The sequence below is a fragment of the Apostichopus japonicus genome, chromosome 21, assembly GCF_037975245.1.
Source record: "Apostichopus japonicus isolate 1M-3 chromosome 21, ASM3797524v1, whole genome shotgun sequence".
Lineage (NCBI taxonomy): Eukaryota > Metazoa > Echinodermata > Holothuroidea > Aspidochirotida > Stichopodidae > Apostichopus > Apostichopus japonicus.
The window spans coordinates 1,447,123-1,563,565 of record NC_092581.1 but is presented as its reverse complement, the minus strand read 5'-3'; the positions used below and the strand labels follow the sequence as shown (position 1 = coordinate 1,563,565).

The 116,443-nt window shown below is 37.6% G+C and overlaps 2 protein-coding genes across 10 annotated transcripts; one reads left to right on the top strand and one right to left on the bottom strand.

Annotated features, from left to right (window-relative positions):
- Positions 1–1,277: 1,277 nt before the first annotated feature.
- On the bottom strand, positions 1,278–68,172 carry LOC139962493 (ralBP1-associated Eps domain-containing protein 1-like). 8 transcript variants are annotated; one of them, XM_071962499.1, is made up of 21 exons: positions 67,854–68,172; positions 67,060–67,189; positions 52,019–52,066; positions 47,439–47,511; positions 46,009–46,114; positions 36,272–36,518; positions 33,554–33,805; positions 31,091–31,154; positions 30,484–30,617; positions 28,999–29,129; positions 22,140–22,238; positions 19,024–19,123; positions 18,105–18,254; positions 15,543–15,585; positions 12,588–12,605; positions 9,632–9,861; positions 5,842–5,909; positions 4,523–4,654; positions 3,699–3,776; positions 2,635–2,738; positions 1,278–2,064 (listed from the first exon to the last, which is right to left on the bottom strand). In XM_071962499.1, the coding sequence occupies exons 1-21, from the start codon at positions 68,001–68,003 to the stop codon at positions 1,881–1,883; spliced, it is 2,541 nt and encodes an 846-aa protein (XP_071818600.1). In that variant the 5' UTR covers positions 68,004–68,172; the 3' UTR covers positions 1,278–1,880. The 8 variants fall into 8 exon arrangements, with proteins under 8 accessions (XP_071818600.1, XP_071818599.1, XP_071818603.1 ...); XM_071962498.1 differs by having other exon boundaries at positions 2,635–2,741; positions 67,854–68,171; XM_071962502.1 differs by having other exon boundaries at positions 2,635–2,741; positions 28,999–29,048; positions 67,854–68,171.
- A 10,875-nt stretch (positions 68,173–79,047) lies between these two features.
- On the top strand, positions 79,048–94,296 carry LOC139963281 (terminal nucleotidyltransferase 5C-like). 2 transcript variants are annotated; one of them, XM_071963939.1, is made up of 2 exons: positions 79,048–79,203; positions 84,501–94,296. In XM_071963939.1, exon 2 carries the CDS (start codon positions 84,524–84,526, stop codon positions 85,781–85,783), a length of 1,260 nt encoding a protein of 419 aa, XP_071820040.1. In that variant the 5' UTR covers positions 79,048–79,203; positions 84,501–84,523; the 3' UTR covers positions 85,784–94,296. The 2 variants fall into 2 exon arrangements, with proteins under 2 accessions (XP_071820040.1, XP_071820039.1); XM_071963938.1 differs by lacking the exon at positions 79,048–79,203 and adding an exon at positions 84,060–84,403.
- Positions 94,297–116,443: the final 22,147 nt, after the last annotated feature.

Genomic DNA, 116,443 nt, shown 5'->3' with positions numbered 1-116,443 from the left:
ATCATAGTAAGTACATACTTCTATCATAGTAAGTATATACTTCTATCATAGTAAGTATGTACTTCTATCATAGTAAGTATATACTTCTATCATAGTAGGTATATACTTCTATCATAGTTAGTATATACTTCTATCATAGTTAGTATATACTTCTATCATAGTAAGTGTATACTTCTATCATAGTAAGTGTATACTTCTATCATAGTAAGTATATACTTCTATCATAGTTAGTATATACTTCTATCATAGTAAGTATATACTTCTATCATAGTAAGTATATACTTCTATCATAGTAAGTATGTACTTCTATCATAGTAAGTATATACTTCTATCATAGTAAGTATATACTTCTATCATAGTTAGTATATACTTCTATCATAGTAAGTACATACTTCTATCATAGTAAGTGTATACTTCTATCATAGTAAGTATATACTTCTATCATAGTAAGTATATACTTCTACCATAGTAAGTATATACTTCTATCATAGTAAGTATATACTTCTATCATAGTAAGTATATACTTCTATCATAGTAAGTATGTACTTCTATCATAGTAAGTATATACTTCCATCATAGTAAGTATGTACTTCTATCATAGTAAGTATATACTTCTATCATAGTAAGTATATACTTCTATCATAGTAAGTATATACTTCTATCATAGTAAGTATATACTTCTATCATAGTAAGTATATACTTCTACCATAGTAAGTATATACTTCTATCATAGTAAGTATATACTTCTATCATAGTAAGTATATACTTCTATCATAGTAAGTATATACTTCTATCATAGTAAGTATATACTTCTATCATAGTAAGTATATTCTTCTACAATAGTAAGTATATACTTCTATCATAGTAGGTGTATAGTTCTTTCATAGTAAGTATATGCAACCTGTAATATGACTGAGGCCTGCTGACTCTCACGTTAAGCAGCCAAAACATAACCTCTTTTCACTCACTGTGGGCATTCTCATAGCATTCACAAATGCTAAAAATTAAGTTCTATTCTTTGGCTCCAGCCCAATCTTTTGAATTTACCAGCCTATTCGTAAACCAATCTTCTAGCTAGATGGACCAATAAACAGACCAGGAATGCTAACAGTGCTTGCTATAATAAACGTCCCTCAGCACAAACATCTCTTTCACCCGCGAGAATAGCTCTGAAAGACTGCTTTTTGAAAAACACCTTAATTAAATAATTAACTTATTACTTAATGATTAGTAAAGTTAAGTTTCATTTCTTCTCAGGGATATAAATATCATGAATTGGAGGGAGGGGAGGGGGTGGCGGGTGTGTAAGCTTGATTTACAAGGAAAACAAATTATAATAAGACAGGCTGAATATAAACAAAAATTGGCTGTATTGGTTCAAAACAGTGTAACTATAATATTTTAGATTTCACTTCTACATCTGGGCAATCTCAATTTTAGAAACTACAAAAAACAAATGATACTGTTTTGACTTTTCAAGCCATTTTGAAACACATATTCTAATAATAACCAGTTTGCGTTGGTTTTTGGCTTACACTTTGAGATGCCTATAAATCTACAAAAAGCTTCTTTGCACTGTAAAAACTGGAGTTCCCCGATTCCTTTCTCTGCGTGTTTTCCTTTGTCCACGTTTACGATATTTACAAACTCTACCGAGACTTTTTTCCAAATCCGTGAGCCGTGGACGTCAAACAGATGCCATCTTGAGACTGCTCTATCCGGCTCGTTGCCACGGGCTGTAAGAATGACCTCGCCCGAACGGACAAGAAGTCAACCCGACTGAATATCGCTTGCGGGACCTGTCTCCATCCAACGCTCAGCGTTGTTTGTATCAAAAGAGGCCAGAAAAGAGAAAAAGAGGGCGGTGTTTACGCTTTTCATCAGCTACTGTTTATTTTATGAAAAGGCCTGAGTTTCTGAAGCTGAGCCTCTAGAGCCACACGGTCTCCCGTTAGTTGGCTCAACTCCTGATGAAGTTCGTTATTATGCCTCGACAATATCACATTTTCCTCCTTTGCGGCCCGGATGGCGGCCTGAATAGCCTTTCGATCTTTCGGTTTAGACCTGAGGAAAGCAACGAGCGATAAAAAAAATTCTATTACTCTCTGTTCGTTTTGTTGAAAGTTACAGTTGAGTGAGAAGAGTTTAGGCAGAGACGTCAAAAATTTGGTGAAATTGATAAAAAAAAAATTGTCAGAGTAAAAAACTCGCTGGAATGGAAATCTCGGCGGTGACTAAAAACGGCTGACTTTTAACCTTGGACCCCTTAGAAACCAAGCTCAAAAGGGAAAGGTTTGAACATGGGCCCTAGGAATGGTGATATTGATCAAAGGGCAGAGGGGCAGACTTTGACAAAGGAAAAAAGAAGATATTTCTTGGGAGTCATCAGCATCTGAATTTTTTCCTTCCTAACCTTTTGTTTACTTCCTAACCCTAGCTATCTAAGCATCCCTTAAAGTGGTTACAGCAGTTCTATAAGGTTTGATTGGTCAACGGCTAGACATACCTCTAGACGTTCACCATATGGATCCAATCATTATACTGTTTGTACCACCACCCTCCCCTCCCTAATCCCCTCCCTAATCCCCCCTCCCTCCCTAATCCCCTCACCCTGCCCTTCGCTTATGAACTCACTTTTTACTAGATGATGTTGGGGCTGATAAATGCCTCCTTCTGTCTTGTTTTTCTGCCTTCTTTACATCTTTATCTAAATCAACAGAGTGATGCCTCTCGGGGCTCTTCTAGAGAAAGACAGAAAAGTGGTTAATTATTAGAGAAATCAATTGCCTCTGACATCTAACTCCTTCCACGGACAAACGCACACTCAACGTAGTTACAAAATAACAGACACACAGTCTATAGAAACTTGTGATAAACCAGGCGTAGGTAGCTTCTTCTATTATATTTGTCTGATATTTTTCGGAATCTTTCATTTTGGGATTAAAATAGGTGGCTACCTCACAAAAGAGTCTGTGAAGTAAATTTAATATTTATGTCCTGAAAAGAGAATGTTTTAACATAAACCTTAATCAAACATGTATAAAACTGAGTATAAACTATATGAAGTTATAGTTATGGTTCAAGCCAAACCAATCCATAGCAGATTAACCCATGTCCTGGGTAATATACAAACAAACATATATATATCCATGGACACACATATATATGCATCTCACCCATGTCCTTGGTGATATACAAACAAACATATATATCCATAGACACACATATAGATGCATCTCACCCACGTCCTGCGTGATATACAAACAAACATATATATCAATAGACAAACATTTATATATGCATCTCACCCATGTCCTGGGTGATATACAAACAAACATATATTTCCATAGACACATAGACATGCATCTCACTGCATGAGAATGGAATGTACCAGCATCTCATGAACAGCAATTGCAAAGTCAAAAACAATCGCAGCATTAAACATGGTCAAAACAATCTATTAAAGCATGCGTCATATCCAACTTAAACGCAGCATTTAAAAGAACCATAGCATCAAAGGTAATCGGTATTAAAACCAATGGTAGCAAGAAACTCAATCTTGAGAGAAGAAGGCTTTGGTTAAGGTGCGAGGTGTTCTAGGCCTTGCAAACTGCTACTGAAACATAGCAAGCCTATGCTACGTAAACAAATGTTGAAAACAATGGTGAAGGGAAAATAAGAATATTTTTCAATCTTACCTGTAATTCGATGTCTTGCTGCAACTCCTCTGGCAAGGGTGGCCGTGGGGGCAATTGAGGGGGACCTTCCTTCTCATTCTGGGGGCGGAAAAAGAGAAAAAGAATTGTGAAGAAACATATCTCACATCCAGAACTTATTCTTAAAATGCCAGCTGTTGTCTAGAAATTTGAAAGAAGGCCTGAAAATGCGGCCGTCTTAGTGGGTCCCTTCTACTTTGTATTCATTTTTTTCCTTCTTTTCCAAAAGTACTTAATAGAAAAAGTTTAGCTGAAAACCTTCCTTACAGGATCATAAGAAAACCTGGAAATCTATGAAAATGTTAGTGATGAAGAAGCCTGTACCATGGGCAGGTATGCATACAGGTGTACAGCTAATGTGGAACTTGGTAGCAGTCATGTGACTGATAATATTCACACTTTGACTATTCCTTGGCACTTCATGTACTGCCATCTTGACTTTTCGCAACATTGCACAAATTTGAAATCTCTGAATTTAAACTGTTAGTACCCAACGTATCAATGCCGCCACTGAGTTAGCCTATCATAAATCTCAATGCAAATGACATTTAATAATTTATATATATAATATATATTTCATAATATTGATTCAATTAATTTTTGATTCCACTGCACTCATACTTCTTTGACAATTTTATTCCCAATGTCATCATCATCTGTTTCAATAATTTCAATTCTAATTCTGGAATTGGAAATCGTTCAATATAAACATTGTTTTTTTTCTTCAAATTTGTTTAATAACATCTTTTCCTTCTGGCAGTTTGGCTATTTGTAGGATAAAGACTTCTAAGACTTAATAAGCTTACACTTTCTGTAGTCTTGACTTCAAACGATGATTGACTATCTTGGAATTTATCTGTTCTCTGTTGTGAATGCCTCTCATCCATAGATATGGCTCTCTTAGGCGTGTGGGTATATTGCACATCTACTTGCTGATTCTATTAAAAAAACATGAAGAAAAATGAGAATAATAAAGATATAAAAATAACTTCTTCTTTATAAAGGCAACCTGTATTTCATCACTAACAGAGGGGCTAGCGGGATTTTTCCAAAGTATTCTATATGCCATGGTTTTCAAAAGCAACAAATTATGCCCACACATTTAGTAGCTGTGGAACCTCACAATTTGTTATGAGAAATATTGTGGAGTGTTGTGGAAAAGTTGTGGAAAAAATTTGTGGAAAAATCGTGGAGTGTTAGCTCAGTGGTTAACGCCGGTGCCTTCCAATCATAAGGTCCCGAGTTTGAGTCACTCCAAGATAAATGCATGTCGTCCAGTTACAGAGTTGTTGACAATTGACAATTCATTATCATGGACGTTAAATATGAATCTAAGAGACTGACTTTGGTCAGCTTGCGGCTTTGATAAGCCAATGATGGCTTCTTCGCGAGTTCCTGCTTGCAGGAGGAGCTAAAATACATACATACATACATACATACAAATAGTTACATTTCTTTTCCAGATTTGATAGTACTCTATGAGATAGAAACAGACTGATGACAAGACAGTCTTTACTTGTAACATGGATAACTTTTGACCACAAAATCAAGAAGTTTCACAAGTACAAACTAAGAACAGTTTCATTGTACTCTAAGACTTCAAAGCTAGAGCATGCAAGCTACGAAATCTCAAATAACCACCGATGTGTTTGTACTTTGAGAGGGTCTGTGGATCGGTTAGGACAGGTATTGCAAGGTATTATACACACCAAAGATAAACTTTCTCTCAACTCATGAATTTTTGTACACATTTCGTACCTTCATTACATTAAAGCCATCTGGTATTGCTTATAAAACCCAGGCGTACAGGAATAAAGAATTGACAATTACAGCTTCCGATTCAAGTTGGCTACAAATATATATTTTTCTGTTGAACTATTTCTTCTCCAAAATTCAGTTTGACCTAAAGGTAGATTGTAAAGGGATGAAAGGCAATGGGGGGGGGGGGGGGGGGGGGGGGGGGAGAAGGGGCATAATGTGGCGCCCTTTTCATACACAGAGAACAGAAGTTCCTGAAAATTGGTCTGAAACTGCTCGGGTCTAACAGTTGCCCTTTACTATAAACTAGAGACAACCGAGGCTAGGAGACGTCTAACGATGAACGCCGCCTAACGAGGTCACTCACCTGAGCACCAGGTCGTGGAGGAATCAGCGGTCGACTCGGTCTGCCAGGCTCAACTGCCGTTACTCTATCTGTGATGGAATATAATCAAACTTCAAAATACACATGGAATAGGGGCGGGGGGGAGGATTTGATGGCGAAAAATGAACAAATACGTTTGGGAATTCTAATAACAGTCTGTACGACTAGAACCAATTAAATTTAACACGTGATGAAGAATCCATTCTCTATTTTGCTTTCACAGTGTATTGCTACAAAGTAATGTACAAACAATACAAAAGATTCCACTAGGACAAGAGATTCCCGCTATCGTATCGTGGAAATATAACCTGTACAGATACGAAGAGTATATACAAATCCAGATCGGTAGACCAAAAATCAACAAACCGTATATCAGCAGAGACTCTTCTTCCCTATGATTTCGAATGATTCAACCAAGTTTGAAATGGGATTTGACAAGTTTTCAAATTTAAAAATAGCAGCATTATCAGTTTTTGTCCTCTGTTTTTTGTTGTTGTTGCAAGCTCATGCTAATGTTTAAGAGGACTAGTGAGTCAGACAAAATATAACAAGAACATCATTTTTCATGGTTGATTAAGTGTTTCAATCACACAGGCCAAGAAGAGAAAAAAGCAACAGTCTAAACTTCTAATATTGTTGCCTCTACTTCCCCATATAGTAAAACATATAATAAAAAAAATAGAATTTTGATATTTTTTTTGTGGATAACATTTTCATTTTCAACTAATACTGTAGATAATTACATAATCGAAACATGCCAGAAAAGTTTCACAATAAAGGGGAAATTTCCTCAAATTTCCTTTACTAATAAGGCTATTATTAGAACCATCTACAGGGAGAACCTGTAAATAACATCACATTCAGCATACAAGTTTAACAAGTCCCAGAGCATTGTATGTTAAAACACAAAACCATCTTTCAACAACCATTTGATAACACTTTTAAAAAAAAAAAAAAAAAAGTCTACTATTGTAGTATGAAAAAAAAAAAATTCTGTGGCATTCGAGATTGAACGTGTGTTGGAGCTGTTTCGACAGGACTCCATGAGCTTATGTTAGCCTACCTGCAATCCCCCCGCCCTCCCCCAACCCCTACCATTTTTCTTGTCAGTTAATATATTTTGCTCACCATACTTCAATGCATAGCATTCTACAGTACATGTCTTAATGGAAGACCAGCTCACATTGTGCTGAAGGTATAGCTTCCACTTTCAACATACAAAATCAATGAAATTGGGATGCATACTTTTTCATACTAGTATATAAAGGCCGGCCCCTCTCCAACCGAGGGGTCAGGCAGGCAGGTCAGAGCTTGAACCTGTTCTTGGTTATGTGTTTCAACCATGAGTTGGGTTTCCTTCATACATCAAACAAACCCTGGCTAAAGACAATACTTTTGATCAAAGCCATTTTAAACAAAGGCAAGTTTTCAGATCACTTCAATTTTCAAAAAAAAACCAATTTTTTTCCATACTAGTATATAAAGGCCAGCCCCTCTCCAACCGAGGGGTCAGGCAGGCCCCCTCCAATCAAGGGTCGTGCTAATGGTGAGATGGATATACAAGGTCGTTAAAGCTTTTCACCTCATCGATCATCAATTAAGGAATAGTTAATCCCTTTTCAATTTTTTTAAACTTTTTGATCAACAGGGTTTCAAGTAAGAGCTTGAACCTGTTCTTGGTTATGTGTTTCAACCATGAGTTGGGTTTCCTTTTCATAAATTGAACAAACCCTGGCTAAAGACAATGCTTTTGATCAAAGCCATTTTAACAATGGCAAGTTTTCACAGGTTTATCCCACATGAGAGTTGTACAATGAACAGAGTGGTAATCAAGTCACCTCATTGTTTTGTGGGCTGGGTCAGGTCATTACCAGCAAACTTTCCTGACCAGAGACGACCAGTCACTGAAGTGAGTCACAGTATTAGTATCTCTATGAGGCCAAATGTTTCACCAAATTTTTCAGATCACTTCAATTTTCAAAAAACAAGCGACTTCTGAGTTGTGACTTGTTTTTACTACAGAACTGACTAAGAATGCTGTACAACTTCAACGTAGACAAGACAACGGACATTTCTAAAAAATTAAATGCAAAACTTTGAAAATTTCCTCATAATGCTGACGAACTTCTGAGAAAAAGACATTCCAAAACTATGGAATTGGCATCTGCAATCAATCCAGAATGACCACCATCACGTCACCCGCTGCACGAGGTAAAACTAAAAATTCTCAATCACAAATCAATATATCAATTAACTGTATAAATCTGTTGGGTCTTCCAACTTTCTACAAGCCTAGCAGGGGCATCGCCCGGTAAGAGTGTAATAGTTGTTTCAAACAGAATGCTATTGGAAGTCTTACCGGAGAAACACAAAAAAAAACGGTATAACAGTTTGGTGCTTTACCTCGGTTAATACTTCAAAGAGCTCACAAGAGATTCCTCTCACTTATAACACATCGCTGCTTTGACAACACCTATCGTTACACTTTGTAACATTACAAACAATTAAACATATAAGAATATGAATGTAAACTAACATGAAGGAAAAAAAGATAATCATTACAATGAAGACAAGAAGACATATACAAATTTGGCAAAGCAAATAAAATCCAACTTACCTTATCTTCTTGTAACTATGTCAAAAGATAAACCTTTTATTTTGGTGGTCAAAACCTTGGGCACTGTTTTTGTTACTTACCCTTTTGCTTATTTTCTCGCCCTTGATATAAAAAGCAAATATTTTGAAATACTTCACATAATGCTTCCTTAATCACAGTTAATCACAGACGAGCTATTCCTTTTCTTCTGTTTGTTTTCTTAATGGCCAAACATGAGTTTCCTGTTCAGCTAAATCTCTCATCCCCTTCCCTTGTAAGTAAAATTTTCATAACGAAAGTAGTGAAAAATGAACTCTTCTCAATGTTTGAAGTTTTTGCGATACCTTTTACTTTCACTTTAATTTCAAAAATAACTTCTGACATCAGAAACAGTTGAAGCTGCACCAGACCTTGTAAACCATTGAATTAGAAACATACATACACAACCACCCACACGCACGCACACAGACACATTACTTCCCTGTATGTGGACAGTGTATATAACTATATACAGCCGACACACCTTCGCAATTACAACAAAAAGTTGGGATTCATCCAGATACTTCAGCCCAAAGGGACATTAAGGAAAAAAAGGAAAAAAGATGATGGATTTCCATCCAGTTTCCTCTTCTACATCTGTAATATTACTTGTGTGCAATCGTTACACTCAGTTTCGTAATGTGAGATACGGTATTGTCAAGTATTACGATCAACGTTTATTCAAGCAACGTTTTAATATTCAGGAGTTTCTGTGCTGCACATACATAGACAGTCTGTAACTACAAGTTAAATCACGAATCAAACCTTCCAAAAGTAAAAATCTGTTTGAGTGAAGGAACTGGTTAAGTACTGATGTATAAAAATGGTCGAATATCAGATCTGGATAATCCTGGATCTGGATCACTGAGATCCAGATAATCCAGGCTTTATCTGTCAAGTATCGTACGGTTTGTCGAATACCGGGATCGATGTGGATAATCTGAGATCTGGATAACAAACTAGCAATAAAGCCCTGCCCTGTTATGGCCACTCTCACCAGGGAGGGGTACATAATGACACTCTCTACTCCATCAAAACTGTTATTAACAGAGAAAAATCCACTTACCGCTGCATGTAAAAAAAAAAAAACACATACCAGCTGTAGTACCCCGATAAGCTGTGGATGATGATCCTTACCTAACTCCTCCATTTTATTCAGGTCTAGCGAAGCTGCCCTGTTGTGACCGCTCTTACGAGGGGGAGGAGCAGGGGCAAGAGGCGAGACTGGTTCGACGGTTCCTACCGGTAGAGACCGGTTACCCTCTGACTCCTCCGTCAGAGCTTGTTGTCTGTATAGTCTCAGGGGTGTGAGAGACTGGGATTTGAACTGCTGGAGTTGACTCCGTAAAGTTGGACCAGTGTAAGACCTAGAGTGAAGGTGGTTGGATGCATGAGTTTTTCTTCTTTGTTTTCCTCTCCTCTCTTTTTTCTCCCCCCTTTCTTCTACCTCCCATTTTTTGTTAAATTCTCATCAAAGAAGCGCTTCAAACGACAACGGTTCTTTGTTCTGTGCAACGAATCCACCAAAGGCGAAACATACCAACAATGTGATGTGGTGGTATTCCTAGTCTTGACCTACCCCATACCATGTACACCCCATGGGACCATGATGAATGACCACTACCAGGCTTGTACCTCAATGAAAACCACCAATGAAAACCACTTCCAATTTGCCTGTCCTTAAAATACCAAACGTGTTACTTTTTAATTATGAAAATCACATCAAAATATTCAGTCATTCTTATTAATCTCTCCCTCCTGCCCATTGGAATCCTCTAATAGCTCCACAACACAGACTCTACATCTATGGTTTAATTCTCTCAGCCCACCCTCCAATGCAACGGTATCTTCCTAGTCTCACACCCCCTCCGACGCCACCCCTTCCCCCCCCAACTCCAGGCTGGTAAATACTTGAGGCATGAATATATTTCTAATAAACCTGACAGTCCTATAACAGTCTAGTGGGTAACATGTGTTCAGCTTTTCTGACCCTCCCACATACCCACTCTACACCTCTTCCCCACCTCATGCCTCCTCCCCCTCCCCCAACCATCTTTTACACTATCGAGTATACATTTCATGAAAGTATTTCTGCTTTAGAATCATTAATCAAATTTTAATAATATCCCAAAAGACTTAATTAAATCGCAGTCTGGTGGGTTTTAGTGAATTTGCCAGGTACGATTCAGCCATTCAAATGATAATGGGGGTTAAAAAATTTCTAAAATAATATTTTAAAAAATGTAACACAGTGCACACTGCAATTTAATAGTAAAAATAAAACCTGAAGCAATGTTACTACAATTTGCACTAAAAAAAAAATCGCTGCTGGATAAAACAACAATTCAAATGGAAACTAAATATTAAGGTGTCTAACATACGAGGTATGAATAAGCAATTAGCTTATGAAGCACATGATTAATAACACAGCATTAGCAACGGTGCACAATTTGATTAGTAAATTAACTAATGCAAAGGAAGGGTTGCTTTTAAGTTTAAAGGGGTGGGGTGGGGTGGGGTCTAGAGTTTAATTTGAGATGAGAAATGTAAAAGTTATTTCCTGTGTCTTAACATTAAAAACATCTGCAAATATCTTTTGCCATCATAATAATTAATTGCCAAACTATGTAAATTTTCCTCAAATTCTTTGACAAAACAGTTATCATAATCATATCAAATGAGTCTTTTTTCCTCCCTCCTAAACCTACAAAGTGATCCTTCTGGCCAGGCAACCTAAAAGTCATTTGGTGTTTTTACTGGGATAACAAAAATTTAACCATTTTCAAAGATGGTCCCCAAATTTTTCTTCAATATAAAGGTCATGTGCTTTCTTATACTTGCGTTACTATTTGAAAATCATGTCTAGAGTACAGCAGGCAAACAGTAACCAACAAGTCTTAAAAACATAGGCATTATCCAAGTAGACTACGAGATACAGGGCAACAAGGGACCATAAGGTAACAATATCCAACTATTAAGTCTATGGGAGCAGGGTAGCAGCATAAGGTAACTATCAACTATTCAGTACTTAAGTATTATCAACTTAAGTATAAGGGAACAGGACAGCAGGTATAAGGTAACTATCAACTATTCAATACTTCAGTATTATCCAACTTAAGTATAAGGAACAGGACAGCAGGCATAAGGTAACTATCAACTATTCAATACTTCAGTATTATCCAACTTAAGTATAAGGGAACAGGACAGCAGGCATAAGGTAACCATCAACTATTAAATACTTAAGTAATTATCCAACTTTTAAGTCTATGCGAGCAGGGCAGCAGGTATAAGGTAACCATCAACTATTAAATACGTAAGTATTATCCAACTTACATCTATGGGAGCAGGGCAGCAGGCATAATGTAACCATCAACTATTAAATACTTAAGTATAATCCAACTTAAGTCTATGGGAACAGGGCCGCAGGCATAAGGTAACTGTCAAATATTAAATACTTAAGTATTATCAACTTAAGTCTATGGGAACAGGGCAGCAGTCATTGGGTAACCATCAAGTCTAACAAGGAAATTGTGGTGACTCAAGTTGATTCCTGAGCAAATTTGTTAATATACTGTAGAGCATGTGTAGCGATTGTTTCTGAGTGTGGTGGTGGGGGGGGTGGGAGAAGGTTAGAAGGGGTAAATACGGGTCAAACAGGAAGTGGGCTGTATAGAGGAAAATTTGGTTATATAAGAAATAGTGACTATACCTATAAAGCATGTCCTTGGTAGATATAAATAATATGTTAAGTGGAGTGATCATCATAAATCTATTCCTGATTACTAAAAAGACTTAAAAAAAAGTCATGTTCTTCTACAATGAGAGTAAATAATGAAGAAAAGGGTTACAATTTTGAAAATCAGTAAACTAGGGGTAAAAAATAAAATTACCTCTACTGCAAATGGATATAAAAACTACAGTGGTATCTAGTAAGAGAGATGGCACAGGATGTATACAATTTTTTTCTAAAAGTTGGGCGGGGGGAGGGAGGGGTACTAATGAGAGGAAAAGGAGTTTACTACAGAGTAAACATCACAAGGAGATTAATATATTGATAGATTAATTGTTAATAAACAGCAGTAGTGAGTTTTACCTATTGTGAGTCTCTTCGCTTCATGGCAAGAAAAAGGGGAAAAAACCAGCAAAAAGAAAGGAATAGAAACAAATATAATTAGAAAACAAAAGCAAAACTAACAAGACAACTACATAGTTTAAAGTTAGCATCGTAAACATCCATAAGCTACATAGCTGGGACTAATATCTTATACCAGAATCAGTAACCAATAAATGTTGAGTCGTTTAAAGGTACGACAAGGCAATCAAAGCAAACACAATCGCATCCCAAATCAGTTATAAATTCATTTTTTAAGATTTCACTTTCATTTCAGGTTAAATGAGAATTAGATTCTGTATAGACCATGAAAGGAAACATCACCGCTAAAATCACCTTTGAGGAACTGCTAATTTTCAACCACTACACATTACTTTAGTATAAAATATGTTCTTACAGCAGCTATTTATATTTTGTAGATTTTTTTCTTCTTTTAACAATATCAAGCGGTTAAATCAGTGAATAGTGAATGAAAATTCACCAAGAACATCAACATTTTGTTGTCCAGATACCATGTTGCATAATAGTCTCAAACCTCATGTCAAATGCAAATTTTTTTTTTTTTTTTCATTTCAAGATTTTAATGAGAGTTGACTTTGCCAAACTTACGTAAAGAACTAGAATATAAAACGATGTTGGCATCGAATAACTTTGAACAGGATCGTGTTCCTCAAAGAGTTGCTCTCGTAAAACTGTTAAATCAACTACATGAACACTTATTAAAGTGCTCTTTCACTTACTGTTATACTTAAGCTTCACTACTGAAAATAAACAAAAAAATCAAGCTCACTGTTCGTGATATCGTTGATTCAAAGTAACTAAGGTAACTAAATTGGTCTTTTTATTCATTCAATATTAAAAGCTATCAAAGGACATAAGTACCGCTTTTGGATGATAAAAATAATAATAAATAATCATAATAAATAAAATAACAAATAACAAGTATACATTTCAAGACTTAAAAAGACGAGAAAAGTAGGCGCAGGGGCTACATTTTGAGCAGTTTACAGATATTTTAAAAATCCGATAGGGCTATGGTGGTGCTATTGTTTTTCAAGTGTTAAGGACTATTTCCTACGCAGAGTACGGTAGTTAACATTTAAATCGCTCCAGGGAAGATGAAATCGAGAATGTTAACAGTTAAATACTAGATATCCTTGCAAGAGAATTTGTAGTATACAAAGGGTGAATTTAAGTAGCTATTTGGTGTTCATATAGATACAGAGTTCAAGCAATTTGTCAGTGCAGGCTAACTTTCTATATCTAATTTTCTTTTCCAGATACACATCTTTGAAATAGGTTAAACTATTAAGAATGCTCACTTTCATAAAACTTTGACAATGTCATGTTCTTAGTCTATGCCTAATTTTAAACTACAATTAATCCATTGTCTAATTGCTAAAGAATGAAATCCAACAATTTTTGTAAATTGTCATATTGCAGTTAAAACCATGTTATTTTACGACCAATAAAATCTTCTCTTTCCTTGATCAATTATTGCATTCGTGACAAGAGCTGACTTTAATGAAATTGACTTAACTACGACAGTCCAGGTATTTTCCCGCTGCTATGAAAATTACAGTGAATTTTTCTAAAAGTTTCAAAGTACAAACTTTACCACCAATTTGAACAAAAAATTAGAAGGAAAAAAACATGAGATGTTAGTTAATAAATTAACTCCCAACAAAATGCTATGTTTTACTTTTTGAATATATGGTAACCCCAAAATAAAATTTATAAAATCATACATTTATACACACCAAAATGATAATTTCATACATTGGCTATGATGGCAAGCAATGAACCGATGTAAAAATCCAACTCATCACGAAACTTATAAACATAAATTTGTTTTCAATGTTTTTGGAAGGAAGTTTTTGGTGAAGGAAGTCTGACAACAACTTTGTTAAAAGTCCTTTTTATAGACCAACCACTAATATTTCATGAATATTCAAAGATTCTTTCTCTTGTTTCTGCAAATCCAAACTTCCCCACTCAAACAGATTAAATCAGACATGAAGATAACAACCTTTTTTCCCTCCTGTTGCTATTTTAGAAAACACTCTAACTTAAAATATGGAAACAAAAATGATGTGTAACTAAATAATTGATGTTCATTCTATCATGAATAACCAGGCAGATTAGTAAAAGCACAACCTCAGCATGTACGCCAGTAGAAACAGAGACTCAACCATTAATGTTTATTCAGGCTTCAAAATCTTCAGAAGAACCTTTCAAGAATTAAAACACTGATACATTCATTTTGAAATTTTTTGGAACACCCTGCCGATCTGGTTTCCCATTCCCTTACTAACAAATCAAATATCTTTGTCAATTTCTTTGGAAACTTCTTCCTTGCCTGATGTGCTAATGCAGTGTGTGACCTCATTCTAGGGTCTGTTTACTATGTTCTGTTTCCCACCGTCACGAAACACTTTCACTTGTAACATCGTCACGGCATGCCAAGTCTTCTTTCGACTTGACCCCTTTGCCAAAACAGAAACTTGAGTGAAAGTTTTGAAAATTATTGAGTAGAAAAAAGGATTTCGTGACTTGGCCATTATCATGAAACGTGAGTAAAGAATGCAATGTTCTGTCAAAGAAAATTTGTTAAAAAAAAAAACTTTTTAGGGAATAACTTTTTATCAACATTGACAAAACTGGTCAAGATACCAAAAAAAAAATCTTCTAAATCTTTTACTAAATCAATATCTGAGACAGTTGTGGATGTATGTATTAAAATTAAATAAGTTGTGCTATCTGTCATAGCACATTTTGGACTTCACAGCCATTTTTTTTTGTTTTTTTTTTAAGGAAGTGAGTTTTCCCAGAAATGGTGTGTCTCTGTAAATCTACTATTATACATGGTTTTGGTTGCCGGCATTTTTAATAACAGGAAAAAAAAAGGTTAAAACAGGAGAGAACTTTGGTTTTTACCTGGAGCGACTCCTTGGAGGAGGAGGAATTACTTCATGCAGGTCTGCAGATGAGTAGTAAGGAGTAAAAGCTAAAATTCGTTAGTTTTTTTCTTATTTCTGAGTAAAATTAATCCATTCATTCTGTCATGTGCTTTTTTTTCTTGGTCGAGGAACTTAAAAGCTGCATTTTGCATTGAATTTGTTCACAACAGTCTGGTGATACCAAATTCGACCGCCCACCCCACCTCCCCATAAAGGTTTTCATTAATATTACATGGCTTGGCAACAGTGTTGCCAATTTACATCACAAAATGCAAAAGGTTCTCATTAATATTACATGGCTTGGCAACAGTGTTGCCAATTTACATCACAAAATGCAGCTTTCAGCACCTCAGACTCATGACAGTTCACCACAATCACCAAATTTTACAAATTAGCAAGTATTCTATCAAGGAATATTAATTCAAGGGCAGAGCTCAGAAAGTAATTATAATATCCAGATGAAAATGTGTGCACAAATTGCAGGGATCCGAGACAGGGTAAGTCGGCCCGGTCATTAGAAAACCAACGGTTGTGGATTGGTCGTTGCGCTGGAAGTTTATGCACCTCTGAGGCAAAAATATTAATGGGAGACAATCGGGGAAAACAAATGGGTCCTACATCAGGCTCTCCTTAATTCAATGCTTTTGCTTTTACTTTGGTCGAGGGAAGCTTCCGGCTTTAAGCTCATGAGAGGTACTTTGTTCTTGCAGGGTCACGGATGGAATATGTCCCTTAATAAGCTATTTATAGGTAACCAAAGAGACTTTCCCTTTAAGATAGTTGTGAAACTGCCAATGTTAAGATGATATCTAACGCTTCTCCAGGTCATTAAGTCATGGCTACACTTGGCTATGATACACAATATATGTCAAGTTGGTTTGATTGTATGAAGTTACCAAACACACACATTTCTTATTTACCATATTTTACAAGAAAAACCATAAATTTAGACTGCATCGGCAAAGCATAACCAACCAGACGTGACTACAATTTGGCCAGCTATACATATAGCCGTCTGACAAGACATCTGACTATCCGATAAATAAACGGAATACCGAAATAACCAGGGTTTCCTTGATTCTTCTCCCTAATCCCCATCTCTCCCAACCCCACTTCCCCTGCCCCATCCCTCCCTGACAACTTAAAGCAGGACTTGAAAAAAAAGGTGGTTGAAACATCAACTAAAGAAAGAAGCAACAGGAAGGTTTGTGAGTAAACTCCGCAAGGAAGCTTCTGATACTATTAATAACTCTAAACATCTTTACGACCCTAGTAATCACCACCACCTAATAATCACCTTCTAAATTAGTGATGATTACAGCAGCAAAAAAAAAAAGCAAAAAAAATAAAACTGCTCAACACAAAGAAAAAGTTCAATCGAAACTGTCTCTGCGTTTATCCCTCTGCCCCTCCCCATCCCCCATGTTCTCTTTAGTGGTGTGAATTCCTAACTTGGAAAAGTTTGATTTCAAATGAGTTGCAAATAAACCAGAAGAAGATCACTAGCTGTATGCACAGAATAGGTCTTCGGGACGTGGCGCCCGATATCATCAACACGTTTTATCCCTGTCACGTAACTGATGGGGCTGCATTAACACAGTTGGTGGTCGCTCGTCCCAATCCCGTTCTCAGGACCGTATGAAACCCACGGGTAAGGCTATTATCTTAGATCTGTCAATCGTTTAAAGTGCTTTCAATGTTCAGGCTTGTAAATGGGATAGAGAGTGTTTCTAGTTGCTGATCAAAATTCTGCCTTTGTTTTTTGTATTTCCGGTGTGCAACATAGGGTATCAAAGAATTTTTCTTTACAAATCATCCGTTATAGAGGATAACATTGCAAAAAGGGTGAGCAATATCTGACACAGGAGACCTTAAAGCTCATACATTCCTCGTTTCTATAGCGATAACTTCAATTAGATATAGAACCTCCGAATGACACCCTTAGGCCCTCCACAGGCTTCATCCAGATCAGCCCAAAATTTCCCCGCTTTCGGCAGTAATCTTTTCGTGACTCATAGGTCATTTTTACCATTTTTCATATACTTACCTCCACCATTAATCTCAGACATTGCAGGAGAGAGCATTCAACTACACACATTGAAATGTTTTCACACTAAATATGTGTTAAATTCTGAGCAAGTATGACCATTTAATGGACTTTCTAGCATATTTGGGGATAATTCTGACCCTCTTCAGAACATACTCTGTCACCAATTACAAGAAAGGTGCAGGTATAGTTAAACTTACCTTTTTCAAAAAAAACTTTAAAACTTTAATATTAAACTAAAAAAAATTCACACAAAATTGTCTCAAAAACATTTACTAATACTTACTTACCTTTTCCTTACATTTATGTAGCTTTTGCCCAAAAAAAAAAGTAATTATGCTAATTGTGGTGTTCAACTGCTACTACAAGAGAACTTTACAATTTTTTTTATTGCTGCGACAGCTTTCACAGCTGTTTACCCTCTTTATTTGTTCAACCGATACCACTCAACCCCCGTTCCTTCTGTCTGACCTAGTTTACGGTCACACTTACCCTGCCCTTCCTGATGGAGCGTGTTGTTTACACGCATCTTTTGGATGCTTGGGGGCGGTGCGATTTTGTTTGGTGTGGACTCGGTCGTATCGGCATGGGTCATGGATCTCTGCTTGGTAGTTTCTGACTGTCTCTCTAGGTGAAGGGGGTCTTATTGATGAACAAAAATAAGGAACAGAACATAAGAATTTGATCTACAGATACTCCTACTTAAATATTCTTTAGATTCACTAGAGATTATAAGTGCTTTTCCTTAAAGGTTCAAAATTCTCAAGATTTCAAAATTTCATAAAATTTGGCAATATTTTAAACATGATCTTGCTGTCAATTATATTTACAATTTTTTGTAAAGCAAATGAAATTATTATTAGCCTAGCCTTAGCCTAATGTACTTGAGAGACCTGTAAACTTATATTAGCTTTCTAATGCTCAATGTCACATGTAAGGAGCTTTTGACGTCAAAGGAGTTAACTCATAGGGTTTTTGTTGTTGAACATGACAGAATTTTTTGTGGTGAATGTGATGGGATATGAATATGGCAATACAATTTAAAAACAAATTATATAAATGCTTTTTTTTGAAAGGGACATTCCAATGGCAGAAGTGGATTGTTTGCATAATTGTCAATTTTCTAGGGGAAAGAAATCGCACTCTGATCACCAGGATGTGGATTATCTTCTACTCTCCCACCCCCTCCTCCTTTCACCCCTCCCTATTCAAATTTACATTTGGCATAACAAATATTTGAAAGTTTAGCAACTCAATCTACCAAGAATCATGTGATAATGTTGTAGAGAAGCTGTGTGGTTGTACCTTGACGTTCTACACGTAACCTTGCTCGACTACAATATAACGCTCAACGGACAAAACCCCAATCTTGGCATAATCTCCAATCATTCAAACGTCTGTATTAACTCACCAGAAAATGTCCTCGGCCTTTCTGTTGGCTGCTCACCAACTGCTAACGGTCTCCCATCTGGCGCCATGTGGACTGCGATAGGTTGAAAGATTTTGGCATCCTAACCGACCGAGAATTGAAATATAAAGACGGATTGCATAATAGCTCACAGACAAAAATACGGATCTTCAGATTTTACAGACTTACGGGAACAAGAGATTGAGAACAGTACCTTGAACGCTGTGTAACCATGGATACCACCTTAGTTTCGATACCGCTCTAGGCAAAGCAAACTCTTGGCTCTTTCAAAAGTTTTATTTCACAAGTTCAGTACACTATTATTATCATAGTCATGCTGATGTTTAATACATCCCTGATAAAATATCCCTAATAAATGTTGATATTAATGATTCCTTGATTCATGACTCATTCATGTTTAATAGATTCATTTGTTTGTTTCGATAGATAGAAATTCAAATTGAAAGAGGAAATGTGATGCTTTGTTTTACTTGAAAAAAAAAGGGTTTCGATAGTGTTCATCACATCACACACTGTAATGTCCTGAATTCCAAATAAAAGAGAAAAGTTATTTGTTAATTTATAAACTTCTGATAAAAATACCACTGGCTTTATGCAGGGTTTTTTATTTACTCCTATTAAGATAAGAATGTTTCATTTGTTTGAAAAAAATATGTATTTTTGTGGCCCATTTTAGTTTTCACAGAGCAAATGCATCAACATAAAGGGCCTCTAGGATTGTATGACTTTTGATATCGATTCCATAAATATTACACTTTTTCCAGGTTTTATTTTGATTAAATCTTCACTGATTCCTCAGCAATAGTATACTGTTCACGTTTTAACATTTGCTTGTTTTCCTAAATGCAAAAGTTTTGTTTCTAATCTTCATCAAAACATCCTACAAAGTCCACTTGGATTCTTGATAAACATATATATAAAATTTAACTTTTTTCTTTCTTTTTAAAGAAAAAAAAACAGTTCATGCACAATGAAAAGGAAAGAATTTTCAGAAAAATACCAAGATGATATCCAATAAAACATAGTTCACATAAAAGCATATTTCAAACTTTCTTGTGATGGTTCTCACTTGTATAAAAGCCCAGCAGAAGAGATCATACAACTCATGCCACATAATCAGTCTTAATCACCAAAAAAACACCAAAAACTTAGTACCTTTATAATTCCCAAATAAGCTTTGAAATACCAGATTTCTTTAACTTTCAGAGTGAATCTTGTACAGGTAGTGCTTGTCAGGTGCCCAAGAAGTAGTGACCATTCAAAATTTTTAAGAAAATTTTTCTACAGAAAACCCAGTTTCATATGAAGGAACTTTGTCAAATTGTAAACTAAATGCTCGTAGATTTTATAACCTAATACGAGCTTAACATAGCTTTTTGCTCTGTTTTCATATCACTGTACTGTTTTTGAGATCAAATATAAACCACAAAAATACCATTGGAAATTTTAAAGCCACAACCCAAAATTTACTTTGCCAAAGTTTGCATGTTAATTTAATATTTTATTTTGACTTATTGTCAGTTAAAATGATACTTCTTCAACTACTGTTTGAAAAAAGACTGACAAAACTCTTAATATTAATCTGCGTTAATAGATGAATACCATCCACTACCAAAGAGACATAAAAAAATTGGAAAATAAACGTTATTAAAGTCAATGTTTTTTGTTGTTGTTATGATCACTTTGTTGCAAGGTCAAATGTAATAGTTTGTATTGGAAAATAAAGAATGGTTTTAATGAAATGGCAGAAACAGTAACCAACCCAGAAATGCATGCTACCTACAATCTACTTGTTAGTAAAATATTAATTGATATCAAACCTAATTTCATAACTACTTATGGTGAACACAAAAATGATATGGAAGGGAGGAAGAAATTTCCAAAAAATTGTTTGAAACGAAACAAAACAATAACCCAGGGCAAATTTTTAATGGTATTCCCATCATCCGAGACTACAAGATTTCTGTTCGGCCAACCGGTGGTGTTTATCTAATTCAGCCTATATACTAACTATATACACCCAAGAAGGTAAAATGAATACTTTAGAGGTACTGAAATACAACAAAAAAAATAGTGGTAAGACCTATGATGCACCTTAAGAGGATTTTGACTGGTTCAGAGCTGGTGTTCTATTCACCGAAATCTACACATCTCACCAACGGTGTACATATTGGTGTTCTATTCACCGAAACCTACACATCTCACCTACAAGGTACATATTGGCCATTTTACTACATTTCTTCGGAAAACATAATTTGTTTTTTGGACAACCAAAATCTAAGACATGGTTTTTCCCGGGACAACCAGAAGAGATCCTTAAAAATTTGCCCTGTAGGCCTATCCTTTTCATAAAGCAGCATGGCATCATATTACAAGGTAATTATACATGTATGCAGCCCACTGCAAACAAACCATATATATTTATATATCTTTAAATATATATATATAGATATATATATATATAGATATATATATATAGATATATATATATATATATATAGATATATGTATAGATATATATAGATATAAAATATAAATTAATAAAGGCAGCCTCCCTACATGCAATAAAGTGTCAAATATACAAGCATTTTCAACAGTACTTAAACATAAACAATTGTCACTATGTGTCGTTTTCTTTAACGTGTATATCAACAACAAATTTAGATTTGAAGGGTCGTGCCTTCATAATGTCTACAAAGTTTATAACTAATTTTGGAATGATAAGTATATCCTACCACCTTCATTGAGAGTTTAATATGAGGAGAGATTTTCTTAACATGTATAACCAAGAAAAGGAAGAAAAAAGATGCCTTCATCATTACTACAAACTTTATCTCTTAATCGCAACATCCCCTATTGACAAAAAACATCCTGGTATTTCTGAAGAAAAGTGCCAATTATCATTTTTCTATATTTTTATTTATTTATTTATTATTTTTGTATCTCCAACTCTTCAGAGGCAAATTTTGGAAAACTATATAAATCTACTATTATACGGAAGGACAAACGAAATGTTTGGTATAATTTGTTGGTATTAATAGCAACTATAAACCTTCTATCCGATTCCCTGAATGGGGGTATTGAAGGGGGACACTTACGGGGTCAGGAGATATAGATGCAAAATTAAAGTTGACTGGCGTTTGAGAGGAAGGCGAAGCAGGCCCTGGGAAAGGCGAGTCTTGAAACGTCGCCCAATTCTGAAATGTGAAGAACAATAAGACAATAACGCTTTGTTACGAATGCAAAGGATAGGAAATGACAATGACGTCATAATTGTGGCTCGGTGAGAGGTTACAGATTTAAGCCAGGATTTAAAAAATGAAATGAAAATCTCATAACAAATAGATAAACAGTGGGGTGGGTATCCTGAAGGCTTCCATAAATATGTCAATAAAAAAAAAAACCAAAAATACTTCACAATAATGACTCAAATTTGTCTCTTTCAAGCAACAATATGATTTTTGAGTTGGATTTCCACATGTGTAGGAATGACAAGAAAACATCTTCTATAAACAGTGACCTATCAAAATCACTTTCTTCAATTCAATTTTGAGACCAACAGCGGGATTATCAAACCAATAGTAGCATGTTGTATACATGTAACAGCCGAGATTGATAATTGTAGTGATCTTATTTTCCATAACAGGGCAAACTAGAGAAACCACTGTGATAGTTTGTACAAAGGCTACAAATATATATCAACCAAATATTTAATTCTTTACTGGGAAGTTGTTCACGAATATTTATCATCCATTAATCATATCAGCTAAAGATGGTGGTTGGGTTTACTTCTCCTCAAAAGGACATATAAAATCGTCTGTTCCAGATTCTTAAATGCAAAGCAGGCTAGCAAGTTTTCCATCAGATATACCCATAACGTGTGTGCCGAACGGCTAAACAGTGAACAATGAGCTGGGAAAGGATATCAGCGACTGAATATTCATTTAACATTCATGACCTCAGATAGGTATTCTCAACTTTCAAAGTCGTACAGGACAGGGCTTATACATGTTTGCTCTTATAAGCCATGCAGAAGTAGTATCGCTTAATTAAAGGTCCACTTTAGGCATTATTTTTGTCACGATATGTCGTCTACCAAGGTAAAGGCAAACTTTGTGCGTGCCAATAATGTTTTTGTAGCTATTATTCACTTCTAAAAATATGCTGAATCCCCAGAAATCTCCTTTAAGGCTACACTGATGATGATTACTACTCATCAGTGCAGGTCTTATAATCATTTAAAGGTCATCTTTTGTCTTTTAAATTCTACAAAATTCAAACCAAAACATGTTCTTTTTTAGCTTCGCATAAATCAACAGAGCATCATTCGATTGGCATTCAGCACCATCTGTCCTTGACAAATGTTTGTAACACATTATATAAACAAGTCATTTGCAACCGATAAATTTAAAGTCTTATATTCTCCCATTGAGTTTTGTGTTGAATCTGAGGAACTGATCTAATGATCTACTGTGCATTAGTCTACAAGGTCCAGCCACTTTCACTGATTAACCTTAACTTTTTTAAAAGGGTCATTTCTCAAACATCAAATGTAATTTGACAATACAACCTAGACTTATAAGAAATAGTTACACAATAAAACTTTCTGATAGAAAGTGCGTTTAACATGAACAAAAGAGCACGATACCTTCTCATATATCCTTCACAAATAAGACCATGGATATTTCCTAGTGAGGGGATGTGGACAATTAATTGGGTGGAAAAGAATCTCGGTTACTGCACAAAGACAGTTTGGACAATTTTTCAATGAGCTAATACCACTGCATACTGTTCTCTCATGTCATGCTTCAAAGCACTCCTACTGACAGTATGAACAGTTCCTAAACTTTTACGAGAAGACTAGGATTTTCATACTGCTCGTACTGTCAGTACTGTCAATTTGTCCCAACTGGGTGAGTTGCAAAATATACTCTCCTTGAATCTTTGTCATGCTAAAATCTGTATTTTAGCCTCTGAACGATTAGCTGGAGCTACGACACTTCTGGTTGGGTGGACAGAAAAATGGCTGGCAGTTTCTCAACAATTTATCATTTTTTTATTCAATTTTTTTTCAATATTTTTTATTTCAATTTATCAACATTTTTTGGGGGAACTTAGATGATTAATGTTTCGTACCAGAAACGATCAACTACTAATTTGAAATCAATATCAGTTTGCTGATATCCCAAAGCCAACGACATATTTCTCCGATAACGAATATATAGAAAACAGTAGAACGATAACTCATAACATTGTTGATATATATATATATATATATATATTGTAAAGAGGTATAACTCAACTGAAAACAAATGAAACAGAAGGAATACAAAATTAAATTTAAAAATAAGAAAGCCATTCAAGAATAAAACATGCCTCAAGAAGACAAAATTTAAATTATGTACTAATTAATAATACTAATGATTGAAAAGTCAATACTATTAACGAGAGAAATTGTCTCATTGACTTTTCCTATTGACCACATCTAAATATCAGCCTGCGACAGAAATATAAAAAATCAATAAACAAAGCACTCAGACCAAAATAAGAAATTTGCCTACACATACATGCTGAAAGGGATACAATAGCTTATCCACCTTGTCACATTATATTTGTTGGAAGGGGGAGTGGGAAGTGGGGACGGAAAGTGGATAGAGAGGGTAAAAGAATGGGGGGGGGGAGAGAAGGAGATGTTCTTTTGTATTTTTAAACTGAAATACGGTTTATCATCAATTATATCAGATTTTTGCCTAAGCATACATGCTAAAAGAGATCCAATAGCTAAGATACCTTGACACATATTTGTTGGGTGGTGGGAGGAGGGTGTAGGGGTTGGGGAGGGGGATAGAGAGGATATTAAAATGGTGTTGGGAGATGCTCTTTGCATTTTAAAATTGGTTCATTGGTTAGCCTGTGGGACGACTCAGTTCTGGATCTTGCCACTGGTTCATATAACTGCATGTTCTTGTCATTTCTAACTTATACCTGCTGGTAAGTAATAATTATTACGTTCTTGCAATATTTGTGGGATACATAATTTGTTTTTTTTAATGAGTACAGATGAATTGATTAGCATACCAGAATGTCATCTGACATTTTGTGCCTGGACTATTCTGCATATTTTTGGGATTACATTAGTATATACGCTAAGAAACTTGGTAACAAGGTGATGCTCGCCCAAATTTTTTTCAAAATTGAATGGCTTTGCCTTTTAAACAGGTGAAGAGAATTACTAGCAGATGACAAAGATAATCATAAGTTTGTTCTCAAGATATGTGTGTGTGTTGCCTTTAAAAGGGACGAGAAACGTTAACCGCCGGCACTAACTTACTAAAACGACAAGGAATACAGCGGTTAGGAGCGGCAGACTACATTCACTAAGGCAACAGCAGACGATCAACATGTTAAGCAGTGCAGAGCTGTAGCCAAACATAGAACAGCAGCAGCAGCTTAAAGAGGCGAGCGAGCTGGTTAAGAAACCTACAGCAAAAACATGTTCCACTTTTCAACAGATTCGTGTACACATTACGTATGGTTATAATAGCACAATAGGATACACCATGGCTCACGACCAAATGAATTACAAATGATGTACTGTTTGAACCCTGCTAATGTGGTGGAATGTCAGTAATTCCCCCCCACCCCCTCCCCCTCCCACAAATATCAGTAACAGGTTGGTATCTGCCGACACTTAAGATTCATGACGTACTGGAAATGGGTCAAGCTAATGATGGTGATATTGTCACATCAGCTAAAGTGACTGGACTATGTAGTCTAAAACACAGCCCATGATTAGGTGAGTTCTCAGAATGCAAGGCAAAAATTCAAAGTGCAGTTAATAAATATGTTTACACGTTTGTCAAAAAACCAATGAGGTTGAATATCATCCCAGGTGGGTTTTTTTTATATCAAGTCGAAAAAAGTTCACGTTTTGTTTTTAAGCAATTAGAATTTCTAAATAAAAAAAAAATGGGTTAACATAAACATTAAAGGCCTGCACTGAAGAGCGGAAGTCATCATCATCAAATTAGCCTTAAAGGAGCATTCCATAGTATAAGACTAAAATTCTGCCTAAAGTAATCCTTTTAGAAATTGCCAGGCTAAAACACAAATGACTATATCATAAGATTATTAGAGTGACTACCACCGACTGTATGCAGGACATGATAACCCCTAGTCACTGTCACCAAGTCAGTTCAGGAGGTTTCTGATACCTTAAGGAAGACTGAACCACCCCCCCCCCTCCCCCCTCTAAGCACACCTGTTTTGTCACATTTAAACAAAACATTCAGGGAATGAATTCAGTGGTTACAGCAAATGAGAAACTGGTACTGGCAAAATAAACCTGTTTTTTTTGGCCCTCCCTCCCCCCCCCCTTGCCCCTTATCCCCATGACTTATATTTCAATCTCCTCACACAATCAATCATCAAAAGACAAATTCCATTGCGATCATTGCTCAAAAACAAAAAAATATCTTGGTTCCTTTTTCGGAATAACTGGTAAAGATTATTTATTCACCTTAATACATGGTGATACTGCTACGGAAGCTAGTTCATGTTTTTAATGACCTTTGACCCTACGGTAACCATTACAATGTCTTCTGAGTAACCTCAACTTGAAAAGGTTGCCACTTGCTGACACAAACAGGAGAAAAATTATTGAAATCAATGTTTTCTACTTTGAAAATGTGACTGTTAAAAGGAAAGCCATCCAACTACCAAAATCCTTCCAGACAAGTGTAAGCATGCTGTTATCGGCCAATCACACCCAAGTCGGTGCAGCTGCAATAGGTGGATGCAAAAAAAAATGTTGCTCGTGCTAGCAAAAATCAAACCTGAACCCTGCAAAAACTTAAGGCTGTGACCACGTAAATGTGTACAGATGTACATTCTCGTATGGGTAAATTGAAAATCAAATCGAAACCAATAAAGACATCCTGATCCTTGTTTCTTTGTAAGTTCAGAAATTAAGTCTAATTAAAATCAATCAAGGACAAAATAATGCCAACTGATTTTGAAATAAAAGTCTGGGGGTGGGTGGGGGGGGGAGAGAAACTGTTGTCCTTCTGTTCACTTTAGAGAGGGATGTGTGTTCTGTCTTTTTTAAAGAACCATTTTAAAGAAAATCGAGGCTTAAATCAAAGGAACATCACAATTCTTATATATATTATAGTCAACTATGAACATCTCAAGGAGAGTTAAAGTTTAAATGTGTTAATTAGGAAACTTGCAATTTTTGCTGCATTCAAATATTTCACCTTCAAAAGATCGATTAATGTGCAGTTTCATCATCGACAATGTCCGTTCAGTGTAAATGAAGCGTAGGCGAATAAAAAAGTGATGTCTAATTGACCATTTATAACAATCCTGCCAATATTCAGAATATTGACCAATAAAGGGGGAAGGATTTACTCCCCGGAAATAATGAAGAAATTTTATATTAATACAATGAATCACCCAGTCCCTCCATCAGCACTCTTCCAAAATATCCCATTTGTATTTAAAGGAACTTTCCAAACCAAAATTTAATTTTGTTTTATCAAATCACAATAATTTGAACCTTAGACATACACACAGATATTCCTAAGGTTCAAGCCTAACCTCCACACCCTTTTCCCACCCCCCCACACCTCCCTCCCCCACCTCCAACCCCTACAAATCAAATCCAAATTCTTATGAGTGAGGTAGGTGTTCATTTTTCTTCCCTTTTTCCTTAATGTTTTAGTTTAGACCTATTGATCTTCTGAGTAGAATAGTACAAATGAGTTCTGATTACGCAGTAAAATACATCTTAATTCTGAATGGAAGATATATGCGTGCATGCACGCAGCTAGGGAGTTCAAAAGTATGAGGAACTTTGGCAGATTTAGTGTTTTCTTAACCTCCAGAAATATTATTACAATCTCCTCCATCCCTTTGGTTTAAAGATCAAGACAAATGAGTGATTTCAGATATTTGATGCTCGTTCATGATTCTTTGTAAGTAATGCTTGGAGTAACTCAATAATCTCTGTCACTACTGCCCCAAAAGAAAAAATACCAACTTCCTTTTTCTTAAGACTGCAAGGTTCAGTAATAGCAGGCTCAATTATCAATATTTCATCAATAAAATATTTTTAACTGAACCAGTGAATGATGCTGAAATGGTTAATAAACAAGGATCTTGAATAAAGCCTTATCTAGTGTCTATTACTGAGGAGCGGGGCCCTCATGGTCCATAACTACTGTTAAATATGAGCTGGATAGGTTATTATCCTAACACTATAATCATATAACAGCATGGCTTGATGCATAATACAGTACATTCAGGTCTACGGGAAAGAGTACTTGCATAACATGAAGTCTTAACGTCTGGTCACCAACACATATGTTTCGTTTGATCTGACATGAGACCTTTGTCCTGTCACAAAAAATATGTAAACACAAAGACTTTGCCTTCATAATAACTGGGGTATTCTGCATTGGTTAGGCTAAGGATATCCTACCACACTATCTCAATGCTTTTATGATATGACCATCAACTCCACCCCTGTCATGGCCTTAAAAAAAAAGAGTTTACACAGCCTACCACATTTGTCATCTAGATTATATAATATTTTCACAACATATCAGTCTAAATATATCTGCAAAATCACCAACTTATTTTCATAATTGTTGAGAAAAATAGAAGGCATCCATCTACCCCTGGGTGTCTTAAATGAGAACATCTACTTTTGATGATAAATGTTTGATGATATCGTGTATGAAGTGATGAGTATTAAAGCTACATTCCATCCTTGTTAGTGCCAACAACAAAAATATTTGGAAAAGAGAAAGAGAATTGTTACAAATGACTCCACATAACACAAACAAAAACTAAAAGAAGAAAATAAAAATAGAAGAAAAACAGAAGGGACATGCAGTAAAGAGAGCAAGACCAAAAAGAAAGAAAGATGGAAAAAGAGGAACGTTTGCTTACCTCGTCGGACTTGACCTCTGACTCCGAAGAGGGCGGTGTGATGCTTCTTCCTGAATGTTTACGAGAGTTTAGAGGAGTAATGACAATAGCAGAAGAGGGTGGGACAGCCTCTGGTGTAGCTTCATTATTGCCTACAATTAAAAATCAACCAGACCCCTAAAATCACAGTTTTTTCTTTAAAAGTTTCATTTTTCTTTTTTTTTAAACATTCTTTGATGAGGATGGTGTGGTTGACTGTGATACTTTATGAGCCATGAAAAAGCAGGTTTCATAGAGGAGCTGGATGAAAGGGAATATATTCATCATTAAAGAGAAATAACTGAGGAAAAATCACAACTTATTCTTCTTAAACCACTCTTTTTTTCTTCTTTTTTTTGGGGGGGGGAGGGAGGGGAATATCCCTTGAGTTCATTAATCTACTTTGACAATTGTCAATTTTTTCATTTCTATTGTGGAGACTTTATATTCATGACATTCCAAGTTTTACAGATTTCTGACTACCAGTTTCGTTGTCAATCATCGCATGCCTAATAAAGACTTAAACACCAAACTAAGATAACTAGGTAGGTAGCTCAGATTGGTATATATATACATATAAATTAACCAAATGAGAGTTCAATAAGTCTAATCACATCCTGGCCAAGAGTGTCAAAACTTTTTTTTTTCTCTTGGCAATTCATAGTTATATTTTAAGTTTTTCTTTCAGCTGGTCTTTATTTACATTTTGACTTTTGTGATGCATGCATCAGGAAAGAACTGTTATCATAATTTTTTTTTTGGTGTGAAGAGAAGAACCTTTCTCTCAAATTACTATAAAGCAGTTGAAAAAATCGACCAAAACGAGAATAACATCTTTTCTTTGCAATAACTCCGAATATTATATTCCAATATTCAACAAAATTGGTAATTTGTCATTCTTCTTCTTGAAATGCTTGAAAACAAGGCTTGAAAGACATACGACGTGATTTATGAACCTTAATTTCAAGTTCTGTAGACAAAATGAAGCAATCATCAGAACTAAAAAAACTGTGACTTAAAATGACAGCAGGGATATGAGCTTTCATGTCAAGCCGTAAGAAAGCATCGAAACAACAATAAACCGAGAAAATTCATATTTTTAGACCCAAAATTAGTAACTTTGTTGTCTTCCCCATTGATAACATTTTTGAATTTGCTCAAGAATTAAGTACAGGGTCAGGAGAGGAGAGGGTAAATAAAATATTGCTGAACAAAACGTTTGTACAGTAAAGCACAGTAGTACACTAATTTAAGGAGATCATCAACAAATGACAGATGCTACCACCAAGAACCATTCTTTAGAATATATATTAATATTTAAGAACAAGATTTGAAAATTGTTACCATGGTGCCAATGCTTAATATTTCTTCTATTGGGGGTGGGTTGGGTTTATGGAGAGGGTGTGCACTGGATGGGATGGGATGGTGGATGAAATTTGGTCGTCATTCAAGGTTCTATTTTCTCACCTAATTTAGGAATGAGACTGGCCGGTAACTTTTCGGGCAAACTAATATCGTGCTTTCGGAGGACTACGAGATGCATGGCTGTGCAGAATTCTTCAAGATAGAGGGTGCCGTCTTTGTTTACATCCGATAATTGCCTGTAGAAATGAAACAATAATCATCGTTAGAAATAAAATGACAGTAAAAATCTGACTTTATTCACTAAAGAATGACCAATCATGTTTGCTGATTAAAAAGAAAGGGGGGGACAAGAAAAATATGAAATTGTTTTATGTATTACAATGAGGTTAAAGTGGAAGGAATGGCTGCTTAAAGTGTATAGAACCAGCAACAAATAAATCCTGATAATGGTGGAGACAAATTGGTGGACAAGGGTATTTTTTTGTGGGGGGGAGGGGGAGGGGTGAGGTGAGGAGGATAGTGGAGACAACATTCAACACCTGTTCACCCATTTCCCAAAGTTTCCATTCACCCATAGATAAAAATTGCATCACTTAATCTTCTTGGTTTTAGACGGCAACCACATTTGCAGATAATGGTCGATAATTAACTGACATATGGCCATATGATTAAAAAATTTGACTATAAATGTTCTCAACACAAGACTTACCATATTTGGGATAACTCATATGTTGGAAGCTTTGACTTCTCAAAGAAAGCTTTAGCATCTGGACCTGATGATAAATGAAAAGCCAGGCGATGAAACAAAGAAACAGAGTAGCCAAGACAATTTTTACCTCCTAAGAGCAAGAAATTAATAAAGAGATTGGCTATAACCAAATTGGCTGGCAGCCCTACGAAGGAAATGAATAAAGAATTGCCGCCAACTTTAAAGTACTTTGGACACCGAACCAATTTGCCCCATATTCTGTTAATTTGTTGTGTGTGATAATCTCTTTCAAAATCTGAAAATCTGAAAATTTTCGAAATGTTCTTTAGTTTCCAAGACTTACACATTTGAAATTTTGATAAATCTGGGAAACTCATCAAAAATGTGCAAACTGTGACTCATCAAAATTTCATATTTTAGGCCTAAATAAGTTAATCCCTAATTAAAAGCCCACATATATATCGTTTGAATGTGATGTTCCTCTTTTCAAAGAAGACCATAAAATAATTTCAAAAATCGCCTTAGGCCACAAACCAGTGTTCCTATTAAGTCCATTATATCAAATATTCACTACATATCAGAGCAAAATGTTCTTTTGTATTTTCAACAAAGCTTCACAATTATTTCCAAACTGCTCTTTCCATCTCTTATTTGATTAGTGTTTTATTGTTTCTTTGGTTTCTTATCTTATATCTTCCTCCTTATTATTATAATCCCCTCTAATCCCCTTACATCTATCTCTTGGTGTTCACCATGCTCATTAACCAGTCTGTATTTTCTGTGCCTGTTTTTGTCCCTTCTGTTACACAGGCTCTCTAGTACATAAGCAGTTTGCTAACAGTTTTATTTTATTATGATTCTTATTCTTATGTAAGACACATATCTATGTAAGACACATATCTATTGTGCGTCCTTTGTTTGTTTGTTTGTGTTTGTTTGTATTCTTATGTAAGACATATTCTTACGTAAGACACATATCTATTGTGCTTCCTTTGTTTGTTTGTGTTTCTTGTGTTTGTTTGTATCCTTATGTAAGACACATATTCTTATGTTAGACACATATCTATTGTGCGTCCTTTGTTTGTTTGTTTGTTTGTGTTTGTTTGTATTCTTATGTAAGACACATATTCTTATGTTAGACACATATCTATTGTGCGTCCTTTGTTTGTTTGTTTGTTTGTGTTTGTATTCTTATGTAAGACACATATATCTATGTAAGACACATATCTATTGTGCTTCCTTTGTTTGTTTGTGTTTGTTTGTTTGTATCCTTATGTAAGACACATATTCTTACGTAAGACACATATCTATTGTGCTTCCTTTGTTTGTTTGTTTGTTTGTGTTTTTATTCTTATGTAAGACACATATTCTTACGTAAGACACATATCTATTGTGCTTCCTTTGTTTGTTTGTGTTTGTTTGTATCCTTAGGTAAGACACATATTCTTACATAAGACACATATCTATTGTGCTTCCTTTGTTTGTTTGTTTGTGTTTGTTTGTATTCTTATGTAAGACACATATTCTTACGTAAGACACATATCTATTGTGCTTCCTTTGTTTGTGTTTGTTTGTTTGTATCCTTATGTAAGACACATATTCTTACGTAAGACACATATCTATTGTGCTTCCTTTGTTTGTTTGTTTGTGTTTGTTTTTATTCTTATGTAAGACACATATTCTTATGTAAGACCCATATCTATTGTGCGTCCTTTGTTTGTTTGTGTTTGTTTGTATCCTTATGTAAGACACATATATCTATGTAAGACACATATCTATTGTGCTTCCTTTGTTTGTTTGTTTGTGTTTGTTCGTATTCTTATGTAAGACACATATTCTTATGTAAGACACATATCTATTGTGCTTCCTTTGTTTGTTTGTTTGTGTTTGTTCGTATTCTTATGTAAGACACATATTCTTATGTAAGACACATATCTATTGTGCGTCCTTTGTTTGTTTGTTTGTTTGTGTTTGTTTGTATTCTTATGTAAGACACATATATCTATGTAAGACACATATCTATTGTGCTTCCTTTGTTTGTTTGTGTTTGTTTGTTTGTATTCTTATGTAAGACACATATTCTTACGTAAGACACATATCTATTGTGCTTCCTTTGTTTGTTTGTGTTTGTTTGTATCCTTATGTAAGACACATATTCTTATGTAAGACCCATATCTATTGTGCTTCCTTTGTTTGTTTGTTTGTGTTTGTTCGTATTCTTATGTAAGACACATATTCTTATGTAAGACACATATCTATTGTGCTTCCTTTGTTTGTTTGTTTGTGTTTGTTCGTATTCTTATGTAAGACACATATTCTTATGTAAGACACATATCTATTGTGCTTCATTCGTGTGTTTGTTTCTTGTTTTTTTTTTTTGTATCTCTACTGTACTTCACTGGATGTAACTCTGAGGTAACCTCTCTGCAGCCGTTTAGAACTGAGACTGTTATTCATCCCTACCTTTAATTGATAAAGCTAAATCCTGTTGCAGATTCTGAAACTGTTGCGTGTAGTATTTTCGTTGTTCCTTGGTGATGACCCAGGGGTCGTCTTCGTCTTCTTCCTTCCCTTTCGGCCCATCTACCTCGTCCTTCTTTTTCTCGGCGGGGTCGTCCTCGGTCTCTTCGGTCGCCACAGGAAACTGAGCCCATGAGTTGTCCATGTCGATAGGCAGATTGGGAGCTGAGAATAAAAGAGATCCACAGTGTTCGTCTATTACGAAGAAAAGATAAAAATAGATTGACAGACACAGAGACTTGGACTTTTTAAAGCCCAGGTCCCACGATACCGGACCATACAGTTTATAACAATCTGATATCCTGTAAACGTTGTCTCTCTTACCGATTTCACATATTTCACGTATTCTTTTGACTACGATACTAATCTAACCCTCGGACACAGCGAGAACATATTTTGGGCCGACTGTTTCTTGTAAAGCTTTCTTCCTCATCGAAGACTCCCAGTAAATTATGATTAGCGGAGAGTTTAATGGAGGCATCTAAGCTTCTCTCTCTCCCATCAGATATTCTGATCACCGTAGAGAAGATGCAAACAACGCATAACGTTCAAATAATCCAAGTACATACCCCCCCCCCCCTCAGGGAAGATATGAACAACTGTGTCATTTACCTCGAGGGGCCAACGACAGGATTGGATTACTGGGACCACACTGGGATAAGAAATCCCTAACCTTGATTTTTCAGCATTTCAATTCCTAGGAAGATTTCTTGTTGAATTTACCAAATCCATCCATTATTCCTCAACAGTAAGAATGTTACTGATCACAATGAGATGCTATTTAGACTAGACTGTGTTGCCAAGAGAAGGTACAACAAGATTGTACAACAAGATTGACGATGTGTATCAATACTCACTATTTTGTCACCCAGCGATATTTGCTTCTACTTTTTTTATTCATATAAGTATCAATTATCCAAAAAACAAATTATAAAAAATTAAAAAATATAAAAAACTGTTGAGGTTCGAGAAAATCCCAATCAAAAGAATGTAGCTAAATTTAGCTCAATTTTGAAGCTTATAACATTAGTCTATACCAGCAATTATGAACCCAAAATTTATAGAAAGATATTCTCATCTCTTGTAAGAGTTAAAATGAGAGAGTGATTCATCCTTTAAGTTCCATACACAACATTTTGTCACCCAGAACTTTTTTTTATGGTTTTTCTTGTGTGTTCATTTTAGTATTAATCTCACCGAAGAGAAAGATCCTGGTAATGTCAAGAGTTTGACTTTTTATTCCATTATGATATTTAAATGAGACTTTATTTCTCGTTCGTTACCATAATCAAGCTAACGAACTAGAGTGTAATATGTCAGTTCGGTACTGAAGAGCATAAGCACATTTTCATAACCATCAACCCCCCCCCCCATAAGGTTGCTTTAGAGCAGATTGGTTACCATAGTTACCAAGCTACTTGAAGAATGGCACATGCAACAACACTGTGAAAGGATTTCTTCTTATCAAGTACCAAACTAGCTGTACAGGGAATCTTCTAAAAGGACAAACATTGAAGGGGGAAAAAAAACAGTCTATTTCCTTCCTTCTGTTTCTCTACCTGGCAACATACCTTCATGCAATCAAGTTTAATTCGATAATTATGCAATGACTCATCATTTATAAATGGTGGCAACTACCATGTCAAATAAAGTTACAACATCACTGAATTTATTTATTTGTTTTCACTGTATTTATTTCATTTTTATCGTTTTTGATTTTGTGAAGCGCTTTGATACTTTTTGTGATTAAGCGCTATATAAATGACGTATTTATTATTATTTATTATTTACTGAAGTAGCAGCACAAATTTGGTATGATTTGGAGCAGACTGTCACCCCCCACCCCTCAACCCCCCCCCCCAAAGGGAATACTTTAGCAAGCAGGCAATGTGATACTTCCAGAGGAGAGGAAGATAATAAGAATTACTAGGTGAAAACCCAGCTCTCAATATCTTGTTCCTAAAGCTCTCTATATGCAGTAGTTTGAAGGTGACTTATTTTGGCTAGAGAAGAAAACACTTCATCGTCACACCGGGAAATGGATCACTGCAGTATGTGGTTTGTGATGTTATTAAGCGGGAACTTGCTTTTTCTCAAATATAAACTTTCCTTCCATAATGGACTTTGTTTTTTGGCGGTGGGGGGGGGGGGTGTTCTCAGGGTATGATACGAATGGCAAGTTCTCCTTGCTGTCGTTATACTAAAAATTCAAGGCTTCATAAATTTGTTTTCAAGAACATTATTAGCTTCTAAAAGAAGCTGTTTAGAGACATAAAGTGGGGAAGATACTCTTAAAGGCATTGAAGACTTGCGCACAAAGGTGTAACAGAAGTGTTAGACACCACCATCGATCACAGAAAATTCACACACAGCTTGCATCGATCACAGAAAATTCACACACAGCTTGCTACCGTCGGTAATAAGACACTAGTGTACAGTCAATACATGCAGCAATACCAACAACACAGTGTACATAGAGCAGTGATGGACATCTCAGGTCTAGATAAAAGATAACAAGGTATCACGTTTCAGCGACAAGAAAGAAAACGTCACTTCAAAGCAACGGAAAGTTAACTTTTTCAGATGGCGGCATGCGGCTTGGGGTGAGTCTTCAATGCCTTTAAAGACCCTAACTCAATACTCAAGTTTACACATTGTTACCTTGAGATCTGCTCTTGTCAAATTCAGCCCAGCCTTCGTCTCCGATATGAGACGGGCCGCTCGGTCCTCCCCTCCTTGCACTATTCTCCCCCTTGTTGGTTAATGGGGTGCTGGCTACAGGCGCGGCTGTCGTCCTCGCCACTCCGACCGGTGATACCGGTTCCTGGGCAAGAGCCTGGTGCGGAGAAGAAGCATTGGCTAGTAACGGCTCTGGCGAGGCGGAGGGCGAAGAGGACGGAGAAAAATCCTGGAGCAAAACAAGAAATAAATGAAGGAGAAGAAGATTATTGACCACATCAGAAATTCAAGTATCCAGGGGGGAGGTGAATGTTTTCGTTTTCTAGCGAATGGTGCGGGGGGGAGGGGATTATCAGGCAGCCAGGCTGCGTAGGATTATGTACTTCACGCTGTTGTAACTCTGCAAATATAATATCTAATGGTTGCTATTGATTCCACCCACTTAAATGTGGAAAATCTGGCAGCTGCTGCAAGCTTTTTGTCTTTGACATGAATGCTTATACTTGAGTAACACCCATGGAATTACACCCAGGGTAGAGCACACTAGAGTGTTTGAAATGTGAGGATTCTCCTTCCTACTGTACTTGTACTTTTAATGTATATAATATTAAACCAAACAAAATGGCTGCCAGAATGACCTTATCTGCTGCACACAAACACTCCAAAACTTACTGGTTTGGATATTTACGAGTGACGAGCTTACCTGTCTCCCCCCAACCTATGCACCTCATTCTACCGCGCCTAGAATGTCCTGGTAACCTTTTAACACTGTGCACCCTCTGCGACCCGGCTTCACGGGTCACCAACCTTCCTTCTCATGAGACCAAAGCCCCTCCAAAGTGGTCTCTGCCTTGGAGTCGAGTAGTAGTCCTTCCCGACAAATGGGAGGGCTACCCCCTCGACTCCTAGTCTAACATCGAATTTCTGACGCTTCCAACGGGAGGGGTAGTACTCCCCTTCCTGTGGGGAGGGGGGGCTACCCTCTACGACCCCGTCAGCCTGTACCCCTTAGGTCTAAAAAAAGGTAGCAGAAGGTACTCTACAAGTTAGGCCCAAGGCCCTGAACACCGTAGTGTTTAATGGAGAAAGACGAAGGAAAAAGAGTATCAACATTATAAAGGAAATATATATATAACGCTTCTCCATATATATATATAAAACACTTTAAGACACTCTTCCTTAAGTCACTCATAGTGGCCCTAAGTTACTACGAGATACTACAAGTAACTACCGATTACTACAAGTTACTACCGGTTACTACCGGTCAAGATAAAACTTTGCAACAAACTCGCTGGTAACAATAGGTGATGGTACGGGGGCTCGTACGGTAGTGGAACCTCCTTTCCTCAGGTCTCTTGGCCTGTGCTAGAAGGTGTTTTGTTAAGTCAATGAGACCGCTCCTCCGTGCGGCTGTGTTCCACCCCCCTCGGGGGAGGGAGGCGGGAATGGAGACAGGTAAGCTCGTCACTCGTAAATATCCAAACCAGTAAGTTTTGGAGTATTTACTTCGTTCCTCGCTTACCTGTCTCCCCCCAACCTATGCACCGAGTGGCACTGCCCGATGGTGGGAGGCCCGAGGGGTGGGACCTAGTACCCGCCGGATCTCGCATCACCACGCTACGAAATGCCGCCTCAGCCTGTAATGAGTCTGAAAGGTAACAGGCGACGAACGTCGTTGGTGTCCGTCAAGCTGCTGCCTTAAGGATGACCTCTATTGGGGCTCCTGCAAAAAGAGCTGTCGAGGCCGCTTTTCCTCTAATGTCATGGGCTCTCGTTAAAGTTGTGCCAACTGCGAAGGGGCGAATAATCTCCGTCAGCCACCGAGAGAGGGTGTCCTTAGACACCGTTGAAAAAGGTGCTCTGGGTAGTATGAACAAGGGCATGGTTGTTCGTCTCAGGGGTTGAGTCTTGTTTAAGTACCATTTGAGAGCCCTGACTGGGCCCCACAGTATATCCTCTGCGACTGAGGAAAGCGTCTTTATTACAGGGATAAAGATGTCCCCTGGCAGGAAGGAAAGGACCTGGTTCTTGGGTATGAAGGACGGATCGGGGACCATTCTCCCGTGGTTCTCAAACCTAATATGGTTCTGCTTTGTAGGCAGAGCGTGGAAACAGCTCCTTCTTCTTGCTGACGCGAGGGTGATCAGGAAAAGGGTTTTCTTTCTAAGGGCTGCCAGCGAGGCTGAAGCCAGTGGTTCGTATGGTGATTTAGTGAGTGCCTGCAGTGCTGCTGATGGACTCCACGAGGGGGCGAGCCGTCTGGTCCGAGGACGCCTGTTTGCCATCCCCCTGATGGGCTGGGTGATGTCCCCGTTGTTGCCCGGGGTGGACCCATCTGGAAAGCCGCGGTGGATCGCGGTAATTGCCAACCTGTAGTTCTTGATGGTTGACACTTGCTTTCCCTCCTCGAAGAGGGAGTGAGGAAGTCTACCACTTGTGCCAGAGAGGTCTCGGCTGGCAGTGCCTGTCTGTTCTGGCACTATTCCCCGCCTAACAAAATAACCCTGATCAGCGATAACCTGTCAAACATAGAGACAGATCCCTCCTCATTGCGGTAGCCAAAAAGCCCCCGACTGACAGTTTATCTAAAGGTCCCCCTTTATACACCTGAATGGAAAGACGCAATGGAGATAAAATGCCTTGCCCAAAGACACAACGGGATGATCTGGCCAGGACTCAAAACTGCAAGTCTTAGATCACCAGTCCACTGCCTTCACCATTTGACCACAGTGCTCTCGAAAATTGAGTACTGAATGGATAGTTTGCTTCATCAGAATCTTGGTCAATGCTACAACTGTTATACTGTATGTGACTACTAAAACTATATATGTATTTATGTATTTTAGTATAATGTATTATATGTATTTTGGATCATCCTGCAAGCAGGAACTTGTGAAGAAACCTCGTTGACCTATCAAGGCCGCAAGTTGACCGAATTCAGTCTCTTACATTCGTATTTAATGTCCATGATAATGAATTGTCAACAACTCTGTGGCTGGACGACATACATTAATCTTGGAGTGACCCCAACTCGGGACCTTATAATTGCAAGGCACCGGCCTTAACCACTGCGCTACAGTAACTGGGCTATAGGTCTACTCATCAGAAACAAACTCCCAACAGGGACCGTGAAGTTGGTGAGAGGGTGGGTTTGTAGAAATTCCACCTCATACATCCCTGGCTGCTTTAACCGAGCCCGGGGAGTTACTCATCACGCACAAACGCGTTATTAAACGCTTCGTCTTTTGTTATGATAACGTTATTTGCGGTGTAAAAAAATATGTCACCGAAACGTTTTCAGGCTAGTAAATCCCCACAAATTTCGTAAGGACATGAATATGACATTAATATAACATTAAAATCTCATAGAACGTTATGTCGACGTTTCAACAACACCACATTTGATGTTATAAAACGTATTAAATGTTATGCTAACGTACCTGTTACTTCTCAAGTCTCTTCATGTCGAGATGAGAATTGTATCACTATCGTAGTACAGTGAAAGTTTCCAACTTCCTATTGAAACCAGCTAGCGCATGGTCACGGCCAGCCTATCAGGTGCTACGAAGTGCAACTCTGCTTAAAGTTTTGGAACATCGAACAAGTTATTCATGGAGCGTATCCCGTATGTTCGGAGCGTGATAGCCCTTGTAGCTTTCATGGGGTTCTATCCTACCCCTTATTCAACTTACTAACGCGTATGTCTTGGTAATTCACCAGAGAAATAGAGAGGCTTATTCCATAGGATCGCTCACATAGTCGACAGCTCGTTGCAGCAAACGTCGAGCTCACACGTGGCAAGCCAGGTGACTGCCTGGCCCCGCCTCCTCTCTTAACGAATGTACCGCGTTATACACATTGCTGGCAGTTTGCCAAGGCTTAAGAAGTTTTCGTTTTCTGGCACGTTGCCAATGTTTGAGATAGTCCTCTTTTTGGCAGTTTGCCAAGATATTAAAGCAGGGAGAGTAAGTCACGAGAACCGTTTGAAACCATTCAGTCTTGCGCATTTTAGCATATTCGGCTTGCGCATTTTAACATGTTCTGAGAGTGGGTTCCACAAGTGTTTTAGAACACAAGTGAGGTTTTAAACCTAGATATATGGCGATGAATTATTATTAGAGAGGAGTATAATTAGCGAGGACGATCTGACCCATGAATGCCCAGGAAAACTATGTCATGTCCTGGTTTCTGCTGGTACTGTACTTGTTAAACACATTTGGGATGTGTAGCGATTAAAGGTGTAGCGGTTGCGGTGTTTTTCCGCAATTGATTCGAACCTGTCGTCGCAGCCCAAGCTGCTAGTTTCGGGGGGCAACGATCCCCCCGATGTAGAAGGCTTTCCTCCTCTGGGAAGCGGGAGTAACCGTCCTCTGTAACCCCGAAATCTAGGGGTCGACCTCGTCGTCTAGGCCGGACAGGTTGACCGACGTTCTGCAAACCAGAAGTTCCTCACCGGGGGACCAATCAGGTTGCATTCTTTGGTCTGGGATTGATCGTGGTGTCGCGGCCGGGTGTTCAGTGCCCGTATTTGTCCTTCCCTCTCTGAGGCTGGGGATAAGTATATGTCCCTTCGCCGTGGGAACCTCGTTCGGGGCCGGCTCTCTTTTCGGATTGGGCGCTCTGGGGGCCCAGCAGTTGTTACTCTCGTCGGGCCTCGGGATCGGCCGCGGCTCCAGCTAGGAGGTCTGCGGACCGGGTTTCTGCCCCTGCTTCCCCGTTCTGGGGGCCCAGCAGTCGTCGATCTCATCGGTTCCCGGCTCCGGGACCGGCTCTGGGTCCGTAGTGGGACTTTGGTTTCGGGCTCCCTATGGAGTCTCGTCGGACCCGGGCCCTCCGAAGCCCATCTCTCGGGACCCAGCAGTCGATTGTAGCTCCGGTTCCCGGCTTCGAGGCCGGTCTCGGATCCGGAGTGGAACCTCGGTTCTTCACTCCCTCTGGGGTCTCGCCGGACCCGGGCTCCCGGAGCCCATCTCTGTGTGTACCACGCCGAGTACCACTCTCCTCGACCCGGACATTTTGTCCGTTCCGGTCGGAATCTCTAATGGGCTTTACATTGGCCTTTAGCCTTGCCCTTGCCTCCCCCTTGGTCATACAATCCGGACGTCGCCGGGACCTTGGGTTCTGGTCGGAATTTCTAATGGGCTTTACATTGGCCTAGGCCTTGCCCTTGCCTGCCCCCTTGGTCATACAATCCGGACGTCGCCGGGACCTTGGGGGGGGGGCAAAAACTCTTTCTTCTCTCTCTATCTCTCTCCTCCGGAAGGGGAGTCTCGTACATCAGCTAGTACAGTGCGCCAAGCCATTGGGCCACTCTATGTGTTCTTGGCCACTCCCCATTCTATCTCTTAACGACTCTTTGGCTTCTTCCTCACCTCCAGTCTCTCCTACAATTCCCTCCCCTCTCGGAGAGCCGTTGGGGGTACGGGATGGTGTCCAGTTTGTCCCGGAGCTTCGAATGCTTGCTAGCCAGCCAAGTGTATAATTCTTGCCAAGGAGCTGGCGTAAACAAGATTTAGACCAACAAGGGTCTCTGGGCTACAGGTCCTGCCTCTGGGGCAAGGATCCTGGCCAATCCCCGCCCGATCCGGGCGGAACATCAAAACAATTGACATAATTCAAGTGGCTCCGAGTACATGATTGAAAAACTCACGTTAGGAAGGCTAGGAAAGGTATACTATCGTAAGAACGTAAACTAACCAAGGGAGTGGAAGGAGCGGGGTGGGGAGACTAGAATTGCCTTTGCGGTTTTTGATCGCGATAACTTTCGTGGAAAATTTGTGGAACTTCGTTGACAACCGTGCCCGCAGTGGTCTAAATTTTGTCAACGAACTTATTCGTTTTCAACTTTTTTTTTTTTTTTTTTTTTTTTGATTTTCAACGTTTGTTATCGATCGTTGGTTTTTTTTTTTTTTTTTTCAACGGGAGTTAAGCGAAACAGTACTGTACGCTACAAGAGTAAAAACCAACACTTAGAAAAGCGACCAAGTAACGAAGTACATGAAACGAGCAAACATCTTATAAGAAAAATAACAGATAAAAACATGTACAGATAAGAACATGTAAACAAGGCGAGAACCGCCCATTCGCGCTAATGCGAAAAGGGGCTCGTGGTTACAAGGTACGCTACAAAAGTGAAAACCCAACACTTAAAGCGAACAAGTAACGAAAGCATGGAAGGCAAAAAAATTTTCTCTTGGCTGGAGCCTGGCCCTTCTCTTTCTCTGTCCACACTCTCTTCCTCGGCCCCCTCTCACCACCTCTCCTTCCTCTTCCTCTCCTATCTGTACTAGGTCTCCCACTACTAGGGAGCCGCTGGGGTTGGGGAGCAAGTCTAGTATGTTCTGTAGCTACAATCTAAGTCCTGCTAGCCAGGTAATGATAATTAGCCAAGGAATGGGGGTGAACTGGGAACACACCAGACACGGAACCCTCCTGGAAAAGTACGGCACTAGGGACAAGGGCAAGTTCATCCCGGCCCTCACTGGCCGGAACATGGAGCAATCAATGCATTTCAGCTGATTCCTAGACGTGACTGAATGACCCCTAGTTAAGGGAACAACTTCTTAACAATATGATAGGAGAAGCCCCCCTTCTTTGGGGAGGAAAACAGCTAACAAGGAAGAGATAGGTATAATGTAAACATTTACAAATAAATGTAATTATAAATATGATATACCCATGTAGTATAAATTGATATACACATGTGGTATAAGGATAATAAAATATACACACATGGTAAGGGCAATGCGATACTACCTTAACACCGTGCCTCGGCTAGAGGCCCGCGGCTTACAAGGTAACAGAATAGGCATAAGGCCAGCCCACAAAAGGTGGGGAAAAGGCCAGGAACGAGCCTGGGAGCAAGGAAGGGACAAGTAATATAGATATATAACGTATAAAGCAACGATAATACAAGAGAAGTAGAGTAGTTAACAACTAAACAACGGGTGAGGGAAAGAACTAACGCAATAGCGTGTGTAGCCAAAAAAGGCGGGAACTAGCGTAACTACGGTAAACAATTCGCGGAACTGCTACCAGTACTAGAGTTCTGCACAGAAAAAAGCGGAGCGAACGCCGCTCCCGAAAAACAGCCCTAAAACCTCTCTAAAAAAAGAAAAGGATACTTATCGGGCTGCAAAGACTTCAAATACTTCCAAAAACAGTGGATGGGAAAATATTTCCGATCCTAGGAACCAAAAGTGGACGAAATTCGGTGGAAAATATCCGCTCGAAAAAATACGAAGTAGACGCTTTGGTTGGTAGAATGAGAAGGAATGTTGGTGACCCGTGAAGCCGGGTCGCAGAGGGTGCACAGTGTTAAAAGGTTACCAGGACATTCTAGGCGCGGTAGAATGAGGTGCATAGGTTGGGGGGAGACAGGTAAGCGAGGAACGAAGTAAATACAAAAGTGCATACACGGATCCAACTAAATTTCATGAAATAAACAGTGCATGAAACCTAAATACTATGATACGAGGTATGAACACAAGTTTAATAATTAAGTCCTAAGCTAAAAGGTGGATTCCCCCGCTAATAATATAATAATAATAATAATAATAATAATATGATACAGTCAACTAAATCTGTGGTAAACTACAACCTGGATCCTGCCTGATCCCCTTCAGGGTCGCCAAAATACTTTGGAGATTTGCGAGAGCCCAAAAAAATTGGCCAAAAATTGTATGTGATAAAAATGTTGTGCAAAAATCTTTAACATACTGGAATAACATTATTTCAAAAGTTGCAACATATAAAACCATGTGACAACTTTTAAAGCACCTTTGATCATATAAAAAATATCTCAAATGGGAGGGGGAAAACTCCCCTCCCCCTCCCTCCCTTCCTCCCCCAGACCACCATATCTGTCATTGGAGGGTTGCCAAGAAGATCAAGATGAAAACTGAGGTCATCGAGCTAAACAGGAATCAATACCGGGAAATTACCATTCTGATCAATAACAACAGTGATTTATTGCTGTTGTGCCGGATCAGACCGGATGCCAAAGACCATATATCACAACCATGAAATGATACACTTTCCACTTTTTATGATGCTATTTCATTTAAACACTGAAAATGTCTGCTTTCTGGTTTTGCCACAAATCAATTTTTAATTAAGGATGTAATGCATCATATATATATATCTTCCCCTGGAAATGCTGGGTTAACTCTCATTTTGCAAACTCATTACCCCTCCATGTTTGTGAAATTAATGGAAAATTTGTGGCAATTTGTGGGCTAGAATGTACATTAATGTCGAGATGTTCGACTAAATGACGTGTGTTTTACAAAATTTATGTAATGTGCCACCAGTTGCATGGATTAATACTTGAAGCTTATATGACCAGTCTGAAAGGTATCTTACAATGTCACATCCTGTTGACAACAATCACAATTCATATGCAAAAAAAACCCCAAAGTTTACAAACTTGTATAAATTATTGGAATGCTTAAGCTATGAAACTGCCGTAAGTTATCTTCAGAGTCTTCTCTTAGTCTCAGCGAACTAAATTTTCTTCTCACGAGGAACAAACCTATGAGCTTGTTTGATCACAGGACAATCAGTTATTTATTTAGACGAAATGTACAACCCACCCATGAACCATCTTGTTGATATACAACGAGCTCTACTGTTTGGAACGACCCTTGTTGCCTTTCCTGATGTCAAGCACAGCTGTTTTACCTGATCTATGAAATCAGAGATCCAGCTCACAAATTCAGCAAAATAAATGGAACTTTCACACCAAAGGGAAGTACTACTATCAAATACCTTTCTTCTTGGGAGGGGAGGTGGGAGAGAGGAGATTCTCCTAAAATATATTCCAGAAAAGAAATGGTAAATGCCATCAGAAGGTTTTGATCTTAAAGCAGTAGTTGATTCTTTTCTATTCTTCATGAAAAACTAGAATTTCCTTATGATACCTCCAAACAGGAAATGTAGTTACAAATCAGTATTAACCTGTTTAACTTCCATGGTATTTATTTGGGTATATATATTGATTTCAATGTAACCACAAATGTTTAAAATCTTGATTAGCTTCGTTATTTTAAATAGAAACTTAACGAATCAAGCTTATGACTTATCGCCATGGCAATTTAGTTTCCAATACAATAATCTCGCGGTGACCAGATGTTCCCAGTTTTTTTGGAGGATAATGCCTGAATTTGATTTGCCATCTATTACAGTCCTTGGATTAAAAGTGTCCCCAGGAAATGTCCTAGAATTTTACGTACTGCCCCGACAATATCCCCGAATATGTGCAAAAGGCTGTGAATAATTTCAATACCTTTTGTGACCTTCCGTTTGTAGAAACAATTTGCCAAGGATCGAAAAGGCAACATTCAATATTTTTATAACATTCAACATGGTTAACATTTTTTTTATAAACTTAGCTGCATAGTGATATATGTAGACTTGCAAGTCACCTGCAAGGTTTTAGTGACCAGATTTTTATTTTGGACCAATAGTCGGTTTTGAACAAAATGAACCAAGTGAAGGGCAGGGGGGGTGGGGATTGGGTAGGGGAGGGACAACATCCAAGATATCATACCTCTGGATTTCCTGAAAAGGAAGATGGTCACCTTTCAATAAGCCTTCAAATTTCGTTATCAAAATCAAGTCTGAAAGCTGCTTTAAACCGTAAACGAGTAAGAGAGCGAGAGGTTAAATCAGAACGCGAGAGGATGAGAGTGTCGACGAGGTGACGAAGACACACTTACTTGAGGTGAAGAACCATCCGTTTCATTGATGCTCTGAAGGATAACGTTACCACTCACGCTACCCCTTGAGATCTGAGGGGGCGGGGGAAGACCACTGCCGTTCATCCTGCGGAGTGATTCAAAGTAAAAATCATAGAGTCTACGATATCTGGAAAACAGTGCCGCTCAAGCGTGAAATATCAGGTTAAAAATTATGAGATGTATTTTTCTGTTATACATTGGAGTCTATTAAAAAAGACTGGTTGACTGCAAGAGATGGGATACATCTCCACAAATGAAAAGCAAAAAAACAGTATTTTAAAAATAACATTTAAATAATGAAGGGCTAGGGAAATCATTAGAGAACACACCATTCTAGCAAATACTTTTTCCTTTTCCTCTTTAGCCAAACTAAACAAACTTCCCTGCATAGTTTTCTGTTTATGATTTGATGTATGTTATGCAGAAGATGATACGTTTCCTTTGACTTGAACCACGACGGGACAAGATAACCACGGCTAGAAGTAACGGATCTACGTTGCAGCCGTGCAAAGCACCTGGTTGCCTCGACGATGACGATTCTCTTGTCATCGGATATGCTTCCAACAGACACTATTCTGTCATGTTCTTACATTAGGGTATACACGACATCGGATATGCTTCCAACTGACACTATTCTGTCATGTTCTTACATTAGGGTATACACGACCAAAATGTCACAACAGTATTAGGAAAAAACTGAACAAAGTTGGTTTGTTGTTCAAAGAAAGATTCCATTAGTGCTGTAGCCTTTCCCAATGTTATTTCATTGTTGGGGCAGATCTGTACCTTTGCCTATACCATACATACTGTATGTATAAGAACTGCTAATTCTGCTGATAATTCCACTTAATTAACATTGGAATTAATTTAAAATTGGATTTAATTCTTGTGTGATAAACGTTGAGCAACCGTGGTAAACGTTATTCCTCTGTTAAAAGTAGTACAGGTTGATAGCTGTGCGGTGGTCTGTACTTTCGTCATTTCATAAAACCGGTGAAGTTTGCAAAACTCACAAATTTGACTGCCAGATCTCCAAAAACTCACTGAAAAATTAGCAGTTCCACTCTAGGTTGTTTTGAAAGGGTATATCTTTGATCAATTCATCCAAAACTTCAACCAACCTTTCTTTTGGAGGAAAATTTGAAAACAGACTATCCCCAAAGAGGACGACTCATTAACTTTCTTTAAAAATTTGTTCTGTATGCTGAATTGACAAAGTTTTACAGTAAAGTCTGTGTGGTGACGAGTAATTCTTGTCTAAAATTAAATTAATAAGTATTTTCACCAAATTTTCAACAACATTACAATGGTCTGTAGTCAAAGTTGAAAATTACGCAAGAAACATTTATATGCATCATTTAATGTCTCATATTTTAAAATACTTTTCTCTACTTAACTAGCCTACTTACCCGTTAAAATCAGTCTCTGGTGCATTTCCAATGAATACTGGATTCTCAAATTCCTGCATCCCGGAATTTATTCCTGTAAATCAAAAAGACATTTTCTTGATTGAAATAAAAACTAAAAAAACGATCTGTAACATTCTGTTATATATTACACTTCCAGAAAAAACTGGATTCCAGAATAGACTGAATTTTAGAAATTCAGAAACTTCATGGAAACTGTACCAACGAGGTCCCAGAGGATGAAAAAACCCTGCATGAAATCGCATTGTTAAGTCTTGATAATGGTAGAGTCCAATGGTAGAGTAGAGTCCTATGGTAAAGTAGAGTAATGGTAGAGTCCGATGGTAATGGTAGAGTAGAGTAATGGTAATGGTAGAGTCCGATGGTAATGGTAGAGTCCGACACAGTGAGTGATGACCCAGCAGTGAGCGGTTCAAAAGTGGGCTTAGAATAAACAAACAAACAAATAAACAACTACCAAATTTAAAGAACAAGATCTACAGTAGCCTGGCTTAACAAATCCAACTGGTCTTATAGCCGAAATGAACACTTTACTACTGGGCAGCAGTGTTGCACACTGACCATTGCACCAGGAACAACTCCCTGATTGCACTAGATTCATGATGACAGAATCGTCGGTTGGATGTAAGACAAAAGTCCATGTAAATTTAGGAATGCATGACCATCGATTTTAAGCATCACCGCTCTCCAAATCTTCTTACAAATGAGAAAGAGATGAGAGAAGCAGAGAGCAACAGCATAGAGGAGATCGAGCCATCTGTCATCCCTGAGAAGAGGGATAAATCCCAACGACCATAACGACATGCATGAAAACGGCCAGCTTGAGAAGGTAAGGAGAGAGAGAGATTAACCAGATTAACCGAAGATTAACCGAAGACATACAAAGAAAGAAAAATAGAAAATAGAAGTCATTACCATGGAAACAACTATGTGTAGAAAACTCAGAATGATGGTAGGACAGAATTGAAGTTGTTTAAAGAAATTCTTGTCATCCAGAGATTAATATCCTAACATTAATGTGTTGCGACGTACAAACAAACAGACAAACAAACCACCCTGCAGAATGTTTCATGAAATTGTTTCCGCCATCATTCAACTTGTTGTATCCTAGTTCTCTACTATAAAACTCAAACCAATGTCAGTTAAGGAAAGTGAAAGTATGATCAGGTTATCAAATATTTATTTGTGTGGTGTTGCTACTGTAAGTTTCCAAACATCAGCATACATAAATACTGTTAACCCTTTATGACAGTGTTAAATGGTACTCGTCTTTAAACAATTGGACTCTTAAGTTGTTTCAAGTACACAAAAGTATGATTACGTACATTTCTTGTTTACTATGCATACAGGAAGCGGAAAGGAGGAAACAAATGCCTAACAATTTGTATAAAAGGAAATGTATCAAAATTGCCTCTTTAAATACTTAGCATCTGGTAATTACTAACTTTACTGAGAGGGAGGAAGCTAGAAAGTGACAGTCCACACTTTTTTGTTCTTACCTGTCTCCCCCCTCTTCTATATAAATCCCAGAGTGGATACAAGTAAAGGTGCTTACGGCATGAACAAAGGCACTGGAAAATATTAGACAAGTGGCTTTTACTCAACCTCTCGTGACCAATGAACCCCCCCCCCCCCACGTTACTGGCATGGGTATTTATTTATGAATGCAGAAACTTACATGTCTCCTTCATACTGTATATTCATTCTGATCTACCAACGTAGCTGACAACAATTGATAACATCTTTGCATTGCAGGGGATGCCTATTTTCATTTGGGGGGGGAGGCCGGGAGGATTTTAAAGGGTATATGTGTATATCATGCAGTGGTCATCAGTGATAGATAGTAAAACTAACCTCAGGAAAGTTCACTTGGAAGTGACTAATTGACCAGTCAAAAGTAATGACCTCACTCCAAAATTTAATGACTTTGAATATAATCAACAATGACACTTAACTACCTCAACTCAAACTATGCACTTTCACATGTATATACCTAGGATGTAAAAATTTGGTAACTTTTATCACTGAGGCCACCCCCCCCCCCCCCAACGATCCACTTCTGCCTGTGGGTCGCCCTATAACATTACAGTATGGAGTAAGCCATCAAATGTTTCGACCACATTTCCATTGTCATGAACTGACCTTCCAGGTTTCATCCATATTTTCTTATATGTTGGCCTAGTTTTCGACCATCCTGACTCACGGATCAAGGAGGATGGATTGATCGATCGATGAGACTAAACTATTCTGTCGACCACTTTCTCTTTTTCTCTCAAAGGCTCACATCAAAATGGGATAAATGAAACATACTGTATGTATATTGAATGTTACACTCACCTGAGGACTTGCCCAGGCTAACGTTACTCCTCAGTAATACAAAAAAGTCAAGTTTTTTAAAGAAAGGCATGTTGTACTCCTCCAACACAAATTATTTAATAAACGTTTTGCGTAACCAACAAAGTTGCAACTAAAGTCCCCCACCCAAAAAAGAAAATTGCCGATGGTTTTAACTTCAATCTTTTAAAGTATGAGGCAGATATGAGCCGTAGTCCTTTCTCTAAACTACTGTTTGAAGTTCTTTACAGCAAATGCACTGACTACTCAACAATTCACACCTTTACATTTCATTCAAATGTGCAATTCCACAATAATTTTTTCCTTCCACAGAAAGAAAAAAAAAAACATCCCCCCCGTATAGTAGCTGTTTCCGTGTTGCACGATTAACACGTGGATTAAGTCCAATACAATGCTGTCAAGAGCAGACACTCCTTGCAAAAAGTATAAATCCCAACATATTTTCCTCTTTTGGTTCCACTCTCTTCAGAATCTGATAGAAATCCGCTCCAAATCGATTCGTCACTGTCCTCATGCCCCTTACACACTACGGTCGGTCCGTCGGTCGTCACAAAGAGTTTGATAATTTAGTCACAAAGAGTTTGATTATTAAGTCACAAAGAGTTTTGATTATTAAGTCATGTTAAACTGGGCTTCCCTCTTCCCGACTATTAACAAACAACCCAGCAGACTGCCTGACTCATTGATTGCTCCGATGTATCATCGCCCTCGTTGTCTTCATCTTCGTCTAGTTTAGTAACGAATCATGAGTCTTGAACCCCTTGCATGGATATTTGGACTTTGATAAGTGTACGTACGTACATACTGTAAGTACTCTATATAGGTGAGACTCCTACTCTTCTCCTTGAATTTCTCTCGTTTTGAGACACGTGCGTTACCGACGGTCTGATGCTGCAATGTCTTAAGAGATCACGGTTCAAATGCTGTTCTCAATGGCGTGAATGCACACGGACGGACAGACGGAGGCATATAGGCATGCATGCAAGCAAGCAACATCACAAGTTTTATCTTTAGATAGGTCTTTCAGGGAATAAGTTTTATCCGGTATGGCATCGCAATATGGTCACATGGCCATATGAGTGCAAAGCTTCAGACAGTAGGTTTTTACACAGGAGCCATAGTATATATATTGTATAGGAGAAGGAAAAAGAATCGTTCTAAAACTGCAACAACAACAACAAACTCTGAGTACTACTCAATTATTCCATCTCTTTGAATCACAAAAGGGGACTTGTAATGAATTTGAAACTGTATGTATGTGATGTGTTTTAGTTCCTAGCCCTAAATTTAAAAACAGTTAGGCATATATATGTCTATACAGGTACTTAGGAATAAAATACTTATGAAAAGGCATATCGGGTAAATGCTTACAGATGCGACGGATACTCAAGGCTCGGCGTATTCACGGTACTTATGAATACTAAATTAGAATCTGAGTTGAGTCCACAAAATTCTGCAGTGTATTTCCTGACTCCTTAACCAGAATCCATTTCCAAATAATTCTCAGATTTTCCTTGAAGTAAACAAAATTCCGCGCACACTGAAGATGGGTAGAATCCAAAAATGTGACATTAACCCCAAGACACTTCAAGGAACTCACAAATGTACAGCACTCTCCTTAGTGGTTCTTCAGAATGGTAGAGAAGGACGGAAGTGAAGGCGGGCCGTGATCAACAAGTGGGTCATTGGTGTTAAACCAAAACAATTCATATAGACTAAACTCATGAATGCACAGCACTGTCCTTAAAAGTTCTTCAGAATGGTAGAGTAAAACATTATTGTGAAGGTTGGCCGTGACCAACAAGTGGGTCATCGTTGACCCAGAAGTGGGTCATCGGTGACCTAGAAGTGGGTCATCAGTGACCCAGAAGTGGGTCATCAGTAACCCAGAAGTGGGTCATCAGAGACCCAGAAGTGGGTGGATTCCAAAACGTGTTAAACCAGACAATTCATGGAGACTAAACTCACATGCACAGAAGGTGTGGTTCTTCGGAAGGGTACATTAGGAAGGTAGTGAAAGTGGGCTGTGACCCAGAAGTGGGTCATCAGTGACCCAGAAGTGGGTCATCAGTGACCCAGAAGTGGGTCATCAGTGACCCAGAAGATGCCACCAGCCCCACCCCAGCCTCATCTCCCCTATATCCCCACCTCATTCCCACCTCATTCCCACCTCATTCCCACAATGTCCAGTCCATATATATACTCACCTTGGTCATCGGCTTTCTCTCCAAACTTGGGCAAAGGAACTTCTAACCCTACAGTAATTGGAAAAGAAAAGAAAGAAAAAAAAAGGAAAACTAGTTAGATTATTCAGACAGAGCAAAGCTTAGCTCTTTAATCAGTCTTGCATACATGTTGCAAAAGATTTTATGTAGTTGCTTGGAAATGATGTGTTTGACAATTCAAACTACTTAATCTCTCTTGTAAACGTATTGTGCAAATAAAAGCCTATTGAGACATGGAGAGTAACAAACTTGACATGCACTAAATATATGTCATACACGTGTGTGTGCACTCTGTAACTCATTGTCAATAATTAACTGCACATAAATGCTGTATTACAACCACCCTGTTACATGCAATAACTCCATATATACTACATAAAAGATGATCCTACAAATATCGATATAATTAATATTAATACATCTTATAATCATGAAGTAACTCAAATGAAACCATATTCATGAAAATCAGTCACCATGTGTGTACACAGTTGATGAGTCACTTGATGACACAGTAATTTATTCATCTCACAGAAGCTCAAAGGAATGAGTGTGAGGTCAAGTTCCTGTCAAGGGGAGGGGGGGGTGGTTTTTAAAGGCTGGGAGGGACAAAATGGCGCTGGCCCAAAATCAAACTGAATGTGAAACTCTGATATGAAGTGCTTGATGCCATCCTTGTTGACATCAGAAACTTTCCCAAAATCTTTAAAAAAACTAACAAAACTTCAGTGAATGCAAACTGCCTGAAAACCACAAAACTTACTGGTTTGGGTATTTGTTAATGACAATACTTACCTGTCTCTCTAGATATATATACAGCACTCTGATCTACCTAGCCAAGATAACATCTGGTAACATTCTTGCACTGTCTCCCCCCCCCCACCCCCAATGACCATATTCACAGCCCTCCTTCCTTCCAAATCTACCATTCCATATGCTTAATTGAAGTAATCAACCTTTGAAATGGTACGTTTAGATGGAACGGGATATGGGGTGTTGACCCTCCCTCCTACACTGGGTCAGTTAGTGAGGGAGGGCGTAGAGCTTACACGTTACCAATTCTTGTAAGTTATTTCAGAGTGGGTTGCATAATTTGAATGGAGACAGGTAAGAGAGGCGTTGAGTAGATTGATCAATTTACAAAGTTAATCTGAATAATACTTTGTGGACTTGGTAAAATCGTTGATGAAATTTGAAAATAAGCTCTGCTGTAAAGAATGCCCAGTTTTAATAAAGGCAGAGGGCTCTGTGAGACTGTACGTAGAGCAAAATATAAGAATAGACAAGTGTATTTATACAGGTGTGACCAAGGAAGTCATTTCGATTTAAAATAATTTGAATAGTTTCACATTGGCTATTAGTTGATAACTACAGGTGCACAATGTACAGTATTGGAATTGACAATAGAAAGCTCTACAAGCACAGTAACTAAAAAAATTTGGCTGGCAGTGCAGCAAAGGTGATTTTCTTGCTGGTACTATCGTATGCTGTCGTACTGTGCCAATTACTCCACAAAGGTGACAGAACTTGAGAAACCGGTAAAGATGAACACCGTGTGGTAGATAACGATAAATATATGCAAATAGTAATTGAAACAGTGCAAGTATAATTGATGTACACAAACAAAAAACAGACACAAAAAAAAAGAAGCTTTGTGTATCGTGTATATATTTACCAGATACATGGCTACATTAAGTAATTTTCTTGTATCCTGTTTACTGCTTTTATGCGAGCATTCAATTATCTTTTGTGGGGGTTTTAATCAAGTTGATCTTATCTTATCTTAATATCCAAGGGAGTTCCAAGAGCTAAGTACTTCAATATATCATACGGAACAATACCCTTGTCGGCTCGAGCATGTTTGCTCTTTGATGTATATATCTATGTGGAGGTCAAGAAGGGAAAAATTAATCATATCTTTGGGTTTACTAATATTCAAAAAAAGAAGTTGGCTGTGACCATTTTGGAAAGATCCTTTTATGAAAGATGTGACAATGAGGTTTGTTTGCTTGAGGTTTGTGAGGAGACAGATAATAAGGCGAGGAGAAAGCACAGGAAATATTAAGTATCAAATCAAAAGTTCAATTTCAGATCTGCGTCACCGAACCATAATTAGACTCGATTGTGGCCTGGACTGATGGAATGATCTGTAGTATCTTTGAAGATCATAAAACTCAACAGGTCTGCAGTAAACTACCTTGGATGCACAAGACACTGTGCAAACATTTTGATGCGACCTTTTACTGTACGCACAGGATGTAGGGTTCAGGGCAAGATATTAAGTACAGTATATACTGTGTACCCTTCGACAGAAAGACAAAAGTCAAAGAGGATTTATTCAGCCTGTTTTCCACAAGCACAGACTATTCAAACCTTCGTACCAAATGATCTCCAGCAGTATTATCATCCCAAGACTGGATCCCAAAATGAACAACAACATTTTGTTGAAATTTAAGAATGTTTTGTACCTGATCGATATAGCCTTAATAGAACTGTGAAGGCACAATTCCTCAAGAATATGAAAAATCAGTTTATATTTTTACGATCGATAAAGAAAACGACTGAACTCTGTTTAGATGAGACTATGTTTATTCCTATGGTTCAATCAGAAAACCCCTCTCTATCTCTCTTCCCTTCCCCCCCCCCCCATAACCCCATCCTTCATCCTTCTCCCAAACAGAAAAAGAAAATGTAACTTACTGTACACTTCACCTGTTAGAAATACTTTTACAGAGCCACTCTTTTCTGGGCAACTTTACGAAACAAAATTCTGATTTGCAATGTGGGGGAACAATATGTGGTTCGGTATGCCACCTACACATGTACAGTTCTGTATGGTAACAACTCACGATGACTGCAGCAGTGTCTGTTTGATTGCACTGACACTTTGTACTAGTTGATCCACACAAAGCCAAAGTAATGTCAACAACTTCTCCTGGTCAACAGGTCACTTTTCAAAATACTTCTCTGTCATGTACAAACAGTCAAATAAACAAAGATCCTGCCTTTTATAGCTCTTGTTGACAAACCAGTTCTGTCAACAAACTTTTCCTTGACAGATGGGTATCTGAAGATCTGCCTGCACAGATTAAAATCAAAGGTTCTATAAATTGAAGTTTCGTTTTTCTTCTCTCGATCAGATCGGAAAGAATTTCTTCCTTTCCTTTATCATTTTTTCAATCGTGTTGATGTTTACAGCTCGACGACAGAAAAGAAAATTTATCATCCTCAATAAATAAGAAGCCTCATACTGTAGATCTGATTAAAAACTGTTTTCCAACTTCTTGCATATATATACATTAAACATAAATAATGTGTACATTCATAATACTTCACAATGATTTTGTGTTTCTTGTAATCTTTATTTGCAATTCAAAAACTTCAAATGATATAAAGATGAGAATCAGTCCACAAAACCTCCCAAGCACAGAGCATGTAGAATGTAAAACCTTGTTTATCCATTTTCAAATAAAGATTCAAGGATGAAGATACTGTATGTATTTAGTCATATGAATAAATTGCATAATTTAATATTTTGCACAAATTGCCCCATTTTGTTGTTGGGCAGCTACTTATAAATTATGGATAGCTGCAACAATTTATAGTTCAAATGGAAAGCTTGACTGCTTTGTGATCCATTGCCATAACAATTTGTTAAATATTCCACTTTTAAACTATCTGACTAATGTGAGAGCAAACTGGGAGTTAAATTTGTCCAAGAATGATCATAAGTGAGAACCAGAAAAAGATCAGAGATTTAAAGCTCTTAACTGTAGCACTCATTTCACTGGTAAGGATTTCACTATATACAGAAGGTTCTATTCCAAAATTTGTCATATCCAGAAAGAACAGGTTTTATTAGGTGAAATACAGACACACAGATATATGAGCATAAGGACATACATGTTCTTTTTAATACCAGGTTTGAGCTAGCTAGCAAATGAAGATCTGCCCCCAACCATCCCTTTAATAGTAATAATCAGCAGTTATTTTTACGATGCTTAAGCGACCACAAATGTGGGAGAAACCCCGCAAGGGCTTATGGATTACAACTTACACGTCGGGTGGCTTCCAATTCAACATTTTAACTCAAATTTGGAATCTATTCAATTTAGAAAGTCATTTCAGGTGAGAAAACCGTAGATTGCTCTTGGATGAAAAACCCACCTTACTATGACCCGGCCGGGAATCGAACCCTGAACCTCCCGATTGCTAAGCCTCATTGCTTCAAATGCCACCGCCTTTATCCACTCAGCCACAGCACTGGTTAATAGTAATAGTTCTTAAAGAATGAGAGTTACATGAGGTTATCTATTCACTGTGAAATAAGTGTCACAACTTACTGTCAAATCTCAAAGTCATCTAATATAAATCACAGAGAATAAGGCCAATTTTAACACCAAATTGAAATCACCCCCCTTGAAGCTCAGAGTTGAAAACCAATAAGGGACACTTGAGTGTGTTCACCCAACACAAGAGTATCAACACATTGAAGCAGATTTCATTTCCTGAAGCTGACTACTATTGTTGAAGATTATATGTCTGACCAGATTGTACATAGAGCCCCTTCACCAAAGTAGTAAACTGAAGTGATTAAGTTGACCAGACTAATGGTCACCAAGAGAAAATTATAGCACCCGAGAAATCACAGAATAATTGTAGCTTTGATTTTTGGAGACTTTACCAACTTCGATAGAGTTCTTGTACTCACCAAGCTTGTTCTGCATATCAATTACGACTTTCAAGGAAGATGTACTTTTTTAGTTTAATTTATAGCTTGTCAACAATGTTCTCAGACTGTGACCTATGTTGACCTCAAACAGCCTTTGACCTTCACAGAAAACAATAGGTTTCTTGTGCTCAATATAAAATGGATCCACATACCACGTGTGACTTTGATGCATCATGTGAACTTATCATGTTTACAAGCAGGTGTTATCATGTTTACAAGCAGGTGTCATCATGTTTTCATGCAGGAGTTATCATGCAGGGTTATCAAGCAGGAGTTATCATGTTTACAAGCAGGTGTCACATAGACATGCACACGCACGCACACACACACAAACCAACGCAATCTGTACAGTACATGCCTTACGCCTCCGGCAAGGTATGAAACAGAAAACGAGAAAATGCTTAGTGCTTCCGATGCCCAAACATAGTGTGATAAGCCATAAATGTTCATATTCATAAACTTGTGCACACAAATGAGGGATTATCTATTGACTAATGCAGCAACATATAAGGGAAGATACCAGTTATCGGATATCTTGCATGAACATTGATGAGGATAAATTTTATGATCTCACAAACATGTACTGTATCTACAGTATATACATATATACTTACAATGTATTATCCCAGTTCATATGTAAAGTGCTTTGGGTTTATGCTGTTTTTTAATAATTTCCCATTAAGCCTCAACCACAATGAAATATTAATGAGGCAAAAATTGCTGTTGAAAGGATATTTAGTTACATCAACATAAAAGAGTACAAACTAAATCCGATATACGGTTACAACAAAATTGACATTTTAAGAATTTTTCTGGTAAGCCCTACCCACTCATTAATATTCATGAGATGGGAACCAGAATCAATAAGGCAGATCAACTCATTGTAGGGCATCTATCTGCCAAGTATGACATTGATTCAACTTGTGTTTGTGGAGATATCGTGTTAACAATCTATTTTTGAATATTTCTCAATAAGCCCCCATCCATTGATATTAATGAAGTTTAAATTATTGAGCTGCAAAGAACATGTACTTAATATATGTAGTTACATCACCATACCAAGTATGAACTAACTGTGACGTACGGTCGAAGAGATATTGACATTTTAAAAGCTTTACGTTATGCCGCACCAACTCATTAATATGCATGATAAGTCCCACCAGAAACAACAGAGATCATATACTGACCCTGGCCAAAATATATAACAAGTATGAAATCAATTACGTACTTCCTCCTTGACATACCCGTGTTTACAAGCTAGGGCATCACACACACACACACGCTTACACACGCACATATACGCCAACTTGTCTGTATAGGATCATATGGATGTTAAGCATCATAACCAAAACGGCACTGTACCAATTACTTTCCTCAAAAACATACAGTAGCGCAGTTTATGATTTATGGATTTATTATTGAATAGAGGAACTTTGTTTTGTACTAGTATTTTACTATTCAAGGGCATTCAAGAGCTATAATTACTTTATGATACTATTAGTCAAGCACTTCATGTTTAAAAATCTCTTTAAGACTTTAAGTATTGCATGTCACCAAAAACATAAAAAAAAATTAATTGTTATTAAAAATATTAATATCCCACAGCGAATCTATCAAAATTTGCAAACACTCCGGAATTTTTTATAATTGCCGTTTTATGTATTTTCTCTTTCAAATCTACATTTATTTAATAAGGGCCAATGTATTAAATTAATGTACTATACATTTCTGAAGTGCAGTAAAGTTTTGGGTACTGTCGGGTATGAAAGTAGGACTTTCAACTTCAAAGTCCATATATATAGTAAATGCTGCGTGTTGTACCTTCATGCAACTGTACTGCAGTATCTGCATATTACTAGTGTGTGCTTGTAGCCTCTGAAATCTATAACTACTTAGTACTATGCATACAACTAAACTATGCCATTAACCTTGCCAAATTACAGTTCCTGCATTCCAGTGCTGTCAATAAAATGCATCCCGTTTCTTTTTGGCTAACCATCCATTGATTTTATGTCAGCTGTTTTATTTGCTAGGGAATAATCCTTAGTGCATGTACAGGGGGATATTATGCTTCAAAGGAATGAGAAATTAATGCACACGTCATATCTTAAAAGCCAAGCCACCATACAGTATGCACTTACGCACATTATAATGTACTGGATATATTATATATTCCAATAAGAACATGCATTCTCTCCATTTTGTTTCTCAACTGCAAAAAATTGATCTTCAATATATTATACGTTTTGCTATACATGGCAGTTGCACACTGTGCTGTACTGCATGGTACTGAACTGTGCTGTACAGTACTGCAATGTTCTGTATGGTACTGAAATGCTATACTGCACTACTGACTGTACTGCACTGTACTATACTGCACTGTACTGAACTGTGCTATACTGCACTGTTGTACTTTTACTGCACTGTATTGACTGTACTGTACTATACTATACGAAATAATTTGCAAAGAAGGTGGCTATGATATATGTGGTATTAGCATTAAACGACCTGCGCTAAACTAAATAATTTGAGGTTAACACTCCTTAACAGTAATACGTTTAATTTTAATTTTTTTTTTAAAACGATGTTTGGACGTACAAGCTTGAAAGTGTGTAATATTACATATCAATTTATTAATTTATCCAGTATCACATCGCAAACTGCTACATCTATGCAAACCGGTCAAGTTGCGTAGACAAGTCAAAAGATGTATAACTATAACAGTCTTGTATTTGTACAGCAAACCATACTGCACGGCAATACTGTACACTGTGCTACACTGCACTGTACTAATGCAGCTCGGTACAGTCACAGAGTGACAGCAGTCTGATTCTATAGGGTATACATGTACAGTACAGGAATCCCATCAATTTTTACAAAATTGTAAACATGTTATGTAGATGCCAGGGAATCTTAAAATAACCTGGCAATCTTAGAAAGTTCTACAAAGCTAAATTGTGAAAAACATCCTGGGGCACAGTAACGAGACACTGGAGATGTTACTTAATTTGGGGGATAAATATTCAATCTGGAGATATTTGATAACATTAGTTGTACAGTAAAAAGAGGCTGTTATGTGTACACGCAATGTTTACAGCAACTGCAATTGAAATTTGGCAAAGTCTGGATGTGCTGATGCTCCCAAAGTCAAGAGCATATAAGCTTATATATAGGTTTGCCCACTTCACAACTTCACCAGGTTTTCATTGTTTTCGCCCAATGGTGACATCACATGACCTTTGCCTCCACCAAAAAACATTATCCATAGATGCCATATTAATAGGCATAGATCTACACAACAAGTATGAAATTCATCAAACTGGAATTACTGAGTGAGCCATCTTTAAAGGTTTTCACATTTTGACAAATTGTGTTGACCAAAAATGACCTCCACTAAAACTACTAGAAAGCTATGGCACTCATTGATGCATTTCCAGAAAGCTGTACTTTCTAAGCATATATATGCTGCTTCAAAAGGTCTTGAATCATAGTTTGGATTCTTGCGACTGCAAATGACATTTAACCTCCAATCATTAATGAAAGCAGCCAGGAACTCACTGAAGGGCATCTGCAGTACGGTGCATACAGGATACACATGGTGAGTTAATCGTGTTTACATGCCAAAGCATAAATACATGTACTGTACACACGCAAACAAACATGAAATATACACACACTATTATCATCATCATCATCAAGAATGAAGCAGCTGGAAGAAATCACAGAGCCTATTGTAGTTTTATACGTTAGTATGATTTATCTTTGAGTAGAACTGAGTATGTATTCGACAGACAAATACCAAAGGTTGCTTCAATGTTCCTCTGATGTTCCATGTGCATTTACTGTGTTTAATGTTCATTTATTGTGTTTAATGTGCATTTAATGTACAACATAAAAATTACAAATACTGTAATAGTTCTCCTATATACCTTGGGATGCCAAATTTGTCAGAAATAAAGACAGAGACATTAAAACAAACCAGATGTCCAGGAAATAAAACTCAATAAAACTTGAACCTCATGCCTAAAACTTGCTAGCAATCTCAAGGAATACTGTACCTAGATAATGTAACTTATAAGCTAATAATAAACGCAGTCCTGTTTTGTGTTTACTATCTATATTAAACTGAGGTTCTTTTACGGTTACCGTAACTTTTCTTCTTCCAGGAATACTAACATACAAATTACACTGTATATCAGCTCCCACGAATAATTTTTTTTTTTATGTCATCAAGCATACGCTTTGAAGCAGCTGAACAAACTGCCGATAATTATTTCAATAGTACCAGAGAGCATTAAGTTTACATCACTACCGCCTGGTTCCACTCTACACTGGTAAATGTATAATGTTAGGTGCAAGTAGTAACATTGTGTGCACTTAGTAATACTGTGTGGAAGTACAGTAGGTAGGATTGGTTGTTAAGAGGACTTCTGTGAATGTAATTAATTAAAATTAATACTGCAGCACAGTGCTTCACTAGTACAGTGTTGTACGTTAACTTGTAACGGCGTATATCCTCGCTTCCCATACGGTGTTATATAAATACATGTATGACTGCACTGATACTGTAGACATTGTACAGTACAGTGCAGTAGGCTACAGTGCTTCACTAGTACGGTGGTGTACGGTAACTTGTAATGGCGTATATCCTAGCGTCCCATACGGTGTTATATAAATACATGTATCAATGCACTGATACTGTTGAGTGTAGACATTGTACAGTACAGTAAGTGCTACACTAGTATGGTGGTGTACGGTAACTTGTAACGGCGTATATCCTCGCTTCCCTATAGTGTTATAGACATGTATGACTGCACTGATACTGCAGATATTGTACAGTACAGTGCAGTAGGCTACAGTGCTTCACTAGTACGGTGGTGTACGGTAACTTGTAACGGCGTATATCCTCGCTTCCCATATGGTGTTATATAAATACATGTATGACTGCACTGATACTGTAGACATTGTACAGTTACAGTGCAGTACAATACAGTCGGTTGCCGAAGTCAATCTGTGACCACTTTTTCACAATTTTAAAATCCACGATGCCGTTGAAGACAACAGTGTAAAATTGCTATATAGTCAAACAAGAAAGTATCCCCACTTTTGTATTTTTAAGGCACTTTTATGAATGATTTCATCCAGCTTATGAAACCCCAATTCTACAGTAAACTTACAAGATAGGAATTTTTCCTTGCTTCGAACACTTCAAGAACTTTACAGATATTAAACTATCGCATTCTGAAGGAAGTACAGCAGATAAAAGCGATGTATGAAGTCATGCAGATGAGAAAAGTGTTAACAGTAGACTGGAGCCAGTTATGAGAGGAAGTGAAGTACATGTAGTAAAAAACAGAGCAAAATCTGAGAGATCTTGATTACAACTGTCCTTGTTTCAAAGAGTTTTTTTTTTTGGAGTCTCACAGGAAGGTTGTCACCGATTGTTCTTTGCTTTCTTCCTTTCCTTTGTCTTTTTCTTCTTCTTCTTCCTTCTTTTGTTTATAGCCTATTTAAGATGTACTTGTATTCAACTCTCTTTCACCTCTTTGAGAGGATATACAGTTTGAAAAACTGAAACTGAAACATTTGTACTACTGTATCTCCGTGACAACAAATTAGTCATAACATGAAGCAAAATCTAATTTGGTACAGAAAATGCAACTACAGTTGTTAGAATTCTTCACAGATTCAGTAGAAAGCACCTGCAAACACATATACTGCAGTAGAACCCATGATTCCAGGGAATCATTTATCCAGTATTGCATAGCCACATGCAATACAAAATGAGCAAATTGCTAGACAACTACACAGAGATCTTATATAGTGCAGTTTTTGTACACAGGAGCCATAGTATCTTTATCATGAGACAAAAGTTTAGAGCCTTCAAAACTACTAGTACACAAAATTACAACACTAAATTTTTTCCAGTACTCTCCAATATCTCTCTCTCAAATTGTCCTAATTCACTGAATCTCGAGCTCAAAGTTTGAAGTTGATCAAATATATATAATCAAATATATATATATAAAAGTATAGTTGATCAAATATATAGTTGATCAAATATATATATATAATATATAATATATATATTGATCAAATATATATAACCATAAATGAGACAAAAGTTTAGAGCCTTGAAAACTACTAGTACACAAAATTACAACACTAAATTATTCCAGTACTTTAATATCTCTCCCTCAAATTGTCCTAATTCACTGAATCTCGAGCTATAAAGTTTAACTTACACATCATCAAAGATATATAAACTTCTGGTTTATATCATATTCATAGTTTTCAGGTTTATGAAAGTTGAATTATCATACAGGTCTATGTATGTACTAAGCTGCCCTATCTCTAGATTTGTGCAGCAATTATTTCATTTAAATTTATTTAGGTATAGCATATTAACTACCGTATGAGTAAATTACTATGTTAACCCCTTAGAACAAAGCTCTTAGAAACAATAATTAATTCAGAGAGAAAGAAACACAGACATAAAAAGATGTTTTCCCTGTTGTGTCAAAGATAATCAAAACAATTTTTGTAAACATTCTAATAAATTTAAATCTTTCCTCTGAAATTCTACTGCAGCCATTTACAAGAGCTGCAATATCTTGGCAGAAACTATGAAGTCTGTTTATATCACAGTTTCTGTATTCTGAACTAAAGAATCCCTTCAGAGTGACTTATACAGTATAACATATAACTTAATTCAGGCAGTGATTGTAGTCGAGATAAAAGCAGGACGTTTTCCAAATTAAAATGACAATCCCTTACAGTTAACAAGTCAAAACTGACATTGTACAGTCCGCTTCTTTGATTAATTATTCGTAGCGATTGAATGCAGCGAGCACTATAGAGGCTCTAGCCAAGGTTCATCCCAGGCATCCAGGGACTTCAAAACTCATCCTAGGGAGAAAATGGTTTCCATATCAGATCAGATCCTAATAATCCTGAACTGTTTATTCCGAATAAATTGTATATTTTTTAAAGTAATAGGAGTTATTTAGTTCTTTTCTTTCTGTGTCTTTGAGAAGAGATCCTAGCAAAGATTAGTACTGTATACATAGATTTGAATATATTTGAATATATTTTATATGAGGGGGACGGCAGTACAGTCAGGGAACGTGACAATAAAAATAGAACGATCGGACTGGAAGTGGGTATTGACTTGAAAGTGTGTCAGGTACTCTGTAAAATGAAAGTGCAATGGTAAGGAGGAGACAGGTACAGTTACAAGAGAGAATCACAGTAAAATCTTTTAAGCTGCTATGAGTTGGATGCACAGGGCCTGCACGAAGGTACTAGACGGGTCTTCAAGCTAGAGTAATGCTAGGTGCAGTAAGCTGTCAATATGTATAGCACAACATGTATACATACATACTGGATATTATGCCTGCCAGATACACCACATGTGTGCCAAAAAACTAATATTATCGTGTACAGAACTGTAGGCTGTACACAAGATATATAGAGAATGTGTGCAACCTACATCTTAAAGGGGTATTCGGATAGTAGACGATGTAAACCGTATGTTCATAGAGAGAAAATATTATTCCAAACTGCTGTATTGAAAATCACATCTCAATATCTTGTCACTGACTATGAGATGTATGGTTGATTAGAATGTAAGCTATTTTAACTGGCTAAACCTTCAACTACTCCAGGAAGTTAAATCACAGTGAGGGTCTGTGACATCACCTGGGTAAAAGCTCATCAAAAGCCTTACTTTTGGCCTCTTTATTGTTTGCTTGTTGATGAATTATCCTTGAAACCTGACAGCAATTTGGAATGTTTACTTATAGTGGCTGCCAATGTTCACTGTATTTAGAATGTCATCAAAATGCATCTTGTTTGGTAAAAATATTCTTTCCACTTTATAAATGAATGAAATATAAACAAAGAAAATATAAAGAAAGGCAGACATTTTCAGCAGAATTGTCCTGATGACAACATTCATTCTGATGTTGTCATCAGTTGCCTCGTGTACTGCATTTCAATGGTTGGAGACTTCTGATTGGTCTATTCAAATAACATGTACACGTCACATTTTAACATAAAGCTATGTAACACATCACATTACACTCATGTTGCCAGATGCATGGATTACAAAATATCACAAATTTCGACGCAATTCATGTAACGCTATGAAGATGCGGTGTTCCCCTAAAATTTCCAACTCGGAAGCAAGTTTGACGATCATGTGCTTACTAACCTTCCCACTCAGCATCGCTGAATATTATTTGCACCTTTCTCTTTCTACGACCAATTTTGAAGTACAGTACACTGAAATCATAAAACTGTAAACTTCGAAAAGAGCAACGTACGCAAAACATTTGTAAGGCACTTAAAAATCAGTTCAAATTATAAAGTAGCTTAAAGAAAAGACTCTTGAACGAACCATAGCAGAGCTTTCACTTTATTTTGATTCCTCGTGATTGACTTCCTGTGCAAAGACCTACATTTGAAGTGTTCACAAAGAGGATATAATTAATGTTTCCCAGCTAGACAATAAAAGCTTCTTGAGATCAATGTTTCCTTAAACATTAATGAGGAGTTAATTGTTAACAGTTAGTGTCATACCTTAACACTTCAATATATTTAACGAATTAACTAGTTTTATCGCTCTTCAATTTTATACACTTGACAAAATCTAATATTGACAGAGCTCCCATGCGAACAGCAGAGTCAATTTTACTATTATATACATGAGATAAGCCAATATGGTTTACCATTCTGACCCTAGTGGTGGGATGGTCGCAAAACTCCAACTTTGACAAAAAATTGACAACCTTACCCCATTCCTCAACCTACCCCCAACCCCCACCCCATCAGTGTAGGACCACAGTATGATACCCTGAAGCAATGTCACTGTACTCTGCTACTACTGCACTGAGCACACACAATTGGATATGTAGATGGTAAAGTGCATGTTTTGAGTGGTACTGCAATTAAGAATGGCAAATTTGCATGCAGTGATGTGAACTGCACCTCAATAGTGCAACGCAAAAGGCCTGATTAGAACCGACAGGAAGGTGGCTATGAATTAAAGCCTATTTGTGTCGGACGTCAGGTACATACAGATCTGGCCAAAATTAGCCAAGTTGTCCCTAAGCTGCCTTGCAGAAACTCGACGATACTCGACGATAATTGTTCCGGTGATCGGACACGCCAACGTGACATCTTGACAAAACTTGTCAAAATGGCGAGTTGCAGAACCATTCTTACCGTGCCAGTAATTCCAAAATATGATATTTGTAACGTTGAAAAAGATACACTAACATATAACTTCTTGACAAAAAATATTCACCGGTCAGATTCCTGCAACCTGGGATTCCAAACCGACATTTTTTCTTCTTATCTTTTTGACCGACTTTCAAACTTGGGTCTCATGGATGCAAAGTTATATCAACAAAACTATTTGCATTCACTTAGAACAACATATGAATCCTTGCATTTTTTCAAAATATGTTAGAAACTCAAATAGAGGATAAAGAACTCTTTAGACCAAAGCAGAGAGGAGGGAAATATACTGTACCTTGCAACCAAAATTATTTGAGTCCCTTAACACTTTGTACAAACGTTTGATATCAACACTTCAACGGCCAGCTGATTAAGATGCTAATACCTTTTCTAACTCATGTTCTGATTTAAAAAACATCAAGCTTCAATAAGCATTAAGCCAGATATGAACTAGGTGGGAGAGAGGTAGGGAGCATTGGGAAGGGGGGGGGGGGGAGTTGGTGAGAGGGAAAATGAGGAAGGAATGAGTACAATCTTTAAGGCCACACAATTTTGGCAACATGGCTTCCAATGCAGTACATTTTATCTGTAGTTCTTGCATCAAGGGAGAGGGAGTTGACCCTGAAGTGGGTCAGCAGAGAGGGTGCGGTGTTAAAATATTACCAAGTTTGTAAACTAGATAACTTGGAGGGCATATAATTTGAGTAGAGACAGACCAGAGAGTGATGTTTATACTAAAAATGAATCTGATGTCCCAGGGTGTAGTTCTTGTCTCAGAATCCTAAAATGGGAGTTTGTTTCTGTTCCTTCATCATAGTGTTATTATACAGGCCTGTACAGTGCAGTACAACACTGTACAACACTGTAAAAACACTGTACAACACTGTAAAATGGGAGTTTGTTTCGGTTCCTTCATCATAGTGTTATTACACAGGCCTGTATAGTGTGGTACAACATCTCTGTTCTGCAAGTCAGCAATACTGCACAATATTTCCAAACTGTCCAATACTTTTATGAATAAAGCTTGCTCTACTTTTCAGGATATACTTACCTAAACTTTGGTTGTCTATCGATGTTGGTAATGGCTTTCCGCTTTGAACAAGAGCAATGAGCTTTAAGGCAATAAAAAACTGACTTCTCCCATAGTGTCCAACTCTCTCTGCCCCGCAAAGTTCTGATATCTGTTTGTGTGGAATAAGTGAGAATTGAATTGCATCATGTTATGTTCAATGGCTAAAAATCTAATGTACTTCGTCTCGACATAAATCAGTGTTAGATTCAAATTTTCTGTCAGAACTGGCCAACATTTCAAGCACTCTATCACAGAAACTTAAATTCATCACAGGGGAAGGCTAAGGGTAAGGGTGATACAAAGTCAAAAAAAAATGATATGACTATGATATGACTACATCCCATATTTCAGTAAACAATTCCTTTAAGTAGGCTACACCTCTGGGCCTACATTTTATAATATAGCCTAGCCTATGTCATATTACATAGGTATAGGCCTATGGCATGTTAAACTTCTTAGTAAGCTGGAATTAGCATAGGATCAGTGAGTGAGATCAGTTTTAGGCCTGGTAGTACTAGGCTACTACTAGTACAGTAGGCGTAGTAATTACCCTTGGGCAGACTGAGCGTACATTATTCATTCAGTAGCATAATGTATTGCAAGTGTAGAGATGCACTGTATCCTATTGTAGGCTTAACAAACAGTGTGGGTTGTAACGTTGTACAGTAAGGATGTCAACTTCACTTTCGGTTGTCTGGAACTAATCGATGGATTCAAAAACTAACGTATCGAAATCATGAAAACTAAAAATGTATCTTAACGAATTAACATACCAATTTCAGTTGACCTGTCTGTACATTTGACGATACGAATAGCGACAGGGCCTGGTTGTTAGTCAGTTTCCCAGTATTCTCTGCATCGTACCTCGCAAAAAGTTCTGAATAGTACTTTTTTTCTTGTGGGCTCAAAAACGAGCCTTCCATCGTTGTATGAAATTCAAAGAATTGAATACTGAACAATAATAAACTAAGCTAAATTGAAAAGCCTTTTAAGTCAACAAAGAAAAGGAAAACATCAAATTAGTTTGCTCTTTCACCACAAGAGAGCAGCCATCTTTGCAAAATGACGTAGGAAACGCCCGTATGTCGAAATGGGTGTATGTACCTAAAATAGAATTTCATGGTAACGAAATGAAGCTGCAGTATCGTTGTGCATTTCCCATCTGCAGTTATTATCATCAATAAAATAACATGTAGGCTATGGATCGTTTCGGACCACTGACATTAAAAGTGTCTCAAAATATTTGTTTAATAAGTGAATTGAATTTTTTTTTTTTAATATTCACCGAAAAGATGGAAAATGTGGGACATTTCTTTTAACCTATTACTAAGATATGCATTCACCAACAAAGTTACAGGCCGCAGAGATTTACACGTCTCGGCTATGTACCGCTACAATATACTGTAAGTTGTAACACTGTAATCAAACTCTGTCAGCGGGTTGACCACATAAGGGGTTGAGAGGGGGGGGGGGGTTAGAGCGCAAATCTAGATGAGCAGTGGGACATGCGACTTTTATTTGAAGGGATAAAAATCCCAGGGTTACTGATAGCTTTTGGCAATATGGATATACTCTGTGAATTCCGCAGCTACAATGTATGTGTTCATGTAAATAACACAAGTTTTCTACTGTTATCGGGTTGATTTTGCATAATTTTAGACTTATGATTCATTACTCGGTAATACCACTTTTGCCCTCAGTGGCTAATGATTACCGCAAATGGTACCTTTTAAGAAAAGTCACCCAAGAAAAAATCTGGGCACGAAAATCAAGCCTGCCGATTCGCTCTCAACCACAGTCCACTTGCATCGAGACTGTGCTTGTGTGATTATCAGTGGCGGCGGAACCGGGGGGGGCTTGGGGGGGCTCAGCCCCCCAATGAAAAAGTTGAGGGGGCAAATGCATGATAAGCCCCCCCAATATTTACCAAGGCCCCGAAATGTGCATCTGCCCATTTTTCAATGCATACTTGTCGATCTGTCCGATGCACACGTATACTATATAGGTGTAATAATTTTAGTAATTGCTGGGGGACCCTCGGCCCGTCACCTGGCTATAGACCACATTGTCACCCCAACCGCGTCTTCACGCCCCGTGAAAATTGGAAACAGTGAGTGTGAGTACCGGTAAGCGTAACACAACTTCGTCTTAGGCCAATGACTTGCCTCATTTCAGCCAGTTCTCCAACATCCCCTTACTTAGTGGCAGAGCGTCCATATATACAGTCAGGGGCGGATGCCCCCCCCCCTGACGGACCCTGATGGACTGCTGGCGCCCTTTTCATCTTTTCACTACATTTTACTTATTCGCGATTATTGACTATTTTATTGCTCTCTCATATACCTATTGACATTTGTCATATTCTGTTGGTGTAATTTTCCGACAAAATGGCGACGCCACCTATTTATTCTCCAGTTTATCTGCAAATTAGCAAGTCCCGGAAAGGGTCATTTCCTGCAATCTAGGGAGTACCTTTACTCAAAAATTTTCTGTACGCTCCGCGCCAACCTGTGGTGGCGCTCCGCTTAGATAGTGTCGAAAGCGCATCTACAGACCATTCTTTCCCCCCCCCCCCCCGACCAATACCCCTAGCTCCGCCACTGCCCTTACTACACTCAAAAACGTCTTTGCGAGTACACTACGAGTAATAGCTACTCTCTTAAAACACCATCGAATATACAAATTACAATGTTTTTACAGACTTTTACGTGCAATCTGAGAAATTGCAGGCTTGAGACCCATATTTTAGGGCTAGATATTCGCAGCATAAAACACTCGGGAAGTGCCGTTTCCGGCCATCTGGGGGTTTGAAAAAACCCAAAATTTTCTTGTACGCTCCGCGCCAACCGATGGTGGCGCTCCGCTTAGATAGTCTCCACACATTAGCCCCCCCCCAATAATTTTTCCGTTCCGCCGCGCCTGGTGATTATCGTCAGGTCAGTGTATCATGATATCCCTTAGATAGGGAACAGATACTCAAGAAAGAACCTGGGCACGAAAGACCAAACGACTGATCCGCTCTCAACCGCAGTCAGCACAAATATCACACCAGTGTGGTTCCTAAAACATTCACCACATTGCTGTTTCAAAGTTCTGTTTCATGATGATACAAATTTCTTTTATGGCTAGAAGAGCCCTAAATTTCGGATACTCGTGGCAACGAGGATGGTTTTTCCTACGCTTCTATATGCAAGACCAAAGTACTTGCAATTTTTCTTCTTTGTTTTTGGGGGCGGAGACGGAGACGGAGGGGGGGGGGGTCTGCGGCAAGTTTTCAATATCTGAACGGCCAAACCTTCAGTGAAGCAAAACTACAGCATGAAATGTGTCCCCGAAAGGAAATAAGGGCGGTATCCAAGAACTTAGCATGCATAGACTCCGAATGTATGACCTGGTTAATTCGCAGATGACATTGCAAGGGTCCTACCTGTGCCGCGTAAGATGTGTCAGAGGCGTTTTACTCGTAATGCGTAAGGTGGGCATGCAATACACATTTTCGAAAGAGAACTTTATTTCAGAATACATAAAATCTATGGGTGGTCCTTATATATGCCATCAGCCGTGCAAGCAGTCATTTTCGTTTTAGATATATTTCCATATTTGTTTTTATTTAAAGCCAACTTACGTTACCCCTATCATAAAAATGTTATTACCTGAATCTTAATGGGTTAAGCCGGCAAAATTCTTACTAGAGGACATAAACGCCAACCGAGCGCTCCAAAGTATGAGTAAGAGTATAAGTTATTAGTTAACAAGACAATAGTTAGCTGGCTTGTCTTTCAAACAGTCTAGACTAGGTGCATGCACAATGTCTGATGACAAAGTATGCCATTTTTTTTTAGGTGTTGAAGAAGAAAGAATATTACCTACAAAGCTTCAGCTGTAAAGACTAATGTATATATGGGGTGAACAAGTTATGTATCAAACACAACGTATTTTAATATTTAAAGACATTTTAACTACATGATATTATCAACGTTTACTTATTTAATAGTACCAAGTACACTTTTAATGTCCCTTTGATGGTTTTATTCTAACTGTTGAATGTTTTACTAACATTGACAAACAGTGCAGAACCTACCATGTTATTAATAGCAATCGCTTTGAAATATGACGGTTTGCCGTTGCTGGCAAAAGGATTTGTACCAACGAGGTCTTCGGCTTTCAATACAGCTTTTCTGTATGTTACCGTGTTGGACGAATCTAGCCGTAATATTCATTGCCGACTTTGCAATCCGCGGTGCCCCTTAAAAATGTGCAAGGTCGGAAAAATTGCTCCATAGTTTTCCCTTTCGGGAAACCAAGCAGAAAGAGCGTCTTTTTCAACTTTAATTTTTATTAGAGGGCGCTATGCCAAATCATGTCCATATCAGCATTCGAGTATCATTCCTTTATGACTAATCTAGGATTATGTCATTGCTGCTTCCGTTTTAGTCATGGTTTGGCGAGGTATGTGAGTCCAACTTCCTGGTCAGCCCCTATATAGCTCTACCTTCAACGTAAACGTAAACGTATGTATTTCAGCTTACTAACTGCTCTTTCCTCTCTGCTACCTCCCGTTGTGGATATTTACAAATGTGTTGCCTTAAAAAATAAGCTCAAAATTGTAATGTTAGAAGGACACGTAAAGGAATAAAGACCTTTTCAGCACAGACAGTCTTCATCTGATGACTGCGCAAACTCCGTAACTCAATGAATGAAAATGACATCCCACTAAATGTAGCAAGCTTATTCAATGGGCAAATAATTATGTAAGTGAAAAAGTTAATGTAACCGTTAAATAATACGATAACTGTCCAAACTTTATTCTATGCTAACTACTAATATGGTTGGAGATATATTCCAGTCGTCAGTATAATTACTCTTGCTTTGTTTTGGCTCCATTTTTATGAGGTGTATTTCGATCCACCCGTTGCGCCCACGAGTATCGGATGTAGTGTGGCGTAACTTTCAGTTCGGTCAGTGAAAGACAGTCATCATACACGCAGATGATTGAAAGACCCTGCCAATGTTTATGAGCAGATTGCGATTAAAACAAATGTGAGCTAATTGCTGATTGATTCAGACGGAACTATTAAGCAATTTATAACATCCGCAAACGAATTTATTTACTTTGTCCGTTATGTCACAATTGTAGTGCATATTTTTTTAACAATCATCTGAAAATGAAAACCACCTTATACGACATATATTCACGCAGATGAACGAAGTGACACATAGAGGGCGCGGTTTCAATTGTCGTTTGCTGTGATGTTCTGACCGTATTTAGCGAATCAGTAACTAAAGGGCTCACTAGAAAATTGTAAACACAATTTTGAAACAGCAGTGGAATTATTGGCTGGAATCGGTAAGTAACCGCAGTGACGTCTGACCTATGATCTCTAGCAGTCATATAAGTTCCGGGAGATTTCTGCCAACGTTTTCTTTGCATCTCTTAAAGCACGGAGAAAGCGCCATGACGAGGTGCATTAGTGTAAAACCTTTAACTTTAACTTATGAATTATTTAAGTTAAAATTATCCATATGTATACGGTACATTTTCTTTAATAAGCTGAAATTATGAATTAAACATCACATTTAAGCCTATACAGACACGTGACACTGCTCAAGACAAATCGTCATCATTGTCACATTTTAGTAAACGTCTGACGAGTAAAGGCTACTCATGGTTCATTGTCATTTGCATGTGACGAAACTGTCTGTTTGTGGCATTGAGTTCTTTATACATGTATTTCGTTGCGACAATAAGCCCCGGATCTGCGTGTAACGTAGCACGTATATACTATAGGCCATACACGTATACTTACCACGTATTAATGTACGTGTCTATACACACGTGTATATTAAAATACTTTAGGTATCGTCCATGACAACTTGACAAACATATAAATATATATAGAGAGACGATGTTGAAATTGGATCATTGGGGTTATTGAGCAATTTACTTGTTAGTGCAAACAATGATACTATAGGTACTGGCCTGATGTCCTGGAAAAGAAATATATATATACGGTAACTCAGACTCGGGTATCTCTGCAGCTTTAACTCCTACCCACCCTCCCGTCCCACCCCTCCACCTTGATAACTGACGTAATGAACTGATTACTCCTCTGGTTAATGTTACACAGTGTTATTACAAGGAAAGTCAATACAAGCGCAGCTCAAATCATATCGATATAATATACCGATCAATATACACGTGAACCTCAGTGTCATTACCAAGTTGTTAGGAACTGTGACTATGTGACAACGATATATATATATATATATATATATATATATATTTATATATATATATATATATATATATATATATATATATATAGATATATATATATATATATATATATATATATAAATATAAATATATATATATAAATATATATATATATATATAAATATAAATATATATATATATATATATATATAAATATATATATATATATATATATATATATATATATATATATATATATATATATATATATTTAAATATATTTATAGATAAGAGAGCAGATACTACAAACCCACATTGGCCAAACAAGCAGAATGTAATTGCGTGACTACCACGCCCTTGTATGTCTTCAAGTATATATAATTTATTGTGTTGATGCCCTACGCTGATGATCATATCAAAAGTCAACACATCAACGTCTATAATGTTTTGTCACAAAGAGAAACAATATACATTTCATTGAAGTGTGCAATTAGCGTGAAAGTTCAAAACCAAGCAAAAAATGTATTCGTACTTTCCGGTGTCTTATCTGTTTTATACGGCTTGCAGTAGTAAATCACTTCCTTGTACAACATCCATATTTAAACAGTGAATCACGTTTCTTGACGTTACGTTCTAAAGGTCTCTTGCGTCAGTTTGAACCACTAAAGGAAACTTCACAATGACTGACTTAAAGTGCTTTTTATTTAAATTGAAACAGCGGGAGAGAAGAGTCTTCAAATACTTCAGCTTAATCCCCTTTCTCTGTAATGACGTCATTAGTTTTGTTTGTATTTTTGCAAAAATCTTTATGTTTCTTGTGTTCAAGATTAGTCCCCGACTTTTTTGTTGATCCATGCATTACATGATAAATGGTTGTTTGCGATGAAGGGATTTATATATATATATATATATATATATATATATATATATATATATATATATATATATATATATATATATATATATATATATATATATATATATATATATATATGTATATATATATTTATAAATAAATAAGTGTGTATAGCAAGTGGTATAACAGATATCTATTAATTATAGTAAGCCTTTAAGCTTTGTCAAAACCATTTATTGTTTCTCATCAATATTTGAATCCACTTTTCTTCTTCAAAATTGGGATGTACCACGAAATAAATACACCACGACATTCCTTCGGTATATCTTTCTACTTTCACATATACATTTTAAGATAAAGAACATCATTTTGTTGTCAATGCGCAACTATATGACATTATAACTGTTTCAAATGCTTCAAATTAACTTTTGTTGTTGTAAAAACTGTGAATAGAAACAGGAAACCTTTCGTTTTTGTATATCAATGTTCAGTTTGGTATAATAACATAAGGTAGACCTATATGTAATGTCTCGAAAACGGTACGTATATATGAAATTGAATGCAGCCCAGACACCCGGATAATTAAACTGTGTTTCTCCTTCACGTTCTTTTTCACGTATAAATAAACCTCTGAAATAATATATACTCTGTATCATTTTCAGTTACCCAAAGTTGTCATGCGATGGTTTTCTTCAATCGTTATAGTTGGGTGCCTTATTCCTGTACTATATACACGGAAGATGAATCGAGATGGTATACCATGCGAATTATGTGTTCCAGATTAAGTAATGTTGTCTATGTTTTCATGTTCTGTTGCATTTGCTATTAATAGTATATATGGAGTAAAATAATCATTACCAGCTCTACGCAAGAACGCAAAACATCCGAGTTTTGACATTGGCAAGCCGATCTATTCATCTTAATGTTCTTAATGATGCGCGAATTATGTGTCCATTAAGTTTTGCTCCTTGAACGGTATATTTAAACATCAAATATTAAAGGGGAATATGAAGGTTTTCTGACGGGTGGTTGTACTTAATTAACAACATCTTTCACATTTCTTTACCACCGATGCATTAATGTTGAATGTGTCTTAGCTTGCCTGACACATGAGAGGCGTTAAAACCTTGCACCACACCTTTTAAGATTTAATATTAACTATTCAATTCTAACTTCTTGACATGCAAATCGGACATGCCCGTTAAGGAAACAAATTCAAATATAAGTACATATAAAGTACTGTTTGGTTCGTTCCTGCATGTAAACCGTACACTGAGTAAAGTAGAATTATGAATAAATTTCGCACAAAGGGGTGGGGGGGTGGTATGGTGATAACATTCGTTCCCCGGACCCCTACCGGGGCTTCTCACTTTGACCCACCCTACGCTACGGGTTATATAGCAGGGACGGGTCCAGAATCTTCAAAAGGAAGGAAGGTGGCCCTGGAGTCGTTGATGCCGATTCCTAAGTGTGGTAGAGGGAAGGGTTCTGGAGGGTCCTCCCTTAGAAAACTAAAATTTTAGACTTAAAATGGTCTACTCAGAGAGATATTAATGTTATAAATTAGTTCTTTAGGTTAAATTAGGTTGTACTATAGTAACTACCTTCGACATATTTTGTGTATACCCAACACCTCTCGTACCGAGGCTGAAACACTGCGATATAACAACACATTGCAGGTTCAACCGTACGACTAACAACTGTTGACTTTTTTTGTTTGAACTGAACGAGTTTCTTTTCTTTTTTTTGTCACAAAAACCCTCATACTCAACGTTGAAATTTGGTCATTTCGTCTACGTAGAATATATAATGACAAACCGGGGATGAATTTGATATTTCTAAGTAAAGTTCAAATATAAGTTATCGATTTATGAAAGTAATATGTAAAGATCACTGTTAAATATTAATGAAGATACATGCCATTGTAGTGTCCATGCACTTCGATCTATAGATAATAATAGACGCGATGACGTCATATATAAAATCACGTCATAACGAACTCAAAAGCTTTATATTTTAATTTGTTTTAATACATCGAGCGGAGATCGGATGTATTTGTTTCCGAGATATTTTTTATCATCTTTTGCATTAATTTATTTTGTCCTTCAAATGTAGGTTTATTGCTGCTGCCTACATAGTTATCCATATTATAAAAGGGTCAATTTAAAGTTTCTTTTTGTCTTTGTACTGTAACGTCTATTCATAGATTTAAACGAATCAAGGTCGAGTCGCGCCGCGTTTCCTACTACAGCAAGGCGAACTCTAATTACGTATTGTTATAGCCACCGTGACGTCATCTCGGACAAACCAATCAAATATTCGAATTCGACGCGTTACCTTCATATATATATATACGATATCAAATATTTGAGCAAATGTTTCCAAAAATTTACAAATTTTTATTTCCAACATGGTTTTATCCAAGCTGCCTATTTATTTATTTCGGTTCCGAGTTTAAAGGTGATGAATACGTCGGCATATGACGTCATATTATCAGATCGTTCGTGATTCGCAAGACAGTTCGTGATTAGTCAAGACAGCAACATGCATATTTCATTGGGTTTTGATGTTATGTGAAGGTATAGTAGGACCCTACAAAGTTTTCCGATGCAACAAAAATGGCGCTCTTGGAATATTTTACCGTGAGGTAATATATAAAGCCTTGTACACATCTGGGGAAGATAATACATGTAATTAATTATAAAAAAATGGGTAAATTTCTTACAATTACCTTTAACGTTTTGTAGTGTTCTGGTAGGTTGCATATGGTTTGCGCTCGTGCATGTGATAAGACCGTCCACCTTTAGTCTGGGATGTGTTGTTGCATATATCTCAGAAAACGAAGTAGCGATTACCTAATCGATTTCAACGAACAGTTTTGTAGATGATTTTTTTCTTAAAAATATATGATAATTTGAAATATGAAAGTACTTTTGTCTAGCTGAAAATATGAAATGTGAAAAATATAGTTTTTAAAGCAAGATATGGTGCTATTGCGGAATCAGTAGGCTACATATACAATACTTGGTAGTGCAATATGTATAGGCTATGTCTAATTCCATTATTCTGATTTTTAAAAAAAAATCAATATCCGACTGTTTTCTTAGAATTTCTGGCACACTGCGAAGTGATGACACATTTTCAGAAGGCGTGAATACAGGGAGATGTATAGGGTGGGTGTTTATACACCCCTTTTTAATCCCACAGAAGAGAATAACACTAAAAGAAGTTGTTATAGCACAACCTTGCGTGTAGTCCTAACGTTGTCTATATACCTAATTTATAGCCTACATATGCCTAAGTTCTACATGTTCAATCTAACTGCTCACTACCTTGACAACTAACTTTTATTTTTCTCCTTGATTTTGTCTTTCTGTTTGCATTTTTGGTTTCACGGTCACACTAGCTTTGATAAACAGTATATTGTTTTTTTTTCTAGTGTCCATAATATGTAATACCATGTAATTCTTTGTTATAACTATCATGCTTTTGTCAGTGAGTTATGTCCATATGAGACATGAATTGAATTGAATTGAATGAATTAAACCTTACGTCACACAATAGCCACAGCACGTAGTTCATATACACATGTGGCACTTCTGTATACGCAACTCAATTAGCACATAGCAACGGTACCCTAAGCTATTTCCCTGAATATAAAAAATCATTATTAAAAGTACCTTAATCCTTATCAATGTCTATGCTTAATATGCATTCATGATAATTACGATAATTCAGTTTTAATATAGATTAAAATTTAGCTTTTAATCTATAGTCCTTTTCATATACTAACAAGATCTGCATATTCACCGGAACAACATTATCGTTCACTATAAAATGCTTTCTACGTCGGATGACATGTGCAGGATAATTGCGCAATCCATTATTGCGCAATCATGTTGAAAACTATCCCTATGTTGAAACCGTCTGGCTTAATGGGCGGGTGAGTATAAGAATGTATTTATTTACCCGTATATGTCACTAAATAATTTACTGAGAAAGAAATACAATTCAGAGATGTGTTCATCTTTCAGAGATGTGTTGATTATTATTATTTTTTCAAACGCTTCGACAAATCTAGAACTATATGAAAATGCTGCAGTTTCCTAGGTATCTCTCCCTGAACTCCCTTCCAGCCTCTCCTTATTCGGCGGCCTCATACATGTTCTCTCAGTCAATACCCCACACCCAACCCCATCCCACCTCCACTCACCCTATCCCTCGCCACATCAATCATAAATAAACTCATTTGCATCTCAGCGTCCGTCTTGCGTCGGTTAAGGCCTTATAAGTCACCACACACTCCCGACGATTTAAAATGCATATTTATTATGATAATGTTATGTTCTTCCAAGAATCTCTCATTTTGCCGGAAGTTTGCTGAGTCCAGCCTGTTATTCGTTAGTATTGTAATGAAGCCGTCCAATTTACGAATTCCCGGCCTTGGTGCTTATTCTACTATATTAAAATTAAAAACATCCTTCCCCCATGCACGTATTTTAAGAGTGTGTTTGTGAATTCAATAAAATCCAGCACGTGCTGTGGCTAGCTATATGATTTCTGTCTTTTTCTTTCTTTCTTCCCAGCCAAATTATTCCTACGTCACGCGTTTAGTGTTTTCTCATGGCAGACAGATAGTGGCTGATTTGAGTGTGTGTGTGAGTGTGTGTGGAAGTCTCTCTGCAATGACAGAATTTGTTTCCCCCAATGGGTCGGTCAAAGTGTTGTCTGCTTCGCGCCGTGACGTCATGAGCCGTGACGTAGGGAAATCGCGAAAGATATTTATATCCCGTAAATGTATATTTTGATTTTCGGTTGCACGTGCGGATCAGTGTAGCTTTCCACGTACAGATGCAAGAAGTGTTGTTTTCATAAAGTGGCATATACCTTAATTATTTGGTGAATTAACTGTTTCCCAAATAACGGAGAGGATATTTTTGTTCAAAATTTAGTTGCCGACTACCTTTGAGAGGACGATATTTTAATTGGAACGAAGAACGTTCTTATCTTTACACAAGAAAAGGACTGTGAAAATTTTCACATCTGGACGGTAAGTGAAGCAAATATTACTGCTGTTTCTTAATTTTTTCTTACTTTATTGTCTTGTTCCGATTGCACAATGCAATGCAATTGCAACTGTGTCAATGTTAAGTTACGCCGCATTGTCATAACGGTATATCTAATATAGGCCTTAATTAATATACGGTATATCGCGCAAAGAGTTACGCTAGGTACAAACTGAAATACGGCAATTAACGAAATAGACAAAATGCGGATAATAAAATCTGGCTATATTTTAGCAACCTTCTGTAAGGTCATGGGTTTTTCTAATGCCGTATATGTAGTGGCTGTTGGACCGTGACCGTGGTAAATGCGTCAGAGGTATGGTAGCATTAACCGCCACAGTGGTTGCAAACAAAGTTATTACAATATTAAAACCATTCTACGCTATGGTATATATAGACATTGGAAGAAAGGAATTTGATATACTTAGTAAGACTAAACGAATTGCATAGATAAATACAATACAATTGTTTAACGCAGAATAGACGGTAAACAACATTACTTATACATATATTGTTATTTTAAATATTTCACTACTCTTCCGTTTAACCCCCCCCCCCCCCGCACCCCACACCCTCTCCACCGTCACCTCTCTCCAGTGACTTAAATTCGTTAATTACGTAAACAACTTTCGAATTCGTTTTTACTTGAAAGCTGATCGAGAGAGATTTTGAGAGCATAATTTGATATGTCGCATAACCTATAAGCATGTCAACAGGCTGGACAGTAGCAAATGAACACGTGCATGTATAAACGCAGTTGCTCGCCCCCAATTTATACGAATGCGCTACTGCACTCAATCGACATATTGCGCAATCAGTGAATGTGTTTCGCAACGAAATTTGGCTATTTCTGCATGCTTCTTACCCACACACTGAGGCCAAAGAAGACTTTAGGCCTATGGGTTGTCTACTTTGTGGCTCCACGTTAACATTTATTATGGATTCGATTCTAAAAAAATTTTGTTTATGAATTCCATTATTAATTATGTTTGATTCAACACATTACATATCGTTGCCATGCACACATCACTTCATATTATAATTAATCACGTCCAGGAACAATTCCGAACTAGTCAAGTTTATTGACTTTTCTTTTTCAGTTTCCATTTTGTGAAATATAAATTCGACTTTTCAAGTTGATGAACTTCGTTGCTCTGGGAATTGTAGCCTCTTGAAAATTGAGCGACGATCAATGTAAAGCTACATACTTACAAATAAAACTATAATTTGGCACTATAATGTCAAGAATGTCAGTTACATTCAATAACAGACCTAAATTAATCATATTTACTCAAAATATTTAAATTATAATCATCTTACTCAGAACAAACATATTGCTGACGCTAATAGTAGCAGTTCAAACAAGTCGTGTTCCTTCAACGGGATCGAAAATAATTCATTCAACTCTAAGCGTATTTAATGATGATCACTTTTCAAATTAAGCTTTTCTTATTGGAGCAAAACGTTAACTAATCATCCTCCTTCCCGTTCTTTTCACACCTCCCCTCCTCCCACCCACCCCTCCCCTATCCTTTTCCTCCCCGTTTTCGTTTCCAAATATTACGAAGAAAACTCGACCCATTTATTAGGTCGAATGTTGACATATTCTTGTGTATTTATTAATTCATTAAAATTCTAATCACATGTCCCTCCTTGGAATATATACTTCTTCATTCTACCCCCCCCCCCCCTCCGCGGTATAAAATTGAAATATTTTCATCATCAAGATGATTTTAACAAACATGTTTCCCATACGCAACCCATATATAAAGTATTTTCAAACTTCCTGGTTTTAAATGCGCTCGAAAAAACACAATTTTCAGGACCAACTTTATCCTATACCACATCCGCCGTTGCATTGTGCCGTTCCGTACTCTCAAGAAAATGTATAAGTTAACCACTGCGATATATAGAGTTAAACCGTTCATTTTCCGTAAACAGAGTCTCTCTATTACTGACATGCCTACGTCATCGGAGACAGTAAGACAGATATGTAGTAAGTTGTAATTAACTTTACACAGCCGTCACCATGACAACCAAGTGTTATTATCTGTGACGTAGACGATTCATTCATAAGGATAAAAAATACATCGGAAGTAGATTCCCGTGTGTGGAATGGAGCTGTATCTTGTGTAGGTTATATGCGTATATAGCGAAGAAGAGTTAATTTAGTTTTGTTGTTGTGGTGGGAGGCCTTTACAATTCCCGCTTCGCTGAACTGGACGGTAGTAAAAAGAGAAATCTGGGGAAGAAGGCAATGTGCATGTCACTGTATTGAGTGAACCTATTTAGTATAGGCCAGTATGGAAATATCGTCTAATCTTTTCTTTGTTTAGCATTTTTTTATTATAGTATTGTGATAGATATATAGCTATATAGGCAATACCGACATCAAGTTCAGTATTAGCGGTGTTTGCTTTCACTATGTTGAATTGGAAGCCACCCGACGTGAAAGTTGTAATCCATAAGCCCTTGCCCTTAAGCGTCGTAAAAATAACTACCTGATTATTAATATTATTATTACTTTGAAAATATGAACAGAAAATACAGGGGAAATCCCTGTACTTCCCTATGTTCATTATGACATCAGGCTATATATGACCATGGGCAACATGGCAGCCTTGTAATTTCCCATTTTTGTATATGCATAATAGGCCATGTTCGGAATAGTCTTGCAATTGACACAGTTTTCCTTCTATTAATTGAGAGTTGATGCTAACAACCAATTCCGCTCAGGGTCAGGCTTGGCAAAAATTGAAGTTATTGTGGCGTTCCCATTCAAAGGAAATGAAGTCGAAGAGGAAGAAAATAAAATCCTCAACAAGGCAAGAGCAACAAGCAGCAACAAACTAGAGCACTAACTACTAACAACAGCAATCGGATTGGTTGATATTTAAAACACATCATAATTATGCAAAATATATATTCAGGTTATTTGGCGCGAAGTATAGCTTATATTATAAGCTTTCAACATAAAGTTATAATTGAGTGAATGGACGGAAGATAATCTCAGTGTTCCCCTCTGACAGAAGAAGTAGATATATATAATTGGAAACCCTGTAACCTTAATATCTGTTGATCCCCCTTTTCATTCCCTTAGCCCACCCATCACAACCCCTTGACTGATTCCATCGCAAGAAAGCAGTATTGCTCATATTCTCTTATATAGTTACAGTAATATTGCTTTGATAAAGTTAACTGTGACGAAATAGGCAAGTTTGTGATTTAATATTCTGTTTGAACCTACATTTATGAATAGCGCCCTTCATTAGACACTGCGCTCCATGTGCACACTTCTGGAAGTTTCCCTAATGTATTTGGTTGAACTACTCTACGGTGTGTTGTTTTAAAGATGTTTGTTGCTGTTTCTTCGCAAAATTGCAACAACGTGAGTCCCAAAACGTAAATTCATGTCGGTTCTGCAGTCACCTTTTACAATGCTCGGGAAATAAATCCGTCTCCGGGGGAAAGTACCGGTAACGGCATATAGCAAGTTTGACAATTCCCTTTAGTATACCTAGTACTAGAGTCCCTTTATAGTCATAAAGGAATCTCTAGTGCCCAGTAGTGGCAGCATTGCCTAATAAAATTGTTTCCTCAATAGGAAAACAAAGCTCCTTTGATTTTTGTATTTCTCAATAAAACACGAATCTATATTCAAAACTAGTGCCCCACTCCTTAACCGACAACTTTACTGGGGGGGGGGGGTGTTGGCGTGACGGGCGACGGGCGTACACACGTGTTTTGTGTGGTGTTTTGGGGGACGGCCTGCTCGGTTCCGATAACTTGTGTGGGTTTATGATTCCAGCTCGTTCCGCGGGTAGACCGAGAAAGGGCCTCGGTCTGGTATTTATTTGTTCTACTACCATACTTGTACAGACTCCAATGCGAGGGGCTAATGCAAAAACCGACGTTTCGCATGTGATATAAGAAAGACTGGTAACGTGTCTTACCAATAGGTGATATGTTCCTAGTAGCCTATAGACTTAACTAAAGAGAGGGTTATAACAAATTAATCACGCGGATCGGCATAAATAGCAAAGATCATGTAGAAAATGCTTGGATTATCGCAATCATTTTGGGAAGATCATAACAAATTCAGATACACTAATAAAGGTCCTTCCGTACAGAACAGTGATCCGTTTTTGTATGCAAATGTGAAGGAAGGGGTAGACTAGTTCCTCTATAATAGAGATGTGTAATATGTAAGGACCCCGCCCCCTCCCCTCCCTTCCGGCCCATCTCTTTATCCAAAAGTCGTTCAAACTGACAGCTTAACTACTGATGTTAAAATAAAGAAAACAAATCCGTGCTTTTGCCCAGAATTACAGGTTTCTTTGTTTGTCGTTCTGAGTGACGGTGCCGGGGTGAAGGGGATGGGGGAACAAAGGTTCCATGATCATTCTAACCCCATCCCTTACGGCCTGATCCATGATGATATTTCTTTTATTTAGGTGGGGTATCATTCACACACTGTTCCCCTTTATTCATGCACTGATAGAAAGGAATATACTGTACTGTTATGTGCAATTTACGCCCTAATATAGTGAAAAGATTTGCCAGTACCCGCAACTACTTTCCTTAACGCCCAACTCATTCCTACTGCTTGCACTCACGTGTTGTGTACGAACACGGTAATCCTATCACGTACGAAATTGAACTTGCGACATCGAGAGAAGATTCTGCATCGTTCGAATTGAGAGCCATATGTCGCAATCATCAATTCTGTATCTAATAGCTACCGGTTAGCCAATCACGTTCGGTATTCGCACCGCTGCCCCCTTTACAAGTTCTAACCTGTAGCGAAGCACATATACTACGCTAATTAAAATAAACCTCAAATCAAACCAGTTTTGACTTGCTTCTGACTTACTTAGGATCCTGATATTTCGCCATTGTATACTTATGATGCAATTTAAGGGAAGCAAATATGGATTTTTGCAAATAAATGGGTATTTGTAATCGACGAAAATATATCTTTAAAGTATCTGCAAACTAATCGTTCTCTTTCACATTGCGGAATCATTCTTATGTAATTCGAGCTTCCTTGACAGCTGTTCACTCTCCGTCAAACACAGTGCATGCTTATTCACTACCTACGCACATATAGTACAGTGAGTTGAGCAGAAGACCAGCATACACGCCGAACACTGCTAGCACTCGTTACAGTATTGGTGCATATATGTAAGTTTTGTTTAGTTTTCGTTCCTTTAACCCTGTTCTAAGTTTATATTTTGGTATCATAAGGCTAGTAGCTTATTTTCCTTATTTTACTTTGTAGATTTCCTGGATAATTGCAAGAAGATGGCTTCCAAGGAGTCAGCCGAAAGATTCCAGGTGCTCAGCTTTGCCCAAGTGGAGCGGCTGGACCAAATGCTTCGTGAACCTGTATGTATTCACGGCAAGGGTAACTTCCCGACACTGGACCTAACGTTATTGGATTTAGTGGATAGCTTACGGGGAAAATTCGAACGTAGTGGTATCGAAGTCAGGCACGTTCGCCTCAATGGTGGAGCAGCTAGTTACGTTTTGTGTTCGGACGAGAGTAAAGTTTATAACGATTTGGATGTTATCTTTGGCGTGGATTTGTCGACTGAAGAAAATTCGCACAAGATTCGCGAGATTGTCTTTGGGACCTTGTTAGAATTTCTGCCCGACAACGTCAACAAAAATCGGATCGGTTGTAATATCATGCAAGAGGCATATGTTGAGAAGATGGTGAAAATAAGTTCCCCGAAGGACCGGTGGAGCCTTATTTCTTTGTCGAACAATAAAGGCAAAAACATTGAGCTGAAGTTTGTTGACATGATGAGAAGGCAATTCGAATTCAGTGTGGATTCATTTCAAATCATTTTGGATTCCTTGCTGTTTTTCTACAAGGTGACAGACATTCCCATGAATGACTACTTCTATCCAACTGTCATTGGTGAAAGTGTGTTTGGAGATTTCATCGTAGCCCTTCACCACCTAAATAACAAACTCATCGCCACCAGGAACCCCGAAGAGATACGAGGCGGTGGTCTGTTGAAGTACTGTAATCTTCTGGTCAGAGACTACAGTCCTGCATGTAAGAAAGAAATCAAGGAACTTGAGAAATACATGTGTTCTAGGTTTTTCATCGACTTTACAGAACTTCCACAACAGAGGCAGAAATTGGAAAATTACCTGGTCTCCCATTTTGCCAACGATGAAGTGGCGAAGTATGAGTACTTGATGATTCTCCGCCGGGTCGTAGATTCCAGTACAGTGTGCCTTATGGGACACGAACGAAGACAGACGTTACACTTGATCTCCGAACTAGCTCAACAGGTGCAAAGGAATTTAGCATTCCACCAATCCATTCCCCACTCTGTTATCACAGGACCCTTTCAAGCATTTCTTCCTTGTATGCAATACATTCCAATGGATTACGACTCTTACTACTTTCAACACCACCAACAACAAAACTCGGAGCGTGTGTCACCCAATTACTATCAATCCCATACATCAAAACCAAGGACTTTCTCAGCAAGGAGAACTGGGAAGGCATCTCGACAATCAAACTGGTCCTCAAACGCTTGGTAGTTTGCAGAAAAGCAGTGTCAAATAGGAGGGGGAAAGAAGTGTTCAAAAAGACGACCCCCCTCCCCCCCCCCCGGAATGAAATCTGAAGTTCTTTTGTACGAAGAAGGAACACGCCAGTTGGGAGTTGGATTTATATTTTACACATTCATGTGCACTAATGTTGATCAAGGAATACACGGTTTGCCAACAGTAAGTGTCCCCTGGATCTTATGTGATATTTTTCCTCACATGGAATATGTAATTCATTCATAAGCATTAATTAGTACATCTCACATTGGTGGAGTGATGGTTGAAAATAACCATATGAATTGTCCAAAAGCGGTAGTATACATGAAAGACGGTCGATATGTAGGTCTCGTCCACGCATAATACTTCACAATATGCTAGGGAGTCCAATACGGTACATTAAGAGTCATTGAAGAAATCGTTGTTGCGTAATAGTTGTCAGAAGTTCTGTTTGCCCTCTGCATTAAGTTCCTTACATATATATCAAGTCGAATTAAAGGCAAGAGAGCCAGCTGATCTATGTGTGTTTTGTTATCTGCTCACACATGGACGAGCAAACGGTTAGTGTTCTTCCGAGGAGGGTAATCAAGGTCATAATAAACAATGGAAAGTTCCAGTCTGTAAGTGGGTGGGTGGGTGTATGAAAAGTTTGTTGTGACGTTGCATGACATAACAAAAATCCAGAGAACAAAAATCGAAGATCGTTTAATTCAAACCTTTTTGTGTGCCACCGAGCAGTGGGTGGAGTTAGAGCAACTACAGTATATCTCTGCTGTTTTCAATATCTGTACATTCGTCATAAAAGTTGAGGGGAAAAAAGTAATATTTATCTAATGGTTTTCTCTCTGCTTGTAGCCAAGACATACTTTACCTTAATGGAATGCCAGTTTCAATAGTGACCAGTTAGAACTAGGGGCCTTTGATAGTTAGCCGATCACAATAGGTTGTGAAATGATCATGTTAACTTATACCCTGGTAATAATGTTGAAGAATCATGGTATACCCTGTCGCAGGAACCTTGGCAGTAAATTATTGGGTTTGAACTTTGTAGGCAAAAATTTCCACTTTCATTTCGCAATCTCGTTTCTTTGAGACCGCATTGTAATAATACGCAGCCAGGCACGTGCATATAGATTGTTCAGTGGCAACAACAGGAAATCGTTTGTGTTGGCCTATGTGTTTTGTTTTTTTGTACAATGATGGCAGAAACAGTGAAAGAAAAAGTTTGCATATAGCCTGGATGGTTCTGTTCTAGTTACTCAGCTTTATTAATAGGGAGCAGGATACAGGTTATGTTGATGACTAACTTATGACTAATTAAGTGTATATGAGTGTGTGTGTGTTAGCCTAGCGCAGGCAGCAGGGATAATTGATCAATGGAAAATGCAGTGTTAATTGGCTGGTTCTATGTATCTGCCCACACTTTAATCATGCATTGCATTTCCATTCATTTGATGGTAAGCTTGTAGACCCATGCACTATGCATCTGTCAAAAATCGTCATTTAACGATTAGTCCTAACAAGTGTACAGTTATCTGAAGTTAGTGTGTACAACAGACCCAAGTAAAGTGTTTAAAATTACTTACGTTACTAAGAATCGACTTACTTAGGATCGACTTTGTTTAGAAGTTTACTTTTCTTAAAGAGTTATAAATGCACTGTATCCCAGCCCCGTGTACTTTCTGACACAATTCTGATTCCACATAAAGGGGGGGGGGTGCGTTTGGGGGTGGGGTGAAAGCAGTGAAGCTGTAAGTTAGCCTGACAGACACTTTAGGCGTCTGCCACAACAGTGTATTCGTAAAGAAAAGTCACATGTCCCATACAATTCTCCTAGGGACCGAGTTTTGCTAAATTACCACCGTTTTCCGTTCGACCCTTCTTGACCATTTATTGTTGTACTTGAGAAAGCCGGTTGTACCACACAATTACCTTACCTAGTTCCCGAAGCGTTCACAGCTCAATAGTGAATGAACTTTCTGTATAGCTTCATAACAACTGAACCGGTGATTTTCAAATTCTTGTCGTATTGGCATTTTAAATCCTAACAATGCATGGTGGTGGTATTCTATAAGCTGTCAATACTTTGAATAGATACTAACGCCGCCTGGTGGGGGATGTTTGAATAGGATTAGAAATCACTGAATGATAGCCTTTAAGTATACCGTAACTGCTGACTAGACTATGCACAAGATTATTGGCTAAATAATTAGGTAGTATATGCTGGAAATAGACTTAACCGTGTACTGCCATATGAAGGGTACTCGGTTGTGTAACATGTTCGTTATACAAACCACGTACTTGCAAACACAAAACAGGCCAGTGTAGTTGGAAAAAAAAGTTGCATGCACCTATTAAATTTTTTCATTCAATGTCGTCAAGCTCAAATGCGTAATTTGAGTAGACGTCTTACCCTCGAGGTTATTGTGTGTCAACTGGTCGAGAAATAAGTGAATTTTATTTTACAGTTGACTCGGATCTTGTCGCCGAGTTTGTTCTACTGTTCATTTACATATGTGATATACCACCTGTGTCAGGGAGAAACTTTGACTCACATACAGTATATACGTTATCACGTGTTCATTGCCAAAAGTTCTCACTTGGTTATTGCGAGACGTTATCGAGTGATGCTTAAAGAGAACTGTCTAATACTCTTTATAACCTCAACAAAACGTTCACACGACGACGTTGTCCCAAAAGTGACTTGCAAAAAAGCAAAAAAAGACAGTTAAAAAAAAAAATGGCATGCTATTTCACAGGACACCATATACTTAAACTGTTATAGGCATGTGTTAGCACTGCTGAGAGATAATTTCGGATACGACTGACGCTAGCTTCCGATGATCGTTCCCAAAACGTTGTTGATGTTGTAAGAGGATATGTAACCTCTCTTTGACAACCCTATACCCACTGGATATATAAAATCTACAATATGTACATTTAAAGCGATCCTAAAGTTTGATTGTCAATTAGACGAACGCAATATCAGTATTAACTTCAGTTTTATGAAGAAACTTGCCTTTAACAGGGGATCAAACTTTTATTATATTTTCTTTCTTTCTTTTGTAATATCAAAATTAACTTGTACATAGTTTCCCACTATTCCCCTATATACCTAAAGTTGTTTTTATAACCTACAGTAATAAGTCAACAGAATTTCTGTTTTGGGGGTTAGCGTTTCTTCGACATATCTTCTTTCTCGCGGTTGTCATTTGTACCGTTGGTACGCAGTAATTTTTTTTAAATTAAATGTACGGGTAACTAACTATAGAAAGTTCACGACAGTACGCTTGTAAGGTCAAGCAGATAGTATATTTGTTTCATTATGATAAAACGGCTGTTTCTTTAGTCTATTTTACGACAGTGTTGTCTCAGTTTTGTAATATAACTAAACAAGAAAAAAATGTTATTTAAATGTTTAAGTCCTGCATGGAAGTAAGCGGCTATGATGCCCAAGGGGATATATATATCACTGTTATTATTGAGCAACGAATGTGTGTCATTTAGCATACACATGTATCTATGTAAAGTTGATCAAAACTTGAATGTTAAAGAGTCTTCCACCACATGCAGTGGTAGGTTTTGTTATCCATCCGTTTTTGGAAACGACTTGATAAAGAACAGTGCTTTATTTTAAGCAGCAAAATTGCATGCACGAAGCGCTATTTAAGTAATCCTTTTTTTTCCGTGTTTATATCACAAGTATATTTTAAGTGTAGTGATAATTGTATTGTATCGCTCGGTTGACAATTTAATGTAAGTAAATTTCGATTTGTTTTGAAGCACTATTTCAGTGAAACGAAGTAACGACAAAAAATTCATATACACATTTATTTATACTCGAGTACTTAATTTAGTGTGATTTATAATACTTCCGGTGCACCTGAACATTCATCACAAGTTACAACTCTGCAAAAACAACAACGACGATGTCGAAAATTGTTTTCAAATATGTATTAATACCCACAGTATTTGCTTGGTCAGAGCCACACAAATTTACATACTGTTAACCCCCCAGCCCCCCTCCCCCCAACAAAAGGTTTACGTACAACCTATAGATAGCGTGTTACTTTAATAATCTTATAGGAGATGAAATCTGTTGAAAAAAAGTTAGTTGGTGTGTAGAATTCTGTTTTATGTGTTGATTCGGTTTCCCTTGCACAAAGGAGGCGTATAATTTGTATTGATATGTATACCATCAATAAGTCAGACGTTATTGTTGAATTAATCACGTGGGTTTATCAATACATCTAAGTATACATAAACTGTATCGTTAACCAACGGTATATAGACCTAAATATGCCCACTACTACCGTGGTTGTTGTTCAACCACCGTGCTGTGTCAGTTTTAGAGTGACCCCGCAGTGAGTTTGCAGATGTTGATAGAATACCAGTAATGCCCGTTGTATTTATCCATGACGAACAACAATGCACTGATCTAAAGTTAAAGAAATTTGCATGACAATAGGCTCTATATGCTAGCTAATACATACAAACAGCTTCGTCATATAATTTGACAAGCCTATTTTGATAATATTTGAGGGGGGGGGGATACCAAGCGTCATAAGAAAGTGAGATAAAGGGATAACCTTTTGACTCCCGTAGTGTGTTCTTTAACCCTTTGGTGGTATCTCAAAGAATCTTTATTGTCGTTAGTGTAAATCGTGATGGGAGTTTATCGGGCTCTCCACCTTTCAGGGGGGCTTTATTTGAGGGACTTAGTATATTTCGTACTTTGCTATCATCAAGTTGTTTGGAGTTACTTCTGCCTTGCGCTGCATTTATAATCTTGTATGAGGACGTTTGGATATGATAACGGGACTAACAGCTGTTTTTGTGTGCGTGCGTGTGTGTGTGTGGACTAGTACACATTGTTTATTCTGCTTTCATAATTGAGAACACTGAAAAGATGATTAAAATGCGGTCATAATATATGGCATATTTCTGCAGCATATAATACCTTGTAAATATTTAATCACAAAATGTGTTCTTTACTATAAAATTCAACGAAAACTATAGGAGAAAAGTCCAAAATTTTCCCCCAGTGTTTGAGAATGTGGAAAATGGGAATAAAGTGTATTTCATACCATTGTCTCCCGTGCGCGTTCGTGGACTACATGTTGATACTTAAATAGTGCAAATCACATTCGTTGTGTGTAGCTTAAAGGTGCACATCTCCCATACATGGGTTCGGTATGTATGTATGTATGTATGTATGTATGTATGCAAATAATGTTCCAAATACGAAAAGGGCGAGTAAGTAATGATAATATTAACCTTTAATGATTTGTTAACACATAAACATGACACTTACACAAAACAGTTGAATACCTTACTTAATGATGTACTGTATAGGTTTGCAGACTATTGTATCGGGGGGGGGGGGGGGGTAGCACCGATTTTATGAACTGCATTGCGGAATGCGTGGACTCATAGTCATCCACCCATTGTACCTCTGTAAGGAATGTGTAGTAGGCAAAACATTATACAGTCCCTATAGCCTAATCGCTTCATGAACATATATATGTATATATAATTGAAGTGAGCTTTACAAATGCACGTGTGTATCACGTGGTTTCTCCAGACTGGACTTAACGTGTGCCGGATCGTATAAATAGGTTATACAGACAGTGCTTCGATCGGTTCCATTGGTTTATAGTGTACACTGTTAAGTGATATATATATATGGTTGTGTTACAGTATATGAGTACTACATTAAAGACTACACTGGCCGAAGAGACGCCATTTAACAAAGACATGCTACATAATTTACCACACACTTTTTGGAACAAATTGTTAAAGTTGAAATTTTTGGCATTCAGGCTAAACGTCAGATCTCATCCGTTTATATTCTTGATAGTTTAGGGTTGTGCGGTTTCATTATGTATGTCATGATCGTGTTGGGGTCCGGCATTGTATATTACCGTTGCAAACACAAATTTATCCACCGTCGCGAAGGAAAAAACCAAAAATAATCTTAAAGAAAGAAGAAAAGGCAAAAAAAAAGGCAAAAATAAAATGGGGGGAAAAAAACAACAAAAACAAAACATTCCCATGCAAAGCTTAAGTAGTTAACGTTAATATCGTTGGGGAATTTCCTCATTTTCATTGAACGGACATGCGGTTTAACTGTTATATTAAAAAAAAAAACTTTAATTAAAAGCAAATCCCGCCGAGTGTTGTCTCCGATAAAGGTCTCTTTCAAAAACAAAAAAATTACGGACATATGGTATCGTGATGAAAAAAAAGGTCACACCTCGTTGCTTACATTTGTTTTCATAACATCGGAATATACTGCAGTGACGGTCTTTCCAAGGAATTTATGTTTTGTACGCTCATTTGTATTCTATTTCGTGTGTGTGTGTGAGAGAGAGAATAAAGTCGTTAGGTTATATTGTTATTACGTCACAACCACGTTGCAACACACGGAGAAAAAGGTCATCAAATGTGTGAAAAGCGAAAAGGATATTTAATTGATTTTTTTTTGTACAAAATGTTGCGATCGGAAAATTGGTTTAAGTGAAAGTCACTTTTTGGAGAGTGAAAATTTATTTGGAAAGTCAGCAGGGTACTAGAAAACAGCTGATAATGACTAACATGTAACGGTTATTATAAGAATAATGTGTGAAAAATCGACAAATTAACACACAAAAAATCGATCAATTTGTGTATTATATACTTGATAATGATTATCTTGTATGAAAAATTCATGAACGATGTTGGCTAATATTTGTTCAACGTGCGTACGTTGACAACATTGAGTGGCCATTTTGTTGACTATTTTTGGAACGCGAAAAATTATTGTGACTGCTTTTTTGAAGTGAATGACGCTAATGTTGATATCGATTTTATGTACAAATTCATCTTAATGATAAGAAATGTTGATACAATAGCCAATGTGTTTCATGTTCGGTGATTATGAGACAAAGCGTGTCCTAGTTTCATTATTATTTTGTTTGTGGGGGGGGGGGGAGGGGCGGTCGGTAGGCTTAAACAAAAGAGTACCTTCCTATCATGTAATTATATAGGTCTATTTGTGTATATGCAAGTGGTAATTAACTGGTGTAACAACAGTGTGGCAGACACATTGATTTGAGGCAAAATGAGGTAGTTAAGCTTGTATTCTGATATTCTTTCAAATTTAAATTAAAGAGATAATAAAGTAGAAAACGATTGTTTCCTTTGGAAAAAAACTTTATATTACACATATGTATCATATTATTTAATTAAATACCTTGACCTTAAATGTTAAAAAAATGCCTTTTGCACAACACGTGTAAACGCAAAGTTATAATATTATCTTCATTTGTTTTTTCTCCTTTTTTTTCGCCGCCACTGGCCGTTTATAGTAGTGGCAGTTTTGACTCAATGATTTATCGTGTGAAGAAAAGGTTTATTTTTGAAAAGTTTACATTACAAAGATGAGTAGTTGAGTTATCGTGGGTGTATATGTATTACACGAGGACGGTGAATTGAAGAAGGAAAGAAAGTATATATTATTGGAATGTTGGGCATTGTGTTCAATGTAAGTATTAGTGTTAGAAAGGTATTACTACTGATGAAGTTATGAAGATGAATTATTTGAAGTATCCACCGAAATATCACGTGATCTGGCTCTTGGTCAATATGTTGTGTGTGCATCATGTCTCCTAGATTAATTTCAACAATCTATAAAGATATTTAAAACTTATATATAAAACAAAACATATTTAATCCAACTGGTAATCTTTCTGAAGGGTTTGGTAACCACTACCAACAAAATAACAAAAGAGACCAGTACCACCCCTTTAATATCCTTCTAACCTTGCCCTTATCTCTCATAAGGGTGTATCGTCTATATCATAAATCTATGATTCATGCATGATAGGTCTTTAATTTCTGGAGTTGTGCACACATATGTCCGTTGTTTGACTCACCGAGTTGGAAGAGAAATTTAAAGGAGCTTTCTCGAGTTGATTTAGATTTTAAGCAGTGTTCTCGAGTTGATTTATTATATAATAATATTTATAAGTTTGACTATATTTCAAGGTTTATATCAATCAATGAAGTAAGAATGAAAAAGTCGAAACATTTCGGATTTTTTTTTCTTTAGAAATTTGGAAGTTTTCTAGAACGAAATGTGTATCGAGAAAGAAAATGAAAACTGTTCATTGATGACTCGCTCATTATATTTCATATGAGGGTGTGGTACTTATTTGATCAATTTTATTCATATTTAGAGTAATATTTGCTTGGTTTTGGTATAGTTAATGAGCAAACAAGCCTACTTTAGCGTTGTCTAGAAAAACATTCTGGCGTCATGTTTAAAAAGTTTCATTTTTATTCCATTCATATTTGTAGACCTTCTAATGCTTGTGTTTCATTTAGTTTCGAGACAACTCGGTTTCCTTTGCTTCTTTCCTCATGTTTTGGTGTGTTTATTTAAAAAGAGAAAAGAGGGTCTAATACCAACCTTGTGTATATATATTATTTGTCACAGACCGCTTAAAAAAAAGAGTCAAATCCTTGTTTTTTTTCCCCTTTCTTTTTGGTCTTGTAAATTTGCCAAGCTATCACGTAAGTGTTTCTTATGGATGTACATTTAAACCCAGAGCGCAGCTAATCGAGGTGTGACAATACAACATTCTGTACTATGAAGATGAATGATTGCGCAATAATGTGTGCTAAAAGATTGTTGAGAAGAAGAAAAGGAAGAAAAAGGTCAAAAAAGTTTGTGTTTTTGTGTCATTATTTCTGTCTTTTTTTTATTATTACTTTTATTATGAATATTAATATGAAATATTTATTTAAACTTTACGAAGTTAGCACTCAGGTTCAGATGACCGGAAGTATATCGATAAAGTTATACCCAAAGTGGAAAGTTTTACAAAATATACTATAGAACTTAAAATACGAAATGCCTGTCATCAATTACACCGGACCGCTCTACGTGCCTAATATATCCTTAAATGCCTGGCCATTCTACTGAATCCCACTGTCATTGTGGAATATGTCACGTGACATCGTGTGTGGAAATACAAGGGGAAGTTATTTTTGGTTGTTAGAACGCAGACATTTTTAGCACAAAATGAACCCTCGACCTGCTATCGTGTAAATGCAATTGCTATAACCAGGTCATCAGTACCCTCCTCTGTACCCCCATCACCCCACAGACCCTGCAATTTTCCAGCAAAATTAGACTAGAAATAAGAAAATGGTCACATTGGTCCTTTTATACTTTCAAATTCAGAGAATAATGCATCAACGGAAAAAACATAATTCACGCACCTCATAGTCTTGAATTTGTCCATTTACCATAATGGGATGGTGGTGAGGGGGGGGGGGGGTGAAGGATGGTTGGAGAGAACCGGAAGTGCATGGGTAATTACCCTCGTGAAAATACAATACTATAGCCGAATACGTCTGTAATACTTACAATACATCTGTAAAACAATACTGACGACCTATGGCTAAAATTAATTTGTCAGAAAGATAAAGAAAATGTTATAGACTTATTGCCAATCAACGTCTCCAAAATCGTTCACAAGAGTTACGGTACATATACATATGACTAGTGTTAATATCCATATATAAAGGTAGAGTGACTTCGTTATCATGTGCCTAGGGTATTTTAAACAGAAGATTATCCGTTTTCCAATTGGTCATTGTATTGGATCTTTTTTTTCTCGGAAACCCAAACCTGAAAATAGCCGACTGAAATGCTAACCAATCCTTTACCAATTAATAATTACCGTAAATAACCACTAAATGAATAAGACGGGGAGGGGGGGGGGGGCGGTGGTGGGCACGAGATTGATCTGACGGGCCCGCAGTGAAATTGTGTATACCAGTTGCCTTGGCACTAACAACTCCCTGATCCATGGCAGTAATATACTGCCATGGGTCTTCTTAACTACTTCATTCGAGTATATATGACTGACAAAGATATGCACACTTACATGCATCAGTCGACTCGCAGTACATTTATTTGCTCAAATCACTGCCCGGCTTTGCCTGCGTATAAAGCCTAGCTCTGTGTACCATTCAATATCTATACCCTCACTCCGGGTCAATCGAAGGAAGATTACAGTAATCTCCACGCGAGATACACGCACCCCGCTCGGATCACAGATATGACCTTATTTTCACCGGTCAAATCTATACACGGACCAAATTCCCTATAGAACACGGATAAAAGTAGCAAACCTTTCAGATTTAATGAAACTCAAAGTCAGGACACCCTGATGAAACCAATTTCAGATGGTCTCTCTCTCACTGTTTTGATGATGCTGTTTTCAAAGATAGTCAACGCCCACGGTGACTCGATCGAGGCCAAACGCAGCGGTGATTATTTTTAAGTAGCTGGTAATATACTTTTGGAGGGCATATTTGATCGCGTTTTGAAAATAAAACCTGTTTAGCAGTTATTTTTCTGCATTAACAACATGTAACACGATATCAAAATTACTCGCAAAAACACTGCGTTTCAAAACGAACATTAACACTTAGCCTACACCTATATTTCAGACCAGGGAGTTGTTATGGAAACAACTCCCTGGTCAGACAGCCATATAGCAAAGGTCCGTATAGCCTAGCTTACTTTGCTAACTACAATGTGGAAGTCGTCAATTGCCGACTTTTTCTTACGAAACTTCGTCTAAAACGTTGGCCCCTAAAACTGTGAGGCGCTACCCCAAAGTGGATCTCAAAATGATTTCCGTCGGTAGCTGAATTTTTCCTCTCGTATTTTGAAGTTTTCGTAGCTAGCCAACGGAGATTGATTAAAGGGGGATTCTGGTGACAAAACAGTGTGAAACTTATTTTGAAGCGAATAATATTCCACACTGCTAATGGAAACCCCCATCTCAATATCATGCCCCTAACTCGAGATATGTTTGGTTAAATGTAACCTATTTGGACTGCAACCTTCAACTATTCCAGGAAGCTGGATCACAATAGGGGGTTTGTGATGTCACCTGGGCAAACACTGTTTGGAAGCTTTACTTTGGCTAATGTAATTTTCTCTTTGACTTATCCTTGAAACCTGATACATTTGATACATGTTTGCATAGTTGTCAAAGTTCTCTGTACTTAGAATTTCATCAAAATGTATCTTTTTGTATATTTTGCAACTTTTCAAACAACGTTGAAGATTTTTCGGCTGTTTTGGTTGTACGGCGCATTCCATGTTAATATAGTTGGTAATATTCCGTCCGCCAGTCGTGCGGCGGGGGGGGGGGAGGGGGGTAGTAATTTATTCCGGGGCCTTTACCATCCCCCACGCACACCCATAAGTGTACGCCGTTGCGGCCTTGATGTGCTGTGTATAATTTGATGATACTTTCATTTTCATTTGCAAGTATATAACTAGTATACTTCCAAGATCTACGCGTTTGTCATATACATCTGCCTGTAGTACAGTAACTATATAGCGTTATAAGAAAATCATCATATTAGATTAGAAATGACATAAACATCAACATTTCATATGAACGAAATTGTTTCCCCCATTCGGCCCGGGTCGGAGCGGTGAGTTGGTCCGGGTGCCATTGCTGGCATCACTGATCGGCCGTATATATGAACAATATAATATTATCCATGCATGGTTACAAAACGTCGTGTTACCACGAAATAAATCAGTTGGTATATCGTGGTTTAATCGGATCTGTTTACGAATTCACAATTGGTTTTTATTTATTGTCATGTTGATATTGGTGACAAATGCCCTTAGGAGGTCCTCTTCGAACAATGTACAGAAAACTTGCCATACATGTCAGAGTGTACCTGGATAAGTGAATATTGACCTATAAGGTCATCATAATGAAACTGAACGCGTAATCAAATTTGGTTTTCAAAACTCCGGTTCTTAGAAGTTGATATCCCAGCGATCGATCATAAACAAATACGAACGACGAAAATTACCGACATTTGGCAGAAAGGAAGTTTTCGTACCGATAAGCTCCATGGAAAAACATAAGACAGGGAGGAAGTTGGCTGCAGGCGGTATAGGCAGAGGGGGGGGGGGGTAAATGTGAGAACGAAGGGGTGATAGAGAGGGTGGGGGGGGGTGACTAGAGAGAGAGAGGGGGTGATAAGGAAAGACTAAAGATTGGGTAAATTAGGAGCATAGGACATATTCACGTAACAGTTTAGTCATGTTCGTCGAAATCAAAGTTGAATACTAGTATATTGGTTAAGGGGCGGTATTATTATATAGTTATATATATGAATGCCCAATAATTTGAAGGATTTTTGGTCGTCGAGGAAACCTGGATTTTCGGTCGAGGTGCGAGGCAAATTGTCAATTTCCCCGGGGCATGAACCGTTATGGAATGGCCATATGAAATTGTGGCGAAGTGAACGCAAAAACCCAGCCAAATGAGGGAAGTAAGCCCATGCCAAAGAATAGGCGGAAATAATGACTCGGTAAGTAATGTTATCGCTTAACCTTTGAAGAACTTTTACTTGTTGTTATTGCACTACCAGAGCTGCTAAAATAATACGGAACCACCAAAAATACCTGATTGTTCTGATTTGATCATTGCGAGGGGGAATTCCCTGCATCATTCCCCTCTAACCACTTTTTTTCATTTTTTTCTTTCAGTTTTTAGTGAAGACCACGTTTGGTCGGCCATGAAACATAAAGCACTTGCAACAATTTGACAGCAATGTGTTTTGATCTTCTTAACCTTCTTATCTATTTCAAATATATACACGCCACACAATGTAGACAATACAGAACCCCTGCACATGCTATGTTTTATTGCCAAGGAGCAACCTCTGACCTGTCATGTGTGGTAGCGTGTATTCCCTTGTCGACAGAACTCGTGGTACTCACATCTATATATGGTAACATCTCCATGATCATATATGGACGGTAACTGTCTTCATGATCTATAAGAGGGGGGGGGGGGTGGGGGAAGGGGTGAAAGTGGATTATGTTGTTATAGGTTTCCGTGCACCTGATAACTATCTTGAGTGCATTTTCTTCTTCACCCCCACCCCCACCCCCACCCCCAAACTCCCCCATCTATTACAAAGAAGCAAACTCTCTTTTTACAGGTGGATGCGTTTAGATATGTACATAACAGGGTACATTGCAAGCGGGGGCTGAGGGGGGGGGGGAATGTCACTTGTTCAAATCAACTGTAGTGTGCTAAAAATGGGCTGCGGACATTAACAGGTGATTGAATTTTAAATTAAAGGAGTGAGAAATATATGAACATCTAATATATAACTTATATAACTTTAAAACTATATGCTATGCTATATTGTTAATGTTCATATCCTGAAAGGTTCATAGATAATCACTTTTCTTCGTCCAATTATTGTAACCTTGCTTCGAGTGATCAAAAGCAAGGCAGCTTTATAGGTTTATCGTTGACACAAAATTGCCTCAGTTATTTTGATATATAAGTTAATTTATATTTTGTTTTCACCAGGTATATAAAATCAAAAAAATCAAACCATGAAGTTTTTGACCTACTAATAGCCATTGAACAAATGGTTAACTCGTCTTATATCGAATTTTCATTGTCACACAAAATTTGGTGTAGTCAGTGTTTCGATGTCTATACGGTACTTGAAATGATATTGGCAGTGGTTCGGGTTGGTTTCTAGATTTTGGAGTACGTTATGGTAGGGGTGGTATGCGGGTGGGGATGATGATGGGGACAGGGTGCACGGTTACGGATTTACCGTAATGTTTGATAGGTATAGTAACAAGTAGTGACAGGTTGGTATAATAGTGTCGCATCTCTCTACTTGTTGTTTTTGGCGTTCTATGGATTCAGCCCTTTTCCAGGTCAGTTGTCAAGGTGATCGGTCCCTGGATAAAATTCGCAGAAGCTGTGGCGTATCAAGATTTAGCTTATGACAGTAGTCGAGTCCAAAGTAAACCTGTCCTATCGTACCGGCCATGCACTGTATGTGTGTTTTTCACGTAAACAATGGTGTAGCAATATAAAGATATTGGCGGAGTATGCGAGGACCTTTGTACTGCGCAATTAAAGCAGTATTCACACCGACATAATGGAAATGGTGTAAAAACAACTGAAAATATTTATACAACAGGCATGCATACAGCGTAGCCGTTCTTCATTGCAGTTTGTAGACACATTTTATGGTCAAATGTATAAATTTTAGATTGGGACCGCAAATTCGAATAGCAATCAAAATGAGGATTTTCTGATCCTCGCGTATAGCGTAGGGAACTTTATTTCTCTGTCCGTGCATGTGTCCGTGTGCTTTCGTGTCGATCTGTGTGTATGTTTTTGCGATGGAGGATAGTAGGTGGGGGTGGGGATGGGAGGGTAGTTGTAGAGAGAGAGAGGGAGAGGTGGGGAGGGGGGCGTTGAGTAATGGACAAAGACTTACAGTACCTATTGAATGCACGGGAAGGTAATTACTTATAACGAATTTTTCTGTACATAGCCTACATGCTTAAACCTACTATGAAGTAGGCCCTTACTACACTGATTCGTTACAAAACCGGGTGAGACATTGGCAGTGGCGTTGCCAGACATTTCTAAGTGTTGTAGGGGTTGGTGGGGGAGGGGTCGTAAAATAATTGCGACGTTTGTGTTTTCATCGTTTCCAGAACTTATATCAGCTTCAAATCGGCAGAATTTTGGAGGCAGAAGTAAATAGATTATATGTAGTAACTCAGATTAGGAGTAAAGAGTAGTGTATATTTCTGTCTATGTTTTATTTCTTTGGACATGACAAATTTCATTTTGGGGTACCAAAAGGGGGAAGGGAATGCGCCCCTCCCACCCCACCGAGACGCCACTGGCCATTAGATCGCTCCCATTCCTCCGACCGTTGAAACTATATCTTAATGTATAGCACACATTAAAAGGAGACACATGTAAACTGTACAATTATTACGGGTCTATTTAATGGAGGTGACTGTATAATAAGATAACTTCCTCAAACAGTATTAAAAAGTTATTCAAAGGGTCTTATCTTCCATTTGGGAGATCCTGGTTTTTAATATTCCTTCAAACACAAGAGGGACGACTTGAGCAAGTCCATACATGACATCATCATGTAGCCTTAAGGGCGTTATTTTTAATTCTATTGTTATGTTTTCAAAACAAGAATAATAATTAAAAAGTAAAAAATACAATAACAAAAATCAAAAATACAGTGAACAGTATAGGGTAAAGGAAACGGAATCTAAAACAAAAGGAATTTTTATCGTTTTTGTTTGCCATCGGAATGGGGTAGGATATATATAATATGTCCAGTTTAGCATTTAGTCCCATTAATAGAAACAAATTAAAATTAAAACACACACACACAAATATATATACCGTATTCATCTATCTAATTATTTATTTATTTATTTACCATTATACATCAGTGAGACCCTTTAAGAATGCCCACGCTGATTTGTCAGGCATTACAATTTACGTCACTGTTTTATCTGTCTTCGATTATTTCTGAATACAAATCTCTGATAAAAGAAAAGACCCGATATTGCAACTCTTATGATATTCTTTCCTGTCAATGGCTGCGCTTTTTTGTGGGTCCGACTATTTTGATCTCAATAGGTAAACAAGTTCATGATAAACAATTTGGTTTGAATACCTGAATATACTCACTACGACTTCAATTATATATATATATTCATTTGCCTTTGTTGTTTACCTCCATTTCATTAACGAAAGTCTGTTCAAAGTATCTCTTTCGAGATCAAGCTTTCGGATTCACAAATGATTTCGAGTTGGTTAGCATCCTGTTTGATATCTAGAATAAGGCAAAATATGCCACCAACACAGGACTAGTATTGTTCGATACAGGTGACAAACGCCTACAGTGGAATTACGGCCTTCCTTACCGGTTTCGAACCTCTGGACATATCAATCAGCGTCCACAGCCTAGTGGTTAGGGCGTCCGCATATAAAGCAGGAGGCCCGGGTTCGAATCCCGGTGGAGGCTGGAAGTTTTTTCACTGTTCTTGATTTGCGAACTCACAACGATTTCAATTATATATATATATATTTAGCCTATATATCTTTATATATAAATATATATATATATATTTATATTTATATATATATATATAGATAGATATAGATATTATATAAATATAAATATATATATATATATAAATAAATATATATATATAAATATGATTTTTTTTTATTTATATATATATATATATATATATATATATATATATATATATATATATGTTTTTTATATGTATACTCTTGCTATATTGTACTTTCATGTCCTGCTTCAAAGCACGCGCATTTGACAATACGAACAGTATGGATATCAGGTTTCAATAACGTTTCATAAGTTAGTCTGTTCATGTTAACAGTACGAGTGCACTGGGTACAGTATAGAGTGTTTGATGCATTAGACATTGTCCCGACTGGCTGGTATAAGTATAGGCCTATGTGAATATTCATATACAATATTCTAATAATATAATATATTCATATATACATGCCATATTCTTCAGTTATTGTGAGTTACGGTTTGGTGGCGACATTTTCATATGTAGGATACCTCATTTACTATTTTCGTTAATTCGGTTACATTTTACAGCCAATTAATAGGAATACACAATTACTTGCACAAAAAGCAACGAAACTCGCCCTTGATGGTGAAACGCCTCTTATTCAAACGAACTACGTCATACCGGGATTACTTCTACATCAACACTGAAGCAAACTATTGCGCCATACCAGTCGTGACGTCACAATCATAATTTGTTTTCTGCATCGTGCATGAGTAATTAGGCCAAGACTTGCATGCAGTCTTACCTTGAAAATATATACATTTCAAATCATATCGTAACACTTGGCATGGGAACGGGAAGGATAACGGATTCCCATTATCCTTGGTAGACATGGTTCAATTATTTTGCAAAATAGGTCAAAATAGATATTCTCTGATGATGGTGTCACAGGAATGGAACAGAATCCTTTTATTTCCGAATTCAATTCTGATAGTCCTGTGTCACCCTTAAATAGGTCTACACTGTCTTGAGCGCCATTATTTCTCCACATTCCTCAAAACGCGTGTAGTTGAAATATATTCCAACCTTAATTAATCCTGTAATCGTCGTTGTTTTTCACTGGAAACTTATTTCAAAAACTGCCTGATAAGCCTGATTCATTCTTTCTTTTCCCCGCTTCTCTCTGTTGTAACTTCGTGAGAAATTGCAAGCAAAAGCAAACAGCTGATGCCATACAAAATAAAACAGAAAATCATGAAAGGAAGAACATTAATGTTAAACACCCAATGGGGCGAATAGTACACTTATGACGTAGGTGACGGACATCTTGACCGTGAAGGCGCATATAATGTCCTTATACTCTCCACATGCAGTTGAGGTTTAGACAGCGATGTCCTCAACTCGCAAACATAGAATGCTCTTACGAATATTGGAATAAACACATTAATGGATTAAAGGTATATGTAATAACATTTAAAAACAAGGAGAATGTTGCGTTTCGTCCAGTTTTACCAAAGCTACCGATTAACATTTGAATACTGAACATTGATGACATTAAACTGTTACCTATAGACATTTCAGTTTGTATAAACCTTATGATCAAAGGACAGGAGTATACAACACAACATATCACTACACAAGACAAATCACCCCACCTTCTCCTCCGAAAAAGAAAACAACAGAAAAATCGAGATAAGTTTGTATTTTAGGCTATTTCATTCATCATGAATTTTGGAGAATTTTGATCAGTCAAGTTAATGAATTGTACTGAATGATAACAATTTCTGCCCAAATTAACGCAAAGAAATTCACGCAACCAAACACCCTGAAATCGCGCTCGCCGTTAGCCCCTATGTAGTCCACTTACATTTGAATTTTCCTTTGTACCTGTCATGGAGTAGTTCATGACAAAAATTGAAGCTTGTAGTAGATAATCTTAATAATAAAACTGAAAAGTTAAAAAAAAAAAATCCAAAGCTAAAGCAAACGAAAAAATGATGCCACTGCAAGAGAAACATTACGCATGCACATATTGCGAAATTGAGGTACTTTCCATCGAAACCTGTTTATTTGCAACAAACAGTTATTCAAAGGCATGACGATCATTGTTAAGAATGGAAACATCTAGAACTGTCGCACACACACGCACGCAACTACGGACACAATTATACAACACATAGATATTTGCCAGGTGGGCTAGACTCCATAATGATAAATGGGACGTCTATCTCTTGCTAAATTAAACAAGTTTTAACCCATTAATTAAGTATAACATTTAACTATGTCGAATAATGGGAAGTAACACCCACCATATAAATAGATATTGCTACAATCGTCAGTAAATGAAAGAGAGTATTTCAAGGTGAATTGGAGCTGGGACGGGGATAATTCATGCTAAACATCTTTCACTCTCGTCATCGGCCCCCCCCTCAACTTCCCGAGGGGTTTTCTCGCTCTCTCTGCCCCTCCCTCTTTGGGTATTAGTAGTATTGTCTTCTTTCATTTTCTAATCTTTTAATATGTTTTAATTATTTTATTTCTTTCCTTCTTATAATCCCTTCCGTAACACATGAAACACGTCAAATGCAGTCCTAGTGCAAGTGCAAATGCAGTCCTAGCAATGTAAAGGAAGGGGGAGGGGCGGGGGGGGGGGTTTGTTAAAAAAATAAAATAGAAACTTATTTCTTGTTGTTGATTTTATTCAACAAATATGGATTTAAAATAAACATGATCAAAATAAATATGGAATTAATGGGGTGCTTTTACAACCCAAAAATGTCTCTTCTAATTTATAAAAGGAAACTTGTGATGTATAGGTATCCCTATATTGACGGCTGGGAAAGAGAAACATACTTCCACCTACCCACCCTCCCTACCTCCCTCCCATCCCCCTACCACGACCCACAACGGCCCCCTCCTGTTCAGATATATATATAAGCTGTCACGTTGTTATATACATCGATAAGGTAAAAGTAAATTCTTTGTTGTTAATTTCACGTTTATTTGTACTGATTATGTCGACAATCTTCCTGATGTTTCAGCGGACATGTCATTCAACAATTATTTATCAGCGAATGTAAAGTGGCAAAATGGATATCAACAACATTGAATTTAAACCATCGATTTGCAGTGAGTGACGATAGTGTTGTTCTATAATTTTTTTCATCTGTTTAAGAGTGCTGCCTTGAGAAACGGTTTTGGTGAATTTGTTTGTGGAGGAGGCTCCTCTTTTTTATGGGGGGGGGGGGGGAGGGAGGGGTGAGGTGGGGTTAGGGTGGACACGTTCTTGTAGTCTGTGAACAAATATTATCTTCAATTTCACCATGAAGAAATGTATGCATATTCAACGACCATAACGTGCATGCAGCCAGTTGGGACAATTTCCTAATGTTAATACCTTTCTAAGCTGTACTCCATTATCATGCTCTCAAAGCACTGGTATTGTCAGTATAAACAGTTCATAACCTTGATGTAATAGAAACATGATATTCATACTGCTCGTACTGACAAAATACAAAATACATAACCCTACAGTATAGAAAAAATTGTCCCAACTGGGTGCGTGCATGTGCATTATATATGTGTAATGCAGTAACATGCAGAGGAGGGAGTGGGGGGGGGGGGGTTGGGGTGGGGTAGGAAGGAATGAACGAAGAACACCCTCTGTTATAACTCTTAAGTACCCCAGCTTGCCCTCTGTAAAAAGGGGGGGGGGGATGAAGGGGACAAATATAAAAGCTAGCGTTATTCGCCAATAACTTTGATTGAAATCTGTTAAAGCCAGAACGAATAGGCCTGCACACACACCCGCACATAATATAGATATATATGTACACATACGCCCACACATACAAACATATGCAGAAGCAATATAAATCACCAATTTCATCATTGCAAAGTCCTCAATTAATTCAACAGAGCTCTCTGTTAACACAACTGATCAGGGGAGCTTTCACGTTAATCCTAAAATGGGTCTATTACTGCTACACAGGAAGGAACAGAGAACATGGGTGAATAAAATTTGAAGAATCATTGTCGGCCAATTTGACAATCACACAATCTTGAGGTTTCACCGTTTGGCACTTAGCAACTACATGTTGCCATAGACATACATTAGTGAATGTAATAGTCTAATGTCTAACTATTATATAGTATGCGTTTTTACGCGCGTGCCCAAAGCCCTTCCCCCTATTAGCCGCTGCTGGTGATGTTGCCTGCACAACGGACGTGAATTACTCATGCACCTGTTAGCTTGCATCCGTAATACCAAGAATATGGGACCTACTGTTACGAAGGTTAATGTTACTGCTGTGTTAGGTCTAATGGGATTAATAATGCACCCCCCCCCCCCGTGCATTGAATATACGGCAAAAATACGGTACATGCCATCCTTTATTGTTACAGCAAGGATCGGTTATATACCTTCGAAAGAGTGATGAGTAAGTTATTGAACTTCATCAAGACGGCATCAAAGATTGATCAAATTAAATCATGATCTTCAATTAGTAAAATGTCACGCAATAGATGTTGTGAAACAAACATTTTTTTTGTATATTAGATGGAAATGTTTGATATAACTCCCTAATTGATTGTGACCAGCCTGACAGTTGTAACCACATAGCATCATACTGAAAGCGGAGGTGGGAGGGAGGTGAGGGGGGGGGGGCTGGTGTAATCTTTTCGGGGTTGTGAGAAGCGGCAGGGGGGGGGGTTATATTTTAAAGCATTTGGGGCATGTAACTAGAGAAGGATTTGAGGGGTAGAACCACAAAGTTAACTCAATATTTTCGAAAACTTGAACCTATGTGCGTTCCTTATAATACCAGACGTTGTAAAATATATATATATAAAACAAAACTGGTGGTAGGGGGGGGGGGGGAGGGGAGGTGGGTCGACCCGCCGCTCCATCGATACTGAGTGATATCCACTCATGTAAGGATGTTACATAGCTTGATGAGAAAGACATAACTTCAAAGCAAAAAAATACAAAATAAAAACTAAAAAAGGGGAAAAAAGTATAAAAAGAAAAAGGTGTAAAGACAAAAGAAAGGTTTCATGGTAAATACTGTTTTTCAATCGTATGAAAGTGACCTTACCTAGTACGTGATTTTAATTTAATTATTCATTTTATTGAGCCTTTGACAAATCAACCGAAAGTTGTTATAATCTTTACAAGCTATTGTGACGACATTATTACGTAGAATAGGCGTATGTCATATACGCCTGTAATCAACAATCCAGAAAACATTGGACAAAAGCCAAGTATATAAATAACTTGAAAAGGTTTTTTAATAAGTTTACTTGTTGGGAAATTTGATCAAAACTCCACCCAAATTGTCCCAAATAAAAGTCGAACTAAATGACGTAAATTATCAATAGAAACCGAACTTTATTGGTTATGCTCGGTTAAACTCGCTCTTTTATAGTATTAGTCAAGCATTATATATGCAAAACAAACTATAAACAGTATCCATGGTACCTCGTAAATCGAACTTTCAATTCTAGTTTGACAAAACGTCAAAATCAGCCTTTATATTTTGCGTGTTTGTATCACTGTTGCATGATGATTGAACTGAAAAGGGTGTTTTCATGTTATTAGCCTATTATCTATGTTTAGGGTCTTGGAGCCTTTTTCCCTAATGAAAGAGAAACAATGGAGGAAACTTTAGTTAAATAATTATTAGGTGCCTCCTTTTGAATTTTTATGTATAAGGTTAAAATTTGGGCATATAGGCTACGGTATAGCCTACATCTCCACCCAATTCCGCACCTGCGCATGTAGTTCGCAAAAGTCCGAACGGAATCTCTGCAGTAATTTCTGGTCGTCTCATAAGGTGTGTAAATGACCCACCTGTTCAATGAATACACTCCTAACAGTTAATGTCCATTACAACTTGTGTGGTAGGATGTAGACCTAGATAGCCTATACATTATCTGCATGCATGGAAGTGTCGGCCTATAAACATACGGTATAAGCGGAGTGTTAATATTTGTAGGGAATGGTAACAAATAGGCTCTGCTAGTCTGTTCCGCAAACTATACTTCTCTATTAGTAAAATATACGAAAACAAACTCTTTTAGGCAACTTTAATGAAAGTTTCGTGCCTATTCACGATTTATAGGAGACACAAAACCTAACCATCATAATTGGTCTGAGTCATAGTCATGAACAATTAACTTCTCCCAAACAGCATGGTAGGCTACTCAAGTTAGGAGCCTACATTACAGATTTAATGTTTCTTTATACACACAGAGTCGAAGACTTGATCAAATCTTAAATATGACGTCACCAAGCCGAATGTGCTCCAAGTTTATGAATGTTTTTATTTTGTTTTGTTATATTTATCATAATGTTTGTTTTTCATGTAACGAGGAATGGGTGTTTACAAATGTTGATTCTATATACTGAAGCTCTTAACTTGTCCTACGGAAGGCATTGGGTCCAATGTCAACACTGTTATAGCATTCTACCTTGGAAATGTCAAAAGAAAAACACAGAGAAAGTAAAAAGCTTTCAGATCCTATTGGCACTATGCCATGATCACAGATTGAACAAAATAACAGCACCCAGGCACGACTTTTGAACTAGGGCATCTCCAAAACGGAACGAGATTCTAGAGCTGATTGGGAGAGTTGTTCTTCACAAATACTTCTGTCACATAAGCTTAAGTTGATGATTAGGTTTGTTACCACTTTAAGCTGTCGGTCGGATGTAATTGACTGTAATTGTCATAAAAACAATACCATATCCTTATTCCAGAAGTAGGCTATACATACGCTTGAAGATTAACAACTGTCGGGGAAAAGTCCCCGAAGAAGCCAACTGAAGCAATAACATCCATATCAGTCATACCAGTCTAATTATGATTGTTTTGTAGTATAGAGTATGATATATTACACTGAAGGTGTAACTCCCACACCCCTCCCCAATAAGAAATAAAAACGGAACGATTAATTTAGGGTATTTTAGTGATTATTTAGTTTTAAATAGAAAGTTAAAGGTGGGACCAGTAGACCAGTACATTAACATCCGAATAAAGAGATTTTGCGCACGGATCATTAAATTTCCACCAAAATGATGATATTTCCCTAAAAACCTTCTTCTATAATTTTGTTGAGAGATAATGTCATCATAAAGATTGATCATAGCAATACCTAAATCAGTCAGTCGGAAGTTTGGAAAACAATGTTGTTAAGTTTAAAGCTGTACCATCATTTACTTTTCACTTTAACATTAGTATCATACAGTATACAATATACAATCAGTGCGTTTCACCGATCAATTTTCCATTGACATGTCATTTCGAATATTTTTTTCCAATACCACACTTTTGTTTAGCGACACTTTTGGCGTTCCATATAGGCCTTATATTTGCAAAGTTTCAAAGAGTAAAGTAACAGTATTCTTTCTCGACGTGATCAAACACTAGAGGTATGTTAGCGTAACACTTTTGTAAAACACCAACTGACAATGTATTTTGTACGCATATTTACTTGCTTCGCGGGGGATAGTGCGTTTGAAATGAAAATCTGCAGGTGTTTCTAAAACCAAAATAATTTGTTCCGTAAGTGTCAGAACAGATGTTTAATAACTCCAGAAGTCAGGGTAACGTTGTTATGCAGCAAAGAGGAGTCTTTTCACACGTAGGCTTCAACATGGAAGCCTTTCCTCGGTGTGTGGTTGCGACCCTGCCATGGATATCGTATCTGAGGTTAGTTATTGTATGGGAGGGAGGGATGGGACATGTTGGATGAAAGGTTGGGGAGGGGATCGGGATCGAAGGGGGGGGGGGTGGCGGTGGGGGTGACGATATCGACATTGTTTTAATCCATCCTCCCACCACCACCCCCCCCCCCGCCCGTGAACTCCCAACTTTACATAGGGCCTATAGAGTTTGCTACATGTTGACGTATTATATTAAATGTTTCAAGTTCCAATATCTTATTTACACATAGAGCATTCAGTAATTATCTGTGACGTCACTGTAGGTTATCACATCAATTTGGTTTTACTTTGGGAAACAGGAAGTGCATGAACAATTTTTGCTTTTAGTTGCAACAAAGAGTTGACTACTCGACACTTTGTGTTTATGAACTGCAATTGACTAATCTTGTCAGCAACTTTCAATAGCATACAAGACATAAGGTAAAAAACAAAGGAAACTTGAAGTAAAATTTCATAGTTCGTCGTTGCGAAACTTAATTTACAACTTCACCTTTCCATAACCTTAAAGAGAAATAAACACACCAAACTTACAGCTGAACATTTTATGTACATAACTGCTGATATATATGATCTTATCGCAAATTTTCTTTGTCATCTTTTTGCCGACAAAAGATTTTAATAATTCCATGTGATTAATATGTTTGCCTCTTTTCGATAAGCCAAGACAATAGATGATATAACATCTTTATCATCTTTATCATAATCATATAAACATCTTTGATCTACAGCTTACATGATCCATGTAATCATCTTTGTGACCTTATAAACATAATATGTTCTCATTTCATTGTTGCTATGCCTATCCATAAATGTAAATTATTGATTATATCCAATTGCTACATTGTTTTATACATATATATATATATATATATATATATATATATATACATATATATATATATACATATACATATATATATATATACATACATATATATATATATACATATATATATATATATATATATATATACATATATATATATATATATATATCGCATCCATTGAGTTCTGTCCACTGAGGCGACCAGGTTGTATTGAGTTATACTTGTGCAAACCTTAGCTCACAAGTCCACTGCCTTAACCACGTGACATAACGCTCCATTATATTATTTTAGGTGCTAAACATGCCTCGAACGCTAATACTACAGTTTATACGAGGAAAAACCCATGAGGTTAAATATAACCAAGGAGCTGCTACTCTTACTACCAGCAACATATGCCACGGACTGCAAGTAGCCTTGTTTATTAATGTGTTCACTATGCGGTATAAGTTTTTATCGGCTGTCGAAAGTAAGTTGCTTTACACAAAATTGATATAAATTATTTCGGCAAGCGATACACCAACCACTTCGGCGTGTGGTGTATTGCGAACCTTTCTCGGCTGGTGATGAGAGTAGTTTCGGCGATAGTAATATAGCTACCGGTATGTGAGGACCAGGCAACTGGTGGCACGAACCGTTTTTGACGAATGACACGAACATTTTCGGCAAGTGATACAAATCACATCGGCTGGTGGCACGAACTTTTTATTCTGCTGGTGACGCTATTCGTTTCTGCTGGTACACATGAACCAGGTCTGTTAGTGATACCAATATGTCTATACTCAGGTGCGTATCCAGGGGGGGAGATGGGGGCGCGCGCCCCCCGGGTAAGGAAAAGAGGAGAGAAAAAAGAGAAGAAAAAGGGAAAAGGAGGGGGGAAAAAGAAAAGGAGGAGAGGAAGGAAGGGAAAAGAAAAAGAAAAAAAGGGAGAGAAAAAGGAGAAAAGGAGGGAGTAGAAGATAGCCAAGGCCTCGGGAAGAGAAAGAGGAACAGTCATAGTTAAAGCGCTGATCCCTATTATATACACAGGGTAGCCAGTGACAGATCAAGGATTACGGAGGGGGTGTGCGCCTCACCCTACCCCTTACACCGACAATTCCATTTTGACGTTTCTATTTTTCCTCTCTCACTAATGTATCTATATAAATACTATATATGGTCTATCATAACGCGTGTGTGTGTATGGACGCCTTAAACAATTGTACAATTGTGCTATATGGAACCAACTGTGGCTGGTCTTGAACTCGACCGAGTCGAGTTCAAGAACATGACGCATTTCGGGAAGGGGGCGACCGCTCCCCCCCCCCCCCCGAGCAAATTTTCTTTATGACATCGCTAGTAATTTCAAAATATACAATGCTTAGATGCAACTTACAAGGCCTGGAAAGTGTCATTTCCAGCGATCTGGGAGGCATTTTCGGCCAAAATTTTTAATGTACGCTTCGCGACAACTCATGGTGGCGCTTCGCTTAGATATTTTGCCTACAGGCTTCGCCCCTCCTTTGGCAATTACTCGCTACACGCCTGTTCGAATTTGTAAAGCAAAGAGCATATATAACATCATATCAGTGAGCAATGCATGCATGTTCCACGATGAACAGCCTCAAAAACTGTCTATGTGTGTAGTCAAAGGCGTAGGAGCCCAATTGGATTTGGGGGCTGTAATGACTTGCCCGAAAAAAAAAGCCCAAATTTTTCGCGCGAAGCGCGCGTTCAACATACCGATGCCAATATCATATAAGCAAGCATCAGTCATTACATTGCATGGCATAGTGTACCTTACGGTCCGTGAAAGTTGCACATTATACCGCCGGATGCTAATGTAAACAACGAAATGTCTTATGTAGATGGAGAAAAAGCATACAGATCCATTTATGTCAAATCTCTCTTTTACAGTAGTAATGTCGGCCAAGCTTAGACCTTTATTTTAATTACCAAGGAGATCATTTTTAAGCTATTCATTGCTATTTATTTTTCTTTCAGTAGGTGCCCGAAAAAGTGGGGAAAATTTGGTTGCGGGGGGGGGGGTGGGGCTGCAGCCCCCGCCTCCTACGGGACCTACGCCTATGTGTGTAGTGTTCGGTTTCGATATACCTGATAACGGAAATATCTGCTATTTTTCCTTTCCTTCAACCAAGTTTTATAATAGCCATTTTAAGAGGTTTTAATATTTGTACACCAATAAATTAACTGTGTCTGAAGTTTCGAAAATTTCCTCACCAACATTCTTCATCATACTTTCCTCTACTCGTGCAATTTTGACCTGTCTGTTACGGGTTGAAGGAGGTTTTTCTATATTGGTTGTCCATAGATTGAATTTTGTGCAACATTATGGGTATGTTTTCAAGTGATTTTATTCACGAGAAATGTGAATTTTCAAATTCTCAACAAATAATGGGCTTAAAACCTTGAAAGTGGGGCTTTCGGATATTGTGGGCCGTGACATAGAACCACCTACAAAAGCAATGATCCATAGGACATGCAATGAGGTCGAACATTGTGTGTGACTGGTGACAATCTTCAAAAAGGTTATGGATGGAAAAAAAACTTTTGGGAAATACTTGGTTATCAGGCAAAAGTGTACATCTGGTTGGTCATTTTCAAGCCCGATAAGTGCCATTTCCGGTGATCTGGTGGGTATCAAAACCAGAAATTTTCTTGTACGCTCCGCGCCAACCGATGGTGGCGCTCCGCTTAGATATTACTTCGCGCCCCCCGGGTTAGAAAATCCTGGATACGCGCCTGATACTTCGGCGGGTGATACGAATGTCATTGTTTGATTTCAACGATTATTTTCCTGTCTAAAACGTCATTAAAAAATGTACGGTAACCAACCACACGTAATAACAACTTACCTAAAATCCAAAGGTTCACATGCAAATTAATCTTGCCCCATATTTACACCTCAAGATAAATGGGAGTGAATATAAAGGACCGTACAAATTTAACATTTAAACCCGCTTGACACCCAGTGCAGTACCTATACATATTACCCCCACCCCATCCCACCCCACCCCAAGAAATTAAAACACCCCAACAACAACAACAACAAGAGTTGTGCCATAAACATCAGGTTATGTTTTTCGTGTTTTCACCAGCCTTGCGCATGTCTCTCACCGTCTCAATTGCCCATAATTACAAAGGGAAGGAGCCGCGATAAGTTCCCACCATATGACACAAGGTCGCGAAGTAGACTCAAACAGGGTCTAGGTTTTCAATGGATATAGTACACTGCAATTTCTTCCCTTTTTGATGTGACCCCTTTGCGTATATATGCGTATGTTGTGAGCATTGATTTAACTACTTGGGTCGGAGTGAAAGGTTGAACTTGTCATTTATGTATTAAACTTCCTAGTTTACTGACTTGTTTTAACTTCAGAAACTGTTTGTCTGATCTTTTTGGTTTATCACACACAAACCGGAAAAAAAAAACATTAAATAAGTAATAAGGTGCGTGCCACGCAGCAAACACGCAAAAAAAAGAATAAGAAAACAAAAGCTGAAAGCTTATTTGTAGCCCTGTTCGTTATCGCACAAATTGATCTCTCTATCGATAACCATTTACTTTTCCCTGAATTGATTGAAAGATAAGCCCCGATGTTTTATTATTAAAATACCTTACCTAATAAGGCACTAAAGGAAGGGAATTTCCCCTCATTGCAACTTATCTATACTGTTATTCTAACAACCCCTTTTTTTACCGTTAACATCAGGATTTAGGGCTATATTAGTTTGCCAGTAAAGTTGTCGGTGGAAGTGCAACAGCTGCAATAGGAGTCAACGATGGAATCGATATGAACTGAAAGGTCGTCCGTCAAAGGAAAAAAAAAAGGTGTCAAGTGACGTCATTGTAATGGAAGAGTTGTACATACCATCGTAATAACGCAGCTGGAAGGGGGAGGGTGTTGCAGTTCTCCCCAAAAATAAAAAGAGGAAAATTTAGAAGTCAAATAGTACATCTAAGGCAAATGTAGTCTATAATAATTTAGGTGTATAAAAGTATCTCTAAACGGGAGGTTGTGCTAATAAATAACAATAAATTCAAGATTACACGGCGACTGATTTAGAATATTATGAAAATAAGAAAACATTACTCTTTATACTTCATACTTCTCCGTGCCCTCTATTGGACACTGAGCCCCGGAGCGGTAGGTCCCCTTCGCACCTTTTCTAGCCAGGCCTGTATACGCCCCCTTTTCCTCCCCTTGTCAATCTTCAAGTTGTTGATTTTGTCACTATTTTTCTAAAGGTCAAAATAGTACGGTTTTCGCCGTAAAAGGAACAGAAAAGACAAGATAAAATATCATTCTGCTTGTCTTTGTTGGAAAGGATATTGTGCTGTGTTGAACCATGGAGCTATAAAGCAGGTTTATAGCTCCATGGTTGAACCTTGTTTAAAAAGTACTATGTAGCCTTTAAAGTGATATGCTTAGCAGAGGAGGAGATCCCGACAAACTCTCTGCATTGTTTAGCGATACTTGTAACTTAATCTTGATTTTCTTGTGATAACGATTAAGTCGATAGTAACGGAATAGCCTATGTATTGATAGGTCATCAGTATTGGCCGTGACTGTTTTAAAACAGTTAACATTTTCGAAAGTTTTCTTAATCAATTTGGCCTCTTCAAATTAATCCTGGACACTCTTGGCAACAAATATCTTAGTGCCAATGGCGTAGCTATATGGGTCTCGGTTCAAGAATGAGAATTGGGGGGGGGGGGGGGGTTCACCATTGCTTTATCTAACCTGCACGTGATACAAAATCATTAATGATAAAAAAGTGCTGGATTTTTGAAAGTTTTGTTTTTGTACCAAAGGAGGATGAAATTTTGTGACACAAAATAAATTACATTAAATGTTTTCGAATATAAAAAGTTGAACTTCCCGCGAGAAAGCAGTCGAAACTTTGAGGAATCGAGCTACTTAAGCTGATATAAAATCGTCTAACTCTTGAGGTAAAATGTTAACATTTTTCTGTCCCATTTGGCACAGAGTCACATCTACAAAATTAAATTCTTCTTTGGAAGATCCCCAAAACTAGCCACATGTTTCTGCCCGTACCTCACTCTTTAATAGTTCCCCGAGCCACTGAAATAATTTGCTTCCTAGAAACACAGGTATGGGGAAGGAAGGGTGGGGGGGGGGGTGTTGAAGGAGGTACAATTTACAGCCAATTTGGGCAGTGGCGTAGGAACTTTTGAGTGGGGGGCTGAAGACTGATGGCCGGCCTGGGGGAGGGGTCTAAGGGGAGGGGTGTCCCCCTCCCCTTTGGAATTTTTTGCATTTCCAGGTGGCCTCAGATGCAATTTGGTGCAATATAGCACACTTCAACACCCACTCCATTTTATAAACTTAATTTTGTATTTTCACCTGGCCTTAGATGCAATTTGGTGCTCCCAGCCCCCCGGTTCCTACGCCCTTGAATTTGGGTATGTTTCCCATAAATTGCATTTGCATTCATGGAGGGCTTCTATTGGTAACTCTGGCCCTCCAATCTTGAAAAACGGATTGACGCCCCCCTATACATTGATACATTGGGGGCCCTGCTTCAATGGATCGCCGTCACCGCCCATTGCTACGCCTCTGTTCAGCCCCTGCGGGCGTACGTCAGTTTGAAATTGTGAGTTAACTGTTATATACGTTTAGGCCATGGCAGACGACCACTGATTACTTCACGTTTTTGTATTTGGAGTCATTGCATATCATTGGATCAGTGCGAAACTTTTTATTACACACACTCCCGTCATTATTCAGTAACTTTATAATTAACACTAGATTAACAACTTGACGAATACAGGAAGCTGTTTAACGATGAAGGAAAGCATTTCAGCCCCATTTTTTTTACAGGTTATTAGTCTTGGCCCCAGATAAATCAGGATAACAATAGCCCTTCAGCGTCAACAACCATGTGCAGACACCCCCTTGAGGCATTTAAAGTCACTCACTGCAATAACAAAAATCTGATTTATTTGTATGATTCTCACCACTCGTCAACTGTCTAGTGAAAATTTAAGAAAGGTTCTTGTAAAACTTCACAAAAAAAAAAAAAAAAAAAAAAAAAAAAATGGTAACTTAGGGGCCGGTACTGATAAGGCCTATATATTTGTTATAATACACATTTTACTTGCGCGAAAATATCTGTTATCAATT

Bases quoted from the DNA above. Each gene is read 5' to 3' on its own strand.
- LOC139963281 (XM_071963939.1), top strand. From the start codon at position 84,524: ATGGCTTCCAAGGAGTCAGCCGAAAGATTCCAGGTGCTCAGCTTTGCC.
- LOC139962493 (XM_071962498.1), bottom strand. From the start codon at position 68,003: ATGGAAGGCTCGTTTTTGAGCCCACAAGAAAAAAAGTACTATTCAGAA. The intron at 29,130-30,483 runs GTGAGAAAATAG...TTTTAATTGTAG, and splicing joins CAGTCTCATTCCTAAATTAG to GCAATAATGAAGCTACACCA. The intron at 2,065-2,634 runs GTGAGTTCATAA...TGCTTTCCTCAG, and splicing joins CCAACATCATCTAGTAAAAA to GTCTAAACCGAAAGATCGAA.